Raw genomic sequence first — 144,179 nt, 5'->3', positions numbered from 1 at the left:
AGTAAACTCTACTGAGATTTGAGAGTTTGGAACCAAACTGCATAGATCAAAACTCGCAATTTGTTCTGTAGCATTTGACTTTTACTTAATGAGTTAAATACATAAAGTTTCGTACACTCTTTCAAAACTTAAGGCATGAAACTGTGCCTAATTATGCTATTTTGTGCTGTATTCTAATATGTCTGCAAAGTTATTCTATGTAATGTGTAAAATGAATCAAAAGCTGCCAGAAGGTGCAATTTGCTTTTGGGGCATTTTTGGAAGCAATATGTTAGAAAGTGTAATTCACAGTTTGCTTTAAATGAGGGAAAAAACAGATATATCAATGGAAAGTAAAACTATTTTGCCTAGATTATTGATCTTAGAAAAAGGAACGTTTCAATTAAATCTTCCATTTGCAATTTAATACTCCAATTTTGCATGAACAATCATTGGTATGAAATGAAATATGTCCTGAAGAGGCATGCAAATCACACTGCTTGCAAAAGTGGTGCACACATTTTCCTTGTTCACTGTTAATGAAGAAAAAGGCCCCAAAAGGGGTAGAAGAAAGTGGTCTCCTAATGCCTGCTTGGAGTTTCACTGGGATTTTGTACTTTGCTTTGAAGTAGATTCGGTCCACTGAGGAAATTTGAATTGGGAGTCTTCCTACCCATTATCATCCTTCTCCAAGAAAGCAAGAACATCCTCATCAGTACCTCTGACCTGGTACAAAGAATGTTTAGTTTCCTTCTTCTCTTACTTCAGGTTGCAGTAGCTGGCATTTCTGAAAGGCTTTCTTGACAGCCTCAGGACATATGTCTTCTGATGCGTCCTGAGAAAAACAGATTGCCTGGACTGAGCAATGGGAAGGAAACCAAAGTGTGGCATTGAGTGTTTCCTGTGTCTGAAGTGAAGATTTGCAGCCAAAACCATAATACAATCAAAAGAAAACTGAAGGGATGTTTTTGTTACTGGTATTAAAAGCCTAGAGGGAAAAATTTCCCTTACTCATCACTAAAGCAGCCACTGGAACTGAAGATCCTTCATGCATTCCCTTGCCGTGGCAGGATTTTGCTCGTTGAACCCCACTCACCCCTTTTGGCAGCACTCACCTACCTTGAGATGAGCTCCTGCTCCAGCAGCTCTGCTTTTCTGGCAAACACATTCAACTGTGTTACAGTAATCTCATATTTCCATGTTCAGTTCAGGTAGAAGTCTGCTCTGATGACTTTGAGTCACACACAATATCATGTGCATCTCTTATAAATCAGTCTGTTGACTTTTTGGCTACTCCTTGACCTGAGGGTCCTTTGTAGTATAGGTTCATTTGATAGACCATTCTTTCCAATTGCCCTGACTCTCGCCTCTAGGAAACCAAGCGCAGTCATACAGCATTGATCTGCCTTATTTCTTGGACAACTGGGCAGCGGCATGTCCGAGTTAGACAATTTTGTCTTCATCAACATTGTAGTCAGGTAAATCTGCTTACAGTAGGTGAATCTGTCACTAAAACATGCAAAAGCAATCATTTAAGACACTGAAATTGTATTGGCAAGAAGTACAATAGCCCTAGGAGCACGTTAAGAGATCAACAGGATCATTATCACTGATGTTAGTCATACTTCTAAGCTAATGTAGCGCTGTCTGAAAAGGCAGTGCTCAGGAGATGTTGTTGCAGGTTTCCTAAAGCCTGGACAAACTACACCATCCAGCTTACACAGAGATGCGTCTTTCATTTTCTTTTCAGAACATGCAGCTGGAGCAGAATGGAATAGGAACTTGCATTTCTAGCAGTGCATGTGTTTTGAGGCTCACATCATACTAAGACTGCATTCAGAAACGTAATGCAATTGCCAGTTCCTAAAAAACACCTGCCAGCACATCTTCATGCCTCCTGTTTGTGGGAGAACTTAGTCCCCAAATGTTTTTATTGGAGGATTTCTTTACAGCCTTGTTACCTGACAATCCTGCTGCATGATCTGTTGCAGCAGATTTACTTCAACAAGTACCACGTGCCACCTGAGGAGCACAGCCCACGGTTTGACCCAGGAATCAATGGACATTTTGATCCTCGCCCCAGCAAACGACACCGTACACGAGATGTGGAGGGTCATCCGTAAATTGTAATAAACAGAAAGCAAACATACAATTCAAGCCTTTCCCCAGGCTTTTTTGTATTCTGCAGGAAAACCAATCAATTCCCAGAACTGCTGATAACATGAAACTCCTGTGCGATCAAATTCTTTCCTGTTTCACTGAATTATTTCAAGTGGCTATTCCTCCGTGTGCTTTTCCATTTCTGCATAGCTGTAGATTTCAAGCCTTCCTGTACAGTACTGCAAAACATAATCATCTCACTTCCCTCCATCCAGCATAATAACATCTGGAGATTGGCTAATAAATCTCATGTTTGAAAAAACAACACATTCTTGATTCTTTTGATTTGCTTTCTGCTTTTCTAGATTACATTTCTCCTCCTTTACATTGCTGCTTTTCTTTTCTATATATGAGGGATAGGAAAAGAGCTTTTTTTTTGTTTACCTTGTCCAAAACAGAGATTTCCATGAAAAATTGTCATTTCAATCTTTAAACAAAAAAAAACATCACTGGGAAACACTAAAGCTGTGATAACATGACAGTAGTGGACACTAATTTCAGAGCCACAGAAATCCTTTGATAAAATAGTATTTGAACCCACTTGCAGGATCCTCTTTTATTTTCTTCTGTCATCTAAATAAAAAACACTTGTGATTAGAACTCATGGACTGAATCTTTGGAAAGAAAATCATAGAATCACAGAATGGTAGGGTTGGAAGGGACCTTTAGAGATCATCTAGTCCAACCCCCTGCAGAAGCAGAGTCACCTAGATCAGGTCATATAGGAGCATGTCCAGGAGAGTCTTGAAGACATAGTCAGCAGAAAGATCATTCCTGAGCTTCTCTTCACTCATCTGCTAAACTGGTGCAAATTGGTGTCACTGCTGTGTGACATGGCATCTGGCCTCTAGATTTTAAGTTTCCTCTGTTTAAGTTGAATACAGAAATTACACATCTATTTTCACCTGATGCTGCAGCACTGAGTTGGAAGGGAATAGCCTGGAAAGGACCAAATCTGACCCCAGTTCTGCTGGTATTTTCCACTCATTGTTCTGGGACTTCAATACAGTTACACTGCAGGAACGCCTGAAAATGTGAATTTGGCTAGGATTTGTTTTCCTCTTTGGGGGAGTGGCAGGGAATCAAGTAACTGATTATTATAGAAATATCTGAAAGTTGCTAGAAATTAAAAATCAAATTACTCCCCTCAAAATGTCGGGTCTCAATTTCTCTGACTTTTACTGAAAGTTCTCAGAGGCTGCTCCTGCGAAATGTGTTTTATACCCCCAGTGAAAACCCATGATATCTGGCTCATACTGGGATAAAACTCTAGAAACTGAAGCTGTCAGATATGTCTAATCGAAAAGCAGGAAAACCAGTGAACAGCACTCGGGACCTCTGGGAACAATTCCTTCCCACAAACAGCAGACAGGGGAAAAATCTTTGCCTGAGTTACTTTTCAAAGCACGTTTTCTATGGGAACTGTTAGGTACAGGGAGTACCATGATCTGATCACTCTGAATCACTGAGCCTGGATCTATATGGCACCTGGAGCTGAGTGGTATCATAGGGATAGACCCAAAGGAAGTTCTCACGAGGATGTGGCATATACTTCACTTCAATAAATCTGAGCACATACCTAAACAGTGTTCTTCTATTGATATCTCTTATCAAGACACTTTATTACTATGCATTTCTCTCTTTATCATGTTTTCTACAAGGCATGTCCTGGGTACAGTGAGAAGAGAAGGCAGAGAGAGAATATTGGGTAAAACTGTGCTACTTATAGCAAAGCTACACGACATCACCCTTCTGCTTAATGCTTAATTGCTTCCAGACTTGTTAGACATCAAAGCATTGCTCAATTTGAAATCTGCCATTTATCTAAACCATCACCTCTGTAACAACCCCTAATTGGACTTCAAAGTCACCTGATTAGAAGTCTGTTTTTTCAAACATACAGACCTAAATATTTCTGGGTCATGCACTTGTGTTCATCGACAACACTAAGCATGACCTTCCCTCTCTAATCCATTTGAATGTGCTAAAATCAATATATCTAAAATCAATATGTTCATTCAAATCTGAGCTTAAGAAATGCAGCTCAAGGGTTTTTTTCTAGTTACCCTTTAAGGTTAGCTCCACTCTCCTATTTTATTTTGGCTTTGCCCAAGATGCAGATGAATGTCCCAGAGCCCACATCTCACCAGCAGCCCACACACTCCCCTAAAGGATAACAAAAACCAGTGGATTTCAGCTTGTAAGAGGTTATATGCAGAAAGTGAAAGGAAACAAATGAATGAAGGGGTTTTTCCTCATTCTGAACTCCATAGAGCAGAAACCAAAGTGATCCATTTATTATTTTGTGGATGAAATAGAGCTGCCAGCATTATCGAGGCAATACTTAGATAACCCCCACGAGAGATAAGCAATAAAAAGTGCCCTGCAAGCAATATTACCTACTAAAGCACCATGGCCAGATGGATATACAGCTGAATTTCATAGAGCATCAGTGATAAATTACTTCCAATTTTGTATGTGATTTATAAATATTCTTTGGAGACTACAGAAATATCTTCTTATTTTAATTAACCACCATTTCTGTCTTCTCAAAATAAGGGGAAAATCTCAAGTGCATCTGATCCAAACCCTTTCACAAAACTTTTAGCCATTAGCTCAGTGAAAGTGACAGTTATGCCTCCTTATCTTTCTTAAACTGGATTTGTCCTGGGCAAATTTTTAACAGATGGTTCCCAGTACCTAATGAAAACAGCAGACCATTACAAATGGGACATGAGATACACTTCAATAAAGAGAAAGGAGTTTGAAAGAGTGTTTAAAAACACTTCAGAAGTTGAGAAAAATGTAGCTAAATTAGATCCAGGTACTTCGTAGTAAGCTAATGACTTGAATTAAAACAAGATGACATAAAATGTTTTCAATCTGAAATGGAACTCATGTAGCATACCTAATTATCCCTTCTCTTATTTAAGAACTTTGCTAGAGCTCCTGGTGTAACTGAACAGGAGCTCCCCCCTTCCTTCATTTAATACACTGTGAAAAAAACAGAAGAGTAATTTCTCTCTTTTTTTTACTACACTTTATATAGAGAAAAGGAAAACTGAGCAATAACGTGTTCTTCTTTAGGAATGGTCAGATGTAACGGGACATAGGAAGCAAAGGATGCTCTAGGAAGCAGGGTGTTGTTGACACAAGCAAGGTGTGAAGCAGGGAGGGGTTTGTCCTGTGGTGGCTGCTGCTCTGGGAACCTGATGTTACCATGGTACAGATTGGGCTTTTCTCTAGTTTATTCAAGCCCTTTCAATCTTAGCTTAAACATTAGTTGTGAGTACAGCACAAAATGAGATAAAGGCAATTGCAGGTAAAATTGTGTGTGAAGCCGCTTCCCTTTAGGTATCTTCAGAATACACAGGACTTCCTATTGCAAGGTGACAACAAGATTGCTTGAAAACCCTCTTTTTTTTCCAGCTTGTGTTAAAAAGACCATCAGAGAACTGGTGCTCTCTTACTGTCTTGTGTAAATCAGAAAACATGAAGGAAACTGAGCTTTGCACCTGTGTAACGAGCATCCAGCTGTGTCCCCTCCAGCTCCAGGGGAAAAACCATTTCTAATATAATTAAATGTAAACTCCTGAAAGACTTTCCAGCATTTGGAAAGACATCACCAAACTTCTGAAGCTTCCATATAGGACTACTGGCTACAGCTCAATTTGTGTTTGGGGAACACCATAGTGACCTGTGAGACACAGAAGAAGATCTTAACACGGCTGTTTCTGTTTGTTCTGGGGGGATTAGTAAAGCCCTCCTGGCACTGCTTCTGAATGCTGTGGCTCATCAAAGACCAGGCAGCCCCAGACTTGGCTGCTTGCTGGGAGCATCAGGTGAACATTTCAGCAGTGATGCAGCCATGGTGATATCAATACTCATCTCAGTGTGACCAAAATCCAAGCAGGCAGGAACACCACTGATTAGGACTGACCAGGACTTTGGGAATTAATGTTGTTTTAATCTTGCTGGCAACTAATATTGCAAGCCTTGATTGACACACCAGATCTTAGGGAACTTTCTCATCTGGTACAGTGAGAAGTTGTTGGCAGCAGTTGCAGGGTGCTAAAATTAAGTAGGAAGATGGAAGGGGTGCCATAAACCATGTTTTCTTCCCTGCTGCCCATCTTTAGGTCAGTTGTGTGGTGTGGAGCTTTCTGGGACTGCTTGTTTCTTTGCTGTTCCATAGCCTTAGGTTTACTGCCATGCTATGGCTGTCTTTATCTCTGCTCCTTTCTCCCTCTATTATAAAACCTTTTGGTGTAACACTGGGTGAGTTGAACTAAGAAGTCTCAAGACCCTGCACGGAGTGTTTTGGTGGAGAGATGCCTCTGAGCTGTCTCGGGCAGCTGGTGGAAAACCCTAAATAGGCTTGAGGTAGAGCTTAAACCATCTGTATATGCCACTAAGTGTTTGTGTAATCTATGATACTGTAAAACTGATAACACCTGCTTAGAAGAATTAATACGATGACAGCAGTTATTGCAGGGAGATGTATTACATTTTTAATGACAACAGCTGTAATGTTCTAAAGAGATGGCTGAAAAATTCAAGAAAGAAAGAAAAAAAGCCAATAGGGCCCCATTTGTCATTACATAGTCTAAAATGTCTTCAGATGAAAAAGAGTCCCAACATGGTGTGTGGGATTAGAATCTCATATGGAAGTGTATTGACAACGAAGCTGCTTTAATCAGTTAAATTATCATTTTGTACCAAAAAAGACAGATTTGCTTAATAACATCACTACTCCAGGGAAGTTAGAAGAAATTGTCAATAAAAGCAATTACAAGTTAAATGAGAGAGGCAAACACAATACAGAATGGGCCTTGCCTATTTTTGGGGGTTTTTTTATTTGTAATTATTGTCCTCATAGAAAGGAACTTACCCTGTGTGTCACACAACAGATCAATACTGGTGGATCACCGTTAAGCTAGATCTTTTCTATCTAGCTGTATTTAAGTGATGTTTCCTAAATGGGACTCTTCCTCTATGCTAATAGGAAAGCTTTTATTTGCCAGAGATTGTCTGAATTATCATAAAAAGGGATCTTTTTTATCCCAGATTTAAATGGAGGTTTGCTTCTCTCCCCCTCTGTATGCATATTCAAAGGGACTCTCAGGAAAAATGACAGCAGAGGGAGAAGTCTTGCAAGATTTCAGGAAATACTATCAGCAGACACCTCAAAAAAGCCCATTTTCATGTGATTCTGTGATAACCATCCTTTACCCTGTGAGACAGAGCTGCTTCTTCAGCAGGCTCCATCCCTCCACTGCTATGTGGGACTTAAGAGGGGCCAGAGGCTCATTTCAATGAGGTATTTGGGCTGATTTTAAGTGGAAAAGATGTGATGCCATCTGTAACCTGATGAAAAGCAGGACTACAAGTGGTAGTTTGATAAACTACTGTTATTGTGTGACAGTAGTCACTGGGGAAGGAGCATTTCTGCAGTCTGCGTAGCAGTTGAAATCCATATGTATGGACAAGAGCTGAGCTTCAGGATCATGGGAGTCTTTACCTTTTTCCTGAAGTCTTCAGTCAGAACTTACTTTACTGATGAAATAGCATGGACTGCTAAGGAATGTTTGTTTCCATTGATGCATATACTAGCTTTTAATAAAGAAAAGCTCCTCATGGGGAAAGAAGCACCTGAGTTGGGAAACTTTGCTACTGACAAGCAGCAAACTTGCAGAAACATTCAAGAGCAGAGCAGCAACTGGCTTCCTAAGATTTCCTTAGGAGGAGAATGAATCTTCCCCTAGTGAACAAGTCACACAGTTCAATGTGAGAGATCACTTCCCTTTCCCAAATCTCAAATTTGCAAGTGAGCAGATGACAGAAGTATCTCAGGCACTGACGACTAATGCACTGAGTGCAAATAATTAAGAATTGCACTGATCCCAGGGCTTTAATGTAGCTTCAAATTGCAGGGTGAAGTTGCAAACACTTCTCTCCATTAGCAAAGCTGCTTTAAGCCTTTCCCCTTGGCTCCTTCCCTGCCTACCCTTCTGTTGCAGCTTTCAGTCTTCATGGTGCAGACTGCACTTGTTTTGGGGGCTGTGCTATAAGCAGGACAGATGTAATTATCTGGATTAAGAAACTCAAAGCACAACAAACCTTCAGGTGATATTTTAACTCAGATCATTTGCTGATCCAATTTACAGCACAGCCCTTGTGTTATGATAAGAGTGAGGAATCAAGCAAAGGGGGAGAGGAGGAGGAACGGACAAGACCTCTGATGTTTCAGCCTGAGAAAACACTCTCCTACCTTCAGTAGTTGTGTATTGCTTTGCTAGATGCCACCCAAAACCTTTCTTCAACTCTGTCATCAAGACATAGGTATTAGGCATCAGTCTCCTTTGTGCAGGTGGGTTTAGAAAAATCTCAAATGAGGAAAATTCTTCAATACCTGGGATGTCTTTGAGTGTCTTTTAAATGCAACCTGGTGGGTTTTTTTTTTTGTTTCTAAGCCTTCCAACACACTTATCTGCAAATATTCTGAGTCAAACTTGTAGCCCTGTGGTAGTAGCAACCTCTGGCAGGATGGAGAAGGATAAGTGTGGTGGGAGGACTCTTCCCACTGCTGTAGCAGCTGGGGAGTTGCAGCCAGCCTCACTGAGCACCACAACTTGCATCAAAACAGAACTGGTCCCAAGAAAATGTCCTTGTCTTCAGGGTAATCCTGTCATGTGGCTCACTGGAGATGAAAAGCAGCTTTGCATGTCTCAGATTCTGTTTCCTGTATATTCAAGACCACTGGAGGATTGTTTCAAATAGCTCAGAAGAACTAAGTTACTATTCTAGGTGTCTCGTTTCAAATGAGTTTGAGGTCCACCTGAAACACATCAAACATTACTATTGGGAACTGTCAGAAGGTCTTAGGCCTTTCTAAAATCCTACTGCTGTGTATATTATGAGAGCAAGGTAGCAGAACCAACTCGAGTTCACACTGGAGATCCAGCCTGTGCAGTACAGCAGCAGAGAAACTCTGATTGACATCATTGAACAAAACATGGAAAAACAAGTTCTTTTTTAATAAAATTGGAAATGAAAGCTGAAAGAATGTTGTGTGTCCCCAGCAAGGAAGAAAGCATAAGGAGAATATCCAGGATGATAGAGCATTACTTCTCAAAAATAGAACTGATGAGCTGTCTCCAAACCTGCCTGATGTGGGCTCTCTGTTGGTGGATCTATTTCATTGCTTGGTTTTTCCTTTAACATTTATTATCCCTTTAAATGTTGGAAGGAAGGAGACATTGTTTTAAACTTCTAGGTTTTAAATTGAAGCCTCAAAGTAAGAGCTAAGCTTGTACAGTTTTGAATCTACAGCTGCAGAAGGCCAAGCATGATTTTTCTGGGGAACAGCAAGGTGCTGGAGAAGTCAGACCAAGAGAAGAGTGTTTCACCACCTCCATTCTTAACCATAGTGGTGTTGTCTTCCCATCTCCCAGGGCTACTGAGAGCCTCTCCAGCCCCAGTACTGATACTATGTGTTGTAACACCAGCTTAATCACCAAAGAGCCTGTCCTTGCTCCCCATTGTCCTGAGCATCCATCACTGCCACCCCAGCAGAAGTTTCTGCCCCTCCACATCTTCCCTGCTGCAGCTGTAGCTGTGGCTGTTCCTCAACCCAGTTCTGTCAAAAAGATCCAGTTAATTTGAGTACTTTTAATAGTAGAGGTTTTTTGTTTCCTTTTTCAACCTGGATGATTTTGACAGACTGTGGAACTGAGTGGGCAGGGGAATGAATTACACTTGGACAGATGGTCCTCTAATTCACGGTGCTATTACTACTGCCATGGGGGTGCTGCCGTGCTGAAATAAACCCGGCAGCGAGCATCGCTCTGTTGCTGTAGGTGCTATACAAAGAGAGATGGAAATAAACCCTGTCCTGGAAAACCCTCCCTATAAGACAAAATATTCAAGATGAGGGAGAAGCTGAACTTAGGTAAAACTGTGCCTCCATCTCAGCACCTGAAGCAAGAATGGACTTCAGATCCTTCAGGGAAACTCCAGTAAGAGCAGGAAGGTTCCTTTTGGATGATTCCCTACGCTTCTCCTGACGGCAGTGGGGAGGCAGGCACTGCTAATGGGATCTGCAGAGGTCAGTCCAGGCTCATAAAGTGACCCACTAAAAAGAACCAAACAGATTTCTACATCTGTTGACTTAATCACAAAACTAACACTTCCAGCAGCCAGCACAGCTCTTCCACACCTTGATAAATTAATTTGATTGTGTAAGAGGGAAGCAAAAATATTAATACATTGGCTAATATTCCAATTATCTTAAGTGCACCACAATTTGCCATGGGTTTGGAGTTTTTTTCCCCATTTTCTCCTATGCTACATTAGCCACCTACAGAGAATTATCAGAATGTAATACTGCCCTAAGTATGTCCCAAAAAGCCCCAATTGCTGATTGATCATTTCTTCTTAATTCCCAAATTGTCAGACCCTAGGAAATGTCTCTGTGTCACCAGGGAAGCGGTTAAAACATTGTTAGATAAGGTTAGTTATTTCTTTGATGAGTAGGTGTCCCTGGAATACCAATCCAGACACAATGACCAAAAGGGGAGTGAGAATAATCACCACAAATCTCAACAGCTTAGTCTGTGTGGTTTCAACTCTGTTTTTCTCCTTGCAGTTATGTTTAATTAAACTAATACTACATGATGCTGTTAGCAGGGTTTCTTATTCTTCTTTTGATAGTCTCCAAGCCAGAAAAATAGGCTGTGGTGGTTGAACAATTATGCAATTAATGGCTCGATGCAGTTGGCAAGTGTGTTGCTAGGGAGATAGTCAAAATGATTTTTTTATTAGTGCTGTAACTCAAGGTGGGTCCCAAAGAATACTGTAGTTTCTGCCTTGTTTGCTGTCATCTCTGCTCTAGATGTCAAAGCAAGAGAACCAAGTTCATGTTGTTTCAGAGTATGAAGGAAGTGGAACAGAGAACATTTTAGTGCATTGATTTTTCACTTATTTTTTCCATCTTCCTAAAGCATTTTCTGGCCTTATAAATTTTCTCTATCAATCATGTTCTTTTTCTTATTGCTGGAATAGCAATAAGATGTTCCATATAAATGCCTTTCCCTTATTATGTAAGGCCCTTAGTCAGGCTGTAGTCTATAATTATTTTCTGCTCCTACTTTTCTCTGTAAACACCAGCATGAAATTTTCTCTTAACTCCTTCACAGTAACACGACTGGTGCTTCATTTCCAAGGAGTATCAGCTTGGCACATTTAAACACTCCAGCCTGGTATGAGATAGCACATGTCTGTCCATGATTGTTGGAAAGTTCATCCTTAGGAGCTGCTGACCGTAACTATGCCCAACCTAGGAAAGGTTTAGACCCTTGTGGAAGCTCATGGATCAGTGCCTGGTAAAACCAGCAATACCCAGGACAGCTTTGTTGTTCATTACTTCAGGGTTGAAATATCTCTGTGCCAGAAAAGCAAGTGGACATGGTGCTAGACGTCTGCACCACAGCCATGGCTAAACATCTCTGCTTTAGGTAAAGGCTCCCTCTGACCTCCTCAATAGGCTGAGTGTGTTGTTTGAACAACCAAGTTAAAGATGTGAATGAAATAGATAGGCACAGAGGCTTACAGACACATATAGGGGAATAGAGATGATGCCATACTTACAGCTTTCTTAAAACACTCCTACAGCCTTGTCCAACCACTTGTTGGTTGAGATGTACACTGAGGAAGCCATATGACAATGCACCTTCAAGCAATTTTCATCCCTTTGTCTTCTGACTGCTGCTGTAATAAAAACAGTTAGCTCACATGAACACAAAAAAAGGTAACAGATACTGTATAAACAGTGAGTAATACCACTTACCCACTGCCCCAGCCCAGTTAGCACACCATGCTCCACAGCCTGCAGCCTCATAAAAATAAACCCTTTGCATCTGTATTGGCAAACCATTTCCATCTGCAGAGAGGTGGCTAAAACAGACACCTGGTCCCACAAAAAGCTATTTATCTGCTCAGGTTTCCAGGACAGTTCTGAAACCTTTGGAGCAACTGACTTCCAAGCAAGCTCCCTTTCCCCTGGCCTGATATATTTGCACTTCCACTCTCTCAATTAGCAGAGAGTCTCCAGGTGAATGGCATTTATCTTTGAAGGGCTCATTTGCTAGATGCTGAGGCTCCTGAGCAAGGCATGTTGTGATCCTGTGTTTTAATGACACATCAGAGTGATAGCCTGGGGCAGTAGAAATCCATGGACCATGGGGATTCTGTGCATTTAAGATTTTCTGGAGGATTTAGGGTGTTCACAAAGATTTCCTGAAAAATGTGTCATCTCTTCTAGCATCTGAAGTTTTCACTTTTGGGAAATGAAATTTCTGTTCTCCCTCTAGTCCTGGGAGACAGGCTGGAAAGTGAAAATGGATGTATTTGGGCTCCATGACTTGGCAGGATTGAAGAAAAAAAACAGGTTTATTTCTCAGGAATAATAAACAAATAAAATAACACAATAAAACAAGATCAACCAACACAAACACGATGCATATGGCCTCCTGGAATCTCACTTGCTGTTCCATGGATGTGGAGGACAACCAGGATAGTTCTACCAAGGTGCTCGGTGAAATCTGTGGCTGTGCTGCCACATATCCTGACAGATGAACTTGATTTCATTTCAGAGTTTGTACACAGAGCTGACCAGCCTCCTGATCCTGCTCTTGCTCTTTGCCTACTTTGTTAGTGTAAGTTGAAACCTCATCTCTCAGCAAAATCAGTGTGGCTGCTGCTGGCTGAACCCTGCCTTGGTGTCAACTGCTTAATGCTGAGCAGATCTTATGTGATTGAATAAGCATTCAGATGATGAGCAACATCAGTGTGTGGATGAGCATCTGTGTAGGATTGTGCTCATGACAGGGGAGTCAGATTATTAAAACTAAGTGATTATGCCTTCCCTGTTTATTAAGCTAAACAGTTTGCTTCTGCTCCTATTCTGCGTTTATATACAAAGGAAGTTGCAGGAGCTAAAGGAACTGGTTCAGACTAAGAGAAAGTATGGTGGGATAACACTAAAGGGCTGGTCTGGAGGTGAATCAGATGGACACACTGTGGTTATGGAAGCAGCAAGCTCAGATGTTTTACTTTGGCACCTTTGAAAATGATTCCATTGATTTCAGTCCATGAAGCCACTCCTGGAAAGGAATGATTGTGGTACAGCAGGCTGAAACTATCTGGCCCTCAGGTTTCTTACTTTATGATAAACAGACAGTTTATCTGTGCAAGTAAAAAAAGCAGGGCATTATGTCACCTGCTTTTATTTTCAGGTATTAGGAAGAAATGCAAAGAGCTTTTGTTGGCTAACATAGATTGATTAGTCCAACTGTGCTGGGTCATGACACTGAGGATACAGTTTCCTTAGACCTTGAATATCCACTGTTGTTCACCTTCCACTTCAGGGGTTTTATTTTTATTGCTTTTCTTCTTCTAAAGATAACAGAGAGGCCAGAAAGAGGAGAATCACTGAAGGACAATTTGGTATTTCACTCACAGGGATCTGGGCAATGTGAAGATGACTAATGCAGCTATTTGAGATGTAAGAAAATCTATCCAGTAGACAGAGAGCAACGTTACCCTTGATTCTTTCTAAGAGGGCTCAGTGGATGCATAGATCGTTGAATTGTTTGAGTTCAAATGTATCTTTTCAAGAGCTGTGAGCAGAACAAGGCCAAATCCTCAAATGATGAACAGAATCCTTGTGTGGATGAGCTTCTCTGCAGTGCTCTGTGAATGACAAATGAGTAGCATCATTTTGACTAATTGATCTTGTCTTGTGTATTTGTTTATGAACATGAAATCACTTACTGCTGTTCCCATTCCTATATTTATGGTTGCAAGTAGTTAACAGTCAGGTTTCTGTGGTATGTAGTGTAATGGTAGGGGATAATCTAAACAAGCTAAATGACGACTTGTTCCTAGCAGTCACTGCTTAGATTGACCAGAGAAAGTAAAGCTGTGGAGATGCTAGTGTTTCCAAGCTTTTGGACTATACTTAGTGTCACTGCCTTCAAGCATCTAACTACAGCACCACATCTAACTTACAAGCCAGTTGTTAGAAACTCCTTTTTCAATCTGTATCTGCTTGTTTTTTCTCACTTGTGACACCTAGGAACACTTTTTTTCCCCCCCTGAATTAATTCTCCACTGGCAGAACAGAAGTCTAATTGCATCTTCCCCATTGGCTCCTGGGCTACTTGTGCCTGCCAGGGTTTCAGGATGCTCAGGTATGGCAGATGAGGCACAGGCTGTAGTTGTGGCACACTATGTAGTACACCCACTATGGGAACTATGAATGTGGAGGGACAGTTGAGTGCTCCTGGGCTGACTCAGCCCACTCAGAGGTTGAATTGACTCTAGGGATGCCCAACTGTCTTCTACGTGACTGAGGAAAGCTGTATCTGCCAGGTAGGTGACCAAGGTTAGACATGGTGATTCTGTTTTTTCTCTGTATACAGAGATGATCTGGACCTGAAGAGCTCACAAGTATCTATTGGCACAAAGACACACATGAGAGGAAGATATACTAAGCTGTAAAAGTTCTAGCATCCTCTTTCCTTGTGTGCTGTTTGGCAGGACAGTGTCATGTTTGAGAAGCACCCCAATGTCTTGCCAAACAGGTTGCTAGAAAAGTAATGAATACTAAATCATAATTTTCTAGTTCTGAACCTTCATCCCCACCCATCTCAAAGAGGAAAAAATGAACCAAAGGGGTGTGAAGAACTTATCATCCAATGCTAAAATCAAAACACAAGCAAACAAAAGCCCAAGGAATAAAGAAGAAGCATGACAATCCTCTATCTTCTTTCTCTTTTGGGTGTCTCTTTCAAAAGACTGATAGACTTGAAAGCTTCCAGACCATTTGCCTTTTTTCTTTCTTTTTCTGTGTAGCTCCAGATTAGGAACTAAGAGAACTAAATCCTTCAGAAAATATAATTGCTTTTCATGATGGAACATCTGTGACCAAACAGGTTTTAAGTTTTCACAACAGGTATTACCTTTCCCAATGTGTGAAATGGTTAAAAAATGTCCCCAAGAGGAAAGACAAATGAAAACTGAGGTGTTCAGAGATAACTGTAATCCTATGTAGAGCTCAAGAAGCATAATTAAGCTATTGTGTTTAACTGCAGAAGCAAAATTAATCTGAGTGCATTTAAACACACATTGACAACTGAATTGGCTATCATCAGCTACTGCAAAAGAAGTTGAGAAGTTTTCTTTCATGAATTTTTGGACTTTTCTCACCAATTAATAACTCCAGAGACTTAGAAGCATTACCATGGATTTTGAAGCTGACTTGCAGGGATGTGAACAGGTTGCAAAGAACAAGCTGTACGTGCTCATTTTAAAGTTCATATTTCTTCTGCAGATCGTGAACAAAGAAGTGAAAGGGACTCTGACCCCAGGTCTGTAATAAGCCCAACAAGAATGCAATGGGAGGAAATCAGAAATAATTGTGTCCTGTGCTGATGTAAAACACTGTTGCCACTGCTGTGTTGGGCTGGTTTGTTACTGGAAAAGGCCACATTCTTGAAAGCATTCACAATAGGAACATATTGGCTGCCAAGGTACTGCTGCAGCCTTGGGATGGGATCATGCAGCATAAGCCAGTATTCAACAAGAAAGGAAATTGAATAAAAACCAGAAAGAGAAGTCAGAAAGACTCAGTCTGAGCTGTTTGAAAATGTAAAGAAAGTATAAGATTAAAGAGAATTACCAGGAGCAGAATGTGTTGTGTTGCTGATGTAGGATGTAAGAAATGTTTTCCCATTGCTGGCTCCTACCTGAATGTAGTTGTGCTTATTGCCGAGCCCAAAACCAGCTTAAACACAGGCTCCTTGAAACTAACCTTGATTCCTCTATCATGAAAATGACTGAAGAAATTACTTAAATGGAAAAAATCTAGAGGAATTGTTTTCATCTCTGTGTTTGGTATCACAGGGAACTTCCTACACTGAGTACATTTAAACAGCCTGAGAGGGAGGAAGAGTGCAACAGGAGGCAACTGTAGTTCATAGCTGAATTTGCTTTCAGGGTGACACTGATAACTGGAAAATGTACAAAGGGTTTGGTGGAAGCTTCAGTGAGTTATAGAATCCTTGCAGGGGTACATTATCTATGCTCCTCTTGTTGGCCTAGAGTACAGTTGGATAGATACCTTATACAATTCGGTTTTGTCCCCCAGCTTTCAATGGTTGCTTTGACAGGGAATCCTGGCAGGCAGTTTCCATCCTGCTTCAGTATTGGTTTTAGCAACAGAAAGAATTTTACTGTCTAAAATATTAAACAAGCCTTGAAATATTAAAAAGTTAACATTCTTCTTTTGGTTGTTAAACTTGTCTTGGAACCACCTGGAGGCCACGGTTCAGGCTGTACGTGTGGACGGGGTGTCGTCGGAGCCAGCTCTGCTCCGTGGTACATGCTCCAAAGCAGAGCCTGCCTCTCCACCCCTTGCCTCTTACAGCCTGATGCTCCACACAAAGGTAGGAGCTTTCTCTTCAGAATATGTGACTTTGTTATTGATCTTCTAGGAAATAAATCTATGCCAATGAGCCTAAAGGGCCAGGCTGGTCGAAAGAATAGACAGGTTGATGTCGAGGGTTCCTTTTTTCCCTTTCTGTTGCAGTTTTAACTAATGTGATTCATTAAAATTGGAAGGTAGATAAATGACAAAATCTAGTATCAGTGATGACTTCTGGGGACCAAATGCTATCCCTGTCTGTCCCCTGCACTGAAAACAAAGGAACAGAGAAAAGAGCATTTTGAAGGGAGAGTAAAAGAGATCTGAGAGCCTTTAGAGGTGAGGTATCCTCGCCATCCCTCTGTCCCCTTGACATTGCCCAGGAGAGTGTGCAACTGCAACCATTATCACCAGTGAACTGCATGAGCAGCTGGTCACCCTCCTTCCAGGAAGTGTGATGAGTATTTGCAAACCAAGCTATAGAAATCTTGTTTGTCTGAGCTCAGCTGCAGTTTCTGGTGCTGCACTGAGATGGTGGTATGGTACAGAAATGCTCCAAAGCTCCATTTTCCAACTGCCACTGGGCCACTGAGGTGAAGCAGTTCTGCTGTGTTTGTTGTCAAACCCATCCTCTGAAACGGGATAAGAAAGTAAACATTCAGCTCTGAGTGTCTATATTTCTTAGGGGGAAATGATATTTCATAATCTTTCAACTATACTGTATTCTCAGCATCCAATTTTCTATGTTGGATTCATTTCTCAAATCTACTTACTCAGTTCACAAGACTGAAATGTTAATCCAACAAGTCCTGCAGTTTTATAAGCAGCATGTAGCTTTTTGTTTAATCTGACAGTTGCATTTAAATGACCCTGCAGCTTCAGGGCATTGAGGCAAGCATCATTTCATTATCAAATTTCTCTACAATAACAAATATTTCTATGCATGATAACCCTTGAAAGGAAATAAAGTGCATATGGTGTGGCTAGTATCAGCTACTGGAAGAATGTGCACTGTTGGGAAAATTTGTCTATGAGCACCACAGGAAACATCTATTCCCAGAGGCCATGTAGCAACTGTGAAATAAAACTGAGCTGCTCCTCGTGCTAGTTTGCTATTTCCCTCAGCAAAGGGGAAGCAGGCTGTGTGAACTCTGCATTGGGACTGCCAGCAAAAAATAGAGAACCAGTTGATGACACTTGTGATAGATTTTAGCATTTGCAGTTTTGGAGCCAGATAAGATTCTGTTGGGTGCACCACGGAGCAGTTGTCAGTTGCTAATCAGCCAAAGTCAATTAGTGTTCTTCCTATGGACTTGTTCAGTGTATGACAGCACAGGGTGGCTCTATGGGACTAGAGAGTAGTTGAAACATGGGAAAGGAACATTTCTAGAAGTATTTGCATACTCCAGTACTTGCACCTCAACAAGTTTTTGGCCTAGTCATCTGTTGTTACTAGGCATAGACTAGTCCCAGTGTTGGGGAACTTAGAGGGACTCCTACATATGGAAAATGGGAAATAAGGACAAAAAAAGATTGCAAAATGCTGTGCAGGGAAGCATGGGGTAACCTTGTCTGGACTAGAGACCTCCTGAGGTCCCATCCAGCCTGTTGTCCCATTCTCCTAAGAAGGTGAGAGGAGAAGGACAATTCATCACTTTTTGATTCTCCAAGAATAAATATGGTGTTGAGCTTTAGACAAAGTTCTAGTTGTGTTTCTTCACCTCTGCACACAACTCCAATCAACAGATTCCTCCTTTTTTAATGAAATGAACTTTCATGATTGTAAAAGTTGAAATCCTGTTCTAAAAGTCTGAATTTTGTTTTCAAGTTTATCCCTTTCTCTCAGGAGCATTCCACAGAGCACTGAATATACATGTGCCCGGACAATGGTGATTCATTAACTGGATGAAGTGTGGGGGACTTTCAGCTGTTTTGTTGACACTTCCTTTCATATGGAAAATCCAGTGCCAAGTTTTCCTCTATTCATGTTGTGTCACCTCTTGTAAAAGTCAATATGTCACTATTTTCTGTATGCCAGCAGAGACTGATGGGAGTGCTGACTTGAAAGACAGGTCAGAAAGGCACTGGGAAAAAAAAAGCAACAACCTTTGCTGAAGCAGAGTGATGCTAAATGTCACAGAACAAAGATGTAGATGCAATTTAGAGAGCTGACATGCAAAATGTGTACACTCTGGAGTTCAGAGACTTGGTTAAAATGTAACAAAGTCTGTGATATTATACCCAGATACCTTATTACTGCCTCATCCTCCTCCAAAGCTCCAGTATATCTTTTAAGGCACTGAGCTCTCTTTTAGCAGTATTGCAGGTCTGCATCATCTAGTGGGACGCTCAGCAGCGTTGTGAAGACCACTGTTCAGCCTTCCCCATCAACTGGAAGTGTATCTACTCATATCCATTTCAGGATATTCTCTCCTTTTACATTAGCCCATTATCCTTGAAGGAATTCAGATTAAAAGTTTGGCTTAGAACTGCTTTTGGCTACCCAGACTGTCATTAGAGCAGCATAAGGAGAGAGCGAGGCACTGACTGGAAGTGCTTCAGAGCTGGGAATTCGGTGCTGGCGTCAGTCTCATTTCCATGCCCAAGCTCTTGCTAGTTCTTAAAATTCATGCATTACCATAATGGTGCAAAGTACTCCAGATATCTATACTGTGCCTTGCCTTGAACATGCAAAAAGTTTAGTCTGGGAGCTGAACTGAAAGAGTCTTATTCATGCAAGTAATCGCCATCACAAAGCCCCGTCTTCCCTGCAGTGAGCGGAATGGGGGAATCAGGATGCAGACATCTCTGCCTGTCACTCTCTAGAGGTCACTATTTTGGATTGATGAATTGTGAACCACAGTATCTACCTGTGTACAGTTTAAGACCTGATTTTTGTCTGTTCTTTCGTGTGACCTCTATTGTTATGCCCATATTGTTACTTCAGTGCTGGAAATCAAAGTCAAGAACAGACTAAAAATGCTGTAAGGAAAAAAAAAAAAGGAGCTTTAATATAACTTGGTCTTACCTTTGCATTTCAAAGAGTCTGTCACATCATTTGAAGAGCCCCACTTTTGAAAGATAATGCCACCTATATCAGACACCATATTTTATTCATACAAAAATTATTGGTTTTCTTTAACTGAATTGGAGTGAAAATGCAAGTGAACCAGATACTCTCAAGTCCAGGAATGTGCTGTAGAATCCTTCAGTTCTAGGTCATTGGAGTTTTATATGTATGTATGTATATACATAAAAAGTAGACAGCCAAGCCTGGAAATGACAGAGAAGCATTGCTAGGCGGGTGCTCAGTGCCCAGTGTGAAACGAGTTGGCTGCTTTCCTCTGCTTGATAGAGACCTGTTCCCATCACAAATCTGTCATCACAAGAGTCGTGAACTGACAGCATCTCTGCAGAGCGGCTGGCGGGTCGAGGAGAAGACACGATACAGCCTCTTGCTTCTCACAGATGATCCTCTGCTTGGAATGACTCACACAGAGGACACGAAGCTGAGCTCCCACCTGGAGACACACGAGTGGAGATCATCACCGCAGGCCCAGAGGCAGCTGGAGCAGCTTTCTGCTCAGGTATGTCCAGATTTCTCCTGCTGAAGTATCCAATGGTTTTCCTTCACTAACCACTTTCCAGGGGATCTGTTTCTCCGTGTATGCAGGACTTTTCTCAGAGGTACACACAGCTCTTTGTGCTCACAGAGAAGGTTGTGTCATTTCGCCAAGGTTTCTTGGATATTAACGTACAATGTTAGGAGATCTTATTTATAGGAGGATGAAACTAAACGAAAGCAATGTTCTGTCATTCCTACTTCCATGCTGCACCTTTTTTTGGAAAGTATGAAAAAAGAGTAAACCTGTCACAACCATTTAGAACTGAAAGGTTCTACTTTTAGCTTCTTCTCATATCCCAAGCTACTCCTGGGGAGCTTCAAGGATCTTGTAACCAAGATGTTCACAACTTTGATCAGCACAAGGGTTAGAATAACTGTGAGTGACACAGATAATTATTTAAACTATTGCACTGTGCAGCCCCACCTCCCCTTTAACGGTTCAGGGAAGAATATATGTATCATATTAGCATAAATTGAATTGACTGTCTCATATAAAATGCAAATCAATGAGGCTAAACTTTAAGTAGCATTCATTTAGTTTTTAATGCAGGGCAAGGACTCTTACCAAGAGTGAGAGATAAACAAATCAACATAAATCTAGGAGTAATTTGAATTAATCTATGAAGATAGTCCTTCCAACCCCTACCATTCTTGATTCTAGAGTATAGTCCTTCTAAGTGTCTCCTTTAGGGGTCTAGCTGATGATGTTTTAGGAATTCACACTTTCTTGCTCTCTATTTGCTTGTTTTCTCAAACTTGATGTGATGCAGCCCCCCTCCCCCCCAAATTCTTTGCTAGAAACCCGTATTTAAGTGCATTTCAGGGCCAGCTCTTTAGCAATGGCAGGAAACTCCGAGGGTGTGAATCCCTGAAATATTTTCAATCCAAGAGCAAGATCTAACTTCTGCTTTAAGGCTGACTGATGTCTTAACTCACCAGAGGATGATCCATTTACTGCCATGGGACAATTAACCCAGCATCAGTTATCATGACTGTGGGTGTCAGAAGCGAGCACCATATCAACATCTTGAAAGTTTGTAGCCTTTAACACTCAAAACCACCTCTGTAAAACGTTGCTCTCCTGTACACAAAAGTTCCCCTCAAAGACCTGTTTTCTGGCAATTCTGGGGAAACAAACAGGCTTTGAAGTATGCCCTGAAAGTCTTCGCAAACTGTAAGTCAAGTGAGACTTTCTACAACATGACAAGAGTTTAACGTGATTCCTATGTTTATATATATTTTTTTAAGTCAGAGTTCTTTATTTATCACAGGATTTGAGACTCAGAAGTCTCCTGCCTTTTATTGTCTGGGAGAAAACATTTTACATGTGCCTCTATGGAGTTCTAAGGGTTGTTTAAAGTCATCTTCTTTTTTAAAGATGGAAGTTCAAGGGAAATTATTTCAAAGAACCTCAGAGGAGAGAAACTGAAGTTGGCATATCTTCTCATTTGTGTATTCTTTAGCTCTCATTTGAAAGAAGAAAAAGTCTTGTTTTGTACAGACAGAACTGAGATGGAAATTGCCAAAAATTTAAATCAGCTCAGAAGCAGTCATTCTATCACCTGCTGAAATCACTGGGGGGTATTACCTTTACTTCATTTGAGAACTGGACCTGGATCTAGATAACACAAATGGAATTGTAAGCAGAGGTTAAAGGCAGAATCTAATGGTTAAGCCTCTTCAACCTCATTAACTCTCTATTAAAGATGCAACTCAAGGCAAGAGATTTGAATAAAATCTCTTGGGGAAACTTCAGCAAGACTGAAATGTTTATTAAAAAAAAAGCTCATTTTCTTACCACTTTTAACTATACATTATTACCTGTGTCCAGAGTACTGTTCTAGCCTTTTTTTTGAAGGTGAAGGAGATGCTTAATAACATCTAGTAGATTTTCTAGACTTGGAGGATAATTTCTAGTTCCAATTTGTTAATGTACAAACAACACTTCAGTAAAAGAAGTCAGAAGGAGGATTCTGCAATTACCTTTGCTGGGAATCACTTGGTCTTTGAAATGGACACCTTGTCTGGGAGTCTGCTGCTTCTCTTCAGGGCTCCATTTAGAAACAAACACTGCAAAAAGGCTACACCTTCATTAAAAAACATGTATCTCATTTATCCACTGTAAAACGTAGCCTGCAACAACAGAAGAGTCTTTATATACAAGATGTGAGAGGTCTCTCTAATAATTTCTGCTTAAATGCAATATTGAATTATTACATCATATTGAACTCACAAGAATAAGAAAAACCTTAAGTAGTTAAAATGAATAGATTGATGGCCTTTTGTTTACCATCGGTGTGCTTCCCTGATCTGTCGCACCTCCTGAACTGTTCACAGCAATATGACACAATCATTTCAAACAGGATGAAGTGATTATAGTGTCTAATTTAGAATACAGTTGCACCACGGGAGAGCAGATTATTAGACATAATGGTGTGTCAGGTTTATTCAGGAGAAAGAAGAATTGTATGGATTATTTTTCCTTCAGACCTAATCTCTGCTGTTCACAGTAAGTGACTGTATTTTCTGCTTGGTCATAGTTAATCTGATTTTTGGTTGTTTTACATATTTTCCTGATTTTCTTAAAAATATCCTGAGTTATTACACTATCTATAAAGTCAAGTTCTGTTTTAAGGTAGCTGCTCAATTTCATTTGTTTATTTCTTCATCTATCTCTATTTTTTTCTCAACATATTTAGCACTCAATGACTGAAGAATCCTCTCTAGAATGCTTAAATGAAAACATTTGACAGCTCATTTTAGTCATCTCTGAGCTAATCTTCTCCAGCCTGCACATAAGGTCTGTGCTCCTCTGTACCTCTTGTCTAACAGCCTGAATCAAGCAGACTCTCTCTGGATTTAAGTCGTGAGGCAATGGTGGAATGAGATGCATTTAACAAACATGGAGTAATTTCTTATTATAATAGCAATTTAAGAACGATAAGTTTCCAAAGATCATCCTTAATTAGTTTACTGAGTTGTATCAGCAAACCAATATCCAAAGAGCATCCTTTTGCTTAGTGTCCTCATTGCTTACTGTCTTTCTGACTCTTATACTTACCATCTTGCCCTTTTGCATTTGATGTTTGATCAATATTATCAGAAACCTGATCCGGTTGCCATTGAAATGACTGCAAAACTTTCTTTGTTTTGACTGGAAACATGACCAGGCTCAGATTTTTGTCTTTTAATTAACAAGAGGTTTTAAAGATGAGTCTCATTATATCTGGCTTCATTTGATCTGTGGAGTGACCTTTTCTGGTGCACTCGTGTTCGCATTTCAGAGCCTTGCTGGTACAGAGGAGGGTCTTTTCCATGGAGGTGAAGGGAGCACAGAAGCAGAAGAATAAAACAGCTATCTCTGAAGATATCCCAAGAAGAACAAAGAATACAACTAATTAGATTCCTTTATGGCAGTGTTTAATCTTTACAAATGAACTGAGATTTGTTTTCCATCTTCCTTCCCTGGTGGTTTCCCTGAGCTTACGCGACATCGGAGTATTCTTTGCAGATATTGTTCCCAAGACTGAATAAAACCCTTGTGGAAATGTCTAACCATCAGACTTTGCTAATCCACTTTTGCAGATTAATGTCTAAACTGAGCTGTAGTATCTGTCCAGCAAGGGTACCTAGCATTCTCTCTGCCGTTTTCAATACACTGGCATAGAATCACTGGTCCCAATGAAAGGATTAGTCTGTCATTTCTTTAGATTAATTCATTTTCCTTAAATCCCTTTTCAATAAATCTTTGAAATTAAAACAAACTTTATAAATAAGGAATTTAATTAACAATGTAGTTTTAGCCTTCACTTCCTTTTAGGCTGGCTTTGGTCTCTGTGCTTTCTAAAGTATATGGACGTTGTTCAGTTTCTCTTGCAATCTTTTCATCTCATGTATATGAAATATTTAAACTTTCTATGTTTGATAATGCTGAATCAGATCAAGGCTGGCTCTCACAGCAATTTAAGGAAAATTCCTTCATTTCAGCAATGACGGCCTGAGAGCATTAAATTTACAAAATCAATGTTCTTCTGTTTCCTTTAAGATGGTATTGTTGCTATTCCTTTATATTGATATGTATTTCTATTGCAGACTTGCTGAGTAAAAGATCTGTTTTTTTGGCTGGTCAATTTGCCTACAAAACATGTCTGTTTAGATTGCTTTTACTGAGATCTGGCTCCTTAGTCGAGCTGAGAGTGGAGGCTGTGTCCTGAATGCAAGCCCCACACAGGCTTCCCCAATGAGATTATCAAAAAGACTTTACAAATCTTGTTGTTTCTTTCTTATTTTGTCATTAATGAACACATCATCATTAAAAAACATAAGCAAAGCTGGAACAGAAGTGTTCAGTGATTTGAGGAAGATGGTCTCCTCTTTCTTCATCTCCCCACACTCCCATTCCTGAGTCCCCTGTTACCCTATTCTTTGTTTGTCCTTAGGGGAAAGGAGACATTTTGGACATGGAACCTCTACCCTTTCATACTGCTAATGCAGTGAATATCCAGCCATAATTCCTCCTGCACATTGAGGAGCAAAACCAGTGCAGGGCTTGGGAGAAAATGAATTCTCTGATGGTCCTGACAGTACTCGCAGCTTACGGTGCTGACAGCGCCTGGACCAACGAAGATGGCAACATGGAACCTGCACTCCTGAAAACTCAGTTCTAGGTGGATCAACAAAAAGCACAGCAAATTCTGTTGCAGTTCTGAAAATATAACTGAGGTTCTTAAAATCACATTCCCGTGGACCTGCTTTGGCAGGGGGGTTGGACTAGATGATCTCTACAGGTCCCTTCCAACCCCTACCGTTCTATGATTCCATGAAGATCCCAGCACATGCCACTCTTAAGTTGATCCATAGTCTTGGTAATGCTATGGTTGGACTTGACCTCAAGGATCTTTTCCAACCTAAATGATTCTATGACTCTTATTTTGAAATGGACTAATGATTGTGCCTAACATGAACGGGTTTCACTTCTTTTTTCCCTCTTCCTTTCCCTCCTTTTCCTGTTGTGCTTGTTTAGTTCTTCATGAAATGCTTGAAAACACATAATTGCACCAACATAAGATTCTCTTTTTTATCACCTCAAAACTTTTTTAAGGTGAAATATATGTAAGTACTAAAAGTTATTCCTTCAGAAGGAGCCTTCATTATTCCAGCTGTGAGACAGAAACACATTGTAGAGTTTACATGTCGTTTTAGTTTCTTGTTTGTTCTGCTTTGCCTTCATTTCAAATTGGGAATGTAAAAATAGCAAACGTCTTCATTTTGTTTATGCTAATTTCATCACTAAGTAGGGCAAACTTCTTCCTGGCTTACTGGCTTCATTTTACATCTTAGTCGACATTTTACTGTTTGATCTTTTTTTTTTTTTGGTCAATAACAGCATTGGTGACAATTTGTTCCTTATTCATAGAATCATAGAATCACAGAATAGGAGGGTTTGGAAGGGACCTTTAGAGATCATCTAGTCCAACCCCCCTGCAGAAGCAGGTTCACCTAGGTTGCATAGGAACATGTCCAGGTGAGTCTTAAAGACCTCCAAGGAAGGAGCCTCCACAACCCCTCTGGGCAGCCTGTGCCAGGGCTCCCTCACCTCACACTGAAATAGTTTTTTTCTTATGTTTAAGTGGAACTTTTTGTGTTCCAGCTTCATCCCATCACCCCTTGTCCTGTTGCTAGCTACTGTAGAAAAAAGGGATGTCCCAGCCTCCTGACACCCACCCTTTCGATATTTGTAACTATTAATGAGATCCCCCCTCAGTATCCATATTGTATGCTATTTAATAATTGTCACTATCTGGCTTTACTGCATTTGTCTCAGAAAATGTGCAATGGCCAAGGCACACAGCAGAACAGCAACACTGAGATGAGGTAATGGCAGCACCCTGGAAGGTGTTGCCTGTTGTGGTGTGGTCTTTGTCCAATCTGTATTAAAAGGAGCACAGGAAAAGAATAAAAAAGAATGAAAAAAACTCTAAAAGTTTCTTTTTTTCCTCTTTTTTTTTTTGGTAAACTTTGTTTCTCCCTGCCTGGCAGGAGGGAGAAGCGGCTAATGTCTCCCTGCTGAAAGCATTAACTGATTGCATTGTTGCTTGAGCACAGCAGCTGTCCTTATACATTTAGACTCCCAGTGACAACAAAATTAAGGCAGCCTCTCCTTCTGTCAGGCAATAAAATGATTTTCTCAACTTCTTTATTTCTTCTGAGAACTTCTCAGTGCTTGCCTTTCTATGACTGCAGTGAGATGCTACATTTGAAGTGATCATAATGAAGGGGACCTTTTACTCGGTGTTTTCTGGAAAGGAGAAAGGAAAAACAAAAAATAACCCAGATTCCAGTGTGCCCTGAGGACTGATTTCCCCCACTTTTCCATGTGCTTTAAGTTTGTTGACGTGAGTGGGTGTTTAATCTCATTTATGCCACCACTGCTATGCTTCGTAATTGCCCATTGCTTTCTGCTATCTGATTATGCAGCTCTTGCTATGATACCCATGGCAAAACACAATTCCTTGGCAAGGAGGAAGGAAGAGTGCTCATATATAGTCTTAACTATTTAATCTGAGTCTGGAAGGGTCTGTCAAATGACAAAACCAACTCACAGATTTCTGGTGAGCTCTCTGTGTGCCAGCTTCTTCAGTACCTCTTTTCAGGCTAAAGGCTCCTAGTTGAGAGTTGGAACCAAATGCCATCTGCTCCTACAGGGCTCCATAACACAAAGAGGGTAACCAGATCTTTGGATATCCTGCAACAACCATGGTGGTCTTCTGCTACTGCTCCAGGCTCTGTCAAAATCAATCTTATCAGGTGATTCAGGATTTTCTGTTCAGATAGAGAGGAGGCACCTCCCTGCCTGCTGCAGTGTGAGTGGGCTCAGGGAGACAGACCAAAACACAGCACATGGGGAACAGCATCGATGTGAGCTTGGACTCTTAAGGCAGCTCAACTAGCCCCACTGTTTCTACAGTGTTATGTTTTTCATGGCCAAAGGCTCACTGACTCACCCAAAGCTTTGGGCAACTTTCATTTTGTGTTTTGTAGCGACAACAACGTGACAATGAGGCCATCTTCAAAAGACATGTGGAGTTTCCTTCCTTGGAGGTCTTCAAGACCCACCTGGACAAGTTCCTATGAGACCTGATCTAGGTGAACCTGCTTCTGCAGTGGAGTTGGACTAGATGATCTCTAAAAGTCCCTTTCAACTCCTACCATTCTATGATTCTATGATTCTATGACATGTTTCTCCTGCCAGGATCTTAGGATGACATGGAAGCTTAATAAGAAAATAATTTTAAACTCAATCATCTCCTCTTTCAGTGACTGATTTTGGATACTTCTCTTGAAGCAGACATCCTACCTGCAAAGAGGAATATGAATTAGATGTATATCACTGCTGCTGAATAGGTGAAGTGTATTTCTATTATGAATATATATGTATTCTCAGACTCTGTTTTATATATATTTAAATATGTATTTTTTTAAATGGGAAAACAACCTTTCAGTCATATGGCTTGTTTCATTAGATTCTGATTGTGTCTCTTCATGTGCAGTTTCCAGCTCTGGCTCGATACTCTAAAAGCACCAACTCCACTATAACTTATAGATTACAGGGAAAAAACCCCCTCAGCACTAAGCTAAATCATCCAAATTTGCCACAGCAGGATCCTTCACCTATTTTCTGAAACATTTAGTTTCATTTTTTCCTCTCGATCTGACCCTTGCAGCTCAGTATTGGTAATTAGCCCCCTGCTTCTTCTGTAGCTACTAAAAACTGGGGAAAAAATAAATGTTTCCATTTTAAACCATTATTGCAAAGGCACAGCCGTGGAACACTGGAGACTCACTCATATGTAAGGGCAATTTTCATAAATGACATTCAGACAGTTGAGTTCTAGCCTTCAGGATTAACAACACTATATTTTCTTTCCTTTTTTTTTCCTCTTTTTAAATGAAGACTTGAGGCAGTGCTACTTCTGTGGTTTCAGAGTACGAACTCAGCTGTGGAAAGCTCAGTTTGAGATGCTGTCAGCCTAAAATCCCTTATAGAAAAGCCTCCAATTGGAAAGAATCAAAATTAGTATTAATGTAAACAAAGTAAAAGGCTTTGGGAAGGTGATTTCTTCTCCAGTGGTACCCAAAGGAGATGATGTCTCTAGGGAAGGATAGTCAAGTGGTGAACTTTAAACAAAAGTTACTTACCATCACAGGCAGTCCTAAAAGTACTTAACTTTTCTTAGTAGTTCCCTCAATTCCTGTATCTATGCACCTCAAATTGAGATTAAAGTTTAAAGAATCCAGCAAAAGGTTTGATCAGCTGCTTCTTGGTTGTTCAGCTCTGAACTTTGTGGAGACAGACACAATTAAGCAGATATGTCATTAAATCAGTATATATCAAAATCAAGCAAGACTTTACCAAAATGACGCCTTGTTAGTTATGAATCTGCTACTTTCCTTCTTGTTCAATCTATGGGCTTGAAATCCTCTTTTCCTCTTTCTACAGGGGACATATTAGAACAGATGCTATTGACTGAGAACCTAATCCTACAATGACACCATGTCCAACCCACCCAATTTTCTTAGGAAACTGGATGGTTTTCTTTAAGCTTCAGCTGCTTGTGACAACCAATTGTATAACGAGCTCAGCCTTTCATTCATTTCAAGTTTATTTCTGACATGCAGGGTTGAGGCCTTGGGTGCACACTGAAGGCTCAAAAAGCCCCATGTATATAGAGGTTAAAATGATTCCTTGTTTTGGGTAGCAACTGGGATTACTTAATGTATTCACTCAGAAACTATCAAGTGCATTCAGAGCCAGTGCTCAGTGGATGGAGCTGCAGAGGAAGGGAGTAGAGATGAGGAGGGGCAGCACACCTCAACCCCACCGACAGCTGGAGGTATGGCATGGTTTTCAGAGGAGACTGAATCAACTAACAGAGGGTCATGGAGTATCTTTACTGTGTCCACTGGTTTAGTTTGAAGACTCTGGCTCCTCGATTACCCTGTCTCTCTGTTCTGTGCTTCTTATGATTCTGAGAGATTAATCTTGCCTTTTTGTGTGTTTTTATTGAGTTCCCCTTTTCCTATAAAAGTTTTATCTACTCCTCTGTTGACTCGATGCCATTCCTCTTCAGAAATTCTACTCAAGTTCAACTTTCCTTGTGGCACAAAGACAACCTGAGAGCCCTTAAAGACATCATTAACATTTTTATTTCCATGCCTTTCAAAGCCCCTGGAAATACATATTGTATTACAGGCCTTCCTTGTGAAGAGCATTTCTCCTAATGCAATAATCTCGGTCTAATCTTCCAGTGGTATGAATATGCTAAAAGAAAGGCTTAAAGAGATAGATGCTAAATAAATTAAAATGAGCTAAGGGAAGATGCTTCATAACCCTAGAAATATTGCAAGCATTATTTAAAGCAGTTAATGTTTTTACAGCCTTGTGAATGCTAATCTCTGGGAAGTCTCAGGTAGCAAATACAGTTTTAATTCTCAATTTTAGTTATCACAATCCGGAACTGTAAATTAATTTCAACACTATAAAAAGTAATAGAGGCGTTTATTTTCTTAAGCAATCTGGCTTATTCAGCTGCAGATTCAATCTGAATTAATGGTCCTGGTAAGCTGAACACAAAATTAGTAATAACGTGAAATGCACGTAATGGTAATATCTGCTGGAAGAGTTATAATGCTGGGGTCCAGCTTGTCCTCATTAATATGCTCTATTACTATTAAAAAAATGATACTGAGCTTTCTATCAGGCACTGGAGTGCTTTTCTTGTGACTTCTTTATAAAAACCTGTGCCTTTTGCACTATCAGTGTAGCCTCAGTGTGCTTCATTAAATGTAGAATCACGATGGCTGTTGTATGTCCATAATCAAGAACCAGACTAAGGTAACACCTTAGAAAAGCTACTGGATGTGAGATTCAAACTTTAGTCTGGATAAATGAAAAGAAAGGGAACAATAGGAACCAACAATGAAAGCTCAGTGCTGTTCAGTGAGAACACTCTGCTTTTCAGTAGACATCATCACTGCAGTTTCTTCAGTTAAGCATTGAAGGCTTGTGTGTATCTACACGGATACTTGCAGAAGTGCTCACACAAGAGACAAGACTCAGTCCACAGGAATGTATGAAAGGACAGAAAATGTGAAAGAAAGAAAGTGAAGAGAATTAGAGGCTAGGGGAGGTATGTATAGAGCTGTGAAACAGTGACTTCTAGTATTGGTCCTGTTGTGCATCAGAAACCAGCTAAATACTGTTTTCTTTCCCCCTCATAACTGATAGCGTATTGCCAAAGAGATGTATTGCTTTGTTTCTCTAACAGAACCATCACACAAGATTTTCAGTCTCTGGACTCACTAAGAACAAGTCTATCAAGAATTTTTTCCAGGCAGTAATGGTGTTCATCTAAACATAGCTCTGACCACTGCATCCAACAGCATGTCCAAGTGTGGTGGGGTGGTGTTGGACCTGCACAAATCTAGTGGAGGAGGAGGGGTTGGTAGCCCAGTTCCTCCCCACCAGTGAGCTCAGCCTGTCAGTGCCTCTGCCAGGCTCTTTGTGCTCAAAGGTTATTTGAAAGCCTTTACAAAGCAGAGTTGAATCACTCTGTACTTGTGGCATTAAACAAAAGTCAAAGCAAATAGCAAAGTAAGAATGAACTTATTCTCCAGCATTAAAGATGAGCATCTTTAATGTGAGAGCTTGCAGAGAAATCTTTCCAGTCCCTGTGGATGCTCAAGGGCTGGCCTACTCCCTGAGACAGACCCTTAACCAAGGGTGATGTCAGAAGTTTGCTGGGTTTTGGTTTGTAATTTGCAATTGTGGTGAGAGGGGATGAAAGTGGTGCTGGGCACCTGCTCTGGGAGCACCAGATGGCCCAAATCAGAGAAAAGGAGGGTACTGAAGGAGGATGCACTGGGATAGAGGAGAAGACAGCAGCCTGGGAAAGCTGCTTCTGCTGAGAACATTGCTGACCCCAAACAGTTTTAGACCTCAAGGCGTTTCTATGTTGAAAGTAAAAGATTTTGTGTTCACTAGCATGTCTTTACTTTGGGCTAACAAGCTTGAGACAGGAAACTATACAGGGAAATTCACAATGCTTTCCAAATAGTGCAAGTATCAATTTAAATCTACAAAGTTGCAGTGGGCTATATAAAGATTTATTAATCAAAACATTTGCAAAATATTGAGTGTGTGTGTGTGCTGTTAGGCCTGAGAGATCATCTGTGAAGTAAAGCTTGAATTAATCACTTCTTCTCATACATTAATCCTTGCAGAATAAAAAATATGTAGGAGATATTTGTGGATATTTCTCCTAACTGTGTTTTGGTAATTTCCTTCTCTAATTTAAAATTATTTCCACTCAACAGTTGTCATGTAGAGGCTAGAAACAAAAACTCAGGGTAAGCAGCCAAAGTGAGGCTCGGAGAACAAATGTTGTTTTTGGAGTGGGGTTGGCTGGCGCCTCCTCCCAAACCCCCGAGGGGATGAGCCCAACACACAAAGCTCCCGAGGGACCAACAACTGCAGAATAACAGCCAGAGTAGTTTGCTGCCTCTTTTGGCTTAAGCAACTCTGGTGAACACAGATCTAGGAAAATCTGGTTAGGAGGATTTGGCAGTGTTTGTTCCCTGCAAAAATAGAGTTGTATCACAAGAATAAAACAGCAGAAAATGTGTTACTGAAGGAAAAAAACCTCCCAAACTCCCACATTTTAGTACCCAACCAGAGAAATGTTCCTGTTTTTCTTTTTAAACTATGTTTTGTTTAAAAAGTAACCTTGCGTTATCTAAATGCAAAACATTATGCTGAAGTATTAAGTAAATATTAAAACATGAAAACACTCTTTGCTAAATGTTATAAATATTTAAGTTTTGTTCCCAACCAGAAACAAAACCAGAAAGAAAACCTGAAAGCACTAAAACCCCATTTCTTTGAGTCTCCAATGGGGACCTACATTTTTGATAGCTCTTTAAAAACATGAAGGCATCCACACTTCTGTCTGAAAGACTCTGTAAGCTACTTGCAGCTATTTCGTTACTAGTAAATTGCTTTAATGAAGACTTGATGTGGGAAAACCTGTGCACGTTATAGTGTACTTAGACCTCAAGAGAAGTGTCATAAAAATCAAGTAGCTCTGATAAAGCAATATATGGTGTGCTTCCTAAGTGGAAACTTCCCCTCCTCAGAAGGCAGATGTCTCTCTGATGGTGTCTGCTTGGCTGGAAGAAGCCTGTGGATACACAGAATCATAGAATGGTAGGGGTTGGAAGGGACCTTTAGAGATCATCCAGTCCAACCCCCCTGCAGAAGCAGGTTCACCTGGATCAGGTTGTATAGGAATATGTCCAGGCTGGTCTTGAAGCCCTCCAAGGAAGGAGCCTCCACAACCCCTCTGGGCAGCCTGTGCCAGGGCTCCCTCACCTCACAGTGAAATAGTTTTTTCTTATATTTAAGTGGAACTTTTTGTGTTCCAGCTTCATCCCATCACCCCTTGTCCTGTTACTAGCTACTATAGAAAAGAGGGATGTCCCAACCTCCTGACACCCACCCTTTAGATATTTATAAATGTTAGTAAGATCTCCCCTCAGTCTCCTCTTCTCCAGACTAAACAGCCCCAGTTCCCACAGCCTTTGCTCATATGAAAGATGTTGCAGTCCCCTGACCATCTTGGTGGCCCTGCACTGGCCTCTCTCCAGCACTTCCCTGTCCCTTTTGAGCTGAGGAGCTCACATGGCAGCATCCTGGCTGCTTTGAATGGTGACAAGAGCCTTATTAAACACTGGATATTGTACTGATTGAATAATGATGGCATCATTTGGCCTGGGCTGCTTAATTTTATTAAATGCCAAGGTACAACCCAGCATATCCTGGAGAGCTTATGAACCAATGAGTGCTGGTAGGCTTATTTTACTTGAAGTCCTGAAGTGCCACAAAGTGGCTGCACTACAGTTGATGTTTTTAATTTAAGAAAAGAGAATCAACTGGTGGGGCTGGCATGATGGTAGGCACTGGCCAGGATTTTAGTTCATATGTGCCTTTTAGTGGCTTTATGAAGATGTTTTGTAAACATTGTTTTTTTTTAAAGTAGAAAGCCTGTTACCAATTTCCTCAGACCAACTAATAAGTGAGAGAGCCAGGGATGTAATTATAGCAGGATGTATTTATAGAAGAAATCTTCCAGCTACTGGGGGGAGTGGTAATGGGGAAGAAACACACATCTCCTAATACAGAGAAGTGATTGGGAGCTCATACTGACAAATATAGTGCCATAGCTAAATTAGACAAATTATTATAGGCCCTAGATAGCAATGTGTGCTGCCATACCCTGCCTACTATTGCAGATTCACTCTTGTGCTTTTCCTTTGCAAGGAGAGAGGGAAAATGAAAAGAAATGTATTAGTCTTCTCATTACATAGCTATTTCCTACTCCTTTTATACATTTATACACATTCATGTGTGTGTGTGTATAAAATCTCACTCGGCTACTATCTTTTATTTCTGCTTTTGTTTCTGCTAAGTGCACTCAGCTCCTCAATGTGTGGCAAGGGGTTGTGTGTGTAGCTGCAGGACTTGCTTGTGTCCCACTCTGCACCTACTGCCAGCTACCACTGGTGCAGCCCAGCCCACAAGAATTTTGGAGCTATCCAGTCTGTCTTTGTAGACAGGAACTAATTCTGATTAAAATAATGAAACTTAATGTAAGTCCATAAAACCAAACTATTCTCTGTGTTAAACACATTACTTAATGAAATGAACTGCACCTTTTCCCAACGAGTACAACAGTCACAGAGTCTCTTCTAACAGATAACTGTGATACTTGGATATGGGGAGAGAGATGTGTGTTTGTTAAACCTGAGCAAAGGATTATTTCAGGATTCAGACTTTAAGAGAAAATTTTCAAAAGCCTTGTGACACTCAGTAGCTTGGGAGGATTTCTCTGTTACAGGGTGTCTCTAAACTGAAGCTGTGTGTGTGTGTGTTCATAGATATTCCCTATAGAAGCTATTTGTTGATCTATGGCAATTTTATTTTACATGCTTCACTAGATGATGCATGTATGCAGATATGTGAATAAATATTCATATCAAAGAGTAAATCTAGTAATACTTACTAGCAAGCTTCATGCAGAACAGATCATGTGAAACAAGAGTAAAAATGTTTCATCCTCTAGACAATTCTGCAATTTCTTACCACTACAAATGAGAAAGGAAACATGGACTTGTTTAAAAATGTATTCTGACTTTGTATTCTTGAAAATGCTAGAAAGCCCCCTTTGTTTCCAGTAATGTTGGAGATATAGGAATTTCCCATGTAATGTAAAGCTATGTGTCTGTGCTGGTGCACATCTGTGCAAGCTGGAGTGAGAACCGGTGTAGGAAATAAGATACATCACTAGTTATAAACCTAACAAAACTAAGTCAAATGTTTATATGAAGCAAAACAGGGCAGGCTTCAAAGAAAAAAAGGTCAGAGAATCACAGCCATTGAACATAAAAAATAGTTGAATTTTGAGGCACTGGTAGATACATCTGGAAACATCAAAATCCAGCATGTTCTTGTTAATGTTTTGCTCTGAAGAAAAAGTGTTTTCTGATGGGAAACTGTTTCACAAAACATTTTGCAACGAGTTTTAGCACAAATACTGCCAATTGTCATGGTGTGGGAAAGTGAAGAACATATTTTATTTCAGCTTCAGTTCCAGCAGTGTGCAGGAAAAGTGGCCTCTCTAATAGAAGCCTTTGAGTCGGAGAAGTGGTGGTGAGGAGCATCGCTGGTAATGGGACAATAGCCCTGATGCTCCTCTGCCCCTCTGCTGACCTTGAGTAAGCACAAGCGTTGTTATGAAATCCCACTCAGTAAAATGGTGTTTCTTCAGACAAGCTCATAAAATCAAACAGTGATTGAACTGCTGAATTCCTGGATGCTCAGAGCTGATCATTGCTTTCCCATTTTATTTGATTATGTTTTTCTAAAACAAGCAGGAAATACTGCCAGCTAGAGCAGAACTTTCCTGCAGCTGGAGAAGCTGCCAGCCAGAGAGGAACTTTCCTGCAGCTGGAGAAGCTGCCAGCCAGAGAAGAACTTTCCTGCAGCTGGAGAAGCTGCCAGCCAGAGAGGAACTTTCCTGCAGCTGAAGGAGCTGTCAGCTAGAGCAGAACTTTCCTGCAACTGGAGAAGCTGCCAGCTAGAGCAGAACTTTTCTGCAGCTGGAGAAACTGCCAGCCAGAGAAGAACTTTTCTGCAGCTGTCCACCTTACTCTTTTGCTCTTTTCCTACAGCTTTAACAATTGTTCTGTCCCACTGATGTTTCTGCATGTTTGCTGTAATTTAGTTATATCAGTAGCTTCTGGCTTTGAGGGCTCATTTAAAATCAAAGAGGAACCTCAGCACTCCTTGGTGGCTAGTGTGGGGGGAGAGTGATCAACAAAATTCATGCTGTGTGTTTCACTACAGAGTTTTGAGACAAAAGTTCTCTATTTTTTTTTCTTTTCATATTGGTTTCCACTTTGCTTCATCTGGCCTTTTGTGGGCCTCTTCTCCTCATGCTCTGTTATTGCTCCTATGAGCTGTGCAAGACTCTCCAGGGATTTTAAGTCCATTTGAAATTTGTCACCATAAAAGAATCCCTGAATCCTCAGTGGGAGGGAGAAAAGTTTTGGTATTTAATGTATGAGTTTGGTTTTTTCTATGTTTTGAAATTGTTCAGGGTAGATTTGAGGGCTGGGTTGGCAGAGCCTCAGCACACAGAGAATTTACCCATGAGAATATCTGTCTTTGAATTGAATTCTGTTCTCCCAGCTGTCAAGTAAAAAGAGAGGTTGAAGGAAGCCACAATGCTTTGCATGGGTAGTGGGGTTGTTCCAGTGTCATGATCTTCCTCAAGCCCTTTCCTCTTTAGGAGCCCATCTGAAGCTCCCAGTCTCTTGCTGGGTGAAGGGGACAGAGATTAATGCTGTTAGAAACAGCATTAATGCTGCAGCACTAGAAACAGCAACGAGCTCTCAACAACACTTTGACCAGTTGAAGTCAGCAGAAGGAACAGCAGTTTAATCCTTCTCTTCAGAATTCAAATGCCTGACTGTCTTTTCACCACCTAAGCCTTCCAGCTTGTTGCCTAGCTAACACTGTTGGCTGGAATTAACCCAGGCAGGATAATATTGTAGAAGTTAAGCCGTGTAACTTCTTTCCTCTGCTCTGCACCAGCATTTGTCTCCTGCTTTTCTCTGCTAGAAGCAGGAATTCTACCTCAGCCAGTGGATGATTTTTATCAGCTCGTTTTAGTCAATAAAGAAAGAAGTCAATTACTGCAGGAAAACAGCACTTTCCAGTGCTGTATATACCCGGCCAGTACAATCAAAGAATAAATCAATAACCACATTAATCAATACGATGTAAACTGCTGATCTCTGTGGATAAATTGTACTGGTGTAAGAAAGCTTTCAAATAAATTCTAAACCCACTCAAACTGCAGAGGCTTTAAATCTACTAAGGGCAGTGGGACACGTGAAAGATTTGTGCTGTTTCTCTTTAAAATCTCTGAGCTACCAGGGCTGCAGAATAATGTAATTAAATTATGCTAGCAGTGCTCACACACTTTCACACACAAAGTCTACTTCAGTGAGCCCCAGAAAATATCCCTTAACTCACATCTGCCAGCAACAGGGGATTTCTGGCACCATGCAATGCCTCAGGAGGAAAGTCCAGGTTGAGCATAAATGGATGCACAGAGAAGAGAAGGCTGAGCTGCAATCTGGTTATTCACAGCCCCAGCAGCAGTAGGAGGTTTTGCTCCCCTGGGCACCTCTATTTTAATAAAACCCCAAACCTAAGCATCTGATGTTTTTTATTTTACATATCACTGTAATAGCAGTCCCCTGCAAGACTGCTGGCAGAGCCTACAGACACTTTGCTTGCACGGGGAGAACTGGGTTATGCCTGAAGAAACAGGACTTGTGAGACATGGCAGCAACATGGCTTGCAGTGGGCTGTCCCTCTGCTCCAGCTGCATTGCCCTGTGTCAGTGGCTGACATACAAACAGGAGACCAAAGGAAGAGAATTTGTGACAATTAGTGTGAGGCTTTTCACCATGGGTCTGAATGTGCTGTGGAACAGGGAATTGTCCAGAGGTGGTGTTGGCCATGAAGCTGTACATAGTATTAGTAGGAAGGCAGAAGGGATGTGCACAGGTGGTGAGTATGGGCTGGAGGGAGATTTGATGCTTTAGCATAACATTTAACAGAATTACACTGAGCAGATGAGGGTCACTCCAGCTGATTCTGGCAGAGCAGAAACCAGAGCCAGGCATGACAGTGTCCAAGCCAGTCCCTTAACTGTCCTGGCCCATCTCCCATGGCTGCTCTAGAAAACTGTATTTACTGAAGTGCAAAAATTTCTAGAGACTTGAACAGATCTTGTGAAAAGCATGCATACTATAAAAGGTCTCCTGGTATCCTTTTGTGTTTCAGAATTATCTCAATTCATTCTCTAAGGACAAGAAATATTTGTAGCAGTTTTTCAGTAGTGAAATATATTGGCACACAGAGAACAGGTTAAGTAAAGACATGATAGTAACAGTGTTATTAATATGACATTTTAATTGCTACATCAGACATATTTTCAAGTACTTACTGCTCGGAATTGATAAAAAGAAGAAGTTCAATTTCAAAAAAGGCTGAATGATTGAAGCCATTTAGAGGCCTTTATTGTACCAGACTGTCAGAATGTCCAACTGACCTTTTCTGCATGGTAAATTTCTCTAAGAAAGGTTTGATGGAAGTTATTTTATAACCCTGATTTCCACCTCCTCACCCCACCTGAATAGTTTTGAGATTAGTTTTGGATTAGATAATGGTCAGAGCAAGAGAAACACCAAATCCTTTCAGATACTCTAGAGATGAGCAGGGGCATTATGTACAAAGTCTTTGCGATCTGATGTAAATGTTATAGATACATGTTTCTGAAAGTATTGTTTACTGTTGTTTTTCACTTTGAGTCCATAAAATCCCATAAGTGGCAGCCCTCCCTTAATTGACACATGGGAGCAGAAGGCAGCACATAGAAGCTATCCCAGCTCAACCCCTGAGGTAGGCTGGAGCATTCCCAACATCAACAAGGCACAGACTGCAAGGTGATGAGCATCCTCATGCTGCCTGTGCTTTGAAGAGTTCCTCAGCCTTTTAGCTAGAGTTGAATAATCCACTGTTAGTGTTATCATTTCACCCAAAGGCTATACTGTGTCTGCACTTGAAACCTAACATTCAGGAGCACTGAGTTGCAGCCACTCTCTGGCACTTTGAGGGAAACTGTGGAGGACAGTGCCTTTGAAATATCAATGCCACAGAAGATCAAAGGCATTGGTTTATTCAGAGTAGGACAAGTTCTGTCCTAGCTTTTGCCCAGGGCAAAGAGCACCTGGACACTTATTCCTTTAAACTCCAAAAATCTGTGGAGGGGTGCAGGGAGGGAGGGAGGATCTCCAGACGCTGCCCAATGAGTCCCAAAATGTCTCTGAGCAGATTAATTCTCTCTTCCACAAAGGCTCTGCAAATCATTGGGGGAAATTCTTGGCAACTGCAGTATAGTCAGATATTAATAAAATCTTTTTCCACTTTTACAACATATTTATAGGTGAGTATGATTTAGAGCTTTGTGTCAAGTCGTCACCAGGACTGAATTCCAACGACCTGCAGAAAACACAGGGTGTTTCTGTACTTCAGGATAATGTTGATTTAGAGGTTGGTACAATAGCACACATGGGCTATTTTATTTAGTTTCTTGGCATTTGTATTCAAAAATTGCCCTATAAAGAAGGGAGAAGGCATTAAAAGAAGTTTAAATGCTCTTAAATCACAAAGAAACATTGTGTTTAGAGTGAAGTGAAACGTTTGAGTTGACTCAAAATTGCTTTTTTCATGGAGAAATATTTTGTTGATGTGTTAAATTTAAAATGAAGATTTCTGTCTGTGACTCTCTTTCATTTTTTGGTACTTTGCTTAGGTTATCAAAATAAAATACGTATTACTCTTCCAGCTATTTGAAAACAGTCTGGCCTGTGATTCAATCTAGTGCCTCTAAAATGCAGTAAGAGCTAGCCCAAGCTTCCCTGCAGTGGGCAACTTAAAGTGAGATTTAAAATTTAGCTCACTGGTTGATAAAAATCAGGAGCATTGCAGAGTTTTTTTTTGGTTTACTTCTTCCATTGTTTTCATTTCAACTTCTGGTTTTAGGGGATTTATACTGTTCATATTTCTTAACTTTTTCTTGCAACCATGAGTGACAAAACTAGGGTTTTTTTTCTTTTAATGAAAGCTGCCAGTCATCTGAACTCTTGCTATTTCAGCATCAGGTGCTTTAATAACATTTTCACATAACAAGGAGAGCTGGACTTTCACTGCTTTGGGCAGCTCAGAGATCATTTTGTCCTAGTGAAACACCAAAAAAGAATTGGGGAGCCTAAGTGAACAAAATGAAGCTGCCAGATTAGAAGGCTACACTGATTTAGGGAGGATGGAGAGGCTTTTGTTGTATATATATTTCAGCATATTCTCCTTAAGACTGCTTAGGAGTTCACCCAAGGTAGAATAGTCACTTGGCATTCTACTTGTGCTCCAGCAAGGGGATAGCTTTACTCATTTGAGTTTTCTTCCTAGGTTCTTCCTAGTCCATTTTGAAATGGACTACCCCAATGGGAATGACAAAGCAGGACTAATGTAGAAATTATAAGGTTAAACACTGGAGATATAAAGAGACTGATTTTTGATCTTCTACAGTACCTTGCAGAGAACACCAGTAATGCCTACAGAAATGAAAACAAATCTGAAGAAATGATTCATTGTTTAGTTTCACTGCAAAGAAAAATGTTTTTACTTCATTAGGCTATTATCAAGATTTTTTAATACCAGAGCCACTTCTTTCTAAACTGTTCTCTTCCTTTTGAAAGCTTTGTTAAACCTCTGTCTAATAACTCCTGCGATTAGCATCTTTGTAGAAATCCCAGAGGACAGGCTTCTAAAGTGGCATTATATTTCTAGAGCCTCCCTATAATTAAGCATCTATCAAGCCTTCTATTCAGTTGCATGTAACTGCTCTGCAGAAAATCTCTCTTTGCTTGAATAAAAAGAGATGGTTTCTTTTTGAACTTAGAAGGAATGTATTTATATTATGAAGCACAAGAATTTTAGATTTGGTTTAACTGAAAAAAAACATACCTGTTGCTTAGTGGACACAAGAAGGTCTGCAAATGAGCTGCCACGGCAGTTCCAGCTGGACACTTGCTGGGAGGGAATGATGCAAAAAGATCTGTCAGAGCTTCACCAAATAGTGCTTAACTCTATGAAATATTTTGTTGAGTTTGATATGAGGATTCTTAAACATCACCAGGTGCAAATGATATCTGCTTATCCACAGTAAAGAAAAAGCCCCAAGCTTCTACAGTCATTTCTTGAGTGAGACTGCAGCTGCAGAGCCACGAGAACACAAAACACACTCTCCTCAGGTTCTGCAAGCGTCAACACAAGATGCAAGTGTTTAACAGCGAGCACAACTCCCAGTGAAACACCTTGTCCTAGAGCCATAATACTCTTTTCATCCTCTGGAGTGCTTGGATCAAAATTGGACATGTTCTATGCTTTTGCAATGTTTTAATTATTTATGGTTTTATTATATGTCAGTGTGTGTGGAGTTGTCCCTGGAAGTCCAGCACTTGGGCTCTGTGAGTAGCCTCAGGTGACAAAGTTTTGGTAGCTTCCTATATCTATTCACACTTGAGACTCTCTTGCTGGCAATTTGATCTCACATACCCACATATAAGAAACATGTTTAATATGCTGTTTGAAGGATTATCATGCACAGATGAACCTCTCTATCCCTTTGCTCGTTCCTGTGTCAACCCATGAACCCTTCTCTTCTAAAACACATTGGGCAATATTCGATTCACTTGTAGTTATAGTTACAAAGATGACACCATCTGTATTTAGCAGTGAGGAAAAGAAAATACACTTCAGAGTAAAGTGAGAAGGAAGAAAAGGTCCCCCAGTAGTGATATGAGATAAAAGAAAATACCTTTTATCAGATGGTGTTCAAATTGACACAAGCGTGACTTCACATTTGGAGCTGTGTCTACTGAAGGCCATGCTCATTCTGCCCTTTAATTTGCCATTTTAATAACTCAATAGGTTGAAGGGCTTAATTAGACGCTATTATTTACGTTAAAAGATGATGAAAATCAATCATTCAGACCTTGTTCAAAGCTTCCTGACGCCACTGAAAGTGTTTCTCTTGAATTCAATGGGCTTTGGGTGGGTACATTTGATTTCTTTTATTTGTTCCTCTTTTCTGAAGAAAATAGCACAGTACACATCACATATTGCATTGTATGACACCCCTTGTAATACAAACAAGTGCAAAAAGTAAACAAATAGCTTTTATTCGATTGAAAGTGGGGATTTCTTTTACAGGTTACATTGAAGAATGTGAGATAATTAATATCCACATCACAAGAATTCCAAGTCTCTTCTTCTCTCAGTTATAACAGCTCAGCACAAGCCTTTCATGTTTGATGTACCATTACACTGGAGTGTCAATAAATGGCTGCTTATCAGAACTTTGAGACCACTCTCCTTACAATCTCAAGTTATGTTTGGCACCACTCCATTGAATGAATGCAGAGATATTTATCCATTCATTTCAAAGTGAATTAACGTAATATTTGTACTTAGTGACTTCTGTCCCCCTCCCTCATTCCCACTGTTTACCAGGAATGTTGGTCATGGTGAAATAGTAAGATAAAATCTACAGATGGCTTCTTCTTAAAAGTCCATAGATGAGCCTTGCTTCAATCATCAAGGAAAAGGGCATATGAGAACAGAGCTCAACAGCAGCATCCCAAATGTCAATATATGGTTCACCCTTTGTGACAATTTTATTGCTCCAGAGCTTAAACCTGTAAAAATATAAACACACACACACAAAAATTCTGACAGAAGTAAACTTGTGTCAAAAAAGCTCCTTTTCTATGCATTCTAGCATAACAATAATCTTTGCTCTGGTTCCAAAATGAAACATTACCCACAAAAGTTATTTCTCTTTGCTTCTTTTTGAAGTTGCAGCGGCAACTCTGAGGAGTATGGTTTGAAATGAGCTTCCTGCTCTCCCTGCGAATGTCCACTTTTAAGAGGGTTTTGGCTAGTTTGTTGCAAAGCTATGGTACATTTTGCATGAGCAATAAGGTGCTAGAACCTGGGCACCCCCCTTCCCAGCCATGGAGTGGCGCTGGGTTTCCCTATCTCAGCAGCAGCAGCATATTAAGAGTCATGTTATACATGAGAGGTGCAGCCTTGACTTCAGCAAGAAAGCTTCTTTCTCTGTGCCCTGAGCATTACAGGCCAGGGCAGATGAGGACCTATACTAAAAATAAGGTCACATCTAGGTGTTGTGCAAAATACTTTCTCCACTAATGAATCTAAGAGAACCAGAGACTAATCTACATCTACTCAGCAGTACAAAGAAGTAGGAGGGAGGCTACCTATGGTAATGGGAAGTCTGTTAACCTATTGCACTTCTCAGAGGCACTAAGATTTCCTTTTATGCAACAGCATTCAGAGAAAAAGAAAAAAAATGTCACATACTTGATATTTTTGGAATCCTAATTTCCTCACTGCTGCTTCCATCCCCACCATCACTGACTGTTCTGATTTCTATGAGATAATCTTCTTCAAATGGTACCAGAAGTTCAGCTGAAGTGTTGTTTGTTTCCAGGATATGTGTTTTGCTGTGTCTGTTTTGTCTATACAAAATCTAGGTGAAAAGGGATTAGAAAACAAGAGTTAGTCATTTATTTTTTGAAGTCTTAATGGATTTATGTATTTTTCTGGCTAATATTGTCTTCTATCATGTCCCAAGCTTTTCAGAGCATCCTGCAGAGTATTCAACTTTAAACAAAGAAATGTATTCTGCAGAATTTTGCAATGGACACCACAGCAGGCATTTACTCCAGCCTTTGTCTACTAGAAGTGAGCCTCATCTTGAAACAAGGTCATGAAATACTTACCCAATACACTTCTACTCTTCTGTAAACATGGGTGTTAGACACATCTTTAAACAAGACCTCAATCTGTAACACCTCTTGTGTCCAGATCTCATCAGATACTTCAGGAACTGAGGTTTTAGTTGTTTATACTTAAAAAAAGGTCAAATAGCAATATTCACATGGACTTCTGTGTAGAATCACCACCTGCTAATAAAAACTTGGAACATTGCATTGCACAGCTGTGTGGCTTTAAAGATTTCAAAAAAAAGGACAGAAATGTGCATAAGAGCATCTGGGTTTCCACTTTGAAAGCTCATTACTATGACTAAACTGACTGATCCAGCTCCTTCTTGCAGTTATAGCTTTTTGCTAATGAATCCTTGGGCCAAAGTGCAGAGCATCTTGGGGAGTCAAGACAGTGATCCTACAGACTATGAACAGCAATTTTTCTCCCCAAAGAAGCCTTTCTTCCTTGTTATCACATCAATGACAGTGTTTAACTCCTTGAATCCTTTCTCTTGACAATCTTTTGACATATTTATGCTAAGAAGAACAACTCAAGAGCAAAGCAGGAGAAACAAGGATCATACAATAAATACTGCAACAAGTACTTTAAGCACTCTTTCCACAGCAAAATGCGGTAAAGTGTGTCCTAGTAGCAGATATCTAAGACACAAAGGAAAGAGGTTTAATAGTTCACTTTTAACTTTTTCTCTGGTATATGGAGCTACTCAAACACACTCATTAGGGTGTAAAAGAATACGATTTAACAAAAGATTGCAAGGTGGGAGCTTTTTGTATCCTTTTTCTCCCTAGAAAGAAATAACTCTATGTACACACTAAAGCTTCTATCAACATGAGGAAATTGATCCCAAGAACCTTTCCTCACGTAATCACTCCTCACCTCCACTTTTATAGTCCTTCAGGGGTAAAAAAAAAAATCTTTTCATAAGTTTCTTGGGGTCTGCAAACAAACTTCAAACTCAATTTGAAAAATAGATTGATGGGAGTGCTTTTTACCTCATTCACATTGACATTTCAGTGAGTATCTTCCTATCTCACTTCAAAGGTCCATTTATGAATTGTCAAAGAGAACTTTTAAATATGTTCTATGCCTGTCTTTAATGCTTCAGAGACTGTCCTCTACTTCTTATACATGTGTGAAACTCCTTCCCCAAAGAATTGTGAAGGCAAGAGTCATAGATGAGTAAGACTACAAGGGAAAGGGGTCAAGAGGTATCCAGTGCTGTGGATAGAAAATCCCCGTGTTGGGATGAAGAGGTCCTGCTCCAATCAAACTTCTTCCAGGCATTCTTCCTCTTTTTTTGGTGTCACCCAATGATCCCAATAACTCCATAAAGGTAACTGTTTTCCAGGTAATGCACAGTTGCCTCCCAACAAGTCGTTGTTTGTACCTCTATTATAAATATATCTGATTAAGAATATAAAGAGACAAAGAAATGACTTACCTTGTAGCCTAGCACTTCTGATTCATTCTCCATTGTTTTCACATGTTCCCAGTTCAAGCAGAGCTTGGAATTTGTCAGCTTCCAGGCGATGTTTGCTGGGGGTTGACTTGGTGCTTTAAAAAAACCCCAGAAAGTTGATGATAATCACAAGATACGACTGAATATTAATTTGCATAGTGTAATTGAATGAGCTGCTAACATGGAAGTAGCAAATGCATGAGTGATTCAAATCTAAAAGAGTAAAAAACATTTTCTTTCCAGTCTATGACTGCATTAGTATTAGTCAGTATAAAGGTCTATTCATAGCACAAAACCACTTACTGTGAGAGTTCATTTTCGAAATTAGGAAAAGCCTGACAGTGTCTGACAGTTCAAGTTATATCTGATAGGTTTGGTTTAAGTACTGTGTTGTTCCTATCTGTGTTTTAATGTACTGGAGAATGTTTTGCTGCATGGATTGGAGTAAAAGCTAAAACTAAGAGCAAAATACAAAAGACAAGATTTTCATCAGGCATGAGGACAGGTTACAAAGAGCTGCACATTAAAGTCTCCATGTGATTCATCATGAAACATTGTAGGGGTTTATAAATTCTTAGCACAATGGGCTGAGAGTAGCTTTTCAAAGGCTTTTATGCCTAAGTGCCAGGACTTTGAAAATTTGCCTACAAGTGACTGAAATCGAATCCTGTGTGAACGTGTGAAGCTGAAACTGTGCCTTTGAGCTCTAGCGCAGATTTAGAACAACACAGTTCTCCTTCTCCACGGTGCATCCTCCTGGACCCTGCCTGGGAGAATGACGCTGGGGCTGTTAGAGGAAATAAAGACTGGAACAGAATTAAGGGAAAGGAGGAGATAGGTGCAGAAACATGTGAATATCCCAGATCTGACTTTAAAATGCTTAACTTCTGGGATCCTTTGTTGCTGTACTGAGTTGAGCTTTATCTTTGCAAAGTATTTCTAATGTCTCTGACTGTTAATGTATATATTTCTATAGAAAAAGAAAAAGCAATTTCTCAAATCAGCACCATCTAAGTACAGAAGCAGAAGAGCCAAGTTTCACAACAGCTCCTAATGGAGCAGTATGTTCATAGAAGCAGGACAGAATTCCACTTGCCTCAGTAGTTAAACGAAGATATCGGCTTAGACCTTAAGTCGATCTTAGATAAGGATGATTCCCTTCCAACCCCTACCATTCTATGATAGTATGATTCTATGATTCAATCAGAATTGCACCAACTTGAGAGAAGGACTGGTTTAGTTTTGCTTTGTCTCTACAATAATGGCATGCACAGAACACTGTAGGAATCCTGGACTATGAGTCAGAAGACAGAGCTATTACCTTGAAGCTAAAGCTCTCAATGTAGATGTACATTGTTTATATTCCCTTGCCATATTATCTCTCCTGTTATTGAAAGTGCTTGCATCTTTCAGAGCCCAGAGCTTAAAATTTTAATATATGTTTTTAAATATTAAAAGTCTTATTTTGACTTCCATTTTTAAATGAACCATTAGCACAATCTTGAATTTGACAGAAGACGAAGTCAATGTAAAATCAAACCAAACTTATTCATTATATGACTTGTCACTTGACTGCCACATCTTTAGCTTGTCTTTCACACCTATGCACATAAAAATATAGAGAAGAATTTCTAGAAATGAGCCTGTTTTCCATGAAGAAGTTGCCTGTGAGAATAGTCCTGATCGAGTCCTTAAGAAACACCTTCTCTGGCTTTATTCTGTTCTGTGCTATTTGGTAACTTTTATCATTAACTCATTTTACAAGTTGTTTCCTGTCTTGCACTTCAGGCAACAGCATGGAACAGTACATAAACAAGAGGGAAGTTGGTGGAAGACAAGAGAAATATCTTCTTGTGCAAAAAGGCTGATCAACTGTTTACTGGGAAAAGACAGACCAAGGAAAGTGTTAAAAAAATGGAAAGCTTAAAAAGAAATCAGTTTTGCGCTCTCTGGTGTATAACAGATTACCAAGATTTCTTGTTTTATGATTATTTTGCTCTCAGTAAATGTTTACTCCATGGGTTCAGCCCTGCAGGATGGTGCTCAGTGCTTCCCTGTTACCTTGGAGAGTGGTGCCCTGAAAGCACTGGTTTTGTGAAGAAACACATTTAGATGTCTCAAAAAAAGCATCTTATTAGGGACATTTAACAGTTCACCATAAACTAAAGCATCCCATATTCCTACACCCAAATTTATTGTTGAACCTGTGGAATATCTCTCCTTTACTGACTGTGCAGCTCTTTTGAGATCTCCTGAAAGCAAGTGGCATGTGGTTGTAATTGAAAAGGAAATCCACTGCAGGATCATGAGCATCAGTGTTACCTGACATTGTAGATGTAAAGAATTACTTTGGCTCCTAAATAGAATAGGGTAAATGAAATAATGGGATTTAAGTTGATGGGAAATTTGGCTAAAATTAAGAAAGACCTAAAGGTAAATATTCTATTAATGTCTTCAATACCAGAGCCTGAGCAAACCTGATGTTGACCACAACAGGGAAGAGACAGAGAAGTGTCTTAGTGACAGATTTTGTTGCTTAATTTAATAGAGAAATTTGAGATCCCATTTTCTTTGATATTGCAGCATTTAGCAGAGACAGGTCACAGTAAGCTGAAATGTCACTATCACACTTGGGAGTTTGCAACATTTGTTGTACAAAATGGAATACTCACGTGATTTTTTGGTGGTGACATTTACCGGGGTGCTCGAGGGCCCCGTCCCTGCAGTGTTGTAAGCTCGAACTGTTGCAAAATACACTGTGTTGGCTTTTAGCCCTGTGATATTTTTGGCTGTTACATTCCCATTGACTCTGACTTTCCCAGCTGTGCTTTCCTTGGGATCATCAGTCCAATATAAAACCTGAAAAGCGAGAACAAACAACAGACAATTCATTGTTTTCCATCAATTACAGATTTGGCTGGGAAGCAGACATGCTGACAATGAAGATTTCAAGGAATACACGATTTTTTGGTATCCAAATCTAGCAAGAAATAAAATCAAGCATGAGTATTTCTAGAGAAGAAATCAAATTTCAGACACTGAATGCAAATTAAGGAAGTAAATGAAATGCTTTACTTTATAGGCGTGCCTCAAGGTGTGCCAGGGGAGGTTTAGATTGCATGTTAGGAAAAAATCTTATCTAGCATAGGGACAGACTGCCAAGGGAAGTGGTTGACTCCCTGTCCCTGGAGACATTTAAAGGCCTTATAGAGGTGGCACTTAGGGACACGGTTTAGGGATGACCTTGGCAGTGCTGGGTTTATGGTTGAACTTAATGATCTTCAAGATCTTTTCCAACCTAAATGATTCTGTGATTCTGAGAGGAATGAGAAGCAAAAAGCCTCTAAATATGCTGCAGCACAAGCTTTGAGTAGCAACAAAGTGCATTTTTCCCTGGATTCTTCTGTAAGCAATGCTATGGGTCATGTGCTTGCTCCTAAACTATCAAGTACCCCGTCATGCTCAGACAGTGTTACAGCTGTGTAAGAGGAGGGAAGATCAGTTTTGCTTTGTGAAATAAAGCATGAGTTCTTTTTCTATTAGCCATCACAAATGATTAATCTTAAGGTCTTCATTTACATTACAAAATGTCTGGGATAGAGCTGCAGTGCTGGTCTGTAAATGCTGGTGATTATCTCCTGTGAAGTGTTGTTAATAAAAGTCAGGTGAAGAGCTCCTTTGTTGACTTGTAAGAAATGGAGGAGGAACCAGAATACAAATGTGACCAGGAAAGGAGCATCTATGAGGTGTCAGGTATCAGCACCAGCTGCCTCACCTCATAGCCCAGCACCCTGCCTGTGTGTCTGTTCCATGGGATGGGCTGCCAGGAGACCTCCACTTCCACCGCCGAGACGCTCAGTGCTGACGTCCCCGCTGGTGCTATCTGTGGCTCTGGTGGATGGGAGAAAACACAGCTGGTGGGACATTTGTGTTACCAACACAGTCTTATGTCAGGAACTGAGGAGGGTTCAAGAGAAGAGGAAGAGATTCTGAGGGGAGGTAGCAGAGACTCAGGAAAACTAGTGTGAATCATTAGCTTTGCTACCTGTTCATTGTGGAACATCAGGAAAACTTACTGTTTTCAAAACTGGTCATTACCCAAAAGCTGGGACAGATCTTCAGACACCAGCTTCACTGAGTGGTCTGGAAAGCCAGACACTCTGAGAGCTATACTTTTGAATGTCTCCTGATTTTTCTCAGTCCACTCAGTGGGGTCTTCTTGGAGACAAACTAACATCCTGTTTACTCAAAGCAACTCTTTCCTTGTCAATCTTCATGGAGTAGCTTTGAATGGGCTCCTTAATATTGCTGTGGAGATCTATCTAATCGTATCTGTGACATATTGATGCTACACAACCATTATTAATGGCATTACCTTCTTCTCCTGAGTAGACAACGGATATGGGGCTCAGGGGTCCTTCTCCTTCATTGTTGTAGACACCAACTTTCACTTCAAAAGGAGAGAGAGGTGTAATGCTTTCGTTCCTGTAGACATACTTGCTTGCTTCCACTGAAGCCATCACTGCTTTTGTCCAGGTTGTTGAGCCAAGAGGACGAAACATAATGATGTAGCCAAAACTTTCCCCATTTTGTAGTTCTTCTGGAACTGGCTGTAGTGACAAGACAAGTCAGTCAATAAGCATTTGCAAGTATACACTGTTTTAATTGAATCTTCATTCTCTGAGTATATTTTAGTGGTATTGATTTAGTTGACTGTGCCTTGGAGAAGATAATAATGTTTGCTCCATCAGTCAATGTAATATTGAAATAAAAATCAAAATAATATATCTATTGAGGCAATCAATCTAGAAACAAAAGATCCAATCAGCTCCATTAAAATGATTCTCTTTCTGGCACAAAGCTTTTGAAATTAAAAGCATTTCACTCAGTACAGCTTGGAGCTGATTTTTCTTATTTATTCTTTTTTCCCAAGGGGTGTGGGATCACTATATTTAAAGACATGATTTTTAAAGAAAAAAAAGCTTGGGAAAGGTGTAAATGTATACACAGAAGTGTTCATAAGCTGTGGAGTTGCCTGAAGGTCAGTACAGCACTTACAGATTTTCCTAAGTGCAAGTTAAAGTCTCAAGCACTCAAAACATATTCTTATTTAAGTTTGTTCAGAACAGAAACGTTATTGCAAGTCAACGTGGCAAAATAAATGTACCAATAAAATCTCATGTCAAGATATGTATTAATGACTCATCCTGACCAGGCAATTACATCAACACTGTATCTGGCATGACCTTTTCTGTGTTCAGGGGATATAAAGGCTTCTACACCGGCTTCTCAAAGCAACAGAACAATTTTGATACAAGAAAAGATCAGTAATACGTGGAGGAAGGAAGCATTTCTGAGTAAATCTTCATTTATTTTAGATGCTTGCATCAAAGTAAGGTGCACAGAAAAATTGACATGGGAAAATGGTGCCAAAAGGAAGAGGAAAACATAGGGGAAGAGCTACAGCCCCTGTGATCACTCCTGGCCCCAATCCCCTCTGCTGCAGAGAAACTCCTGAGAGCACTTACAGTGTGAGAAGACTGGAGAGGAAAAAAAGACAGAAAGCACCTCAGAAGATTTCAGGGCACTTGTTTTATTATTTTCTTTATAATTTCCTTCTCATTCTAACAATAAGCCTGGTCTTGTCTATTTCACAAAAGTGTCTTAAGTGTTTTACAAATGTTAATTCCCCACTACACCTCTTTCTATCTCTTTGCCACTCCTGAGAGAGTTAAGAGTCAGGGATGATGGTGCACTGAGGATTCATAAGAGTTCAAGCTACTCTCTAGAGAATTTAATTTGTTTTTGAGGCTTCTGTGACCTCAGATTTAATCAAGAAGTTTAGTGAGTTCATCACAGAAAGCTGAAGAGCCATGTTCAGTGTTGTTAGCTCGACATAATTAGTATTTCTTCTGACTATTTTCCAGGACACACTATGGAGTCCAACTGGATAATTTGAGATCTCTCAGGTTGTTTTCAGTTTTCATGTTCTACTCACAAAGAGTAGCTCAGCAGAGAAGAAAATGAAACAGAAGGGTCAAAGATGCAAATGTGGGAAAACTGAGTTCAGTAGAAGTGACATTTCAGTCTGTTTGGAGCACTGAGAGATGCTATAGATCTAGCAGGGAATTTTTTTAGACTTCTTTTTTCTTCCCTACCACTTCCCTTCATCCCCTAAAAGGATGGCTAAGTGGCACAGTTATTTAAAATATAGAACACAGCTAATAAATAACATCAATTTTGGTTTCATTTCATTCCTTTTCCTTTCCTTCCAACTGTATTCGTGAGCTTGGCTGTTTCTTTGGAAAAAAAAGCGAAGTCAAGGGAAGAGACTAGACTACTTGTCTTCCTTAAGCTGAACTAGAGGCCCTGTCCCAAATTAGGAACTAAACAGAGGTAATTTTGTGTAGCCTCTGAGACAGTCATATCTGATGTTAAGATAAATGGCACAACTGCCTGACTCCATGCCCTCCAGGCTGGTTGCTGCTGGTGGTGTGGAGTAGCTCCTACTTTAGTTACATGTTCCTCAGATTTAATAGAGTCAGGTTAACTTTACACGTACTTTTCAGCAGCAATGAAAAAAACAGTTTGTGGGAGCTGTGTTTTGGGGAGTTTTTCCTGTAGGAGCTGGAGTCCTGATCAAGCACCTGCCCCATCACTTCGTGAGCTTTGCAGGAAGGTGCTCTCCATCACAATGCCCATGGGCAGGCTGATGGGTAGCTAAAGAAGCAGAGCTCCTTTCCACAGCACTTACTTTCTGCTCTCTGAAATGACCTGTGCTCACCCATTGCAACTTGCAGTATGGTATTAACTGTTCTGAAAATGTATATTCTCTTTTCTTGCTGGAGTGCTGGAGAATTAAAGAGCTCATCTCCTTTAATGCATAATAGGATATGTCTTGTCAGCACAGCGTTCCAGAATGAAAAACATGTAAACAAAAGTATGAAAAATGTTAATGCAGAAAATGGCCAAGCAGATTAGTGTGTTAAGCACCTCCTGTACAATGGAGATAAGGGGGTTATACAGACTTCTAAACATCTTTATAACATGCCTCTTCAACTGTTTATTTTTATAAATTGTTCACCATAACACAGAAAACTTGCTGTATATCTTACAGGCTGTTTTCTCTCCAGTTGCAGGATGAAATCCAAGCTCGGCCCAAGCAGATGACCAAAAGCCTCTGGATTTCAGCAAGGCTGTGATTTCACCTGTGGACTCTTCCCCATTAGTCAGCTTAGCTTAATTGAACTAACAATTACCTCCCATGTGATGACCAGCTCAGAGCGGCTCCCTCCTCCTCCACTGACGTTCGTTGGTGCCATGACAGGAACTGGAGAAGAAAATACATTAGTGCTTGCAACTGTCCACTGCTACTCCTGAGGGTCTTGCCAACTGGATGAGAGCTTTCCCTAGCTCACAGGCAGCTATTCTGCCTTTCAACATGTAGAATGGGGGCTGTATTATACAAAGGTACATCTCAAACGAGCTGCAATTTTGTGTACATGTTTTCAAGTTTCTAAGGCTGAAGGCACAGATGTATTTGATACATGACTACCCTGGATCAAAAAATTAATTAAAGAAGCTAGTAGCATCGAGTATCTGACATTATTATGTCTCATCAACTAATTGGCGAAATGATGTTCCATTCAGATTGTAGCTGCAACACTACTGATTTACTAATTATGCATTTGTTCAGTAAACACGTTGTTGGAGCAATATATTAATTTTTTAATTGGCTGTACGCTTTTTTCTTAGGAAAAAAATTGATTTCCTCAGAGTTGCTCCAGGTATGTGGTACCATAGGGACAAGAGAAAGGTCAAGCAATGTGCTGGTGTTCCAGGCTGAAGGGACTGCTCATCCCTCTTGGTGGAGAGGCAAGGAAAATTCCAGCATTTCTTGCCTCTTGTTCTATATTTCCATAAACATGACCACCCTGTTAGCCCACAAATATTGTCAGTTTGGGGGAATTGGATTGTGTTATAATGGATGGAATTCAGACAGAGTAGATTTGTTCTTATGCTATAGTTTGCTTTAGATCTATTTGCAAGGATGATACCATGTTACTTTTTAGGTAATGGAGAAGTGGAAAAAAGAGGACAACCTTGAAACTGAGACAGAAACCCCCATAAGAGGGAATTTGTACTGTTTGCCATCTTCATACTGGTGGTACTATTTTAGAAATTTCAAGATCCCTTTGTTGTTCCCTTCATTCATCCCTCCCTGTCTGAAAATTGGATCTGTTGAGACAGAGCTGAAGACAGGGTCAGAAATAGAAGCTTTGAAGCTTTTTCAGAGATTTTGGCAAGTTTTGCCACTTCTGCCTGTCCTTCTCTGTTTTTCACCCAGCACTAGTGCAGCTGCAAGAGTGGCAACAATGACAACAGCCCTTTAAGAAATTTACCTCATCCCACCAACACTTCTAGATTCCAAGCCACATATAAATCTTTAGAAACCTCCAAGAAATGTGGAAATTTCAGGATCATTTTGTTTTGCAGTCCTAAAAGTGAATCCAAGTGCAGAGGGATGGGCCCTTTTGAAGAGTTTAGCATAGGTATTCAGTTTTGTGACTCACAATCAATGTCTTTGTGCACATCAGAAGCAAATCTCAGACTGAAAAGAACAGCATTAAAAGAAAACAAATGAAAAAACAGACTTGCAAGTCTAATGTTTCCCTGTTTCATGAACCAGTTGATGCTCAATTAGTTCATGTGTTAAATGTGTTCACTACTTACTACATTTGCATGGGGAAAAGATTTGTGCTACTGCTCAGCAGAGCCTCAACTGGGTCATAGTTGAGAAACAGATGAAAATTTACAGCTGAGTGCACCAACAGAGGCTCAATTAATTCTCAGCTCCATTTTAATGAAATGAACACTGGCTCATTTGCATCCACAAATCTACTAATGCTCAGATTTCAGCTGGAAAAATCTCTATTACAACAGCGAAGTTCACATTCACCCTTTCATGGCCAACCTTTGCCTGCCCACACTGTCATATTGGTTTCAGATTCATGTGCTGGTCAAAAAAGACAAGCTGTTGCTTCTCCCACCACAAAGCAATGTTTTGTGTCAGGATGATTTACAGCAGTGAAGGGGTTCAGCAACTAACACCTGAAGAGAGTCTTCCTGTTCCTATTATTAAGCTTCAGATAGTGCTGGAAATAATGTTCCTTGTACTACTGCCATGGTAAATAATATTAATGTTATTGTTTCTTTTTCTTTCCAGCTCTAGCCTTGTGGATCACTCTAATTAAAAAAAAAAACCCAATCAAACCCCAAATAGTTTACAAGATGAAGGTGAAAGCTTTTACTGACTGTATAGGTGATTTTCAGTATTACTATTTACAACGTCCTAAAGTGGCAGCAGCAAGAAAGACCTTCTCAAGACTAATTATGACTTCATAATCATGTAATGCAGAATGTGTGTCTGTGATACTCTGTTGGGAAGTTTAGAAAATCTGTCCCCTTCCTGTCTCCCACAAGTTTTTTACTCTTCTCTTTTCCTGTTGCTCTTTAATCCCTGGTTGTAAAAGCTTCCTGTGGTTCTGCTGGAGGAAGGGGTCAGGCATCCCTTGGGCACTTTAGCCCAGGCAGGATCAGTGCATCTTTCCAGGCTAGAGGCTCTCATGAGGCTCTTCCCTTTACTTGGGATCATCCTGCAATCTGCTTTACTGCCTCACTGGCCATGCAGTCCTGACTGCTGACCACAGTCATTTGATTTCTTTCTGCACCTCAAAAGTTGACAAAATCTATCAAAATTGGTGTTCTAATGATCAAACAGTTTTTCCTTGCATCAAGACTTAGTATAAGTTTTTGCTTCAACAGAAGGAAAAAGAACTTATTACATTTAAGTCATCTGATTAAATAAATTTTGCAGTAATTCTGCCTTGGGACAGGTATTGTCAGTATTCTGAGAAATAAATGGATTCCCTTTTCTAAGGAGATACATTTTTTCTACTGCATTATGTATGATCCTGTACTCTGAGTTCTGTCTTGGAATGCAGCTTGCCAAACTTCAGAGCTTGGCAAATGAGATAAACAGAGAGGAGAAGGTGGATTGTAAAAGCTGCTTCCATTTTACTGCTTTCTGTCCTATAAATACTGATTTTACAGGTGGGAGAGAGTTGATAAGTAGGGGACTGGGAGAAACATAAAACAAACCAAAGGTTTGTGCCTCAAATAAATTGTACCAAACTGAGTAGGTCAAAGGATTGACAGTGTCGGTCATCCAAGAATGAGACTTCTTCCTATGAGGCTCCAAGTCCCAGAAGATAAATGTGTAAAGGTTAGACAGACACATAGTAAGGATCTCACCCTGAAGTCAGTGGAAGCTATTAGTTTCACTGGGCATTGGATGCTGTAATTTATTTCCTCCAGTTAAAGCCAATATCCTGTCCCTACTGATGCTCAGATATCAAACATCCTTTGCAGCAAAGGCATTCCATGCTTGTGCTAGGATATACCAGAGCTGCCTATATCATTTTCTCTGTAAGTCTCTGAGCAGGATATAAACATGGTTATAATTGGAAGAAACAAATGTTGCTCCCCAATTGCTTGAATGAAAGCTTTTGTTCGGGCATGAGGATTAGATACATTTTGGGACATATCAAAGGGATGAAGCATGGGCCAACTCCAGCCTTTTTTTGCTAGCTCAATGGATCTTCAAGCCAGAGAGCAAAGTATGCAGTACCTCAATCATGTCCAAACATCCCTTGCCTCAGTAGTTAAGGTCTGCTGTCATGAAGCCATAGCAGTTACAGGCTAAAATGCCAGACAGATATGTAAGTAACCCTGTAGCAGTGAGCGGCTCTGCAGCACTGAAAGTCTCACCCCCACCAACTGGAAATCTGTCTGTGTGGAAAAAAAGTGGCAGAAATTAGGGACTTACCTGCTGCTTTAGTTTTCAGTAGAGCTGATGGTCTGCTTGGCTCCCCAATTCCAACACTATTGCTGGCAACCACACGAAACTCATACTCAACCCAGGGGCTTAGGTCAACCACTGTTGCCTTGTGAGTCCTGCCATTTATGACTTCAGGAACTAAAGGTAAAATAAACATGTCATGACAGTTTTAAATTTTGGGGAGCAATTAGTGGTATATGCAAAAAACCCATAAGATAACAGACTTCTCACCTGTTGCAACTGCCTGCCATCCAACTGAGAAAGGAGTCCTTGTCTGAATACTGTAGATCTGGACTGGACTGTTATTATCTATTCCAGGCTTCCAGGATAACACAGCAGTAGTGCTAGAAATATGTTCAACTTTAAGATCTTCTGGTGGACCTGGGGGGCCTAATATGATTAGCATTTTAAGATGAAGGTATTAGGAAGAGAAACTCATTTCTGGGTTGAGTTGGGCAGCTCTTACTTTGTCAAGCTGGTGGAATTATTAATGAATCTGCAGTTTCATAAAAGCAGTACAATGTCTAAGCGCTGCTCTCACGCCTCTAGTACATTTTTATAATGAATGAGGGGTTTGAGTCAGGAAAATGAATGTCTTTACATTTCTAATATGAAAACCACAAACAAAGGAATGAATTCTTTTGTCTGACAAAGAAAGTTACCCAATTTATCTTTCACTGAACCATCCAACATCTTCAGAATTCCTACTGAGTTTAATCCAAACTGAGATTTAGGAAGAATGCAAGATGGTGCACTACACACGTCTGATTTCTGCTACGGTTTAGAGAATCTGCTCCCATAGCAGCATTTCTCTTGCTGCTGGCAATAAACAGATTAGATATAGCTGACCATAGAAAATAATGTTTCATATTAGCCCTAAATAGTGTAAAGGAAACAGAGCTCCTGTCGTCCTCCAGCGTACGCAGTGACCCAGAGATACTCAGCAAGGAGCCGGTGACAGCAGTCTGATGAAAGCAGAGGAATGCCCCGTGCCTTGGCACACTGACTTGTGTAGCCAGAGGACTTTTTCCAAAGAGGCCACGGCAGAATTGCACAGATCTCCCTGGGACAGTAATTTGGGTACAAGATGCACGGCATTTCACTATTGAAATATTCAATTGTTATCATTTAAGCAACATCTGATGTTCAGAACATCTAATTCCTCCAGGAAACACATGTGCCTACATTTAACAGACATACCTCTTACAATTATATCTACTGCTGCAGATTGGCTGTCTAAAGTTGTTTGTACCGTGCACACGTATTTCCCAGAATGATGTAGCTGAATATTTCTTATCATCAAATCCCCAATAGATTCCTGGAGATACAAAGAAAGTAAACTAATCACTCACAACATGCTTTCCATACTGGACACTTTTATAAATTGCTCAATATTAATAAAAAATGCAGCTTTTAAATTAAAATATTCATAGCTATCATCAGTTTCTTTCATGTGGACATTTTTATTATGGCTTCACAAATAACTCAAGCGCCTTTATGAAATTTGGGAAAGAAAAATAAATGGCTGCAGCCCTTGTAAAGAAACAGTGATTTGCTATGAATATAAATAACAATGGAAGAATTGGGATAAATATTTGTGTCATCTAAAGACTGGCAAACAGTTTCATTAAGTACTAAAGACTTTAAGAAACTTACTCTTCCAATTCTTTCGAAGTGATTGACTCCTCTATTAAAATCAATTCTATTGCCATTAAATGACCATGTGAAGACCACATCAACAGAGGGGTCGTGAGACACCTGGCATGGAAGGACTATGCTTTCTCCAACAGTTGCATCCATATCCAAAGGTGGAACAGTAATTACAGTCCTTTCTGGGGAGACAAAAGAAAATCCTTTTTATTCAAATGTTTACAAAAACAGTAAATCCTGACTGAGTTTTGTACCATTAGTGAAATGGTTTAAAATTGGCCCAAATGTCCCATAATCAAGAAAATGATCTGTAATAGGGTGATGATTTCAGAACACTCTTACCTGTGTGTAGCCTGTGACTTTTGCAGTAGCAGTACAATGAGCACGCTGTGTGCCTCCGAGAGCAAGCGTGCGTCGGAGCCCACGTGCTAAATTAGTCACATGTTACATTGTAAGGCCCAGTGTCAATAGATATGATCTCAGATCAGAAAGTACAGACTTTGTTATTAAGATTGTTAAAAGTATGCCCATGGTTCTTCAAACTTGAAAAGCTCTCCTTACAAGAATCTGCAGCACAAGCAAAATTGCTGCTCGTCTCCACTTTATACATTGCGATCCTTAATCTGTACTAATGTTATTGGTAGTTTACTGCACAGTGCTGCCTCTGTTACAGCTTCAAAGACAGTATCTTCACAGACAGAAAAACTATTTATGTAATCTTTTTTAACCCTTTGCACTGAGAAGCAAGCTTGCAGGTCTCATTAAGGGAAGAAGTAGCTCGCTGAAGGGGAAAGAAATAGGTTTATATGGCTTCACTTTTGTTGATATGACTGACAGATAGATTAGAGATAACAACCACTTTGTTGTAAGCAATTCCCTTGAATAAAGCTTTTGTGCATGAAACTGTTATAAAATGGTGAGAATTTAGAGACACATGAATAAAACTAGAGCAGAATCTATTCAACAATATTAATATGTTCTGAAAATAATGTGGAGGAGAAGAAAATTTACATGAGCTGTGTTAGCTCAGCGTTCATTGTGGCTTAACCCTACGTGTGAGAAATGTGCTTGGAAAGTCAGGATTTGGGTTTTACCAAGGCCTTAGTTCCAAAGTTTTGCTGCATTATAGGGCATCCAAGCCCCGACCTTCAAACACAACTTCATTCAGACCATCCCCAGTACCAGTAGCTAGTTAATATATAAGTATAGACAGGCAATATGGGCTGAAACTTGAAAGGCTTCTTCCCAGCATCTGAGCTGCACTGGCACAGTGGCTGTTATGGCAGTGGTCAAACAGAAACAAGGTGAATTATGTGTTTTCTTCTAACCTTCTAAAATAAAGACAGATCTCACCAGCTTCACCTGCACAGCTGCTGCAGGCATCAAGTAATGTTTTCCAAGGAAAACAAAGAAAGAACTTGTCTGACATGTTATTGTTGTAGACAAATTTGGTGGGTCTTTCTGGTGTCATTAAGAGAGTGTCAGGGGTTCTTATTGTGAGTTAGAGCTTAGACTTGAAACATGCTTTCTCAGATTTCTCTATGTACTCTGATTGTTCTTCACAGCCAGGTAAAACTATCATTGTGGCAGCTCCATCAGTTTCTCTGGAGGTAAGGACTGCAAAAATGTGAAGGCTTCAGATGACTGTCTTAAACATACTTGATCATTAGGTTAGAGAAATCTCTTCCTCTCCCTGGAAGCAATGTGTCAGATGCAATAAATTCCATACGATTCAGAGGCCACATTCTTTGTTGGCACAACTCCACTGATTTCAGTACACACTGGCAAAGAACTTGGCTCCATAAATCTCAAATGAAGTAATTCTATTGTGAAGTACAGGTAGCTTTTATAGAATCATCTCAAAAAGTGAGAACTACAAAGAGCCTCCACAAAGTTTTCATTTCTTGCTTTTTCTCCTGTACTTCTTATTCTCACAGCCGAAATAGAACTGCATGAATAAAACTTTGAGGAGAGAAATTCTATGACTTGCAGTAATGCTGCATATGCTAAAAGAAGAACAAAGCAATAATAGTGTCATGTAGGTTAAAAACTAGAAAGTTGCTTTCATGATAGCTGGAACTTCTCTTTGCCACTAGCAGGTGGAGAGTCATGATCTTCTGGCCTGATACGATCCTCCAAACTCCTCATCTCTTCTTCCAAAGTCATCCTGTAAGTCTCCCACCTTAAAACTATACACCATGTGCATCTCTACTCTGAGCTTTTAAAGCCAAGGAAAATGTCATCAGAGGCAAAGTCTTCCCCCAAATACTATAGTTGACCTCAAAGTGGAAATTCTACATTGCTCTGAATATTTATGACACACTTTCTCAAACAAACCTTAGGGCTTGTTTGATCTGTCTTTAGCCATGCAGGAGGGTGTCTCCACATACATTCTCTCATAAATGATGTAAAAGCTTACATCTGATTTAGAGGAGAGTGTTGAAAGGTCTGGCAAGTCAGCTTGGGTTGTCCCTCACCTTTTGTAGCTTCTGTCTGACCTGTGAGGTGGAGCTGGGAGAACCAGGTGCTGGGAAAAGGCTCCTGTGAAATCACTGCAAGGGTCACTTCCACAGCTCCTGTCTCCTGCACAGTGTAATGCCCTTGGGGATGGAGAGGGTTGGCCCTAACAAGGCTCATTTAGTGTCAATCAATTAGATGGGCAGTAGCATGTTTCCTGAGCCTTCCATTGCTAAGCTCAGCATCTGGATATGAGTAAACAGTGGTTCCAGGACTCAGCTTCCCAACCCTCACAGAGAGTCCCCAAAGCCTAAAATGAGCTCCTCACTGCCAGATATAAACTGCTGCTGATATTTCATCTATCTTGTTTAGAGCTGACTTGCTTATATCTATTTTGTACTGCTTTGATGACAGCCTGAAGATACCCTTTGAACCAATTATTCTGCTAAAACTTCAAACCAAGGCACTTATACCAGGGATGAAACTCACCTTTTCTGCTTTAGTTGATTCAGCATTAATAAAACTTTGTGCTCCTGCTGTATTTCCTATGTATCAAGTACTTTTTGTCCTTCAGATTTCTCTGTAAAATATTTACCCAAGACCCACATCACCTCTACCGCCACAAGACTTAAAGCCACCTCATTTTGTAACTCTTGTTTCTCTGTATTGGATGGCTGGTCACCAGAACTGGTGTGTTTTGACTCTTCTACAATGCACTATGTACAATTACAGCATTCTATAAATAAGTAAAATACTATAAATAAAATCAATTAGTTTCTAAGGAAAGGTCGAAGCCAGACTAAGCAAGAATGACACCAACAGGACTCCCCAGAATTTGTGTTTGGATTCAATAGTTGCATTTTAAAATCCATAGAAAACAAATGGAAAATGATGTCCTGTTTTATGCAAAATCTTTAAGCCTCCATCAGAGCCAGGTACCTCTTGTACAGGAGAGGGCCATTAGCTCCAGCTGGTTGAAATGAAAATGGTTGGGAATTTGTTTGAAACTTTCCCTCACCAGAAGGCTCCAATAATCTTACAGTTGCCTCATTAGGTCCGTCATCTGATTTCTTGTGCCATTATTTGATCACTTATTCAAAGAGATCAGAAATAAGACACCTGCAATCCTGATATAGAATGTTATTAGAAGGAATAAAAATTCCAGAGATCATTTCTCTGTTAAAACCTATGTAATGCTTCCTTAGGGAAAAGATAAACATTTGAGGAAAAAAAAAAAGCCTTCTAAGGAATTTCTTCTTCTATGCTTATATGCCTGTAATGCTTTCTTCTTCTAACACAATGAGTCCCAATGGCTCTATGCTCTCAGTGTTGTAAGAAATCTCCTGTCTTGACATGAACCTATTTGCCACCAGCAAATAAATATTGAAAACTCTCCTTTTATGAATCATGCTGGCTTTGAGTGTGAGGTGTGGTTTTTTAGTGGTGATAGCAAAATATCCATTTTATTATGGTATTATCTTTCTCTTGTATCTCTTATTCTAACCTGCTGACACACACTGAGGCAGAGCGCTTCACTTGTGTGATATTTTCTGCTTCTTTTATGGGGTTGTCTTTAAGACTTCCACCTCAAATACTTTTAAAAGCTTCTTAAAAGCTCTTGGTCCTGCACTACCTATCTATCTTGCTTAACGACTGCAGACATGTATTATATGGCAAATCCCATTCCAGAGGAGAAAACGGATAAGATGTTGTTAGTGCTGGAGGTATAATAAAGACTTCTCACACAAAGAATAAACAACTCAATGAGCAGCAATAAACTTAATTTGCACATTAGATATGCTTTTCCAAGTTCTGACATTTCAGTTGAAAATAATGCTGAAGCAATGAGGCCTATAATTGAACAGCCAAAACTTCTCCAGAGGGGAAACAAACACAAATGCTCCCTGCGAACAAGATCATTTTTGTACCATGTTGTTACTACAGTGTTTTAATAAACTTCATAAGTGCCAAACAAAGTATTTTTTTCATGTTTCCATGTGATTATTCCACGTTGCTCCATTAGGATGCCGGCATGTGATATGTGAAATGATATATAAGCTTAATGAAGTCAGAGATGCCTAAACCCTAAACGTCTTGGTTTAGTCGTTGCTACCTGTGCTACAACATTGCCTCAGATGACACTGCACTGCATCAATGCTAATTGTTCTTTCATAACATGACTATGAAGAAGATTTTTGCCAGATGCAGTAGGTTACGGAGGAGATCATGCCTGCAGGATACAATCACCATTCTGTAGTCCCTGAAGACAAGAATATTAAGAAAAAAGAGTCTTGGTATTAATATCCAGGAAAATGAATTAACCAAAAAGTGTAGAAGATATCCTAACAGATCTTTTGTTTTATTATTAATGCAGTAATTAGACTGAGAGAGGGCTGTGGAAGACAGCCATTTTAATATTTGGAATCAAAAGTCCAGTGAAGGGCCAAAGAAGAGTTTTTGCTTTGCTCTGATCTGTTTTGGAGTTATTTATCAAAGCAGGGCACAGCAGCTGGGATGCAGGGAAGCGGTGGGTGGCTTCAGTATCTGCAGGATTGCAACACATTTCTGCCCCACATTGAAGAAAATGAACACACGTGATTTTCAAATTACTTCATAACATCTTATTTCTTTCTGGCACCCTGTCATTAAAGCCTCTTCTTCAGTCTCAAATGTGATATAGTGTAGATGACCTGAATAAACTCATCCAAGCACACTGCACAGGGCACACTGAGTCCCTGCACTGCCTCTGTGTCATTTCAAACTCTGTCTGTCCAACATCTGCAAAGTCTAAATGTTACTGCAGTGCAAATATCATTATTAATGTTGCTACCTGTTTCTGTGAGTACCTTGGGAGAACTCCCTGACAAACAAATTGATCAATGGAGTGATGCGGTCGTGAGTTTTCCTTTGCTGTCAGCAGTGGAGAGCTCAGTTTCAGCTTTAAACTGAAAGCAAAAGCCTGTCAATACTAGCACTGGTTGGCACAGACTTGAGTACCCCAATGAAAAAAGGCACACACTTTCTAATATTCATCAAGCACAAAAGAAAACATGAAAGTACCTTTCACAATCAGGCTCCCTGAATTTCTGGCAACTCCAAACTGATTTGTTGCTATACAAGTGTACACTCCAGCATCTGATTTGGTGATGTTATTGAGCCTGAGACTGCCATCATCTAGTAAAATGACCCTGGGGAAGAAATAAACAAACAAAAAAGAAGGAAAAAAATACTTCTGTTACAGGAACTGTAATAGAAATATTATGCCACCTTTAATATTTAAATGCTTCCATTATACTTGTTCTCTTGTTCTCTTCTACAGTAAGCTGAATATGGATCAATCCATTTTTACCTCTGCTTATTATTGATTTCTATATTAGCAATGTTATATCGACATGCTGGAGCTGACCATTAACTTTCCTAACTGACTCTCTTGCAGCAGAATTTGGAGTCTCACAAGAAAGAAGGAAGACCCAACTTCCTACCTAATTGTGCTGTTTTACTATGCAGAGCTGCTTTTTTTTGAGTTTGCAATGCTCCAATGCCATAGTCACGTTGTGTCTGAGCCCAGCTGCCTCTGCTATTCTGTGAGGATTATTAGAAGATATTAGCAGACTAGTTGAGATGCTGAAATGCCATCTCACAAGCCAAGGAGCCAAATCAAATACATCCCTGTCTCACAGGGCCCTTAAATCACCTTATTAGTCACTCTGCTGTTTATACCAGTTTGCAAAGTATTGGGTAAATTGCATTTAATACTCATTTCAGGACCACTCCTGGGTTTTATGGACAAAATTAATTTTCAGGCTTGTTCACATGCTTCTTCATGCCAGTGAGATACTTTAAGATGTAAATCAGTACAGAGTTCAGCATATGTTTTCCTTATACACATATCCATTAACAGTAGATTTCAGAAATGAAAGCTGAATTAGGTTTCATTAGCTTCTTAGTGATGATCTTTTGAACAGAAAATAATATAATCCTGTAGTTTTTTGTGTCAGTTCTTCCATCCACCTGTTGCACAGCTGGTAGAGATTGAAGTTCTTGATATTTTTTTTCTGAGTTTAGAAGAATAGTGGGCTGACAGACATGAAGTTCCTGGAAGCCTCATGAAAATGGGGTCAGGGTGTTTATGTACAACCCCTCTTGCCAGAAAGGCAATTGCATGAGCCCACTCCTTATTAGGCATCAGAGAATCTACACATAACTGAGAAAGAGCTGCATTCAGATGCCACACTTTCATGCATCTGACAAAATCCATCTGTAAGTCACAAACACACAGGAAACAAGGCTTCATTCATTCCAGCACTCACACAAGTGCTGCATGATTTTTTTATATTCCTCTTTTAATTGACATTTAAATCTAACACAAGAATCCTTTCATAAAAAAAGAAAATATCTAATTCATGCATCACAGCTTGGGTGTTTAATATTTATTACTAACAACATAAGACTGGATGATGTAATGAATTATTAAAGGAAATGAACAATAACAAGAGCAGAAGTTGAAGCTGGCAGTAATATCATAGCCATTAAACATACAGAAAACATCACAGTGTCTTGCTGCATTCCACTCTGGTATTTATATGCTTGTAACTATATGCATAACACACATTAGACCTTGTTCTGCTTCCCGTTACAGGCTTCTAGGCTCTCAGCTGATTGAGAGCAGCTCTGGACATGGATTTCTGGTGCTCTTCTTGCTTATGCTTCCACTGTTTCATGTCTATTGCTCCTGTCTGACCTTACACTGCCAAAAGATTGGCTCCTGGGCAGGGCAGGGGTGGATTCAGGAATGAGAAAAGCTGAGATGTACCTGTGCTGCCTGGTATTCTTGTCACTGAAGTGTGGAGTTGAGAGGGGAAGGAATTTAGGCTTGAATGAAAAATCTTTGTTTCCTTGGCAATAATCATCAGATACTGCAGCAGTTTTTTTACATGCAATTTGTAGGACAATGAGAAAATAACTTTGGGTTTAATAATCCATCATGTATCCACATTAAACTGGAGAGGAGTAAAACATGAAGCAACAAAGTACACTCGTCAGTATAATGATGTATCAACCAAATGGCATTTTTCAGATAAGGAAGGATGCCTGGACATGTTCCTATGCAACCTGATCTAGATGAACCTGCTTCTGCAGGGGAGTTGGACTAGATGAACTCTAAAGGTCCCTTCCAACCCCCACCATTCTGTGATTCTATGAATAAGCCTGAAAGAATGGAGCCTTTCTGCTGGCTTCATGGCACTTTGTAGCAGGAGAGACTTTGGGTGCTGCTCTCTCTCAGTATGGGGCACTCCTGATGACAACATTTTGAAGGCAGGTTTAAATATGAAGCAACATTTGCAAGTATTCCACTTCCACCTCTGCAACTTTCTCTGTCTTAAGGAAGCATTTCCTCACATCAATTTGCACCAGTCACAAGAAAACACTCTCATTAGAAACTGATAGTAGTAAAATAGTTGATTCAATAGACTACTTAGTTAACATATGGCAGCTTCATGGAACAGTATCAGAAGAGATTCAAGTGTAGATCAGCAAAGGCTCATGAATTGGATGCCTGAATAATAAATTACAACAAGCCACCACAATGTCTTTTTTTTTCAGGAAAAAATAGTCTGTGAAAATACAAAGTAATAAAGAGGGGAAATTTCGAATGCACAGGCTCTGTGTGTGATGGCTGGGGTTAAACCAGAACAGCCCCAATGGATGTCTGGCTAGGGCTTTTTGACTCAAGTTTAGTCATGTCTCAGAGGGGTTTCTTTTCCCTGTATTCTTCATTAGGAATTAAGACCTGAATAAATCCCAGCTTCCTGGTTTATTCACTAAGAGGGGTTTGTACCTACTCAAGAGCTGAACAGGTAATGTTTGATCTTGAAGAAATGCAGTTCTGAAACAGTATTTCAACTGCTGGGTAGGCTGAGGATGGAATGGCTCTTTCAACAGATCAAAACAGAGCCTAGAAAAGAAAAGCCATGAGCTACTAAAAGCCTCAGAGTTGTTTGAAACAGAGGTCAGGGTACCTAAAGACAATTAGGGAGCTAGCAGTAAATAAGATACTCAGGCAGAATTTATGTAAAAGCACAAAGAACTCCAGAGTAATTAGCTAGCAGGGAAGGGAATTAAAGGGAAAAAACCACACACAGAAGTGGATAGTTTCCAGCTGTACTGAGATCTGTGTCAGGAGAGGGATGAGAAAGCAGAGCACAGCCACAAATCAAGATGATACATTTCAAATGCAAGAAGAACAAAAAAAAAAAAAAAAAGAAATATGAAATACCAACCGAATTGCCATGAACAACAAAGTTGCCATAAACTTCCTCAGAGCAGTGGCTGTATGCTGGGGCCCTTTTAGAGAGGCTGCACTTTATCCTTTTCCATTTATCTCTCAGATAATGGAACTGTGATTCTGAAGGCAATGGGGATACTTCCTCTAATGGGCTTTGGATAGAGCCCTAACAAATGATTTCAAAAGGAGGTGTGAAACACACCTCTCACCTGCTGAAAACCCTTAATTTTCACAACACTTTAGACTGTGTGAAGGCTACAGATAACAATTCTTAGCATTTGCATCAAAAGACACGGTAATTCCAAGTACTGTGACAAGATAGAAAAGTTCAACTTGTCCAGTGTAATGCAAGTAGAGTATTTTGTCTGCCAGAACAACTGGACTTCTCTCAATAAGTAAATGAGTGCCTGTCGAGGGACAAAAACCCCAAAAGAACTGAAGCAGATCTGATAAATGTATCCCTGGGAAAGAAGGAGGAGAAGGAAGAATGAAATGAGCTGCTAGGGACACAGCTGTTCATAAAGCCCTGTTGTAGGAAAGAATTGCTTAGGCATAAGCCTAACTCTAAACTCACCTTTCTGACTTAAAATGCTTAAATTCTTATGAGACTATTGCTGACACCTGTGTTCCTGCCTCAGTTACACAGATGTCTGGGTAACTATCTCAATTCAGTAAAGTTGCTAAGAGGAAGAGATAAAAATCCAGTTACATAAACCTATACAAAGTTCCTGTGCACAAGGGCTAATTAGAAATACCCAGAAATATCATTCTATATGTAACAAACCTGGGAACTTACACTGCAATAGGAGGGATATGTTGGATGCAGTTCCAGTCATGTGGCTCACAGGAAGAGAAGACAGCTGTTAACAACTCAGTTCAGACACACGTGTAGCCAGTTTTCCATCTGCAGAGTGCCCCTGGCCAGAGGGTGAGGGCAGGGTAAGGGTGCAGCAGGTACCACAGTCCTTTCCTAGCATAGAGTGACCTGTAACTTAAGGTTTGCACCTAGAGATGATGCCTTTCTATATAGGATGAAATCTGTCCTCAGGAATTAATCCAAAGCCCTTCAAGCTTCTGCAAACCTTTAGTCCTGCAGCAGTTTGTGAGAAGTGTTTTCCCCTGGTTTGTTTAGCACAGTGTAAGCAGCATCCTTTTGTTTGGTTTTAATCTACTCGTTCCATTGGATTGATCCACATCCTTGTCCCTTCAGAGCGATTCCATGAGTAGACAAGAGAAGTATTATATGCAACAAAGGAAAACAATCAACCTGCCCATGATCTGCTGGAGTCAAAACTCTGCATAACGTTCAAAAATCACAGCTTGCAATGTTTCTGCAGAAGAGATGAGGCTGGGAAGAAGTGAGAGCTCATTAAAATTGCCACACATACTTTTTAAGTAAAGAACTTGAGAAATCAAGCAGGGATGATAGGTATAGCTTTTAATTAACCAGGCCAAACAAACCATCTCTGAAAGTGTTGTCTCATGGGAACACAAGATTGTTGATGGCTATTTGCTTTGATCTCAGGAGCATGAAAGAATAATATGTATTTAACAAGGCTGATAGAAAAATAAAACCTGAGACAAGAAAGAGGTGTCAACTCATTAGATTTTAAAGTGCAACAGAGGTCGGTTTTTGTGCACTGCTGTGTTGCTCAGCCAATCTGTTTTAGAGAGAGGTGTGATTTTAATTCATGGATGAGAATCACATTAATCCAATACAGCAAATGTCTTTGAAATCCCCATCAAAACTGGTTGAGCTGGACTGGTGTAAATCAAACCTTCTGCATTGCCAGTAGAGTAGCTATGTCTTCAAGGGCATAAAATAACTCATTTCAAAATAAAGCAACCCTGATACTTAATGTAAAGATTCATTCTTCTTTTCTTCTGTCTGACTCTAACATCAAGTGTCTGACACCTCATAACGTTATTGAAGTCACCATCATAGCAGTGTGCAGATAAAAAGGGAATACTCTGGATCTGATGAAATCAGAGGCAAAGTAATTTTTATTATCTGAGAAATCCTGTTTGAAACCATGTCTTCTCAGTCTCACTTTACTGCTCAAGAGCAAAAACACTCTTGCTCTCACAGGGTATGAAAAGAGATATTGTTTATAAATTTCCTCTGATATGCCAGCAGACACTGAGGCAATAACTGACTTTTCTAATTTTACAAAGATTGAGAAGCATGACAGAGGCTGAATTAAAAAGTACAAGGGGAAGTAAGTGAGGGGCAGAAGCATTAGCACAGCTCTCAAGTGACTCAGAATTACTAGTGATTTATGCAGATGTAAATGTGAATAAAGTTTGACTGAGTGAATGAATTGTACCTGCTGCTGACAGCTCTGGTATTTTTGAAAAGGTCCCACAGAGTCCCATCTGAAATCCAAATGTCTACATTATATGTTAATGATCTTTGTACCTGTTTATTCAATTCCGAGTGTAATTTGTATGCTAATAGTATTGCCATTTAATAAACTATGCTTAAGATTGTCCTTATCCAAATGCTGATATAAATGAGCTTCAGGGTTGACTGACAATTAACTGGAAATGAAATAAATGTCATTAAACTGCGTTAAATGTTTGGATCAAAACAAAACTACCCAAGGTAGCTGAATAGTCATATCCAAGTGTTTTAGAGAAGAATTCTATTAGCAGTGATAGAAGCTGACACTGTAACACTCTTACTTGTTATTTCCTAAAAGTCTCTTCAAGTTCCTAAAAAGGAACATTATTTTTGCATTTAAATCTCTGCAATTTGGGAGCACAAGTATTTATCTTATGTAAATACACACAGCCACCTGAGCTCAGTTACACACCATAAGACTTCCAGACAAAATTCAGTATTTTCAGGAGGTTCTTCTCCCTTTAACATAAAAAAAGCCAAAGTTGCTTTGCTTCCTTTTTAACAGACACAAGTATTAAATGTGAGGCAGATGTTCTTATGTGATGACCAGAGGAAAAAAAGTGACACAAATACAATGTCTGTAGATATGTGTCTAAATCTGTTGTAGTGATATGTCTCAAAACTTGCAGCTGTGGAATTCTGGGCAACAGGACCTCTATGTGTGTGGGAAAGAAAGATGTGCCAAATGAACAACCCTTGTAACTGTTACAGGGTGCTTATGAGCCTTTCCATCCTCAGTTGGCTGTGTTAAAGAAACATACACGTTTTTGATCTTTTCCTACTTAGGGAACTTGGCATGTTTATGGCTCTTCTCTTCCCTGTGTCTGCTTTTGCTCTATATCAAAACTGCATCTGAACAAGTGGATGTCATGATAGGATAGATGTACTATAATCCTGGACTAAGAGAAGAGCCATACTTTTGCACGTCCAAGAAAGATTTCTTGGTTATTAGTCTACCTTGTGCACAGGACATAATGAAACATCATATTTATGTAGCCATATGTTGATTAGTCTGGACATTCACAGCAGAAAACCAGAGTAATTAAGTGGTATGCTGAGAAGGAAAGGATCAGGAACCAGACTCTGAAATTCTGTGGTGAGAATCCAGGCAGAAAAAGATCTGAATTGCCAAAGAAAAGGGTTGATAATTTTTCTATTTGCCAACAAATTCTGCTCTTTCTATGAAATCTTTATAATTCTGATACATCAGAGAGAAGTTCTTTCAGCACAGGATGGTATGCCCACATTTCTACTATTCAATCTAATCTCACAATCAATCATCATTTTTATGAGGGACTTAAGTAGAATTTAAACAGTACATAAGGCCCTGAATTACCCTGTGCGTGGGAGTTTAATTCACTTACAGGAACCTTCTTCCCTATCTGCTTGTCAGAACATATTTCAGAAATAAAAGTACAATAAAACCTGCTGTTCACTTTAAAGTATTCTGTAGATACAACATGCAAGTAATACCAGGTACACAGCGTGGCATTGGCTTGCTTTCAGAAACTCTGGACAGCATGTTCAGCTGCACACACAGCCATAATAGATCTACTCTATTGAAGATGAACAGTGTTCATCTTCAGTGATTTCAATCTCCATGCTGATAGTTCATCTTCTTTCAGTTGCACGTGCCCTTACTCTCATATCTTCAGCTCTCATCACCTTTAGCTTCTTTCACCTGTTGACTGGGCTACTTGTGGGCTTGTAGAAAACCTTGAAGCAGTCCTTTTAGGGTTCTTGGATTTATGCTTAATTTGAGTGATAATGATAGGGACTGCATGTGCTGCACTGACACCTCAGACCCACATCCTTTCTCAAAATATCAGAGAGCATGGGAAGTTTGTGCCTTCTTAATATGTGACTAATATTCTACCACTTATGTAAAGTGGCTAAAACTCACAGCTAAACCAGAGGTGGTAATATTCTACAAATGCTCCATGTTGGCCAAGTATTAGCCACATTTTTAAAGTGCTGTTTCTATGCTTTCATTCATGTAATGCTTCACAATCAAAATGATTCCAAAAGCTCCTCCCTAGATGTTTTGCTCATCACTCCTATAGCATGAGTGGCAACAGTCTATTTGCCCATTGTCTTAACCAATATCTTATTGTTCTTTTCTACATCATCTCTCCACCACATCCTGATCTCTTACTTCTAATGTTACTGGGGTTGAAATCTTCTGGGAGCAGGAGCTAGCTTTTATTTGGTGTTTGTGTAGTGTGTTTTTCATCCAGTACTAGTATTTCTGTGTGCTATGGCAATACACACCAGAATAGTGAGGTAGATGGTAATGATGTGCATGGCAGTACAAGTTGGACTAGAAGAGAAGCACAGAAGGTTGCATTCTCTCATCATTTTTTGTGCAAACTCCTAACTATGAACCTTGATTTACAGCCTGCTGAAGCCCATGGACAAAGTCCAATGCGATTAATTGGCTTTGGATCAAATCCTGAACGTCAGAATATGTGCATGAAGGGGGGATAGAACATGAACTGACTGGGAGAGAGGGCACAACACTGACATTTACTGGGGTTTAGATTATCGTAACTCCATATGACATGGAAGAGTGACAGATTGCTTGGGACATCTTGGCATGCAGCACAGCCCCTCAGAAAGGCTCACCTTAAAGTTCCCAGGAGACGAGTAGGAGCAATTTAAAATTGTATTAGAGAGGTGTCATACAGAAGGGAAATTGTTATAAATCCAGCATCAGGCAAGTTGTCATTCTTTCTTATATGTGAAAACATACAGTTCATTTGCTTACCTGTTGCTCACACTATCTGATGTGCTAAACACTATTGCATTAAGTAGACAGTAATACATGATGAAATTAGGTTTATTGGCTTGTTCCATTATGAAACTCTCCAAGGAGAGAGAAAAGAAAGGAAAAGCCCTTTTCTTATGTCTTCCACTGCACTAATATTCTCTGTCTGCTGCCTGCCAGCACTTCATTGGGTCAAGAAGCAATGGGGGTCCCTTCTGTCTTCTCATTACTTTGTAGTGGATTTACTTCAAATGGAAAGATAACAGAGAAAGAAGAAAGGGGGAAACAAAGAAAAATAAGATTAAGAAGAAAAATAAAATATTGTTTTTCTTCTCCCATCTCTGCTCATTCTTCCTTCTTATATCTCCCTCCTCACCTTTCACTCTGCTTTCCACTCTCCTGCCTTCACTCTCAGCTTGGGGAAGAAGATAGAAATAACTGGAAAGATGGAAAACACAAAGAAGGAAAGACTGAAGGTGATTCAGGTCAGTTTGATGCATTTTCTGGCAACCCTTTGATTGTAAAACTTTTCTTAAGCTGGTATCAGTAGTTTTGCTGGGTCACCAAACACTTCTGCTCATGCCTACCCAGCGAGTACTGCCGTGTTTCATGTTCCTTCTAGATTCAATGACATTATTCAGAAGTGACCATGGGCAAACACACACTTATGCCTACAACCAATGATGAAAACACAAAAATGCCAGTGCTGTTAGCATATAAATATTCAAGAAATATATTAGAGCTGTCTGCAAGAGTCTTTTGCAATACCCTCTTTTCTGCTGCCTTTCCTGCAGAAACCGAGGCCACTGTAATCTGACCATAATACATTTTTTGCTATAACATAGAATACTCCTTGCAGCTCTCAGCATTCCCTCAGGAAGGGTGTAATGATGGGTTTTGACTGGGTAGCATCGAGTATGCAGTAATAGTGTGTCCTGAGAGATGAAAAACCAGAGTGTTTCTATACAGCAATCTCAGGTTTTGTAGAAATTGTAAATCCAGACGAAGCACCGAAAGCAGGTAAATCCACACCTTTGATTTCTGCCAATTTGTTTGTTAGCAGGGAATGGAACTGAAGTGATTAATCAAATTTAGCAGAAGTGGAATCAGTTCCATTGGTTCCCTAAGCAAAATTAGAATTTCATCAACAGATAAGCTTAATTTGTATTCAGGTTGACTTACAGTGATGGTGTCTGAGATATCTGGAATTGCTCTGATTGCTGATGCCCACACTTCAAGTGTTCTATTTAAAAACTAAAATAGGAAATGAACTTCTTTACAAGCACACAGGCACTGATAAGATAGAAGGGTTAACACACATCATCAAAGCTATGCCAAGCTTCTTGTGGTAGAAAAGCAAGAAGGATAAAAATGGAGATACACTTAATCCAGGCTTCAAAAACCAGACTTAAAAAATAAAATAATAGTAACATTAATATCCCATTCCTATTCACCCAGTTGCTCTGCTGTGGAAAGCTGGGAATAGAATGGTAAGTGCTGAAATAGCATAAGAAATTATGTTCTATATAAAACTTTCTACCAGCATACAAATGTCTCTGCTACCTTTATCTGCAAACAGCAGGTGCATGAAGCAGGGTGGTTTGTGGCAGTAAGCAGCATGACAGGTAAAGCTTCTCTTTGCCTGTGTTACTCAGCTGGTCTGACTTCAATATAGGTAAAGGTTTTTTTCCACATTCTGTGGATAAGTCTCATTCCCCCAGCTTTGCTCATCTAAGATGTAGGCATCTCATTTGAGATGGAGGTGCCTGCCAAGAAAAAGTAAATACCTGCCTTAGACTGCATATTGACTTCAGCTAAATAAAAGTTAAGTGACATCCATCTCCCCCTTTGTTAGGAGAGCAGTGTAAATTTTGGATTTTTCAATCCATTTTGTCTCCATTCCTCCCCAGGCAGAATTTTTTCCTTTTTTTTTAAGATAATGGATATTCTAGAAGGTTTCAGTACAAGCTAAACAAACAGTGTTGACATTCTGGTAATTGAAATGTTTCATTGAAGTTTGTTGAACTGCCCTGACACATTTCTTCTCAAATTGGTTCAAGCTGAAATGCTATTCCACAGTACAATATATTTCATATGTTGTATTTAATCAGTGGATTGAGGACTTCTGTGTACCAATTAATTGCCTTTATTTTAACTCCCTATTTCTCTAATTCCAATAGCAGTCACAAGATAGATTTTTTTTCTCAAATAACAACAACAAAAAAGTTTTAAATGTGTTTAAAATGTTCATGGTTTTAGAACCTGACTCTGAACAGCGGAGCGGCACAACAAAGGCAGAAGCAGATGGTAGCCACAAGTGCTCAGAAGACTGTAGGAGAATGGTCCTGCCCAAGAGATTGGTAGAGTAATGCAGGTACAGCACATGGCTGTGAACAGACCCAGCTCTTTAGTTAATGAAACTTGCTGGGTCCTTGTATTTCATGTGGGAGCAGGAGAATACTCTTCATTTTGAGGCTCAAAGGGGCAGCTGTGAGACCTCAGTAATAAGCAGCTAATTCCCTCACCTATAGTGTTAGAAGTCCCCAGTCACAACATCTGCTATGTTTTCTTTGCACAGGGCTGTTTAAAGACAGCTTTTCATTTGAGTGCTCAATCATTTTCCCACGTTTCCTTTGAGTAATGGCAATAACCTGAGTTCAAAATACCAAACACAAGTGTGGCACGGGAGAGAGAATTTGCCATGTAGGGTAACTTGATTTATGGCAGAGAAGCAATTATCATCCTTCACAAAGATAGGCTGACTGTGTCCTACAAGCAAGTCTTGGAGCCAACAAGTATTGAGCATATTTTATTGACCTCTAAACATACTTCTTGTCCAGTGCCCAGACAACAATTTAAATTATGAATATTTGCTTATTACTGCTTATGAATGCAGGGAAAGTGCTGTATATGACTAATGCATTCTTTCAGCCTACCTCATTTCTCAGTTTTCCCTCAGCTATCCTCATTTAAATTCTAAGTGGAGTGAATCACATATGTTTATATGCATTTAGAGCAGTGTTTGAGGATCCTCAGCTCATGGTGATGGAATAGCACCTCTATCTGGTAAAGAAAAAGGGGTTCCAGTTCCAAGTTATTAAAATGCTTCAGTCAAAAACAGTTTTTCTAAAGTTTTCCAGGGAGGTCTAGATCCTGAATCTACAGAAGGGAGTAAGACATACATTTGTGATGAGATCAGTGTCTGAACTTGTAATTTGGCTTTATTTAGTATATTAATTGTTCCCTTTTACTCTGTTTTCCTCAGTGAACACATGAGATGATAGAAGTAAGAAATGAGATGAAGAAAACTCCCATTGTGTTTACTGAGAATATACAACATTCATGAAAATAGCTCCTATCTGTCAAACTCCACCAGGTGGGAGTTCAAAGCATGAAGCTTGTTCTCTTTATATGTTTCTACATTTCTCTTTATGTAATTTCTACATTGAGCTACAATTCCAAATGCCTGCCAGGAAAAGGACAGGTATTCAGCAAAGATCAAACAAAATCTTTTCAAACACTTGCATGTTGGATGAGTGGCATTGCTCCTGAAAGTCCATTTCTCAAGACTTTTATCCAAAGGAGGTTAATTGCCCAAAAGAAAACCTGAGCTGCTAGATGATCCAGAGAAACTGGCTGGGAGATCATGTGAAGAGAGAGCAGGTAAAACCATCTAGGATTACCAAGGAGTGGAATTTCTTATTGACTTCTGCAGCTGATAACCTTGAAGTCCATCTCTAAGGTGGCCAGCAGCATGACACAAAGGCAAATCCCAACACTGGAGGTGAGCTGTATGAATGAGGTTGGAATGTAGCTACTTCAAAAAAATTTTGAAATGTTACACTCAATGGAGAGGGGAAATGAAGGCTGAGAACAGTAAGCAGAGCTGGTGTGGTATCTTCAGTCTGTGCTTTACCATCTAACATAAAAACTGATTGGGATATTTTTTTGAAGGGCTTAGGTGTATGTTTCAAGACAATAAAGTATTCTGCATAAACCAGAGCATACAAGCTAGTGAAGATCTGAGTAATGATGTGTTTAGCTGCAGAGAAAATGGAAGAGACAAGTAAGACTGGAGGAACTGTCTATTCCCTGGCAAAGAGACTGAGGGCTGAGGAACTGCTGGACTATGGCAAGAGATTTAGAAGATTTTGCTTCAGACTCAGGAAGAGTTATACTGAATTTGTCTAAATCATTCTGAAGAAGCAATGTGATCTGACTTATTTATCAATGTATCCATCACAGTTTTGCTGTCACAACCATAAGGAATTGATATTTCCCTTTCTTTTTTCTTTCAGCACTTACAATCACATTTAAAAAACCCAACAAACAAAATGCTAGTGAAGGAGCCTATAGAGATTTTAATTGCTGCACCATAAAATAGGAGCAGAATTAAGGAAGGCTTTAGTTAGAATACTTAACCTGTATGTGACACGCCAAGATTTAATCATATATATGTGTAAAGGCAGCTCAGGTTCCCTCCCCTTTTTATAAGCAAAGATACATGTGATTTTAACACCTCAATTACAATCATGCAAATCCTTATTTCACCTTCTGTTTTCTGTCACCAAGATCACTGGAAAAATACCGTGCAGCTCATTTTTCTCTTTGAAACCATGGCATTAACTATGTTTTCATTTAATAATAAAAAACACCTTATAAATTCTACTTTACACCAGTGGAGACATTGGTAATAACATTTTGCACACAGAGTTTAAACACTCTCTCCCATTGCCACAGTGTAAATCCTGTTCCTTTTGTTTACTCCTGTTAGGCAGCAGAAGGTCTTCTGGGATGCTAAAAAATTACAGCATGTTTATAATTATTGTTAGCAAATTAATACAGAAGCACAAGGAAATACTCATATGCAGTATGTAAATATTTTTAATAAGCAAATCAGAGGGGAAGTATCAGGGAACTAGAACCACAAGATCTAGGTTTAATTCAACTATTTAAATGAATTGTAAGTTTTAAACAGTGCTCTCCTTGCTCCTGTTCTTATCAACATCAGGAAATCCAGTGATTACCTGTGGCAAACTATACTGAGCATGTTTGTTGTACACTGTAGGGATTGTCTGTGTTTAGGAAAGAAGAGGCTTTTTTGTTGAATGGACCATACAGTCAATAGGCAAATAAATATTTGGCTGAACATTGGTTAGTTAGCTGAGCAGTTAAACAGAAAATAAAGCTGCCATTAGGGAAAGACAAGTGACTGGAACGTTCTCTATGCTACATGGCACGGATTTCTTACCCCAATTTTTCTGTTTCACTGTGAGTACCTCTGTGAAATACTTCTCAGATTTGTGCTTTTTTTCATATATACTCCTGTTGTTGAGTCTTATCCGATTCAGGTATTACTGCAGTACTGAGCAGGAAAATACTTCCTCGAAGCACAATCCATAATGTTGTTTTAGTGAATTTTAATTATTTTCAATCTTATGTGACCCAAACCAACCTACCAGAGCAACTGATCCTGTGTGCAGTATGTGATATTCAACTTCCACAGCTTTTGGAATTGATGGATCTGTTTTCAGTGTTTGAAAAAGATAACGTGACAAAAGAGTGTTGCTGCTCTATTTGTGAAATCGAGGAGATGCTGAGAAGGATTGCAGTTCTTAGACACTGTTGCCTGCTTCATCCATCTGTCCACGTTTGTGTGTGGAAACATCACCACAGTTGTGTGTTGTGTATACTATTCACAACTTACTCAACAGTAAGTGCCTTTTGATTTTAATGCTTAAGCATTTAATTGACATTAACATGTAATAATGCAGATGGCTTGTGGCAACTCACAAATAAGCTAAGAGCCTTCACACACAAAATGTCAGTAAAGCCATGTCCAAGACCATGCAACTCCATGCCAGTCAGAGAGGGAGAGTACCAGTATGCTGATCCAGTGGCTAAATCCTGTCTAAACAGAAGAGACGGAGAATATGGAGGCTGATTTCACTGTGGGTTACTGTACAACCTGTACAGCTGTGAAGCAATTATGCCACAGCCTGGGGGTACATTCTGCTTCCCTGAAGCCTCCACTGATGGCTCCTACGTGAGGCTGATTCGCTCAGGCTTTGCATGTGGTAAACAGTCAGCTCTGACAGCGTTACAGTGAATTAAGTGCTGATGAATGCCAACATATGTATCAGACAATTACCCTTGTGTGTTCGGTCTGCCTTTGTTCTCAACCAGCTTTGTATCCAGGCTGTATGGCCACTGCTGAAGACAAATAGGCCTCTGGCATCAAAGTTTTCCATCAATGAGCTGTCAGAAGTAATAACTAAGCCAGCTGTGTTTCTGTGGTGTTTAAATGATACTATTAAACCTGAGAACACCCAACAATCCAGCAACTGGTTTATGACGGTACCTTTCGTTCTGGCGCAGAACCTCTGAGCCCTTTCTCCACTTAACAACTGCTCTGGGAGAGGCACTTGGTTTACAACCAATTGTAACTTCTCCTCCAACTTGAACAACAGACAATTTTTTCACAGGATTTTTGGAAAAATCAGGGGCTGCAGCTGAAAATAGAGAAGTAAGGAGAATGAAGAGCAGAACAGTATGCAGCTGACAAGTTACTACGTGAGCTTGCTAAATTCTGCAAGTTACATAGTAGGTAAATCCAGTAGTTGCTTTGCTTTTGAGGCTTCTGCAAAAGTAGAGATATCAAACATGAAAAATGTATTTAAGTATCAAAGAATGGAATTCTTAGTATTATCTTATTTATTATTTATCTTTATTTATGCTGTTTCTAAACTGTTTATCCAGCAACTGTCTGCTCTGACAATCTTTCCTGAGGGTTATCTGCTGACTGGGAGAATAGGTCTATCTGTGACCAAGTTCCTGAGCAGAGCTATGTCAGCACGATAAACATCATGCTCCTGATCCCAGGCACACGTATTCGTCTGCAGAGAGTATTCAATTCCAAACACACTTTTTCAAAGGCTTTCTCTTTATAAATCAACACTATTTTCTGAACATGTGTTTCTTTTTCCAGTAATTTGTGTGAAAACTCACTCTTGTACAAAACACGAGACCTGTACAACAGGTAAGTGCTCTTAAAGTCTGTGTTTTACTGGTTTCATTAATAATTTGGTTGTTGAACAATCTTTACATTTTGATATCTATAACAGAATACTTTTTCACTATATGAATAAATTCCATTTTGTGTGCATCTCTGCTAATCTTTAATTAGATTACTTGCTACATGTTATTTGTTTTTATATACATATCTGCCATATGCTCTTTGTTTACAGTTAGAACCATTTTTCCCACTTTCTGAAATGACTTTTTAAAACTGCAGAATAACTATTAATAACTTAAAATACTAAATGAGAATCAGCATTCATTAAACATTCATTGTGTGTATGTGATAAAAAAAAAGACCACACATAGGATTGGAGTCTTCCCCCAAAATGTATCACTAAATTAAACTAAAAAAATAAAGTAAAATCATTCACACGTGGGTGAAGGGCAGGCACCGAAGAAATATCAACAGACTGGAACTGTCGAGTGGAATCTAATCTACACATTTCTTAATTTCCAATCTTTTTAATGAGTTTCCTGTTATAGTCTGTCATTTTAGTGACATTTACTCACCTATCACTCGCAACTCAGCATTGGCATAAATAGTACCGTACTTGTTTTCTGCCACACACTGATAGAGGCCAGAGTCTGACATATTCAGCACAGGTATGATAAGAGTTCCATTTTCTATTTGAATTCTTTCCTGATAAAAACAAAACAAGAAAAAAACATTGATAGAACCAATAAGTGTCCAATCCTGAAGGTTTTTGGTGTCACACTAATGCACCTGATCACAATTGAGAAGCAGAAATGTTATTTTCCTGGAAGCAATGAAGATAAATACATCAGAAACACAATGTAGAGCCCAGCTATGTGATGGTTGTATTTTCAGACCTTTTAGCTTTTCAAACTTTTCAAGAACACCAGGCACATGTTACAGATTCATTGCCTTGGGCAGGTTCGTCCAGATGTTCCAACTGTGGCATGTGTTTTGCTGCATTGCTGAACTGTTAGTCTGTGGGTATGCAGGCACAGAAATGGGAACCACAGGGCTGGTATGACTGCTTCCTGCTGGGAGTTTGGAGCATCTCCCAAAAAGAAGTACCTGCAGCCTGTTCTGGGGACATGGTGAAACATGGCCTATCCCCCTCATCTCATCAGATGAATCTGGTGATGATAATCTAAGATGATCAGAAAAACTCCACAGGAGACAGAGATGCTCAAATCAAGGAAACATTTAAAATGTCATCAGATCACAGGTCACAGAAAAATGATCCACTGGAAAAACTCTCTAAAAGCCAACACTTTTAAATGCCTCTTGGAAATCCCCATCCAGCTCTCCAGATCACAGTGAGAGCATTTTCCTTGTGGCTTGACCTTCTATACAAAGTTTCTTTGATGCAATTCTGCTGAAATAGGTGAAACTGTACAGTTGGTACATTTGCACCAAAACCAAAGTTTTGGCGCATTAAACAAAGTTTTATTTACTCTGTTTTGGGAAACAGAAAAAAACTTATTTAAGTACAACTTAAAGCTAAATATTTAGTGATTTTACAATTACTAACCTCTGAAGATAATAATAGCTCCACTGCAAAGTTTAACAACGAGAACAAGAGATGATCCCCCTCAAAAATCAGTTTGGAATAAACCCACAACAGAGAATATAAATTCCATCACCAAATGCCAGTCTGAAATGACAGATATTACTGTTATTATTGTCTTGCTTGTTTAGCCTGGCTCTTCTGCCTCTGAAGCAGTAATGGGAGCAGATGTTAGAGTACAGAGTACAGTCTTTGCTGAATAGCTACAAGCATCTAAAACATTTGTGAACTGCTAAACATATATATCCAAACTTGCTGAGCTGCCCCAGATAAGCCAGTTGCACAGCCTGTTGAGAGGTTTCTCTTGGGTGCTTGCAGAGTAGGGGAGTGACACCTCTTGAGCCATGGAGCTCTATTATCCACCATTTTTGAGCCATGGAGTTCTATTTTTCACTACTCTGTCTTTTCCTTGGAGGTCTCCTAACCAAGAAGTGACCCAGCCTAACCTCATTTAGCTTGGAAATTTGATGAGAGCAGAGCCTGCGGTTGTATGGCTGGTGTATTGCAAACTAATTAACAACATTACACTATTTATCCACTGTTAATTTTCTTTGAAGCTCTTACTACAGATATCTTTTGCATACTCAGTTTTACCTTCAGGCTGTTTGCTATCCTCTTGATACGTTCTATTTTTGCAAACATCCTTTGAACACAGAGCCCCCTTCTGAAGTAGCACTTGTGTTTCATACACATACCAAATCCCCATCATTCTCTGCTGGCTCTTTTGAGCTATGCAGACAAAGAGAAGAATAAAGCACACCATGTACACAAGCAGGAATAATGCAGGAATGACCAACTAGGTGGTCAGGGAGAAAGGCTTAACAAAGAGTAGACAATATCCCCAGCATCAGCCCCAAAAGTGGAAAGCATTTGGAGAATATTCTTCCTGTGATATTTCCAACAAGAAGGGTGCTGTGAACAGACTGAATATTTTATCACACTTCCCTTGTACTTTCACCTCAACACTATCCATTTTATCCATCGAGCAATAACATTCAGCGTTTTGTTGCCTGAAGTACTCCATTTACTATATGCTGTAAGTACTGTGAAAATGTTGGTTGAAAATGGGTCTGTAGAGTGTTTTATTCTTTTTCATTGAAACAATGCAATTGAAGAGTGACAGATTCTAAATGCCACTGCCTTCCAAGAGAGAAACTAGATAATATTGCTTAGGAAGAGGTGACAATGTTCAGAAAAACTGTGATCCAAGTCAGTTCTGGGTAGCCTTCTCCAATGCTAGCTGTGTTCTGTTTAGGACTAACCCAACAGAAAATCATATGGAAGATTGGATCTCCGTTCCATTGCTTGACCTAAGTACTCCTAAGTCATGTAGGTGCTGGTTCTGCACCCAGAAGGTGCTAATTTGTCCTACATGTTTTGTAAATTATTCTGTATCCATTACTGCTGGACAGAAATTAATCACAGTATTATTTTTGTCCAACCAAATAGAAATGCATTGCAGATGAACCATACCATTTTATGCCCAATAAATGCTGAATAGATGCCTGATATAAAGGAAAACTTGGCCTCTGCAGAATGCAAACACAGCAAAGAATCTCTTGCCACAGAAGCGAATCTCCATGAGGCTGCCAATAACTGAAGTTTGGAAGATAGATGTGCCAAAGCTTGGCCACCACAGAAGTATAGTTATACTGCCTGGAAAGAGACAAAGTTGGGTCCTCAAAGATTTGTCTATGTAAATAGTTGGTTAGGTTTCTTTAGTGTTAGACCTCAAATCAATTTCCTCTCTCCTCCTGCACTCCTAGCACTTCACTACTTTGCTTTCCACTTGGTCTTCCTATTTCCTTTAAGTGAGATTTTTCACCTAGTCACCTTTTCCTTATAACTTTTATATGGGTTTTTTTAGTCTATTATTCCCCTACATAGCAACAGAAAGGTGTTAACCTCAATATTAACTGCTTGTCATGACAGATTAATTCAGTAAAGAGAATTAACATAGCACAAGAGTGGCCATTCTACATGAGACCAAAGGTCCATCCAGTCTACAGATGAAGAGAAACAGAAGTATAAGTTAACAGGCTGATCATTTTGCAATGCCAGCTCTGAAATGCTCTTCCACAGTCAGTCAGCTGGCATCCTACCAGTTTCCTACATTTACAGATCATGTCTACAAATGTGTTTAGTGTTTCTGGATAGACCCTTCTTTCACTAACTGTAATTGACATTTTTAAACCCATTCGTACCTACTGCCATATCTTGTAGCAATTAGATATCTTGTACAATAAACCATAGGAAGAAGCTGGTGTCTTTCTGTGTAAAATGGCAATACTATAAAGATGAACACCATGAAATGAGTCTTTGTGTTGCAGAGTTTGTGTTATTACCTGGATATGTTAACCTTTAGTTAAGTGTAATTAAGTTTCTGAAAAAAAAAAAGAGTAATTTGCTGTGTAATGAATGTCATGACTAAATCAACAAAAAACCCCAAAAGATGAGCAAGAAAGAAAACGACTGAAGGATCCTTACCTCTGTCATGAGCAGCTGGCCATTTTTCAACCAACTGTAAGAAGGGCTTGGTTTTCCTTTTGCCTTACATTCCCAAAATAAACTGTCATAGAGAGACAGGAAGGCATTTTGGATTTTTTTATCCCATTCAGGGAGTGCTGAAAAGAATATACAAACCATTTTAAGCAGGAGAAAAGTGATTTCGCTGGAGGTATGTGCCATTAATTAATGAATTGAGCAAGGCTAATTAGTATTTGTTCAACACATTTTGAATCTATTGCAAGTGAATTCTGCACAACAATTCCCTGCCATTAAAATTCAGAACTAACTTGGGAGAATGTTAGAAATCAAGTTGCTAATGGGCAGGCAGTTCTGTTTAGATATTATTCATTTTTATGGCCCAAATTTGCAGAAGCAGGGGTTTTAGATGCTTGAAATTATGGACATGCACTCTGAAAGCCCTGAGACCTCTACTTTCTGAGAAAACAGTCTTCTTCTAAAGATACTGTGTACCTAAAACATAAATATAAAAATCAGAAGTCAGTAGCTAATAAACATCATGGATTGTGAATATTACCCCTCTGTTCTACCCACATACCTGAGACTTTGGGTACAGGCTGGGGGTTCTTTGGTTGTAATTTACCACACTAATACTACACAAAGGAATTAGGGCTACTTTCTGAATACTTGTGTCAGGCTGACACAGAATATACAAGAATTGCATAGGAGCTCTGTAAACATCCAATTAAATACTAAAGGATTGAGCTGGGCAGGAGTTAGCTTGAGGCAGGCTGACATTTAGAATAGTTGTTAAGCTATAGGTGAATATGAGACTTAGGAAGAGCAACTACCACCAATTCAGCTTTGGGAAAGACCAAAGCTATATGGCAAGTGAGATACTAGCTCACATTCTTCTGCCTCTAGCCTAAGTAACTGGTGTCTTAACATCCCATGGAAGATTTTTGGCTGGGTTATTAATTATAATGCTGTAGTGTTCATATGTATATAAATATCTATACACATGTACATGTGATTCTTAGGTAGAGCAATATAATTTCAGGAAGAGAACTGTTATCCATTGAGACTAGCAGACAAGTCTACCTGTGCAGCATTGCCCTGAGGGTAGATCATGTCTCTGTCCCATGAAAGTGCCTCGAGATTGTCCAACACTAGAATAACACAATGCCAATGAGCTGCTTCCTGGAGCATGAAGGCATCTGGAATGAAGCTCATCGTGCGTAAAAATTATTCTAGGTACATGTCATTTTTATTACCCTCAGAGCCTAAAGGCATGGGATCTACATATCATATACAAAGCAGTGTCCAGGAAAGAAACCCTATTTGCCAGGACAAGTTGCCTACAGAGTAAAAACACTGCAGCACTAAAATGAAGCAAGAGGAAGTCAATGACGTAGATAATACACCAGCCCACTCCTAATACAATAGAAAAAGTCTTGTGCAAAAGCTTTGTGAGTGCTGTTTTGATATTTCACTATGAACAGCTATTAATTAATTTAAAAAGCACATTTAATAAACACATTGTTTTAGATTGCATTAACTGATCTTAATTTTGTAATTGCCTGTGCTGTTATCAATCATGTCCAGGTAATCTACTGAACTTAATTCTAATGGAACTGCTTGATTGATGTTCTGCAAAAATTAGTGAGCAATGAGAACAAAAATAACCCTGTAAAAACAAAGAAATAATTAAATATTCAAAACAGCAGCAGACTACTCTGTTCCTGGCATATATCTTAATATTAGCCATGGCTGCAGGAGACTGGTAGATTATCAGCAGAGCCTGCATCTCTTCATCAGGTGACAGACTACTTTTTATAAAAAGTAAAAAAACTTGCAAAGGTCATCTCAACAGATACTAATTGTAGGCTCAGACTAGCTTTCTGGATTGTGTTTGCTGTTGCATTCGGGGTTTTTCCTTTCTCTGTTGAAATATTTATGATGTAAAGAAAACATCTCCCTTCTTATTCACGTCAAAATAAGTTGCTTTCCCTGGGTATGAACACTGGGACTGAAGAGCATATTAATTCACCTTGGCTATGAGGCACCATTTTGTGTGACTTGGATCACAGGAAATTAATGTGTGCAGGAAGGGAAAAGGAAAGGGAGAACAGCTTCACAGAAATATTATTCTCCACTTTTAGACGAGGAAAGAGAGGGAGGCAGTGGAATGAGTTTCCCCTGCCCTGCTCTCATCTGTTTATGGAGCAATATAGCTCAGCTAGAATAGGAGGTGAAATAATCTTTTACTCACATGAACCAAAACCTCATGAATCCTTCCCTGATCTGTGTCTAGGGCAGCACAGCTTTATGCTGTTGTGAGCTATTGGGAGTAAATCTTTTTGCCTGCCCTTAATGTTTCATGTAAGTACTGGGGATTTCTTTCTGCCTTGTATTAACCTTTACAACTTCATCATGGCACAGCCCATATTTTCAATCTGAGTTTTTATGTAAAATACCTTTATTTGCTGAGGATGTAATTCAGTGAAGGTCACTGCAGACCTCCCATCATTTTTTAATCAGCTTAACCTGAACTACATTTTATATCTCCAGTAAGGGGCTAATAGACTTCACCTACAAAATACATCTCAACACCATAATGCTCTGCAAGAGAAAATAAGTGAAGAAATCAGCCAATCTACTTACCATAGACAAATAATTGACCTCTTGCAATGTTTCTTCCTCGAATGTTTCCTGCAACGCACTCGTAAGAACCTTCATCTTCTTGCTGAACGTCTGGGATTTCAAGAACTTTGGTTTTGTTGTGCTCAATTTTCTTTGTCAATGAGTTTCCATCAGACCTCTTCCAGCTAATACTAGGGACAGGACTAAATAATTATGTTTCATTAGAGAAAAAGTGAAGGCCTTTGTTACAGCAGAGAAAAGATACTGTGAAATCCTTTAACAGGAGCAATAATAAGCGTGACATACAGAGGTTCGTAACACTGGAATTTTATAACCTGTCCAATTTATTTAAAGGCACAAGTCCAACAGTGGGATGAAGTCTCCAGTCAATTCTGTCATTGTTTCTTTGATTCATTTGGATTTTCCTCACAGTAACTCTTATTTAGGGCCCAAACCTCTTTCTAAAGACTGTGATGCTGAAAGAACAACTTTGGAAGTCCAAACAAACCCCATCGAAGCACTGAATTACAGATTGGTTTTCAGAGCAAACAAATTCCCTGTAGCATTAGAGATATTTTCCCACCTCAAAATAGGAAATATTGGACAAGAAATCAAAGGATCTAAAAATACCAATAACTCCAGATATATATATAAAAAAATGGGAGCAAGGGTAGAGGAGGGTGGAAAGATATTTGAGCAAGAATGTGGAAAGCATCAGTCATTGAGGCTGAAGAGAGATAGAAACAAGAAAGAACATTTCTTGTTTCATGTTTTTGTAGCTTTCTATCATTTTCATTTATGTTTGGATCAATGTATTCTATACAATAAAAAAAGCAGACAAGTGTGAAGGTGGCTATAAATAGTTCTTGGATTTCTGGTAACATCACAAACCAGACAAGCTTCACTTTCATGATCTATTATGTCATAAATAACCACTTTGAAATATTAATAGTCTCGGATTTCAAAGTTCCTTTCTATTTCTGCAAACTTAAGAAAGATGCTTTTTCTAAGCAGAAAAGCAGTTGTTTTGAATAACTTCTCACAGAGGCTTTAACTAAGTACTGGCTTCTTTTCCATTGGAAGTAACATCAACAGCAAACTCTTGGCACTAAACTTGAAAACATAACTTTCATGGAAATTCAAAGTGCACACTGTCCTTGTCTGCCTGTCCCCAAAGCCTCTGGCCTGCACTGCTGACTTATAGAGTATTTATTCCTTTTTAGCAGAGGTTATAACTACTAACACCCTAAATGGTTTAGGTCCCTAGCTCAAGTAGTTATTGACCAAAGAAGCCAAGTCACAAATACAGAATGGACAAATTACTTAACACAGGTGAATTCAGGATTAATTTCAGCATTTTGAGTGTGTGTGGCTGTGATGTTCACAAGTTCACCCAAAACTAGAACGATGAGGACCCAGGAGAAGGGTGGATACTCATCAAATTACATGGATTAAATGAGTAGATGCTAACCGAGTAACTACAAACATAAAATCAGCAGAAGCAGTCCATGTGCATGACAACTTACAGCTAGATCACTCAACATACAGTGACTAACCATCCCATATATTTGCTTAGTTCTGCCTTTAAGCTTGGAAAACAGGATGGATGCTCTAAAAGTCTGTGTTTTCCCCATGATGGTGGGAGTTCAGGGGAGCAAAGGAGCCCTCAAGCTGCCCTTCCTCCTGCTCTATAAAACAGAAAATTGTTGTCTTAAGTTTAACTGAGGGATGTCTAAGAGCTGTTTAAGAAGTATAGTAATTTCTCTAGCTCCCTTACATTTTCCACCATAACTAAACTGCCTGTGAAAGTGGTTTGAATCTATAAGCAAATTGTTCCAGGTTTTGGTGTTAGCTCTGCACTGGCATGTATACATATGGATAACTCATATATAGCTACACACAAGTTCTGACTCTTGCAGGACTCCTCCAATACAGCTGAACAATTTTCTATGAATGAAAGACAAGGATGTGCAAGCCATGGTTAAACAGTGAAAGAGCTGGAGAGAATAACTGAGGTTATTCTTCTGTTTCCCATTCTGGTTCAAATTCCATATGGTCATTTAAATTTCAGATCTTTTTGGACAACAGTAGTTGTCATACCACCTTTATTAATTAAATATGAGACCACAACCTATTTCAGATGGAAAATTGTCTGATATTATTCCCTTCCAGGAACTTTAAAAGGACTTGTCTGTTTTTATCAAATGCACTGGTTGGTCTGTTAAAAGGTGCTGCCTCCTCTAGAAATCTTGCAAGACATTATTCATGCAGAAATTATGTAAATGAAGTTCTATTTAGTTATTAAAAAGAAATGCAGCTCTAGTGCAGAACTGGTCTGTCCCACAGTGACTGTGCTCTAGTCAGAAAAGCAGCCAGAGGTGTTTGTGCAGTCTTGCAGTAGATGAATACAGACTGTTGACAACAGGAAGGAGAGCATGGCTGGCTTTTAAAATGCCATTGCATATTAAACAGTGGGTGAACAGCAACTGTGTAACAGAAGCATGTAGTGCATTGAATGCCAGAAGCATTTAACTACTTACATTTAACAACTTACTTTAAAGACAGCTGTTCTGGATTTTAACATTTTCTTTTTGTAACAAAGATTAGAGGAAACTAACAGCCACATGGGAGAAAAACAAAAACAGTGCACCCATTCATGCTCCACTACCTGAATGCACTTCATCTAAATCTTTCCTTTTCTATTAGCCATTTGTTTTCTCTTAGTACTGTCTACTCATGAGTAAGGAAAGTCTGCACTGACACCAAGGCCAGAGGCACGGCTCTGTGGAAAAAGGCCCCTTCTGTCAACTTGTCAAGTCAAGTTTACCAAGATTTGAACTGAAGATGCTGGCCTGTTTTCCTTATCCACACCATACTCATAATGACATCCTTGGGGATGTTTCAAGGCAAACTGGCCTCACGTTTGGCCAAATACGAGGGTGTTTGGGATGTACTCCCTCTGATGTTAACTGTAGCAGGATGACATAAAAAGTTCACAAATTGTTTCATCAATTTTACTGTGTTTAGAGGCATAATTGCAGTATAGTTAACAGCACTTTGTTATTCTTGCCAGGCAGTCTTGCACCAAGTGGCCTAGTTTTGTCAGCAGAGGGAATTCGTCAGGACAGCAACTCATAGCCTGAGCTATAGGTTATAAATGAGCAGACTGCAGGAGGATATATAGCTCAGCCGTGTGCCATCTCCATGGGAAGGACCTTTGTTATCAGAGCAGCTTGAGAAGATCTGCATCTCTTCATTGACTTTGCTGACTCTTCATTATCATAGTCTTTCCAGCATCTTCACTGTATTTTACAGAAAGCAGGGTTTTTTTTTGGTTGGTTTCATCTTCTTCTGATGCCAGTTTACATTTTCATAATCAAATCTTTTAACAGCAACCATTACTGGAGGCCATATGAGACCTTTCAAGGTTAAAAAAATGCCCTGAATTCAAATTTCAAATTTACTTTAGAAAAATTGCTTTTAGTAAAAAAAATATCTGTTTTGCAAGTTGATACTTCAACGAGTGAAACTGCCACTTAGATATAGGTAGATGTACACAGAGCCTAGTTAAATAAATACAGCCTTGTCAAATTTAGTAGGATTCTGTTACATAATCATGTTGTATGGAAGGCCAGAATCCGGTATTGCTTCACAGACTAGTATCTTTCCATGCAGCTCTGGGGTGGTCCTGCAACTGGTAGGTCATCTTTTTCATTAGTCACTCCCAATAACCAGTTTAAAAGAGATAACTGCCTGGTTATGCAATGTACAAACAAACAATGAGTACACTTTTCAAATTTATTGCACTTCATAGGCAAAGTCTTACTTTCACCTGAATAAATAAGAAAACGGTGAATAAATATGAGAATGCTTTTGTACATAAATCTGCAGTTTATTTGAAACCTTCAGAGCATCTTGGAGTACTAATTCAATTTAAGTTCTACCATACAAGTGACAGAATCACAGAACCATAAGTTACTTAGAAAGAAAAAGGCAATGGAAAAATATTTTCTGGTTGATGACAAGTCTTGTCACACTGAACATGAAATTGTCTGCAGTGTTACAGCCCACATCAAGGTGAAGGTGCCACCTTTTTGCAGCAAAGGCTGAGTAGCCAGATGATGCATGGCATCTGTGCCTCATCTGAAGCTACTTCACAACAAAATTAAACCTTCAGCTGCAGTAATGAAGGCTCTGCCTAGTTAAACAAATGAGACAAAGCTGAGGTCTGAAAGCTGCTATCATGACTGTATCAACTGCTGACACAAGGAAGAATTAGGATCCAAGGGGCACCCTAATTAAAGCACTCAGGCTTCTAATCATCCTGATGTATTACTAGGGAAACAGCAAAGAAGCAAAGTTTTCTGAAACCTGGTGATGTGCCCCATTCTCCTGTGGTCACAAGATATTCAACTTTACTAATGTGAAAGAGCAACTTTGGGAGCTGCTTGGTCTTAAAACATGAATATGAATGTATTAGCACTAACAGGAATCTGGGCTGAAGTTCACTTGTGGTGACCAAAGTCATTCATATATTTACAGAAATTTAGCATCCCATAAGTGATCCTTTTGGAGCCTCCTATATATAAAGTCTTTGGGAATGTACTAGAAGATCTGTCTATTAAGGAAGTGAAGCCTGGCATTTTTATTTAAGTTTACTCAAGTTGTTTGTTTGGAACCCCCTTGTAGCTGTGTGATTATCTACTTATACTAACAGCCTCTAAAAAAACCTTTCCCTGAATACACTTACAGGAATATGTGAGGTCTTCCTAACAAAAATGAATATTCTGGGTTGAAAGAAATCCTGTTTTCTATTATTCACATACGCTCTGTACAACCTCAGCTGGCAGTTGCCCATCTGCAGGGATTCTGAACAGATTATTTCCCTCTCTTCAAGAAGAGGATTAAGAAAAGTATAAAACAGTTTAATAATTGTGAGCACCAGACATGGAAACTACTTTGCTTTTTTTCATTCCTGATACTATTCTTATTTGTGTAACAGAAAAGAAGTTATTTTGGGAAAAACCTAGAGAAAGCAGCACAGTAACTCAGCTGAACATAACTCTTCCCCCACAGCACTCAAAGGTACAGTGAACAATAATTTAGATATATGGCATGATTGATATAGCTTGATTCAAAACATGACTTTTAATACTGGCATAATATTAAACACTGTCAACATAATGAATATTAGTGCAGAACACAAAGCCTCATCTCTTCTATTAAATTACCACAGGCTGCAGTGTTTGAAACAGTCAAGCTACTACTTCATATGTCAATTTTCCTTCTTTTAAAGAATTAAGCATAAGGTGTCCTTTTTTGCCTCTTTAGATCCCCCATGCCAATCATCAGATCATAGAATCACAGAATCATTTATGTTGGAAAATGCTCTTAAGATCATTGAGTCCAACCATTAACCCAGCACTGCTGCTCACATTCCCTTTTGCCCACTTGTACTTTCATTACAGTGAAGATTAATCTGCTTTTCAAAATCGTCTCTGTTCTACAAAACAGGATTCAGAGTCAAGAGCTGGCCCAAACACTTTTCTCCTTCCAGGATTCATCCCTCCAGACCCTCTTCCCATCAATAAATGCTGACTCTTTAGCCTCCTGACATTTATTTTCCACAAAACAAACAAGAGTTTATGACCGGGCTAGAAGACTATTTGGGAGAGTCAGTCATGATATTTTCATGTAAAATGCAAGAAGAGATATTTTTAACCGAGCAACGTGGAACATACCCAACTCTGTACTACTAAGGTGGCTTTGAGTTTCACCCAGTAAAAAGCCACCTTAAACCTCAGACATAAGTCTGGTCTCTTGTACTTATGTTTTAAATGTGGAAGTGCTTTTTGAGCAAGGTCCAATAGGTATGATTTGCTGCTCCATACAGAAAAGAGACGCTATTTCTCTAAACACCATGAAAGTACTTTCATTTAAGACTTTTGGAGACCAAAACCACAGCAGGTTGCCTGTAATCTGCCTCAGATGTGAAAGGTTTCTGTTATTCATAGCACTGAGGTAGTAGCCGCTGACAGCATTGTCTGAACCAGTGGACTAACAGTATGAATATAGAAAATTATGGATAATGGGAAAGCAGTTCTGAAATCCAAGAGAGATGATAGCTGTTAGTTCTCGTGGCAGATCAGAGCTACAGCTCAACAAATGTTGGCCTCCATTGATTTTAACATAAACAGACAATAGTATGGGCTAGAGTTTTAGTGGAATTTAGGCATCTAAAGGTGCAGATGGCCACACTGCTGCATTTGGATGTGCTTAACTTCAGCTGTAAATAGCTAGAGATGGGAATCTTCAAGCTTTTCACGATACCACTTATCACCTACATACCTTTAGAAATCTGGCCTTACTGAATAAGTTAAGAGTAGTTCACCTGCAATATATTTCTCTCGCTTTATTCACATATAAAGAGCAGCTCTTAAATAAAGCCTTCTCATCGATGAAAAACACATTAAAAAAATAAAAACCACAGTGAAAATGTGGTTCAAGGCTGTGTTGAGAGCGGACTGAAAGCAGTGCATTCTGTATGAGACATCCAATCTATCAAAAAGAAATTTAGAGTGGAGAAATTCTGCAGTGATCACAGAATCACAGAATGGTAGGGGTTGGGAAGGACCTCTAGAAATCATCTAGTCCACCCCACCTGCTAAAGCAGGTCCACCTAGATGCCACTAAAGATCCTTTACTCACTAGTATCACCTCTCAAACACATGCACTAGATCACATGCACATCAGCAGTATGACAAAAAAAAATTGTCACAAATGGATTTCTGTCCATGGATCACTGGTATTTATGCAGGATAACTGCAGGGAAGTATGGCTTCAGCTGCAGTCCTATATATAAAGAAGATGCATATTAAAGCTGCATTAACTCTCTCAGCCATTCCTCTTTCGAAGCACACCATAGTACTGTGTTTGCTTAGGGATTTCATTACCTGTATGTTGTTCCAGTCTGGCTTTTATCTCCATAAGATGTTCTTAAAATGGCAAAACCTTTGTGCCACGTTAACATGACCCATCTTTACCCTTTCAGTAACAAGGAACTGTTCTGCACATATCATTTACTCAGCTTTTTAAATGCTTTTCTGCAGTCAATGTATCATTGTTAAATGCTTTCCATACAACAGATGGAAATATGAAATGACAACTTGAAATGTAAAGCCTGCACTGACTCACACACAATTAAGGAGGTATTTAAAGAGAAGTAGCTTGACAGCATTTGGAAAGAAATATCAGCTTTAGCAGGAGTGTTCCAGTCTGGTACTTGTTTTGGGCCAAAATAATGCATATGCTTTTGAATATGGCTCTGTAAAAATATTCTTCATCCTTAAATAAAAATTAGCCCTAAGATTAGTTTATATAAAAACCTCATCTGAAAGCAAAACCTGTTTCCCATCTTATTAACTTATTTGCTTTATTTTTCTACTTCCTAGCCTAGGTTCCAGAGGAACATTTGATTAATTTGTGCTGTCTGCAAGTCAGGCTTTTAACCTCTGGGAAAGCTATAAACACTTTAAAAGCTTACAACCTTAAAACAGATTGTCAAAGCCAACTTAAGCTAAATAGAGGTCAACAATCTAAGGTTATTTTAGCTTTACCAGGGAAAACAGATGCTCATCACAAAGACTAGTTTTCACAGGCCGGTTACACTTATTTGGTTAATCATCTGCTCTTTGAATACAGAGCACCCCTTGCTGTTTGATTGCACTGCTACTTCTGTAAATGAACACAACCATAAGCAACCTAGGACAAATATAAGTTCCTGTAAGCCAAATAATTTGTATATTTTAGCAGGAAGGAGTACCACTAGAGCTTCCCTGGGCTCCTCAGCATCACTTTGGAGAAGATGATGCCAAGAGCCATGTGAATCTACTAGATTCATTCTAGACAGTCTACATGCTCTTAGCCTTTTTTCCAAAGTTTCATTCTTAGTGATGCAGAGAGGATGTGAGTGTGAAGTTACGCTGAGTGCTGTAACCTGAAATCAGCTCTCATCTCAGAGTTAAAACTATTCTCAAGCAATATAGTTCCTGTTCTGGTTTTCCTTTCCTTCCTCACCCTTTCTCCCCTGCCTTTGGCTTCAAGCTGCAACCAAGTGAGTTTCTGTTATGATACAGTCCTCTCATTTCCTTGGAAACACATAGCATAGAAACAATCAAACTAAGATAAAGTTAAAAAATTCACATTCTGACCAAAAAAAATTCTACTGTGCAAGTTAAAAAGAACCATTGTTTATCACTGGAGAACAGTGTTAGAATCTACATATTAAATAAAGGAAAAAATCTTACTTTCCAAGGGCAAAGCATTCCAGTTTAACAGATGAGCCCTTTGCTGCATAAGTTGTCTCTGGAAAACGTACTTCAATCTTTGGTTCATACTCCCCCATCACACCTGTTGAACATCAAAACAACTAGCATTCCAGTTGAGCCTCACATCTGTCTAGTGTAACAGAATTTCAGTGTAAAAGACAGCATTAATAATGTTAGAGCCTTATGTTTCACATGTGGCTATCAACACATGTCTATGGAACAGATTTAACCTGTTGGGTGAAATTCTACTCTATGCTGAAAGCTTATGTGATATCTGCAAGTTCTGTGCATTTGAGAGTTGAAGATTGTGACTTTATACAAGCTCTACATGTACAAATATGTTGTACCTGAAGGTTTTAGAGATAATTTAGTGTTCACACTTCTCATTAAGAGGTGTTAACAAGCCATACCTTTAACATTGGTTACTTTGCTCAGTAGGTGCTTCGTAGGACTCAGATTCTGTGAATAAGGGAGAATTCTGGAATGGAATTCTCTGTGTCCAAAGTACTTGTAGAACACTTAAACCTCCTTTAAAACATCAAAACATGAGCTCTAGACTTGTGAAAGGCTGATGTAATCAGATGCAATGATCACATTTGGAAATGGGGCTGAACATCTGATAAATCACAGAAAACCCATTATCAGTTTAGGTCAGATACTATGGTAAAAATGAGCCAATTCTTATTTTATACTTAACTAATATTACACTAATATTTCCTGAGAGGCTGCCTGTTTAGGACCCAATCCAGAGGCCACCGAAGTAAATAAGAGGAAAATACTTGGTAGAACAAGTCTGAGAACAGAAACAAAGTATGGTGATAAAAAGGAAGAAAATAGTCAGAAAAGATCACATTTGCAATCACAATTTGTACCTAATTACTAATGTTTTAACTGTGGAACTATAGTTTTGTTTTGGGTCATCTAACAGGTTATAAAGTAGCACAGTGTCATAGTTGAAGTATTATTCTATAATGCACAGTTGAGTATTATTTATCCTAAAAACCTAACTGCAGACTTTTGTTACTGATTGTTGACACTGCTTTGCAAACAGTACCAGGATATTAAAATTTAGGTGAGCAAACTTAGAAAACAAACTTTGTACAAAGATTTCCCATGTATATATTTCTGACTGTGAACATTTAATTAGAAGTGTTGCCAGCAAGGTGTTTGTACAGGTGAGTTTCTCACCTCAATGATTCACTTTGAAACAGCTTTCTAGTTTTGATATTTGAGCAACACCTAGATGATAAATTCAGAAAGCTTTGCCAGACTTGAGCCTCAAAACAGGAATTCGTAAGATGAAAAATATTAACACAGCATTTGATGTTCCCTTCCTATTTTTCAGTGATATCGAACACTTCTTGCTTTACATATGTTTATCTCATCATCCCTGTCCTGACAGCTCAAATCTCATTTCAATCCAGCAGAAACTGTGGGATCAAGTCCCACTGCACAACTTTTTACCAGGAGCCTTTTACCTCCATGAAGAGGCAGAGTGGTATCAATTACTATTAACTGGCGAGGGAGCCATGTGCTGCATGTTTTCAGCCAAGCATGCCCAGCCAACTTACCATCGCTGCGAAGAGTGAGAGAAGTGGGTGGCCCTCGCACGCTTTGCTCTGCTTCAGAGTTAGTGACAAGGCAGGTGTAGCTGCCCACGTCCGACGGCTCCACTTTGGCAATGTACAGGTTCCCGGTCTCTTGAGAGACAAAGCGGCGACTATCTTCCTGAACATATAGGGTGGCATTGTTGAAGATCCACTCATAGGACAAGGCTGGAAAACACCAGATACATATCTCATTCCATTGCAGTCTAATCTGCTTCCTGTTAGCGCTTGAGTGCAACATTGCCGGCTGAAAGAACAAGTCAGTTACAGGGCAAAGCACTGGGGATGCACAAATTAGCAAGGCAAGGTAAGCATTACTTTGTTTTTTAAACTCATTTCAAGCCACTTCACAAGGTCACAAAAGTTTCTGTCCCCTGCTATTTTTCATTTCCCCACTTAGCCTATTTTTAAGAAGCAATGACAGTGCTACAATGCCATGAGAAGGCTGCTTTAGGAAATAACTTTCCCTCTGAATACGGACCAGATGTTACACTTGGCCCCAAGTATAACACTCAGCCCACCCTCCAGTGTTAGACTTGGTACATCACACTTGGACAAGTGTTTCAGCTTCCTTTCTTCACCCTGAATATGGAACAATTAAACTGGCAACAGGAAGCTTTTTCCTGAGGTTCATACAAAGGAGGGAGCTCAACTGCACACAAATATTTTGGAGACTGTTTAACATTTGATCTTATTTCACCTTTGACCCTTCACTTTTATCTTCCATACTTTCATATGCACCACATTTCTTGTCCTCTTCTAACTTTCTAACTCTTCTCTGCCATCTTTTCCCAGTGTTTCGCGATGCATACCTTGCTAATGTATATCTGTTTTCTAGGCAAATTAATTTATCTGACTAGCTCACTCTAGAAAGGCAGATCTTCATGTGAGCTAACCAAGGACCCTGCTTTTCAGAAGGGTTGTTTTTTGGCCAAGCCTTGTTCCATGGCCATGGAACCGCAGTGCCCAGAGCACAGTGTGCTGCAGCACAGGTACACCCCAGGCATCCTGCCAGCCCCGCACTGCAGCTGCTCCGCATCGCTGCCGGTGCCATCGGTAGGAGAGGGGCTGAAATCCTCTCTTTAATAAGACACACTAAATCAGAAGTTCCAAAACCTACCAGTTTAGCTTTCCTTAATTAAATGTATAATTCATAAGCCAACAGTGTTCTGCCAACAGCTTCATTTTTACACATTTCCCCCATCAACAATGCCATTTGAAAAAGATTATTTATGTTTCTTCCCCCCCTCAGTTACAACACGGGTACTCTACGGTAAGAAGTCTGCAAACTCCAGTAGTTTTGTGGAGTTTTATGTTATCATCTTTCAACATTTTAGGACTCACATTAGAAACGATACATCCCCGGGGAGCAATCAATGCCATTTTCTATACTTGGCTAAATCCTGAAATAGGCTCTGTTTTACTACAGCTTAGTGTTAAAACTTTGGGTTTTTTTCCTGTTTTAGAGTAAAACTAGAGGATACAACAATTCCTAAACCAATGTAATACAACACATGTGTGCATATACATGTGTATACTCACAAGACAGAAGCATCACAATTGCATGACCATGTACTTTAAGGTACCTGGTTACAGCATCTATTTGTAAAAGGAAACCTGGAGATGAATGGGGTTTTCCCCAGGGAGGATGAGCCTACAGCTGATAGCCTATAGCTAGGCAGAAACAGTATACATGAGACCTGGTGCTATATACAGATTATAGTCCTGTCTTGGGCACAGATTTCCATGACAGGATAGTGTATCTGATGAGAAACAAAGCAATTTAAAAAGTGAGATATTAAAAAACTGTTCAGAGGTTTCTTTGTCAAAAAGTCCAATTCTGGTGCTGGCTACCACAGGGCTGAAGAAAGGACTGACCTAATCTAACTAGGTACCATCACACTTGCTAAGACACCAAACAATGTCCAAGAAGGACTATTTTATCTCATACAATCACAAACAAGGTGCCTGCTGCAGGACCTGGTGTTGCAGCCAAATTATGTGTAGAATAGAGCAGAAGAATTCTAATAAAAGCCCTGGTGAGGCCCTATCTGGAGTACTGTGTCTGATTCTGCGTTCCTCAACTCAAGAGGAACAAGGAACTTCTGGAGATAATCCAGTGCAGAGCCACTGAGATGATAAGGAGACTGGAGCATCTTCTTTATGAGGAAAGGCTGGGGGAAACTGGAGTTGTTTAGTCTGGAGGAGACTGGGGGGAAGGTTTCATTAATATTTACAAATATCAAATGGTGGAGGTCAGGAGGTTGGGGCGGCACTTTTTTCTCTTGTATCCAGTGGCAGGACAAGGGGTAATGGGATGAAGCTGGAACACAAAGTTTCATTTAAATATAAGAAAGAACATGTTGCTGTGTGACCTGATCTAGGTGGACCTACTTTGGCCAGGGAGTTGGATTAGATAATCTCTAAAGGTCCCTTCCAACTCTACCATTCTATGGTTCTATTAAAATCAGCTTTATTCTACACATTGTTCTCAAGGTCAATCTGTGAGTTAATCAACCAGTAAAAGAGAGCCAATCCTTGTCTCTCCTGATTTCAGTTCTCAGAGGCTTCTGTTTGACTTCATCTTCTGAAGTTTCTGTTGTTTTCTGTCTGTACTCCCCCCTTGCTTTAGGGCCTACTGATAGCTTTTCCCGTTAACTACTTTTCGGCCCCTACTTTTCGTATTTAAATCATTTTTCTCCTCAGTCTAAGAGATATAAATGTTGCCACTTTTCTAACTGCAGGTTAATCACCAATCTACAGGCCACACCTGCTTACAGCCTAATTAAGCTCCACAAAACCCTGCAGAAACCCTACTATTCATTTACTTCAATGGGAGCTGGATGAAGCCTTAAGAGAAAGTGTCATGGTTTAGCAAAGAGCCACTTTTGCTTGGTAACAAGCGGAGGGGGTTGCAGTGTAGATCCTGTAAAGACATTTTCCCCCAGCTCTTGGGATCAGACTCACCTCTGGGCCAGCTGGGACAATTTTGTTCCTCCGCCATCACTATTTAAAGACAGGAATCTGAAGTACTTGGGAGGAGGTGTAAGAGTGGTACAAGATGGAGGTGGCCATGTGGGCTCCCCAGTCAGAGAAGGAGGAGCACCACCAGATCAGAGACCCCTCTGCAACCCATGGTGAGAATGCAGCTGCAACCCATGGAGGACAATGGCAGACCTGAGAGTCACCAGCAGCTCTGTGTGAGTGTGCCCAGACAGGAGAGGGACTGTGTGAGGAGGCAGCCATGGCGCAGGCCGTGCTGGAGCCTGAGCGCCACAGAGCAGCCCCACACGAGAGGCAGAGAGGAGCTGCAGCCTTTGGGATGAACGTTGGAGCTGCCCATGCAGGGCTTCCAGGTTTGTGAGGTACCCCACAGAGATGCAGGGAGGACTAGTGTGGAGCCCATCTGCCCTGAGGAGAGCCAAACAGCAGAAGCCATCAGTAATAGACTGACTGAAACACCCATTCCCTGCTCCCTTGAGCCGTTCAACAGGGGAGGAGAAAAACCCACTGGGATCAGGACTCTGAGCCTGGTAAGAGGGGAGGGGTGGGGAGAAGGTGGTCTTAAAAGGCTGGTCAGACTCTTCATTGCTGTACCACTCTGTGTTGTTTTATTTTGGTTATGGTTTGGGGTTTTATGGTTTTGCTTTAGTTGGTGTTGCATTGAATTATTTTCCGTTTTCTTCCCCAAGCCAGGTAGCCTGGTCTGTTTTGTCCTCGACCATAAGTGGCAATTAAGCCCTCCCTGCTCTGTGGTAATCCTCAGGTCTTTGGTACTTGAGGCTAATCGTGGTCTTTTGTCCCTGGATGGGCAGAAACCACAACAGAAAGGAATCAGATTTTGGAGAGAAATATTTTTTTCCTCTTGTAAGGCATAATACCAGCAGAATGCTCCCTTACACAGATGTAAAAGGCTAGAAAATCTAACACCATCATTATAAAAGAAGCTGCTGTTACTTAAGCAGTTCTATTTTGGGTCACTTGGATTAAATCAGCTGTGTGGCAGAGTCATTGAATGAGAAAGAGGCCCATGCTATCACTCAGGGTTATGTTCCTTTGCATGACCAAATCAGTAGCTGGGAAGACTCTGGTGAAGGTAACACTGAACAGAAGGTAGCAATGGCTAACAAAGCTAACAAAGAGTAACTTATATGAACTTGAAAATTGCTTCCATCAGCTATTTTATGGAAAAACAAATGAAATTGCAATTATTTTTTAGGATTTTTTGAAGGTTTGTTTGGATTTTTTTCATTTAATCACAGAATTTTTTAAATGGATTACAGTTGGGCTCACAATTCAACCTACCCTTGAGTGTCTCAGAATTACTGAATTTCACAGACCATTAGCAACACCAAAGATTTTGAGGGATTTTTTTCCCTCTCATTTTTTCCCTCTATTTCATTTTTTCCCTCTATTTCATTTTTTCCCTCTATTTCATTTTTTCCCTCTATTTCATTTTTTCCCTTTGTGCATCAGCCTGTTTGGCTTTAACTTTCCCTTTGGAGTAACCACTTTTCATATGATGAAGATAAATCAGCATGCCTGAAGCAAGGTGAAGAGATTTTTCTATGCCAGATGAATTAGCCCTATTTTCTTATTCCTCTTTTCAATACAGTTACTATGGGATATTTTAGCAAATTTAAAGTGTAAGGTGAAACTACATAGTGGAGCATAAGGGAGAGAAGAGGCTGGTGAAGGGAGACCTTCCAGAGAATATCACAGGGTGCTGCTGGGTATATGAGAGAGCAAGTTGGACTGGTTTCAGGGAAGTCTTTACTCAATGATGCTTTAGATACAAACCAAAAAAAAAGTATAATTGAACCCCAAATCATAGGAGGCTTTTTCTGTAAACTTTTGAAGGAAATTGCTTAGGTTAAAATTGAGCTTGTTGCAAAGACAGATTGAGGGAATCTGTGATCCATCCCTAGGTTACAAAAGAAACCTGCTAAGCTTTATACCCAGAAAGAATCCCTCTGATATCTGGACCTAAAAATAACGACAATATTCATTTCAGAGCACTATGAAAGTTTCAGGATTTAGCTCACAGAAACTACTAATAAAATTATATCAATTCTATCCACATTTTCTTTTAGTTTAGCACCTACATGTCAAGCTATTTTCTAAAACAAGCTTCAAAAACATTAATTACTTTCAGGTAATCAATTTTTAAAATCTTCTCTAGCTATGGCATAACAAATATCAGAGAATCACTCCTGGTTAGTCTCAGCCCAAATTAACATATTTGAGCACTGAACACTGGAAAATGATATTTGCTCTCAAAAGACAGTGAACCCAATGCTGTTATTGAATGTGAGAAGATGTCTTGGCGAGCATAGAACTACCTTTACTTCAAAGGGTCTACGTGTCAGTGAAGGGATAATTACAGCAATGGAGACTTCATTATACACATGCCAGAGCAAGAGCTATTTTAGTAGTGCTGCAGTCCTACAGTTTGTTTGGGGTTTTTTAAATCCAAGGTAGGAGAATATGTGGTGTCAGTCTCCCTTCTCTTCTCAGAGGACCCCAAAAGTAGTTTAACTCCACCTCACCTTCTACCCAAGCACTAGAAGTGGGCAAGCCCTGAGTTTGCCTATCCCTGTCAGCTGTGAGCACTTTCATTTAGAGCACAGCTGGGAAAGAAGGGCAGCTGATAATCCTGGTATTCTAGCCTAACAAACACAACATTTCAGTGCTTTCCATAGCCCAAGCAAATTCAAATTAATGCTGCCCATTTTGCAGGAGAACAGCTACAGGCTGGTCTCAGGGAAGAGACTCTCCCCCTCCTGCTTGAGCTGTCAGGAATAGATTAAAGATTCATAGGAGCACTGAGAAAGAGGAGCAGAGAGAAAGGGACTCTGAACCCATGGCTAAGTCATTCAGCTTTATAAAACTTCAAGCCCTCACTTTATGTGTTTTTTCAAGCAGAATGTAATATAAGATCCAGAAACAACCCAAGGCAGAAGTTAAAGACCCTCTCATTGTTAATCTCATTCCACTCTCTCCACACACTCTGTTCTCTGTACTTGCTTTCATGGGAACCCTGTTCCCCAGCGTTCTAGGTAAGGATTTAGCACATTCTCCCACTAAGGAGAGCCACTGTTGCTTTTTAAGAGTGTTGTGTTCTTTTCATGTAGAATCAGTGTAGCAATATCAGCATAGAGAAAAGCCTACAGTCTCAGCATTCCACTTAGAGTTAGAAGCAAGGATTTCAATGAAAAAAGAACTAAATGTACAATGCTTGTTAAGAACAACAACTTCCTAACTATCCTGAGATATGCTACAACCTACCACAGCTCACACTACGTACTTCATCCCCATGGCATATAATTTCAGATTATAAATACAGTGTTTACAGATAAAAACTCACTTTCTGTTCCCTATAGGTTTGGCATTTCAGATAATGTGTTTTTCAGGCTTCTTGGTCAACAGCTCACATCTCCAGTTTAAATATTATGGCAAAGGCTTTGTTCATGGATACCATTTTGTCGTTTCAATTAATCTGATGTGAACTCACTTGTTATTTATTTGTTCTGAATGTTTTTTTCTACTCATTCCTATTTGTCAAATCGTGATTTTACCCTACAGCAAGAGGAAAATGTATAGCTTACTGACTCAAGAATGGATGTATTGTCTTTCTGTCTGTCCTGTTGATATATTTCAGCAACTCTTTCAGCCCTTTTCTGGCCTTAGGACCAGGTTTCACTTCACTTCCTTGATTATATACTTCTTTCATATGGCTGTAAACACTAAGTGAACTGACACTTCCTCTCTGTTCAAGACTTGCGGGCTTTAAATTGATTGATGGGTTTCTCTACATCTCTGATATACTCCATCCTCTTTATAGATCACTATTTGCCTTCTCATGGGAATTTATCTTATAACTCTGTTTCTTTAAGAAGAATTGAGGAAACATCCCTGAAAGCAGGAGGTTGGTGTGAGCACATAGAAGACTTCAGCTCCTGTGGATGTGTGGTCACTCCAGCCATTTTTCATCTAAGAACTGGATCTTCAGTCCAGAACATGACAATCTAACTCTGCTATTGATATTTCCCGTTTATTAATATACATTGCCTTTCCCAGGGTAAAATGTATTTTCAGCTAGTCATGTTAAGAAACCATAGTTCTTACTGCAATCTTCAAAAGACTTGAAGCAGTTTTGATTTGGGTTTCTAACACCCCATGAGGAGACTTGTGAATATATATATTGTTCAAAAATTGCAAGAGTCAATGCTCGGGGGGAACAAAAATTCTCAACAGATCACTCAAGAACTTCTTACTTCTGGAAGGCACAAAAAGTGATAATTTACAACAGCAGTGTACATATGTGTTCAAGCGTTTTTATTGCTCTGTATATGCTGAAGTGGCAATACACGTATAAAAAGGGGAAAAAGGAAAATTGCACCCCATGCTTAGAGTTGTCTCAGCTGAAAAGTCTGAAACATCAAGCTAAATGCATTGTTGCTTCATTGCATGTCACCTGAACTTTGCCTCATCCAGAAAGGAAAACTTCAAAACCAGTCTTCTGCTTAGGCAGCAGTGGTAGACAATGGGAACAAATGCACTCCCAAATCGATTTCTCAGAGAACTCCTTTTTCTTCTTTACCTGAAGCACTGAAAACTATCAAGCAACCTGATCTAACCAGACCTTTAATGAAGGTGTTTAATTCTCCAGAAGTCCCTTTGAATCTGAATTTTTCTATGCCTTTTATGATTGTTTGGAAGGAGAGAATCAGATATTTTTATGACAAATCTAATATGTAAAATGAAGGGCTCAAATGATAACATTGAGGTAGTAAGCACTAAAAGGCAAAATAGTCGTTTTATTCAGACCTGAAATGGTTATAAAGAGTAGCTGGTGGTTACTCTTCTGCCATTCCACTTGGTTGAAGGAGGTGACATAACTAGCTATATCAGGAATTAGTCTTTTAGACCTTCATGTTTTCTTTGCTTTTGTTGTACTTAAAAGGTGATGATGTGTTCTAGTCTATCAGGTAACCATAGAATTATAAAAAGAGGGCTCCCCAAGAAGTGTCTTTTAAAGAAACTGAATCCCAATTTGTTGTTAACCCATACACTTCATGCACAAATAAATTCCAAAGTTAATAATGCAAGGAACTGCACAGGCTACTTCTGAGCTACAGCAGCTGATGTTCAGGCTGTACACAAGATTGTTATCCATCATACCTCCGTGATGTGGTGGAGGACCACAGAGCAGAACCACTCCTTGTCCTTCTCTGACTGATACTGTGCTTCTTGGTTTTGTTTCAAAGTTTTCAAGATCTTGAGAGAGAAGGAGAAAGCAAGACCCAGTTATTATCTGCCAGATTTAGTCCTAATTTTATCCCAAGCTATGCAATGCTTATTTAACTCAAGAACATATTCATGCATTCAATAGCATAATATAGTCTCAGTACATGAATGGACATAAAATAGCTCATCTGACCTATTATTGCATCCTTTGGCAATTATGAGAGAACTATTTAAAAGCGGTTATGGTGTAATCCAGTGAGTTTCTCTTTAGAATTCCTAGTTGCAAAGCTAGTTCTGTTCCAAGACTTTTCCTAGCATCATTTTTTTGGAGCTTATTAGACTCACAATCTACATGAGTGGGGAAAACCCCCACAGTTTGCATTGTTTCTTTTTTTATAGAAATAAAAAACAGGTGTGCTGTTCTATATATACAAGTGATAATTAAACATCATCAGGACTCCCACAGAGTGTTTTTTTTTAATGATGATGAAAGTATGTTCTATTCTTAATGAGTCTGTTCTGTCCTAAATCTATCCACAGTAAGTGTATGTGATTTAATTGACTCAAACTTTAGCACTGGTTTTAAAGGGGAGAAAGAGGTTACTTTCGATATAAAATTGTGTGATGTTTTGGGGAAATCTCCTGCAGAAACATGTCCATGCCTATCTCTCCTAGGTGATTTTTATGGCTGTTAATTTTAACTTTTTTACTGAATCTAATGCCACACTCAGCCTCCTCTGTGTTCTTGCGTTTCGCTGAGATGTGAAAGTGTTACCACTCTCATTCCTGCTAAATAATTCAAATCCAAAACATGACACAGTAGGTGTAGTTTTAAAAATGATTATTTACTTGTTGACTCAATTCTCATTCTAACTGGTAGATTTACTACTTTTGTCAGAGTACTATGGGAAATAGATGTCTGAAAAGCATTCAAAACATATTTTAATATAAGAAATAATATCAACTTCCTCTTAAAACTCTTCATACCACAGTGTCATATATTGCTTTCCTTAAGCTTATTTTATTTACCTTGCTGCACGTTCTTGTTTCAAACATTTGTTCCATTTTTCATCAGCTGAACCGCTACCTGATCCAGAGTTCAACAGGCAGAAGCAGTTCTCATCGGTCTAAACAATAATGATTACTACCTGTACAGGCTCAGTTATTATGTCAATATATCAATTTTCTTGCCCTCAGTTGAACTTTGCACAGTTAATTTTTCTTTTCCTTCTCTTCATGTTCCCTATATTGGTCCCCTATGAAGACATTGTCTACTCAGAGGTGGCTGAATTAAATTAGGCAGCTGTAGGACCTCCTTCTGCTGTCATAGCCACAATAAATGGTACCTGTCAATACCCTGGGAAAGTGTTTTAACTCTGATGCTCTCTTAATTGCTTGCTGGCTAGATCTCTACTTTCTAGTCTGGCTAGTCTGAGGGGACAAAAAAAAGACAAGAAAGGCCAAGAAAAAAATGGAGAAATATACAATTGATTTTCTTCCATCCTTTTATCCTAATTGGAAAGGAAAATACTAGATGTGAAATAACTCACTGGAGTTTGGATTAATACTTAGAAGGTACTCTAATCTTAGAAACTATATCACCTGTCCGTGTCTCTCCATTCAAACCATGGATTTAAGTCCCTGAATTAACTAATCAAAAAGCAATAATGCTTGATCTCTTATGAGATTCACAGTTTTTTAATTGGCAGGACAACTTTTGATAACACACAAGGAAAAAGTTGACTTTGTCTTTTTGATCTATGCATTTCAAACTTGAGTATCAAAATCTGTATGCAGGAGTCCCAGCTCTTTCATAGCATGTTTACTGTTTGGTTATACATAGCAGTTCAGTTTTCCCTAGTGCTGGAGAGAAGATTTTATGTTTGCTATTGAATTACAGGTATAAAAAATTAGAAATGAAGGCACATAGATGATCATTTAATCTGCTCATCTGGCCCATGACAGGTGCTATGTCCTTCCTAACAAATACTTATTTAACCCATTATTCAAGACCTCCAGGGGCAGATATTTCTTTAGACAGTCCATTCCAGTGCTTGACTATGAAGTCTTCATCACACTCCATCTTTTAGAAACACCCCACTCCAAAAAATTTAGTAGGCTTGAACATGGATGATCTTTTTTTTCCTATCTGAAGTTGATTTTGGTAAATAATTGCACAAGAAGAATTTATTCAGTGTCTCTGTAATGAAGGATCATTACAAGATGAAAAACAAAACAAAACTGAAAGAGCAACACAAAGCAAAATGAGTAAAAATAACTCATTAGGGGAGCCAGTCTTACTTCTGTTGTCATCTTTATTGGACCCTTTCTCCAGGCAGGCAGCATCTCCTATGAAATATTATGACACCTCATTCAGATGGGATTCAATAATGAGTTATAAAATTGTCTATCTTTGTTATGTAGCCCAGGGTGATAAAGAGAAGAAAAAGGTGGACCATAAGAAATAATGTTTCTTTTTTCCAGAAGCATCTTTTTTGCCCAAAAGATTTTTGCATCCATTTTTCCCCTATGGGATTGTTTTTATTTTGAATAATTAATTGCTATCTAAAATGTGTTAAATATAAATACAGAAAATAACCTGGAGATGAATATAAATGTAGATATTCTACACTGCTCTCATTATTCTGAAATTCTGGAAGCTTCTCAAAGCCACTCCTTGCCCTGAGCAAGTATTTACACCATCAGAGCACAATGGCTCTTTTCTTCCTGTTCCTGTTACCTAGCATAACTTTATAACAGAACGTGGCATCATCTAATAAAGCATAATGTTGCTTGTCAAAAGCGGTATCACTTCAGATCGCTAAGATCAGGTGTTTGGCATCCATTTAGATTGCTAATATGCACTTAGGAATAGTACAACTATTTAACAGATGGTATATTTGCTAACTTCAGTGTTTCTGCAGAGATCTATAAATAAATTATCACCTAGTTCCTACATAATTCTTTCCATTCTTTGTATTTATCTCACATTGTGAACAGCGAGTTCTCTCATACTGCATTGCTTTCTCAGCTGCCAGTTTTAACAAAAAACCCAACTTTTTTTTTCAGCACTGTGCATGTTGGTGCATTACTTTTGGTGTAGCACAATTAAGCAGTCGGATGGGATAATGAGGTCATGTAGACTAAGCAAAACGTTCAGATGAACAAATGATTCTTCACGGTGGAGAATGGAAATATATGGACTCGGCTGCGTGTGGCAAAAAGTCATCGTCTTCAGCTGGGAACATTTGCAGACCTAAGCAAGAAAGGTATGTGCTCAGAACAAGCAAGACATATGGCAATTTGTGGAAACTGAATTAGAGAGTGACAGGGCTTTCTCTGTAAGTGGGAATAGTTGAGGTGAAAGAGCATTTCAGCTCCTTAGTAGGTGTGAAGGAAGGGCTGGGGAGAAGGAACGGGCCAGGGCTTTTGTCAGCTGGTGTAAGTCACTATTATCCCGCTAGACTCGAGGAAGTTGTGCTGATTTATGACAGCAAAGAAAGCCTTCAATGCAGATATTCAATTACAATAAAACAGTAGTGGTTTTGGATAAGGATGACCATCAGTGTAACTTTAGAGAGTACAGAGCTGCCTTCAAGAGAGGGCAAACAAACCCACAATAGTGAGTGAGGTGTTTACCATGTGATAATCCATGGAGATAAAAAAAGTCATAATTCATATACACAAAGATTTCCTGCTAATTAATAGGCTAATTAATATGTTTGGCCACACAGTATTTCTTTATTGTTTTAAAGCTCAGCACTGACATAACTGCTCGTTGCATGAAGAAGAATTTCTCCTCCCACACATCTGAGTTGCTTGGTTTTTTAGTATAGAACTATCTTATTTAACTCACCCAACAGAATGTGGTCAGTTTCCCTGGGACTAGGGAACTACTTAAATATGTTTGGTAGGAATAAAAAACTAATCACAAGTAGCAACTCATTCACTTCAGCCTCTCAATCACGTTTGAAATTCCTTGAACTGCTCAGGGATGGGGCAGCACTTCCCAACCAGTCCATTTTAAGAAAAAGCAGAGGTCAGCACTGTATTTACAGCAGCAAACAACTGGGATGTTTTAGTATATGAAATTGTTACAGACAATTAGAGAAAGTCCAATTTATCACCTGGCATAATTGCTAATGGTTCATTTGCATTAATGCAATTTCATGCTTTCTTGAATTTTTGATTTTTTTCATAAATGTTTTGTCATTACATAATCTCAAATATTGTAGTTTTCAATTACTTGTTATTGAAATGTGCAGTGAATGTTAAGGCATTTGTAGCAAGAGCCTTTTACAAATTAGCTATGCTCCTGAGGACAAATCAATAAAGTTTTTCACATTTCCACGTGGCTGTGTCAAATTGTGATATATCACATCTGTTCCAGGTTCTTCTGTTTCTCTTATTGGCTATGATATATTGCAATATGATCAGTGTAACTGGATGTGATGTATCACAATAGAAATTGTCTCACAGGGAAGTTGGGTACAAATTACAGCCTCAGCAGTTTTTTAAAAGAGGCTCATGGTTTTGATTCGCTGTAACCATTTCTAACAACTGTGTCAGGAGCTGACAATTAGTTACCTTTACTTGCCTGTGACTGTAATGAATTAGGAGCCCTATTGGTAGGTGTGAGTCTGAATTCAGTGCCTGATTTAGAGGAATCAGTTTTGTCATAGCCACACATAGAAAGAAAAGGAAATTATTGGGCCTTTTCAATTACCTCAAATTCTGGGAGGTCCCACACTTAGCCAGATTTGAGGGTTGTTTTTTCTTCTTTAACATACAAGAAATTCCAAATGTGTTGGGCTGAAACAGTTTTTAGCCACAGACTGTGCCTGTTGCCAGAGGTTTGTGATCATCTGTTCAGACCACTCCAGATGACCTCCTGTGCATCTAGCCATCTTTCTTGCTTTTCTTTAGTATTGCTGTACTGAATCACCTTGCAGGAGACTGGTACCAAGCTCTTGCAGCTTGATTGTTGTGGGTATATCTTGCTTTCTCCCAGTATCTCCCAAAAGAATGGCTGATCTCATTTGCTACAACTTTCTCTCTTTCTCAGCTTTCAAAGCTGCAGTAAACTTGCTAAACAAACCCTCTGACAGTTCCTTTGTCTTGATAATAGTGTCGATACATTAATCTTTTCCTGTTACCATCTAATCTCAATTTTTAAATGTTCTAATTGATTTTCTATGAATTCAATTCTGAGATTAAGAGTGGTGTTATCTCTAATTAAGGTGTCTGAAAGCTGCTTACTGTTTCCCATTTCCTGATGTTTAAATATTTGTTTTCCACTGAATGCTTACTTCTACTCCCTCCCTGTCTGAAGTACCTGTGAGCCTCTGCTCTGTCAGTGTTGTAATATCACAGGGTCTGTAGGACTTGAAGCTCTTTCAGCCAGGATGAGACTAGGCAACACCCAGGTGTCTCCTTTCACCAGGACAGCTTAAAAATCAACTGTAATTCCTGCTTTTGTTCCAGTTTTTCACCTGAGATGAACACTGCATATTACCCTGATTGAAAGAGAAAGTTGCTCTCTCTCCTTCCCTGCTGAAGGCTAAGAGATCTCCAGTGCTCCTCTCCCCCAAAGCCCTACTCTCCCAAAGTACTTATCCATAGCTGCATAATCAACCAAGGACCTTCACCAGTTCTCCCTTATTTAGTTAAAGTGCTTCAGAGCTTCTAAGGGGAGAGAACCTGTAAATTACACATTAAGATGCACACCGGCCTCAGGTCTTCAATTCAACTTAAATGGTGTGAATAGCCAATCCAGGTACTAATGTTCAAGGTGGGGAACAATAATTTCTGCCACAGCCTGATTGTCTTTTTCAATTAAAGAGTGAAAATGCCCTTTACAAAGTAATATCAAGCTTCTCTAGAGGGAAAAATGGAAGGTCACAATTAAATTAAACAGGGAGAGCGGGGGCAGGAAAAGAATCCTTAGCTGGCTTGATTTTTCTTCATGCACCAAGAAACCCAGCACAAAGAAACATGCTATGAAGCTGTAGTGCTGGTCTACATCTGCTTTTTGTTAGTTTTTTACCCTTTTGCAGAGTTAGCAGCATGAAATATTAAAGCAGTTTTCTGAACCGAACACACGACTTGCACTGAGCAGTAAGCGTTGATGCAGCCTTAGGGCTTTTACTTGAGACCCCATCTGCAGGCCAGAGGCATATGCAAGGATCTGACCCTCTCAAAGGGAGGGGGATGTAAGAAATATATTTTTAATATTTTATATTCCTGAACAGTTTTCTCACTTGTCACAGCAGAGTTCATTTGTCACCTGTCATCACAGAGTCACTTTGCCGTCTGCATGAGTTTTCTCCAGATTGGAGTGCTCTTAAAAACAGATTTCTCTTCCCAATCTAAATCTAACAGGCCAGATTTATCCCTGCCAGAACTACACTGATTTGACTGACTTACACTGGAGATGGCCCTGGCCCCCTGTGTCAAACTACCTCTTGACAAGGGCGTCAACTCTCACACAGAAGTGGCTTCTTTCATTTGTTTTTCCCCCTGGTTTCCCAGAGTGCAGGGAGATGGTTCATGATCTTGTCCCTTCTCTTAGATCTTGTCCTTCCTGTTGGCAGTGAGCAGCTATACTCTCAGTCCTGCAGAGAACCTCTTTTGTCTCTGTGTCCAGGATTCTGCTGGGTGCCTCCTGTTAAACACCCCCAGTCCCACTTCAGACCATTGATTTCTTTCTAAACACTTCTGCCAACAAGATAGTAGTCTGTGGTTATAATATGTGCAATTAAAAACCGATGAGGCAGAAGGGGCTCTCATGCCCTGATCAAAGCCTGTACCAAGGATATCCATGCATATGTCAGCCCTGACCCAGCCCTTTGGAGATCTTGATCCAGCACATAATAACATTGTGCAGAATTACCTTGGCTCATCCCCAGACACCACAGCTTTATCTCACTAATTTCAGCTGCAAAGCCATCAAAGACTTCCTTCCAGTGGGAATTTCAGGATTTACCCTGAGTGACTGATAGAAAGGATTTTTGAATGTGAATGTTGTACCTGGGATTTCAGGTGCAGTATACATTGCTAGTAGTTCTTTCAGTGCTTTTAGAAACGAATGCTTACAGCTCAGTGCCTTCTCCACACCAGATGTGATTTGCTTGTTGAGAAAGGACAGTGGCCTTACTCCTTTACACTGTGGCAAGTTCCAATAACACACGCTATTCCTCCTCCTTCAACATAACTTACACAATAGAGAAGTTTATCTTGCACCTTAAAATCCTTTTTGTTAGATGGGATAAATTTTCACTGAGAAAAATAACTAATCAATTGATTTCACTATGTTTACTAAAAACCAAAAAGCCAGTCATTTATTCCAAATAATCTTCTTCAGGGTTGGGGTTTTTTTTCCCTTATAAGCCTCCATCTGTAACGTTTTTCTCTCTTTTTGTCACTGAAGAACAGACATTATGGATGTTTCATTCAACAGTTTATTGGAATCTAAGTCATATTGTCTGCAGTGAAAGTAGAGGAGATAAACCGAAAATCAGCCAGACTGCAAATATAGACTGGTTTTATCCTTCCAAAATATTAAATGTTATCAGTCAGAATCTATCAGCTCTGCAACCTTCTTTGTTACCTATCATATCTCAATCACATATATTGCTTTTCCAATATAACTTGCAATGACTTGATTTAGGATAAACACATAAAGGAACTACGGAACAGTAAGTAATATAGAACTAAAAGATAATCTTCAAATACTTATACATTCCCTATTACTACTTTATCTGAGTAGCTCACTGACTATAAAGCTCCCTACATCATCTCTGCAATGTATATCTTCATTTCACAGATAAAGAATTCCTGTAGAAGAGGAGTGAGAGCTTCCCTTTATGATAAGTTTAAGCAACTAACCTAATGGAATCAAACAGCTTTAACAAAGTGTCCCGATACAGCATAGCCTTGAACATGGTGAATTTTTCTGAGAGACATGTTCAAAACCAGTTGTGAGTGTTGGCACTGCAGGTTGCATTGTTTTCCCACATGCTCACAGGAAGATGCAGGTTGTGAGGTGTAGCCAGGATCATCAGGAGGCTGTACAGAGCCTTGAACAGACACTATTTTATGTTTCATTCTCCTCATATTTGCAAGTTGAGGTATGTCACTGTACTCTATATAAGCCCTTTCAAAAGGGAGTTGGGGTTCATGTGTGACTTCAAATAGGCTACGGAACAATGCCAATAGAGGCAAGTCTATGACCTTACCTGAACTATCCTAATAGAAGGTAAGGGAACTAAAACTTTGGAGCGTGTCTCTGTGATGGTAACCTGCTTATGCCACTGGAACACTGAACTCTTCCTCCTGTTTGCTCTTCCATTGGTCATCCTTGAGTACTTACTGAACACTAAATTGAGAAGTATGTACATCTTTTTGACAAAAAGAAAGAAGCTGCAGTCTTCATTCAGTCTCTTCTCCCAAATAATGAATCATAAGACAAGAAAAAAATGGCTTCACATTACACCAGGGGAGGTTTAGATTGGAGATTAGGAAGAAATTCTTCACTGGCACAGGCTTCCCAGCGAGATGGTGGAGTCCCCATCCCTGAAGATATTTAAAAGATGAAGTGTTGAGAGACACAGGTTAGTGGTGGGGCTTGGCAGTGCCAGGTGAGTGGTTGGACTTGATGATCTCAAAGGTCTTTTCCAAACAAAATGATTCTACGATCCTTCCCATGTAAGCTGCTAGATAGCCTGATCAGTATGCCAGCCCTTGCATGCAGTGATGAATGAACAATCAGTTTAAAGATCCAGAGAGCTTTACTCAAGGTGGTAGTTACAACATCTAGCACACCCTTTAATCAAATACAACTGCTGCAGAGGGATTTCTGGACACACACAGTACCACAATACAACCAATCTAGAAGTGTATGTGCCATTTAGACTGAAATTCATGCATGTCCAGTCTTTGCAAATTTGGACTATCTGATCTAAGTGTATTGATTTTCCCATTTTCTGTTTCAAAGCATATACTACAAGTAAAAAGGGTTATGACATTTTGAGGCATGCTGTATTGCTGTGTGATGTTTCTGTAATTTGTGTGCAGTCAAAGGTAAATAACATGATGAAGTAATCAGATGAAAAGTGGGCTTTCATGCTAGCTGAGCATCTCACAGACAGTCGGCCTAACAGGGCTTTGCTAATGCTCAGGCTGCCACGCTCTAGCAAAAAATAAAGGGGCTTGATTTCTTTTAATGTATTTCCCCAGAAACAGTTAAAGGCTAATGATGGACTATTACTTTATTTCAGAATAGAAAGCCTCTGTCCAGGAGGAATTGTTGCCTCTTTAATTTGTTATTTCAGCAAAACTGTGGCTTCTTCTTTCTGATAAAAAGCACGTGAGAGCACTTGGGAGCTCTAGATTTTATTCCAAGTGCTCCAGCACTGCCACTCTTATCCACGTTACTATAAGCACATTGTCACTGGCAAGGAGGAGGGAAGATGTGAGTATTTAGAAAGATGCCATTGAGAATCAGAACCAAGCAAAAGCCCTGAGCAAACCTTTGAAAATCACCATTCTATGATTCTATGGCAATATGGTTGTAAATGCCAAGAAAAAGTCCTTCCTTGGTCTATAGCACTGAAGGACATTGTTACATATGTGGTCTCATATCTCCAGTGCATTCCTTCCTGTGTACTTCAGGACAAAATGACTAATCCTATTAATGAATTTAAATTGTTGTCATTTGTTTCTCAGAATTCATTATTAATAATGAGGGCCTGAGGTGTGAGAAAGGCACAATCATCCTGACTGTCTACCAGCAATGGTAGAATAGTTTGACTGAGGATCTAATTTAAGATCTCTAGACACATAGGTGTTTTTAATGCTTATTGAATCTCTGGGTTTATGCCCCGAGTAGTTTTGAATTAAGTTCACAAGTGATTCTTTTTCATGCTGGAGTACTTTTTTTCTAGTTTGTTTAATTATCCTTCTTTCTTCTATGTATCTGTTAATGTCTCTGTTACAGACAGGTATGAGAACTAAAAGAATCAGTATCAGGCCTGGACAGACTGTTTTACTGCAGTTATGGGGATTTCCCTCAAGACCAGTTGTTTGTGCATAGTTACTTTTACTTAAAACTGATGAAATAATTAAAGCAAAACTCCTGTGTGCTTTGGGACAGCTTCTGGTTGAAGCCATATTTAAGCAGTTCTCTATCACAGGGGTTTTGTCTGTCTTTTTTAAGGCATGAAATGCAGTTTAGAAGCTCTTCATTAATAAAACCAGATTTTTGCAAAACACATCATTAATATGCATCAACATGCATCTTGGCACCATAGAATAGGAGAACATTCCAGTTTCACTAATGAAAATGCTTCTTGAAGCCTAGATGCTTGCTTTCTTCTGTGAGTTTTGAATGTTACTGTGTTCCCACTATCTCTGTGTCTGGCTCAGAAGGGACATCTGCTGTGTTTGTGCCTTGCCAGACTCAGCAGTGGCTTCTGGGAGTGGCTCTGCTGGTGGCAGGCCTCAGGGCAGCTGCTGCCTCAGGGATATTTGCTCTGATGTGCATGCAAGAGAAGCAAACACTTATGACATCTGTGAAGCTTGTGCAGAAGCATCCTCAAGTCCCTTTGGAAACTAAGTTGTGGAAAAGCTGGAGGAAAATCTTCCATGTCCCCATCTCTTTCTTGTCTTGTGTAGTTCACAAAGATGAACTCACCAAGGAGTTGTCTTTGACCTTCCCTTTATGTAGAGCTGGATTACTACTGGTGGTGACCTTGTGTTGGATGTCAATATTGAACTTGGTGGGAGGAAAGTAACGTGTGAGTGGTAGATTGTGACTTGGGACCAAAGCTCAAACCTGCGTGAGGTCCTCTGACAGGCTCTGGTTACACCAGCCGGGACCCAACACGTGTGCTTTTTAACCATCCTGAAGATCCAGATCAACAGCTCCAGCTCTAACAAAAGGCACGTTAGCTTTTCGAAATGTACTGCTTGCTGGGTTAGCAAGAGACTCAGAGGATTTATAGGGAGCTTTCAACTTTATTTATGACAAAACAAACCTTTGCCAGGAAGTACGAGTAACACAGGACTGCCATCGTACGTATCCCGCTAATGCATTTATGTGCTCTTGCTCTGCTCTCTCCCATTGATGCTGTCTCTCATTTTCAGCTTGTAGCTTTAATAGTCTATGCCACTTCCTTCTGTACAATATTCCTCCTGCAGCTTTCATTTGACAGCTCTGTTTTTAATAGAGGATAAGCATGAAACTCCAGCTGAATCTGAAGACACATTTCTAATCTCATAGTGCATTTATTTTGCTACTCGGAGCTCGCTGTCTTGAACAGAGGAAAAAGTATTTCTCACATATTAAGCTGAGATGTACAATAGGCTTCCAGAGTTATACCATTAATTCAAACTCAGAGTTAGTTACCTTGTAGTAAAAAGACAAATACACATAAACCCTGTTACTTGCATAATAGGCTTGATGCAATTATTTATCATGGTGATTGCAATAATATGCCAAGCAGCTCAATTCAGGGAAGAGTCTCATTTTGTTAGGTATTGAATGAAAGTGTCGTAATATCAGCATGCCTGCCTGCCTGGATTTTAAGACATAGCCTAAAGTATTGGTTGAAACAAAGAAGTAAATTGGATGGCAACATAAAAATAAGAAATAAGAAAATGTTAACTGTGAAATAAGTGTTTCAAAGTAATTTGTTCCACTTTTCAGCAGGTCATTATAACATTTTCCATGTACTGTTTTTTCTCTATTGTAAGACAAGTTAAAACTCATACTTTCACAGTGATGCTGCTAAACTGAAGCATTTTCCTGTATGTTTGTTTGCCAATGTAAATGGCAACCTTCAATTTGGCTGTCCTCTCTCTTTTATATGGGAAAGGATGTAGATGTCACTGCTAATGAAAAAGCTTCTTGAATATGGGATGTTTTTACCACTATATGATGACTGTTAAGAACTAGAGGATTAAAGCAGGATGGTAGCTGTGGATTTGTCTGCTGCTGTGGACAAAAGAGACCCAACTTTGTTGTGGCCTGCTCTCCCACAGTAACTTTGGGGAATGTCTTAGTGGATATACGAAGCCTAAGTAAAAGAATTGCTTGAAATTTAGCCCATTTTGATTGTCACATATTGGCATGAGACTTCAAGCTACTAGTGAGTAAAGTGCTTCAGAGGGAATGCTTCACCAGCATGGAGCATTAAAGAACCTATGGTTAATAGATGAAAATATTTAATGCCATTGACAAAGTCCATGTTCTGGTGAATGAGTCCTCTAGATGCTAAGTGGCATCAGCTGCATTGTACTGAGATGGGCTCTGTCCCAGATAGGCCAGAGATCACACACAGAATCACAGATTTCTTTCAGGTTCACACATCTGAGCACAGACTCCTGACCAAAGCTGCACCAGGAGCAGGGTAACCGCAAGAGGGCTCTGCAGAGCCACCTCACTCTCTATGGGGAGGTGCACACCCATGTTTAGATCCACAGTAAACAGTCTCCTAACAAAAACTGTGTGTTATGGTTCACAGTTTCTCTTTTCTGCTAGGGAAAACTTCCAAAGGATCACATTTCCAACAAGAGCTTGAAGATGAGACACTTCTGTGCCATCCACCATCTTGCATTCCCCTGAGGACTATCAGGGATGCATTTGTGAATGCAGGGACACATAGGGACTGGCATCCTGAGGAAGGATTTTTCTCCTCTCCTGTATCAGTGAGGCCAGATTTGGTCTTACACATAATTCTGAAAAGGCAACAGGTAGAAGTAAACATAGAAACCCATAGGAAGGAAGTGCAATGAAACACACAGGAGCACTGGCCAGCAGAGCTGTTAATGTACCCCAAAAGTGGGTGTCCCAAGCCATTGTGATTCCCTATGGGCTGGGAGAGCTATGAATAGGAGATCAAAGTTCTTTCAGGAATTTGAATTGGAATGGAATTTTCCAGAAAAAAAAGACAAAGTCCTTGAGTAACAAAACACACTGAACAATCACCAGAGCTTGCTTGCTTTCATCAATATTCCTATCTTTCCTTTTTTATCCTTTTTTACTTTTTCTTCATTCTTCATGCCTTTGCTTGCATTCCTTTTCTTCAGGTCTTCCCATACTCCTTTCCTGGCCTGTCCTGCTTCCCTGGGGACTGCAGATTCCATAGGCAATTTTGAGGTGGCCACCTGTTCTTGCATCTTTCAGAAATGGGATTTGTTCTGTCACTAACCGATTTTCATCTCCATGTCTGGAATTAATGTCCTGCACAGGAAGGTTGGCTTGCAGAGATGGGTCAGGAAAAGTGGGAAAATAATGAATCAAAATTTTTGTTTCCATTTGACCAGCTCTTGGGAATCAAAAGCTTTTTGAGAAATTCAGGGTAAAACATTATTAAATGAGATACTAGCGCTATACCCTTTGATCAGCTCCACTAAAAGTGAGTCTCTGAACCATCCTGACCTCTAATGTCTCCTTTGTATAACCCCTGCGACATGAGATTTGCTATGAGAAATGGAACAAGATTAATAATTAATATGTTTGCTGGTGTCTGAAATAGCGACACAAGGTTGGCTTTAGACACATGTTTTATTAATGAGGTTTGAAAACAATTGCTTTCTTCCAGCAACAGACAGCTCAGACTTTTATACTGAAGAAAAAAGAATGGAGGTAATATATAGGGGTTTTTTGTGGTTGCTGTTATTTCCCCCTCCTCCCCCAGGCATTAACAGAACTCAGTCACCACATATAAACATGAAAAAGATTGTGAAGTTGTGAAGAAGTGAAATGGGGGGCAAGCCTAAAATAAATTTTAAGTTGTCTCAAGTCAGCATACATGCTCTACCCAATCAAGCTGAAATATGAAACATTCAGAGCATAGCTCACCACTTTTCACACTGTGGAAGGAAAAAAGAGGAGTGTTTCTTACTCTGTTAACGTAACAGAACATCAGTGTGGCATTTAAGAGCACACTATCTGTATGACTCAGCTAGACCTCATTACCATGTAGAAAATAGAAAGTCTAACTTGTTGCAATGTTTTCCCCCCAGTTGTAACCATCTGCAATATAACAAAGAAAGCACTGTCTCAAAAAGCAGAGACACCTTTATTAAGTGGAAATAATTACACTCATCTTCCTTGACCTTTCAATTTTCTGGAAGATGTTCTTGTTCCTGAGGGCCAGCAGCCATCAGGTGTCTGGTTTTGGTATTAATATTTACCAGGAATGATTATTTTCTTTAAGAGTAAGCACTGCTGGAGTAAGCCAAACCTTTCAAACAGAATCACTGATGAAACTTTAATTATCCAATAAATTAAAACTCATGTGCAGAATTAATTGGAAAATAATGTTGTAATAAATATGATCTTCCCAACTTACATGCAAATTGAAGCTTTGCCTTCCTGCTCAGAATTGTTCCAAATGAATTTGTGGCCAAACACTGGTATGTTCCAATATCCCGGTTTTTATGTGGGTTATTGATTGCCAAGCTGCCTCCAACCAACCTGTAGTGATAACTCATGGTAAGATCAATATCTGTGCCATTTTGCTTCCACCTTTGAGGGGAAAAAAATCAAATTATGCTTATAATTTACAGAGTCTATTCATATTTATCTTAAATAGTGTGCTGTAGCATACTTGTAATGATAAAAATGTAGTTAAAGATCACAAAATGGTATCATTTTTCACACAAGACTGCTTCTTATATTAATCTTAATGATATCAATAATTCTGTTTGCTGAAAAATCTTTACTGTTTTTATGCTAGTCACTAGTGTTCCTCCAAATGCCTACAAAAGCTAATTATAACTTATACATACAGACTAAGTTATCCATCTAGTTAGGAGTGTGGTACATACCTCAACTTCAGCTACCTTTCTTATACTACAAATGGTACCTGAATGTGCTTTACAGTCCTTGCAAATGATGTCATAAATTTGGTTACAAAAATGACTCATGGATACACATCAGGAAGGATTTTACTTCAGAAGACAGGTGAAAGCAGAGAAAAGAAGTGTTTATAGAGGAAATTTGGGACTGATAATTTAATGATGAGAATGCTGCTATTTTAAAACGTGATTTGTCCCTGTTAGGCTACTAAGTAGAAAATGGATTGTGTCTGCAACATTACACAGCTATTTACAGATGTCAAAATAAAAGATATGTTTCAAAGGAAAGAAATCTTGTGCATTTTAAGAAGAGAAGTTTTGTGGCTTTACTGGTAGTCACGTTGAATTTTTATTGTCCGCATGAGGCCCAAAGGAAGAATAAAAGACCCCAGCCACTGATGTCTGCAATCTTTGGGCTTGTCAATGCCACACTTTAGGTTGTCAGCTGCTATAAAACTACATAACCATATATTTTGTCCTCCTAATTTTACACTGCAACCATCTCCTCAGCCTGTATCATTTATGTTGACCTATGTGAGCATGATGTCCACCTCTATATAGGACACAAAGACCACACAAGAGCTGCTAATGGCTCACTTTGTGTATGCAGAAGTGGCAGTCTTCAAAACAAGAGCAATTGTCTCTTATCTAAAGGAGCACAGTATAAAAAAATAATCTGATTTTTATTTGCAGAGATGAACTTAGTGACAGTGATGATGGTTTCCACCGTTAACAAATTGAAGCCAACTTACACCATACTCTATTCCAGAAAGATCTGAGCTGCATATACAGCACAATACTATACTTCTGTCACCCACAGACCTTTCTCTACACGATCAGCCTGCACAGGTACTTCTTGTTTTGGAGGAAAATTTTCACACTGTTCTGTGAAATGCAATTCTGTTTTCTGAAGGAAATCTTGACAAATATGTAGAGAGGAAGCCAGCATCCTGACCTTTCAAGTGAGCACTTGTTTTTAAAGATGAGTAAATGAGTGATTAAAATATGAAATCAATTGAATTCTCTGAACAAGTTCTAGTAACTTTAAATAATTTATCAGGGTCTGCCAATCAATTTCATGAATGCATCAACATTAAGAAACTTAGATGCAACAGTGGACCAGCAGTAATTCTTCCTACCAATTGCAGCTGATTTTTGACCTTTCTATACCTCTACTCCATTTCTTTTTTAACATTTTGCTTCAGTTATCTAGTTTTTTGCTGTTATTTCAAGCTATCCCAGCTTTTTTTTTTGTTTTCAAATATGAGTAAAATATGAATTGATGCCCATGAGCCTGTTCTATGAAGCAATATCCTGCACCAGTGTTAGGATTCTGCCATACTTCAGGATCTACATATGGTACACGCTGTCTAAACCTCTCGATTTTCTAATATAGGATATACTGGTATTTAGTTTGCCAGTTCTTTTTAATTTCTGAATCAATCACTGAAATAACTGCTGTCATCATTACATGGCTCCCAATTAAGCTCTGTAATTGTTTTTCAAAACAAATGCAAAGTTGTTGGCTTAGTTGCTGCAAATGAATTCTTCACAGTATCCCCATAATCATTCTAATCACCGTGGTACAATGATTATTAAACTTTGCATATATATCAGGGGTTCATCTCCTGGTGTGGGCTTTTTCCTAATTAATATGTTTACACCACTGAAGGAAGAAAATTAATGAATTCATGTGATAGAAAATGATTGAACGACTTTTTGTGTTCTGCAGTGTACTGTCTAATACACAGAAATCTCTGAAGACTTAAGAAAATGGTAAACTAAGCCTGCTGAGGCAGGGATCACCTACATGTTTTTGTGAACTTCACACAAACACTGGAAAATTCTTTTCATGGATTATAGCAAATGCACCCTGGACCCATTGTTTCAGAATATAAACTTTAGAAAAATATATTTATACAAAATATATCTATTCTGATACTAAAGTCATTAGTTTCCTAATGTGAGACTTCTGAAATCATATTGATAATTCTAAACTTAAAAAAATAACCATGTGTTTTATGAATTCATAGAACAAAGACTCATATTCTATTTCCTTCAAAATTTAACCTTTTAGAGAACATCAGTTAGAAATTGTTCCAAATAAATTCTTCATTAATTTAAAGACTTTCAGAACAAACATATGTGAGACCTTCCCTGCTTCCCATCTTGATTTAAAGATCTCAAGGAAGAGGCAGTCTATTCTGTCCTGTCCTCTTTTCTTAAATTGTTACCAATTTATCCTAATGCTTGAATATCTTGAGATACCACTATTCTTCCAAGCCACTGGGTTATTTTAAACATTTAATGCTGGACTTTTTGCGAACTTGTTTCTAAAGTACACTGCAGTCAAATCACCGATGGATAAACTTGTAATATATGATTACTTCCTCTTATGTATACTGCTTAATCAATACTTATGATTTGCTATTCAAATTGTCTCCATCTCCAAAGCAAATAAAAATGAGGAGGAGTAGAATTTATTAATGAACATGAATATGTGAGTAACGTGTATTTACAATGGAACTGCAAATTATGCAATCTGTCTTTAGGGTAATATCCTATTAAAAATGGTGGAAAAAATAATATGATGAATTTCTATCATGTTTTCATCTTGAAAAAAAAATTGATCTAACAAAAAATGTTCAGAGAAGACAGAAGCACGTAAACCATAAAAATGTGAAATATTCGAGATCTGTGCAGAATACAAATATTCTCAGGGCCTGTATGAGAAGTGTCAATACGTTTCCTTATACACAACTTGACTGTTAAACTGTGTACCCACAGGTTTCTCTGATATTTAGACTTCCCTTACCCTCTCTGAGTAGAATTTCTTCTGGGCCATGTATCTACTGACACTACAATCCTACCACCTCTCCCTACACGTCAATCTACATTCAAGTCAACCCAGCAAAACTGAGGAGACAGAGTCCTCAGCCAAGAGACACCCCTTTATAGAGCAGAAGTGTGATGCATCCATCTGCAATACAATGGTTGCAGAGGCTTATGATGAGCTTTAGGGAAATAAGTTTGTTTAGGGAGATAGAACTGCTGTTTGGTTATCTACAACCTTGCATATTTTGGTAGGAGAAATTTTAGCTTTTTACATAAGATTATGATTTCTGATAAGTGGATAATTAAGCAGGAAATTTCTGATCACATCTGTAAGGATGTTCAATGCTGTGTAATGTGTAACTAACTGTAATTAAATGCCCCGTTGCTATGATTAATGAATCTGGAAAAGATTCTTGTTCCATAGAAGCTACGTAGAAAAAGGAAACATTTTCTTTCAGAAATGAAATGTGAAGGTGCTACCAATTTCAGTGGAACTATTCATGTATGAATGTTGAAGTAATTAAGAATCAAGAAAAGATTCCACTTAGGAAATGTGCAAATATTTGGGATAAATTCATATGCAATGTTTCATTAACCTTTTTTACTTGCCTTTAAAACAAAAGGGTACATTTGGGACCACCAGTATTTCCTGCTGAAAGAGCTTTCTCCAGCTCTGCAAGTAAAATCCTTTTAAGAAGCACTCGTGGCTGGGCCATGATTTTACACCAAAGTTATCATAGCTAGAAACCCATACTTGTATACATCACTCCCTAATTTGAACTACTCTCTGTGTGTATATTGGCATATATCATCATAATTAGTTATCTTTTCAGTGGGCTGCTATTATAAAAATGTGTATTTTCTAATGTGTTCATTGTGTTCGATGTTTCTTAGATTATTTCCATTCAGATGGAAACATCCTACCAAGGTATCTGAGACTTTCTTGTAACTGTGGCAAAAAACTTACAAAACCCTCTAGTATACAATATTTCCATGGAGGAAGAAAATAGTTTCAAAACTAGGGACCCTGTACAAGAGAATAGAGGTTGAAGGCATTTTTAATTCTACTCCCACTTCCAAAGCAGAATTTACAATGAGTCCAGGGACAGCGTTTTAGTGAACAAATGCACTGTAGAAGAATATTTCTGGGGTGACTGGGAATCATTCTACAATTTTATGCAACAGTAATAAACATGTTTTATGTCATTTGCAATCATTGTAGACTTTCTGCTTCTCTTCCCCTCACTTTTATTTGTCTGTTACAGTTCTTTTCTGTGGTACTTTGATTTGGATTGAATTTGAATCTCTTATTTTATTACATCATTCTAAGTTATGTTGAACTATTAAAATATTGTTATAATGAATAATGCTTATGTTGTCCTTCGATTTCTTATTTATTTGTTCAATTGACTACTCTCTGTGAAGATTATTGAGGGGAAAAAACTCTTCATTTCAGACTTGCATGAAAATGCTTGATTATATGATTACTCTGGATACTGAATGGAAGTTCAGAAAAAGAGTTAGAACTATGCACCTGAGACCAAACAGGAAATGTTAAAGCACTGCAGAAAATACTTGCTTGGCAGGCTCTAGGTGACTTCTTTCTGGGGTTTGGGGTTTTTTTTCAGTGTGGAGGGAGGCAGCTCTACCGAATTGAATGACTTAATGGAAGAAAACTATGATATGGATATACTGTAAGCAGCAAAAGAAGTTAAATTTGTTACTGTAGTCAGTTGATGTTAATCCCTCAATCAGCTGTAACAGAAAAGCTCAAGTGCAAAAAAAATGATATCTCTAATTTTATATTTATTTACCACCAACATCATACAGGGAAATGAATGAAATAACATACGTGATATAAGCAATTTTGAGTTTATAGAAAAAAGAATAACATATAAAATGGTATTTATTAGGACATTTATAGAGACTTCCTAACACATGCCCTGCTTTTAGAGATGCTTCTACCCGTATTTTTGTTTCCATTGTAGTCAGATCTATGTTCTCTGTTACTTCCAACAGTGTACAACAGGAAATTTATCTAAAATTTTTGGAGCTTTAATATGTGGGCTGAAACCTTTTCTAACAAAACTGGCATTAAATAGAAATGTTGAAAACTCTCCATTCCTTTTAAGTAATGGAAAAAAGCTCCCATGATGTACTAGCACAGTGATAGTCTGATAACTTCTAATTGACCCAGATGGTTCAGGATCTGTCCCCAGTTGTTTATCTTGTCTTACTTAACTGAGGCTTTTCAAAACATCTTTACAGTGCAAAGAAAGTAATGAATCTAATTAATGGATAGGTAGAAAAAAATAGGAAAGATTTACAGCAAGGGAATACTTTTCCAAAGTTGACTTTACCTGTAGTATGGGAGTGGATATCCTTTAGCTGTACAGTTCATTAGGACTTCCGAATTTCCTGAGCCCATGGAATAAGTGATATCATATGGCTCTTGGATAAAAATAGGACCATGAAGGGTTTCATCCTCTGTGAAAGAAAAACAATACTTGAAGATTAGTGTGTCCTTATGCATAAAAGTGTCCTTTGATGTCCTTTATTTTCGGTCAAAAGTTAAGATCTGCCATTATATTCAGCAGAGAATCCACCTCCAGACATTTGGCTATTAAGGGGGAAATATTTCAAGCCTGATTGATAATAAAATCACATATCACAGGTGTTGGTGATTTATTTTGCAACTGACAGTAAAGACTAGCTTCTTTGCATATTTCCTATGGAGGCTATATGGCCATCCATTAAATCTCCCCGTCTACCTCATACTTGTGCTTTACATTGTAACTGGAAGCAGGAAAGGATGAAGTTGTGGATGTGTATGGTGCTTCTACCTTCGTGCTTCCCTGGTAAAGTGGATGCATCAGCCTCACAGCACCCTTTGAAAGACAGACCACTGACTGTGGCCAGTCTCTGGAAATACAAATGTTTTGCTATGGTCCATGAGAGCTCATATCATGGGAGGAAGAGAGTGAGGACCTCCAGCAGACCAGCAAACAGCTTCTAGATTGAGATGTACATCATGATGTGGTGGTGGTCCTGGACTTTCCTTTCGTTTGCCATTTGGACTCTCTTTCTGGTGATGAGGACCAGAAGGTCACTTCAAGGAGTCAATCACTTCCTTCTCCTCTAACCCTTCACATCCTTTGATATGTTTCTTTAGTATACTTTGGCTGCCTTGGTTTCAGGGTTTTCATGTTTTGATTTCTTTTTGGTTTTTCTTTTTTTTGAGGGGGAAGGGGAGGATGTTTTTTTTTTTCCCCTCAGTTGAGCCCTTTTAAAACATAAGTAGGACTAAATAAAGTTCCACTATTGATCATTTCCACTAGAACTTGTAACCTCCCAGTGACCCACAAAGTCTAATTACAGCTTATAAACACAGGGAGACAACATTACATGTGTTCTGGGGTGAAACCCATTCGCTTCCTCAGAATTTCAGAGATTCCTAGAAGGAAAGCTTTCATGAAGATTGATTTTTTTTTCACAGCTATAACTGAATACTAGTGACAGAACAAATAAATGATCCAGATTCTTAAGACCAGCCTCCAGTTCCCACATATCTACATGAATCCAAGAAACCCAGAAAATTTACAGTACAGTTACACAGCTAGGAAGAAGAGGTGTTAACCCAAATCCATAGTTGCTCTACAGTTACATTCTGGAAGCAATATAAATATTAGCAGTAATCATGTCTGACTTTATGCACTTATTTTATCTGCTTCTTGCTAACGAGAGAGGGAAGGTACAACCTATTTCCCAAAGACCACTACTTCCCTGCTCTTTGTGTCATCACTTCAATACCCAGGTTGCCAAGTGCAATCCTGTTGCTCCATAGCTCTGTAACTTAAAATTCTCTCAGTTTCTACAAACAGATCTTGCTCTCCTGACACCAGCAGACTCCTCTTGTATCCCCAAAGATGACCAGCTGTCCTGATGCATTAACTCAGTGTGCAGCCCCAGGCAGTTTCCCGGTTTCACCCAGGTCAGGTCAACAGCGGCCGCTGGCACCAGTCAATCCAAGTGCCTTCTGCAGGGCCATAAGCAACTGCACAGTGTGCACGTCAAAAATCAGATCATCTGGATACATATTCATCTGCCTTTGTGGTTTTCAACCACTTCAATCTATTTCCTCTGTATTTCAAAAAAGCCAGATCAGTCTTCTTGTCAGCTTTCATCTTTTTGTGACACTGTTTCTCTGAGAGTCCTAATCCTGGGATTGTATCAATTATTTTATTTGAAGTAATGAGAATATAATATGTAATGTTTTTAAATATCATTGCTTTTTAATATTTTCTTTTTCCTATATGAAACATTTCTAGCCCATCCAGAGCAGTTAACAACACCCTCTTTCTAGGAATATAACTGTTTTTTTACTGATAGACGTAGTCAGTAAAAACTTTTCTACTTCAGTGGATCCAAAGCAAAAACCATCAGGTAAAACTCTAGAGACTGATGAACAAATGAAAAAAATTCTAAAGCTTTTTTGATGAGAAGCCAGTTTAAGAATTTCATCTGATAACCACAGTGTTTTCCACAGCTTTTGATAGAGATGCTCATTTCCCTGTGTCTCTTAGCCTGATTTACACAGTATATGAACTGGAAACTCAGAAAGTCAGCCCAGCTGTGAGTGTGTTTTCATGAGCAGTCCCTGTGAGAAACAACCTTCAAGAGGATTGGAGTAAAATTCAAAGTAGCAGTCAAAAAAGATTGATTTTTTTTTTTATATACTACAATAGCTGTTTGGGTAGACACCTCTCATTTTTAAGAATATCTCATATTATAAAGGAGATAGTGTGCGCATACTAGAAAGAAAAAATACATCCTCTCAGTTTAGGATATAAAGTAAGTCAGGCTAGTGAAACAGCTGAAATGAACTAGTTGTTTGAAGACAAAATATTAAACTTGGCTGAAGATAATATGTGATGTTATAAGTGACATAACAGACCATAAAACACAGTAGATCACGTAAGAAGTATCAATTTACATAACTTTTTCATTCTGTTAAACTTTGCAGGCTATATGTGAACTTTGGGTAGACACAAATTTCAAGACTTATCCATAACTTGTGGGCACAGGTGAAAATCTCTGGATATATGAAGGGAGCCCAATGAAAGAAGCTCTCACTCAACCACGTTCAAGATATGACACATGCTAGGGCCTTGCTGTTTGCTTTTGGTCACGTTACTCAAATACCTAATGATAAGTCTGTATTTCAGCCCTTACCTCTGGCTAGAGCTTAAATTAATATGTTTGTAAATCATTATATTATAGTTCTTCTAGGGCTCTTTAATCTTAGAGCAAGATGCTGTAGGAAAAATAAATCTCATGTCTTACAGTTCCAACTTTCTGATTGGAATTTTACACATCTCCTAATATTGACCTAAGAACCCAAATTGTTTTTCCTTTGTTTTATACTCTCAGAATTACATGATTGTAAAGTAAAACAGAACTATTTCACTTTCTCATGGAAGTCTTGTGAGGAGTAGGGGAGAAGGCAGTTTGTTTAGGAAACCATGCAGGGCAAGGCAGAGTGGCTCTCAGAGATGATGGCTGGATATAGTTAAATAATCTTTGCTTCTTTTCCTGCTAATCTTCTTTTTTTAATCCCTTGAAAGATTTTAAGATTCCCTTTTTTCAGTGTTTCTGCAATTGATCTTTGACTTATCTTTCATTGGATAGGAAATTTCTTCCCTTCTGGGTTAATTTACTTAGCCTGTTAGTCATTCTCATTACCTTCCCAGGACTGCCAGTGAAAAGCTTTTCTAAAGCACCAAAATGACCTAGGGATCATTGTTCCATTTTCCAAATCAATGTAGTTGTGTGGGTCTGAAATGAACAGTGGTGAGCTACCTGATGTACATAAAAATCACCAGCTTACCTGATAAAAATGTAAATATTTTGGTAAACCTGAAATGAAATTCCCATGATGATTTCTAAACAGAATTTAGACTCATTTGTCATTTTCAGACTTTTGAATACCTTAGTTCCTGTATCTCCTTTCAGTGTCCTTAATACAGCAGATCCTCATAGTGTCAAATAAGGGCACAATAGTTTACACCTACCCTAACAAATGTGTCTTTCCAGTAGACACATCACAGTCTCTATCACTAAAATATTGTCTTTGAATTCTAGCAAAGGTGGCTTCATACTATCATTTTGTTTTCTCTTTAATATCCTTTTCTTGCTGCCTGATCTGCAACAGAGAATAACACCAAATTTGTGGGAAATGATGTGCACTCTCAGAGCCAATGGTGTACTATGTGTCCATCTCTTATTTATATAAAGGGTCAGACTGGTCATTTCTAATTTCCTGATGCATGCTTTTGCATTTCATATAGACAATGGCCATATATTTCCTTCCCATTCTCCAGATTCAATACCAGTTACCATGATTTCTCCAGAGATACATGTGACAAATGAATCTTTGAAGGACTATTTACTTTTTTTAAAGGTTCAATTAATTCAGATTTTTGTAGTCTGTTGGAATGTGAATATTTGATTAAATGTATCATTCTTATACATAAAACTTGTGTGTGAATACTCAGCACACTGTTTGCAAGCAAATATTGCAAGCTTGTTATGGAATGTTTTAGAAGTTAAAATGTATGTCTTTATGATACCACACCAGTTTGATCTCCATAAAGACCATAATTATGTTAGTCTGGATTCAGATCTAAAGCATGAAAATGAATCAACAGTCCTTTATTCATTAGATGGCATTGTCTTCAGACAATGTAGAGATTAACACAGTGCCAAAGGAAGGGGAAGCCTTTTTTTTTTGGTCAAAATGATGTATCAGCAGAGGATATCACAGCATTTTGGTCTCATTGCATTATGGACAGCAGTTAGTTATATCAGACTATGATATTCATGTCAAATGTATTTTGCTTAGTCGTAATAAATATTTAAATGCTTATGCACTGTCTTATCCAGACAAGGAGAACAAAACACAAATCTGGAACCCACATTTAGTCAACCTAATTTCCAGCCAAATCTTGCTCCTTGTTCTTTCCTATTGTCTGACTCTGGCTGGCTTTGTATTTAGCTCCTTATGAAGTGTATGCTCAACTGGAAATTCTAGGCCCAGTACCCACATGTACAGATAAATCAGTAGACCAACATTGCAAACCACCTGACCTTTTTTTATCCCCTTCTACTAAGATTTTTCTTTCTAAGTGGATCTGTAGTTACTCAGAATTGATCCATAATCTATATGTTATAAATATCAGTTAAATTCTGTTTAGTGAAACTGAAAATGTCGTAGAAACACCATGCTCCATTTGCAGAGAAAGACCACGAAAGACTTTAGGTTTGCCTAAGTGAAGCAACTACAAGTAGATAAACTCAAGAGGACTGATTATTCAAGGACCAGAAACATACAGTTCTGTGGGAGTGAGAGCTCTGCAGTCTGCAGTATTTACATCTTCTGTGATTATTTCCATAGCCACAATGTTTTGTGGATCTGCTCAGAGATTAGGAGTGCTTTGTGCTGTGGGCTGTAGAACAAGCAGCTAGAGGTCTTGCACTGAAGAATCCCAAATAAGGGATGAACTAGGACTGTTCTTTCCTCACCTGGACTCCTGTGGTAGGCATGAGTGTATCCTTACTGGTGATTGTAAGAATAAAGAGGCCAGAATAATGGTAAAGCCTGTACTCTAAAAAGCTTCTGAATGTGAAACTGCTATAATTCACATAAGCAAACCAGATAAGGAGGAATTCATCCAGGCTATTAAGTTCCAGGAAGGCCATAAATTCCAGGGGTAGTGAGTTTCTAATGAATCTTTCTTAATATGCCTTAGATAGAGCCTCATATCTGATCCAAAGCATTAATATGACTTTATGGGCCAAAGCCGACACCTGATTAAGAGGCCTCTTTTAAATCAGCTTGATAGGAAAGCACTTGACAGTTCTAGCAAAAACGATGGGACAGGTGAGTTAGAGACTTCCTTGTTCTAATGACAAGATGGGTAGAAAAATATATGTAAAATCCAAGTTACTTTGAGATGTTTCTTTTTCTTCATACCAGAAGAAATTGGTAAATTTTAATTGGAAGAGGGGGAATTTATAGGGCTTGCAGATTTTTAAACATGATGGAATCTTTCCCTGCAAATAACATTGAAGCTTTTGATTGAATCTTGTCAGAAACAGAAAGGAATTCTTATTTTGCTCATCAAAAGCTTGGATCAGGTAGCACAAGGATTTTAAAAGGAATGTGACATGCAAAACGAGAGGTGTTGAGGATGAGACGCTGTTTGCTAACAGGAGAGTGTAAAGTAACACCCATCAGTTCAAGGAATCAGATATTAACACTGAAAGAGAGGGTAAGAAAAGAAGTAGCAGAAAGGGACCATGAAAGCATTCTGTAAAAACAGCTTGTCAGTACTACAGGTAATGGAAGGCAGGCTTCCCTCCTCTCCCTCTCGATGTCATTCAGTTCTCAATCAGAGAGTGAAGCAGGAGACGTATACAGAGAAAGGGAGATTAGAAGAGATGTTATAGGTCTGAGCAGGCAGACGCAACCTAAACCCTGTAGGATTTTCCCAAAGGGCCTTCAACTTTCATGTGTTTTCTCCCTGCAGACATTGATGTACAGAGCTCCAGAGACACAGGGCTCCTTTCAAGTTTCAGCTTCTATTGAAAAAGTCAAATTGGGAGTAGTGGTGATATTTCACATTGTCTCTGTTATCAGACACCAAAACCAGAAAGACACTTAGCTAACTCTGATGTAGGGAGAATGGTAGGCATCAAGGAGGCACAGAGGGTGAGGTCTTGGCCCTACTGAAGGTAGAGAAAATCTCAGTAATGAATTGAAGCTTGGCACTCGAGCTCAGGTGTCATATACAAAGCTGTCTATAAAATGACAGTCAACTGTGCAAGCCATACCTTTCATCTGGGAAACAGTAGGCTGGTGATAGGCCTTTCTCAGAGACTGGGCAAACAATGAGGGTATGCAGATGAAAGGAGACATAGCTGTCACCCTGGGATTTCCCAGCAGCAGGGCTGGAGCCCTCACCCCAAGCACCCACCTCACTTAGTTCCTTCTTCCCATGTGTGGTTTGTGGAGGTTGCCTGTGGTTCACACAGGATCTGACTTTGGAGACATAACTTTCAAGATTGGATTAGTTAGGGCTCCTCCAGCCCTGGCAAATGGTCTGGAAATGTTAAATGCCTTCAATGAAAACAGTTCTGTGTCCCCTAAAAGTTATCCCTTGAAAAAAAATTCAAGTATTACAATAGTTCCCTAATATCTAAACATAACCTGTATGTGGTGTAAGGTGAACTGAGGCTGATGTGGCAAGAAGTGCACTCAGCTTATATACTAACCACACATTTTCCTGCAGTACTCAGATGTGAAAACAAGCAATAAAAGCATAAAATGTTACTCTAATTACTAATATAACCAGGTGTCAGGATTGCCAGAATCTAGCATACAAAGCTAGGATGTAATACATCACAGGTAACAATTAAGGAAGTATGATATAAACCCAACCATATTCTTGAATTATGAGCCTTCTTCAACTAAATACATGTTGACAAAAGATTTTATCAAAAGCTGGTGCTTCAAACATTTGTTACCAGTTGTATTATGATAACCAGTATTGCTACAAGACTTTGAGATAACTTTCTGTGAATACAGTTTGATATCAGTGAATTTATTTACCATCTGTATCTTGGTCTAACAGAAACACACATTCGAATTCCAAATTAATTAATGATAGATCTTTAAGTGCCAAAACGTGATGTTTCTCATAATGTCATACTGAGTACAGCAATCAAAATCTTACTTCAGATTTCCATGATACTAACTACATTCAGTGCAAAACCAAAATATTCCCTAAAGATTCCAGACTGTTCAAGTTACAGTGAAGGAAAATCATTCTTTATTGATGCATTCTGGATGACATTTAATGAAGCTGCACTAATTTGAACTTTTAACAACAAATGAGCACAGATTTCTGAACAACTAATTGTAGAGATATGTGTAAAGGTACGATAGCTTGGAGAGGTATCAGGGGCTATAAATACACCAATGTGTGAACTGTGTTTATAACAATATTTGAAATAAAATAATGTGTGAGTAACTGCTAAAATTACCAAGTGTGTATGACTTCATTGCCTTTATGGAAAGATTTTTTGAAGACTTTTGTGCTACTGTGCAAGATGTAGACAAAATAAAGGAAGTCTTCCCATTTACACAGGTGATTTGTTTTATGTCATGAACTTGGTCATGTCCTTCAGATAAACAACTATTGTGGAACAAGCATCTAATTACAGAGACAAATATCCACAATGAAGTTAGAAGGATATGTCTTTGTGATGTATAGTAATCCTGATGTACACTCTTCTCAATGAAATTTCATTATTTTTTGTTACTAGGCAGGAGGAATAAATAATAATGAACCTTTTCCAATCTATTGCACAAGCATTTTGTTCACTGTAATTTCAGTTATAACTGAGACCTAGATTCAATGACAGATACTGTTTGCTGTATTGTACTGTTGTAATATTCATTTGGCACTATTGCCAAACTGACTGAAGGCTTAATTCAATAATTTACAATACAGGAAAAGATAACAGCTGTATCATTTAATATCCTGCCAGTTAAATAAATCCAGCACTTTGTTTCTCTGTAACTTTTTTTTATGAAAAACATAACTGCTTCACTCTCTCAGGAGGATGGTGATTAATTAAGCTCAGATAATTTCTACCACTGCTAGTGATGATCAGCTCTGGGATTTTTTCTCCAAAACTGATGCAACTATTGGTAGATGTTCTGTAGAGGATGAGAAACACTAACTTGAATAACCATATAACAATATGAAAAGCTACAGTTTTGCTCATACTCAAAGTGGAAAAAAAAGGAGATCTGTCAAAACTTCTTCTGGCCTTTAAGCTCTTTTTGAGATCCATTTCAGCCTTTTCAATGTGTCCTGCTTTGCAGCACTATGCTACCATTCAGTGACTCTCTAGACGGAGAGAGAAAAGAGGGAATTGCTCCATTGCCTCTTTCCTCTAGATCCTGAGCAAGCCTGGGGGAAGGAATAGCTCTGTTCCTCTTTTCTCTTTTTTTCTGTTAGAATAAACCATCTTAGTGGATTCAAGGAGTTAGAAATACCTATTTTCTCTAACCCCCTGTTCTTGGCTAGCCTGAGGTACCTGGGACAACAAAGACACTTTATCCTCACATTCTGTTACACAACTCTTCACCACCTCTCATGGCAGCATTCTTCCTGCCCCACAGCAAGGGAAGAGATCTGCTAAGAATGTCTCTGCAATAAATTACAATTGCTGTACTAAATACTTTGGCGTTTGAAAACTGTAACCAATTCAATGTGCTGTAGCTACTGGATCTTAAGGATGTTATTTTCAGATAGAGACTTAAGAACCAGCCACATTGGAATGAAAAAGAAATGCAAAAAATAAAAGAGAGGCTAGTTTACAAATGGTTTGAATATAGCAAAAGACAATGATTCTCTTTTGTTTCCAGAAGGCACACTTCAGAATTCTCAATTCTGTTTGATAGGAAACGTTGTAATGTGAAGTAGTATTTCAGGTTTTGTAGTGTTATGAGTCCCAACCCTTGTAGAAATCTAGATACAATCACCATTATAAGGAACTTAAATTGCAGGTGGATGTTTAAGCTTTGTGTGTATGTTATTTAAATTTTGCTTACTTACTTTGAGCAACTGGAATGAAGAGGCTGCTTCATAAATACTTGCTTTTCCCACTAGGGCTTAAATAACAGGCCTGAATAAAGTAAGTCAGGAACAAGCTGTAAGACTTGACATCAGAAATCATTTTATATGTAAGTAGAATGGTTTATATTCTGGAATAATGGTTAGAAATAATATTTCATCAAGATATTAGAAAAGCTTATGGAGATGATTTATTTTTGTAGTCCAATTACTACCATGGCAAAAATCCTTAGGTCATGGGAAGATCTGATATAGAAATTTCAGGCTGCCACCTACTTCTTGCTTTCAGGTGATTGATAACTTGGGAATAAAATCTTGGAAAATAAATCATCTTAAGCAATTAAGGTAATGTCAAACCAGGCAAGATTAAAAAGGTCTTTATTTTCTTATATATAATTGAAGGGGAATGCAAGAGATATTTATAACATTTTAAACCTAAGGCAGATTCTGATTTAAATTAGATTAATCAGGCAGGATATTATTGAAATATTTCTCATATTGACTGATTGATTTACATATGCTTGTCATTGCACTATTGACATCCATTTAGTAGATTAAAACTAAATTTGGAACTTAACCAAAAAATTGGTCTTTCATGACCAAAAGTCAGGTGCTGCAAAATCGTCTGTTGGTCAGTGAATAAACTCAAGAGTCTAGCAGAAATGTCTCTCTGCTTTCTCTCTCGGCTCTTCATCTTGCCATACAAGTAGAGAGCTGCTGCCTGGTGTGCAGTGTATGGCATCCACCTCTGTTCCCAAGCGATTTTGTTTGACTATGTCCACTATCTCAACTAGAAAAATCATCATAGTTCAGCTCTGTATGTAATGTAAATGTAGAGGAATATGCAATACGATATTCAAGCTATATGTCATCCCTGCTCTTATGGTCATTTAGGTGTCTACTTTTGGTTGATTGTTGTGAGATCAGCTGGTTCCTTTAGTCTGAGTCAGTATGGCTGTTTTGATATGTGCTTTCTTGTGCAGCATCACCTGCAGACCTGCCTCACCCTTAGAATATTTCTATTTTATTATTATTTTGACATCCTGGAAAGAAAAAAGTCACGACTGTCACAAGCAGCAGAAGGGAAATAGTGATTTAATCTGTTTGTATCTAAGAAAAATCTGGTTGGGATTTCAAGGACCATAGACATACCATTATAAACCTACTGCATTTTGGAAACCTGATGAAAACAGTGAGGTGCAATTGCTCCCCGGGAATGGGCATCGTAACCCTCTATTGTGGAAAATATTAGGCAACCAAAATAAAATTAACATTGTATATTTTGTTATTGTGTCAAGCACTGAAAGCTCCCAGGCACTTTAAAAATAAATAGAATAAACAGAGAGAAATGAAACTGAACTCTGTTAAATATCATCAACTAAGATGTGCTTTATTACTGGCAATTAAACGGTGAAAGTCAAAACACAAGCTATCATTATCACTCATTGATTAAAAACCAGTTAGAACATTACATTTCGAACTAACCTACCGCTTTGCTCGTTATACATTTCAGCATGAGCAACAGCACAATATTTCAGAAATAATTAGGAACACAGTATAAGCGATCAGTGCTAATGTTCCTAAATAAAATTGCCAAAGCAAATGATTATAGATCAGCCAAAAGACACTATTTGAAACCATCATCTTTTGTGACTATTTAATATCTTCATGATGATCTTTTCCTGAGCAAACACAAATGAAGTGAAAGCCTTTTCAGCAAAGGTGTCCTAAAATTTAGTAGAAGCCACAAACGTTGCCTTGTAAATGCTCATTTTTTGGAGAATAACAGCAATTGGGCTGCTTGGGCCATTTTTATCTCTAGCCTGCATTTTAAAGGTGCTAATATCAACATTTCTGATGTACAGCAAAGTGGGAATGGCTCGCTGTCAAATTACTGCTCTTTTCCATTGAAGAAAATAATTACCTTTATCCAATTTATTCTCAAAAAAAAAAAATTACAGTATAAATAGCAAAAACAAACTGAAAGAAGGGTTGGAAAAAAGAAAGCTGTTAGAGCTGCACTGAAACTGTGCTTTGGAAGAGAGGCAGAAAGGGAAGCGTCCGGCAGGCCTGGATAACCTGGCCATGGCAGGGCCTGGCGCCAGGCCTGCATGAGGTGGAAATGCTGATGTGTCAGCAGGATGAAAAATCTGAGGAAAACTGGAGAGATCTACCATTAAAACTCCAAGGCAGTCCTTTTCTCCTGCTGCTGCTGACAGCTGACATAATGCCACTGCTATGCTGTTACAAACAACAGTAGTCCAACATATAGATTTCTTTGGGCCTCCTTGTGAATTCTTCCTGGGGCACTCCCTCCAGAGAAGAGCCTGTAGAGCGTGGGATGATAGGCCACTTGGGGAGATTTAGTATTTGTCCTCTTGTGGTTCTTGTGCACATGTTTCCAGAGGGAAACCACAACCAGAAATGCTTTTCATAAGCAGATAGGAAAAATCCCGTGTCTCTGGTATATGCTAAATTACCAGTGGCAGTTTCGCTGGTTTATATCTCATTACTCTCTTAGCTGCTTCCTTTTATCTCTGGATTCTTTTTATTTGTTGTAATCTGGCAATTTTAAGAATCAGGAATGACTTATTAATAAAAACTATATCTATCTTCATCCAGTCCTTTAAAGCTGTAATGTCAAATCAAGTCTTTGCCTATGTTGTCATCAAAATTATTTTGCAAAACCACTTTTCCATCTGGGATTTACACTAATCCTTCTGTTACTCTACATAGAGGTTAGGACCCACTCTGGTTCTACCCTTGCCCATTCTTTCATTTAAACTCCTTGTTTTTTAAGAAGCTCAGAAAGCCTAAGCTTTCTCTTCATATGGAAACCTTAACAAAAAGGAGAGTATGAGTGTAGGCAGAAGAATTGAGTCCAGATTTAGGACCTCGTCTTACCTCAGTCCATTGAGTTCCCTGCAATTTTGTACAATTTCACTGCTTGGGCTGAAGGCAGAAATAGAGATCAAGCAATCTACATACTGAATAGGCTAATGGGAGCTTTAGTGCAGGGACAAGAAGAAATGCAGGGAAAACATTTCATCTGTATTACTTTTTGGTAATTTATCTCTAATCCAAAAATCACAAAAATGCTGTAATTCTGCAGAAATCTTGCATGCTTGGATTGCATATTTTTCCTAGCTACAGTAGGAACTGATAACAGGCTGCTAAATTACTGCTTAATAAACCACTAAATGAGTGGCATCTGAGATAACGGGGCATTAAATGACAACTATTCAGGGAAAAAGTAGAAGCGCCAAAAGATCTGCAAGAGGACTGTCTGGAGAGAGGGAAATTGGATTACTCATCTCGTCTATGCCAGGGTGAAATTCAAACCAAAGTAGATTTGAAAAAGAGGAAGGTAGTTTGATGCCGTGATGTGTCAAAGGAAGAAGTACACTCAATGCAGGAGCTGCTTCTCGTCACAGCAAACTTGAGCTGAGGCAGAGAGTATTTCAATTATGAGAGTAATGACAGCAGCAAAATGTAATAAATGCAAACGAAAAATAGAATAAAATGCAAAGGCAAAACCCAAAACCATGAAATAGTATAAAGGTAAAATTATAGATAAAAATAAATCAGAAAGAGAGGTGATGGAGAATTTCAGGTTGCAAACACAATAGGTCAGGTGTTACTTGCATTCAGGATCTTGATCCCCCAATGCCAGTGGGGTTTAGATATTTAAGCACCTGTCCTTCCCATAAGGGAGGGTTAGGGCCCTGATAAAAACAAGTGGAGAGGCACTATAAGGCTCTACTTTGTTTCAGTCCATACATCAAATTCTGTTGTCATCCATCTACAGGAAAGGTTGTCCCAGAAGGCTGAAAAAGTATTTGCTTGACTTGTAGGAGTTGGAAAATTGTATCATCTTGGCTGATCCTTAATGTGTCTGCTGTGTAGTATCACTGGTAGAGTTATGACAAAGCGACTGAAGGCCATATTTCTGGGGAATGACATAATCAATGATAGATACTGCTCTAATTTAGGTAGGTTTAGAGTGCAGAGTTTTAAAGGAAAGAAAGTAGGCTACTACATGTTTCCTCTCCTCAATAATTGCATCTGTCTGAATTTATACCACGTTTGGTTTGGATGCATTTGTTTTCTGTGTGCTTCTATTTTCACGTAGCTATTATCTTGAAAACTATATGGACATTTTTAGGAAAATGTCAGTACAATAAAACATATTGTTTTATTCTTCTGACTTGCAATGAATGTCCAGCTTAGGGCTGACAAAATGCCCCTTTCTCAACTTCTCCCTATGAATTAGTCATGTATATTCACGGTGTAGTATTTTACACATATCAGACTGTGACATAAAAGCTTGAAACAGGTTCACTTTACCTAAGATATATATGAATTTTAGATCTTCCAAATCTTATCATTTAAAATTTTAGACAAAACTGTAAACCCAAGTGAATCAGAATGGATTCTGTTCATGGGATTTCATTCTTTTCCATACAAAGGTTAAGTGCTTACCTTTCAGGTCAGTCTTGATCTGTTCATCATAGTAATTTCTTCTTATTATTAAAATATTATCATATTATAACTGTTCTAATATATATTATATAGCATATAAATATGAAACACAAGATTATGATAATGTTGATGATGATGATGATGATGATGATGATGATGATGATTTTTAAATGTCCAGGATGTGGGTATTGAACATGTAGTGGAACTAAATTCAAATCTCCAAAGCTTTTGATTTGCACCTATCTGTCCCTGGAGGTGTTAAAAAATTGTAGACATACAGTTAATTTATATGAAACTTTACCCAGCTCCTAAAGCTGTACTTCTGAACATCTCCAGAAATTATCAATTTAAATATCATTTCAGAGAAAGTCTCGAAAGTAGATGTGGAAACAAATATGAACCTGGGATCCAGAGAAACTTCATGTACCTTCAGGCTTTGTAAGGGGTACTCATTTATGTTTTGTTGTGAAAGGAAACTCCCAAGACCAAGAATGCAACTGAATTTATTTCCTCTCTGTACTTTGAAACCTGTTTTAACAATATGCAGATATTCCTGGTCTCTAGATCGCACTGTGTTCTTTTAATGTTAAGTGATAACTCTTAGACTCTCTGTAGAGAAGATGTTGTTACTTGTCAGTAAGCCTTGCAAGCCAAGGGCATCATTTGATACAAAAGCAATTCCAATTTGTAATTGGGTTGGTATGATTTTAAAGAGTTGTACATTTGATTAAAGCAAATGTATGAAATACATATGGCCATGATTTTAATTGCACCACCACACACAATTTGGTATCCAGTCAACTTATCTTCAGGAAAGGCTGGGGGTTAATCTAGTTTAAAAAAAACAAATGTAGACTAATTAGAAGATGACAAGTCATGATGATAAGGTCACTTGTCAGGCAGATTTGAATTCAATATCTATTGCATAAATAACTACATTTTCTCTGGCCTAGAGCAAAGTATTTGTGTTTTGCAAAACAACAAATGTTTACAAGATAGACAAAGAGAAAACTCTTTTTATTTCAACTACATTTGGTGTAAAGCAGAATAAATCTAATTAGAAGCAGTAGTTGGAGATATAATGTTATATTCTAATTTAAGTTGCATTATATCATCAGTGATTTCAGTAGTTTTAGACGAAAGTGACTGAAATATGAATCTGATTAATGCTCAACAAAGCATTACTAGAGATTAACCCCTGCAGGTTTTTTTTTTCACATTGCGTGTACCAGTACACATTTGTTCTATAAACTGTAAGAAAAGTAATCAATCATCAAAAACTATTTGGCATAAGTGTATGAAGTGAGACAATATTAGAGGATGAAGAAATTGCATTCCATAAATCACTATCATGGTGGTGGGAAGACCATCTAAGCACATGAGTCAAATTTTGGATAGATTTTACTCTACACTACAAAGTCTTATTCCAGAGTTCAGGGCACAGTCTATGAGACAGAGATTCTACTTCAATTTGAGAGGAATGACAGTCTGGATATCAGTTGGGGTGATAAAGCAATATAAACAAATATCTGTCCAAGAGCACACAGCAATTCAGCAAAGGGGAAGCCAGTTCCAAAGGATGGTGTTTCTTGTCTGATTTTATAACATGCTTCTATTTTCTTAGACAATTCCCCCAAATGATGATGAGCTTTGCATCTACTTTTAAGGAAATCCAATAGCAAACAATATACCCTTACAGGAGATCAATGTATACAAATAGCCTACCATGCAACATGGTTTTGTAAAGTTGTTGCTGCCTGTCTCAGCTTTCCTCCTTAAGGTATATTGCTTTTGACAGAGCTGGGAAGGAATAGGAAAGACAATGTCTCCCACATGGATTGGACGAAAGAAAAGTGAAGCTGCTTAGAGAGATTGCTACCTTTTGCTTTCAAACCTTCTTTTCCCTCTCCTGCTGCTTACCTGTCCCTGAGAGGCCCTCTCTCTGGGCACTCACCAACAGCAAAACAAGGGGCTCTGGGTGACATTTCTAGCAGGTGAGAGGTGACTTAAGTCATGTCTGTGCATGCTTGTAATGCCTTTCTGCAGCTTTCTTAACATAATCTGCTTAAATCAGAAATGCAAATGAACTAATGAAGATAGGAAACACGAATTTTACATGCCTTGGCTCTGATGTGCACGTGTGAAGTGTATGTGTGTGTGCACAACAGCTCCAGCATAACAATTTCAGTACAAATATCTGATACCTTTTTACAATCAAGTAAGATGACTAGAGAAGGAAATAAAGTGTTTCCAGTTTTTCTAGATCTGTGTAAAATGTTTGCAATATATAGAATATGTCAGGTGTCATATCACTTAAAGAGATTTATATTTAGTGCAGACACACATCAGTAAGCCCCCTGGCCATTAAAGTCAGTTTTCACAAATGACTCAAGTATGACCTTTTTGTATCTTCTGTTTGGGAGCAAAAGTGACTAATGTTCCCAGGCAAACAGTAAAGTCCTGTTGCTTATTCAGAGAAAATATTAGCTGAAGAAATACTAGGATAGATCTCATCTTATAGACAAGTGTTTTGTGAAGAGAAGATATTTTAAAGCTATGGTGACTTTTCTTGCTGAGATCTTGAGTAGTTGGATTACTTCAGTAATCTTTCACTTTTCCCTCAAAATGCTGCTGCTTCTTTTGTCCCTAATTTGGAACCATCAAGCACAATTATTCTATTTCTAAGGGCTTCCAAGGCTGCAGTGAAAGGTGCATTTGTCATTACAAAAATATACTTGTTCATGACAACTTTTCATTCCTGTCAATGGCACCTCACATCATGGCAAAGCTCACAGGAGCCTTGATTAAAAGATCTGACTTACATAAGTAGAAATAAATGACTTACAGGTAATTATAGCAGACTGAAAAGCAGGAGCATGATGTTTGGAGCTAAACAATGTCACAGATAGTGCCTTAATTAGCAGCAAAAGTGATTTAGTAGAGTAATATTCTAATACTGATTCAATTGCTACAAATTATTAATAACAATAAACATAGAATAACCAAGATCCACTAACAATGAGATGCAATATCTGTCAGAGGAAAATCTAGTGCCCCTTTAGTAATGAGATTGTAATTAGAATAGAGCCATAAAGCATATATTAGTATTGAACAAAGGACAAAATACCATGGTACTGTGCTATAAAAGGGGGAAAAATCCTATTGCCAAATTTCTAAGAGTCTAAAAACCAAACAAATAAAAGTAGGGGCATAAACTATAAATTTACCTCTTGCTGCAAAGCTGATAGAACTTTAGACAGTTTTCTCCTCAAGCTGCCTTACTAGTACAAGGATTGTCAACTCCAGATGGACTTTGCACAGATAGAGGGAAGCAGAGAAACCCAGAGAAGTGAGATCTCCCGTGTGTCTGAAGTGTGCCTCCACATTTAAAAGTTGTCCTCTTACTTGCTCCCCTTTTAACTCCCACAGAAGCAGCCTCAGAAAGCCCTGTCTTTGTCTGGATGTTAATTGTGGTACCTACGCCATCAACCTGAGTCAGTGGTAACTGTGAGTTTCTCAGTTACTGAAAGGATGGAATTCCATGAGAATTCAACATTTCTATTCATTTTCATTTTTTTTTTCTTAAATAAGTTTAAAATTTTAAAGTTTAATGAAAGAATATAGAAGAAAAAGTGTTCTGGAAGATGAAAAACAAATACAAGAAAAATAACAAAGAATCTATTTGCATTATTGTTTAATGATTCAGGATTATAATCAAGTCTCTTGGAAAATGGATACTTGGCCATATGTGGAGCTGATAGAACCAAAGATGGGAGAACTGTAAGATCTGAATGCAGTCAGACCAATGAGAGTACTGTTTCACAGATGGTACAGATGTCATAGCTCCAGTCAAACAATGGTTCATCTCTATTTCAGATATTTTCATTCATCCAGCCCCTACACATGGCCCCACTAGAGTAATCTATCCTTATTTTTCTCAGATTACAGATCAGCGTGTGTCTCAGAGCTGGCTTCCCCTACACACACCAGCAAGTAATTTCAGTGGCAATCACAAGAGTTTCTCTTCCAGATAGCCATGAAAAAGATGCCTCACATCCCTAAGAGGTTTATTTTTGTAATGCCGACACAATAACCACTGCCTAAATAACACTGTGTGGTTTGAAATGATTCGGTGAGCTCAAGCTCTGTGACAACTGCATTTTCTGTACCAGAGAAGTGCCAACAATAATAATAATTAAAAAGAAAAAGATTTTGTCTATAAATCTTTTTTTCTCTGCCAAGGGATTGAAGGAGAAAACCAAACAGATTTTTGGAGACTCCAGTTAGAGTGATTGTAGTAGCAAACTTCCCTCAGGAATGTCAAGCAGGTATGAATGCAGTGAATTCCAAGAAGTTTTCAGTGTTAATTTCTGCTCAACAAGAAACACACACACATAAACAGCGATCAATAGCTGCTAAATGAAAAAGAAGTAGCAAATCAATAACTAGAGACATTTTATTTTCAAGCTTCTGCAAACAATGGAAGGGATGATCAGTCTGTGATTATGTGGAAGTAGCAGATATCGTTTCAGCTGTTAAAAGTTAGTGGGCAAGGTCTTCACCCATGTCTGTGTGTGCAGCTCTGCTAGATGGGAATATTAAACCACATGGAAATGTGATCCAGGTTTCCATTTCTAAGCAAATCAGATTGAACAGGTTTTTTTGCATTCCCAAGGTCCATTTTCTGAAAACAAATTAATTCCTTCTCATTCTTTCTATCCATTTACATCACTTGTGTACTAGTGGAAAGTTACAGACTGCAGATGGGTTTCTCTCCATTTTGTGTAGGACATGCCTATCATTCTCACCATAGTAAAATCTCAGGTTTCAGTTGCTACTGTCTGAATTGAAGCATTGGTTGTAAAGATAAAAGACTGGATTTGACTCTTCGACTCTGAGGAAACCCATGTTGGTGTCTATTTGATTAACAGTATCAAGATCAAGATGCAGCAGCCTCCATTCTGAAATGGGGGATCTCAGGATCCAGCTCTGTGCTTTTAGTCTAATATTCATGAACAAAGTACCCTGCTTTAATAATGGCTCTGCAAAACATATATATAGAGTGGGCTTCTTTCTAGGTATGAACAAAATCATTTATGTACAGTTTCAGCTTGTTTTGTGTTCATCTGTAACTGATCTGGAGTTTTGAAAGTAATTATCCCTCCCAAATATTTATATCAAATGGAAGAATTATATTCAATCCTGTGCTTGAACTGAATGTTCAACAGTGTGCTTGGATAAACTATTTCAGTGATGTATTATTTGAGTTTATTTTGTTAATACTTAAATTTTCTATGACTGGCAATAGAAAAGGCTAAAAATATGTCAGTGTTTAATCACCTGCTAATTTCAGTTTCTCGTAAGTTACAGTACAGTAAAATTGAATTAAAATTGAATTATCTTTGATGCTGTTACAAAGAAAAAATGAAGAAATTAGAATGATTTCTAAAGTACCAGGATGTTATTTTCCAAAGCTAATAAGCCTTTCATACAGAGAGATGAAATTACTTGATATGAAACAGAAAGAGGCCATCAAAATTCTAAGTATAGGAAAAAAACCACATTTAAAAGAAAAGTGAAGTAACTAATTGAAGAGATTAGGAAGTGGTAATTTATTGAAACCAGGATAAAAATGGCTTAGCCTTTACAGGCCACAGAAGGGACACACTCTTGAGCCACACAGAAAACTTCCATGAGCTTGTGCCACTTAACTTTAGGAACTGTAAATAACTTCTTTCTGACAACTAAATCAATGCAACCTAAAATTTGCACCCTCAAAGAAGCATCTTTGTTCTCACCTCGACTTTGCCATATGTCTGTGTGCTCAAGGTAATTTGAAAAAGAAATTTTTCTTTGAAATGAGGTATATTAGTGTACTAAGGAAGACTCTTCTATAAAGTAAGTCTAGCCCATGTTATATCATATTAAATTATTAGCATTCCCTCTGTCCAGCAGTTTTATGTGCTTTGGTCTACCTGAGAAACATCATGCTGATACACTGTCCTGCCTGCTCAGAACAATGGTAACTTTGAGGTGGGTTTATACCTGTTTAGTCAGAAGCTCCAAAACCTCTTATATTCAATGAATATAATGAGTGAGGCTTTCAGAAACGCTTAGATTTACCCTAATTCTTGCCTTTTCAAAGCCAGTGACGACTGCCATTGCATTCTGTGGAGGTGTAAGAGTACCAGTGTTGAGTCCTTCTCACCATCACACAGCTAATTGCTACTAATGTAGGATTTTGCTTCTTTATGGAAGTTACTATCATTGCTGTATTGTCATTTCTTTCTTCATGTCCTTCATTATCATAGCAGCTGAAGTCACAAACTGGTGTGAATATATCTCTCTCTGAATTGAGCAGTGAAGGAAATAGTTGTCAGGTAAAGCTTGTTAACATCAAATCAAAGTAACAAAAGATTCATAGCCCATCCTCTCTAAATACAGCCACAGTGCCTCTTCCTGTATCTTGCCAACAGCCCCTAAAAAAGGTCTTTGAAATGGCATGGGAGGTGCTGCCCACCTCTCTGTGACTTGCCACCACTATGTTGCTCACTCCAGCACCACATCCATGGGACACTGAATGCACTTTTTTTACTGGCTTTGCTGTACCACTGTATGTTTGTTGTTTACTGATGTTGGAAATGAGCTGAACCACATGGCATTCTACAAAATGGAAACAAAGGTTTCTCTTTAAATATCACTCTTCAGTCTCCTGAGAAGGTCATTGTGTTACCAGACATCCTCTCCTGCCAGATGCTTGAAAAACATTTACAAAAATAGAGCTTTCAGGGTCACTGTTTCCCAAAGTCATGAGAACTTACATGTTGTTCAAGGGGGACCTAATTATTAGCATTCTCTGACTCATGAGTGGGTCTCTGAATGCCTCTGGTTGTTCAGAGAAGCCTTAACATTTCCAGGCTAGACTAGTTCATCTCCACAGTTCACTGTTAGAAATAGCAAAGATGTCACTTGTCTTAAAATATATGGTCTGCTGTTCCATTCCTAAAGGTGCTGTTATGCTAACAATAAATCTGCAAGACACTGCAGGCAGAGTGTGGGATGTGATGTATTCAATATTCATCATACTGTGACCCAAAGGAATATCAAGACACTTTACACCATGAAATTTTCTCTCTCTAATTTA

The 144,179-nt window shown here is 39.0% G+C and overlaps 1 protein-coding gene across 1 annotated transcript; it reads right to left on the bottom strand.

The window, feature by feature from the left end:
- Nucleotides 1–42,099: 42,099 nt before the first annotated feature.
- On the bottom strand, nt 42,100–123,265 carry CNTN6 (contactin 6). The gene is made up of 21 exons (XM_062008109.1): nt 123,209–123,265; nt 117,506–117,681; nt 103,083–103,178; nt 94,863–95,066; nt 93,271–93,373; nt 84,986–85,167; nt 82,343–82,479; nt 78,828–78,957; nt 77,599–77,749; nt 62,841–62,968; nt 57,330–57,505; nt 56,874–56,991; nt 55,905–56,063; nt 55,662–55,811; nt 52,033–52,103; nt 49,149–49,383; nt 48,549–48,664; nt 47,446–47,632; nt 44,756–44,868; nt 42,886–43,054; nt 42,100–42,200 (listed from the first exon to the last, which is right to left on the bottom strand). Exons 1-21 carry the CDS (start codon nt 123,247–123,249, stop codon nt 42,100–42,102), a joined length of 2,943 nt encoding a protein of 980 aa, XP_061864093.1. The 5' UTR covers nt 123,250–123,265.
- Nucleotides 123,266–144,179: the final 20,914 nt, after the last annotated feature.

Source organism: Colius striatus, chromosome 15 (genome assembly GCF_028858725.1).
Source record: "Colius striatus isolate bColStr4 chromosome 15, bColStr4.1.hap1, whole genome shotgun sequence".
NCBI lineage: Eukaryota > Metazoa > Chordata > Aves > Coliiformes > Coliidae > Colius > Colius striatus.
The sequence above is the reverse complement of the archived record's forward strand: the minus strand, read 5'-3'. Positions and strand labels throughout refer to the sequence as shown.

What these genes read in the sequence shown, in the direction of transcription:
- CNTN6 (XM_062008109.1), bottom strand. Translation starts at nt 123,249, where the DNA reads ATGAACTGTACAGCTAAAGGATATCCACTCCCATACTACAG. An exon ending in ATGGCAGGCAGTTGCAACAG is followed by an intron (nt 55,812 to 55,904) that starts GTGAGAAGTCTG and finishes TTTTACCTTTAG; the next exon opens with TTCCTGAAGTCATAAATGGC. An exon ending in CAGAAGTGCTAGGCTACAAG is followed by an intron (nt 43,055 to 44,755) that starts GTAAGTCATTTC and finishes CTTTTCACCTAG; the next exon opens with ATTTTGTATAGACAAAACAG.